The 109295-nt window shown below is 45.1% G+C and overlaps 18 protein-coding genes across 18 annotated transcripts; 10 read left to right on the top strand and 8 right to left on the bottom strand.

The window, feature by feature from the left end:
• Positions 1-38198: 38198 nt before the first annotated feature.
• BT62DRAFT_908636 (uncharacterized protein) lies at positions 38199-38444 on the top strand (the record flags this gene model as incomplete). The annotated part of the gene is made up of 1 exon (XM_043183716.1): positions 38199-38444. The coding sequence occupies one exon, from the start codon at positions 38199-38201 to the stop codon at positions 38442-38444; it is 246 nt and encodes an 81-aa protein (XP_043034833.1).
• Positions 38445-40532: 2088 nt separating this feature from the next.
• Positions 40533-41902, bottom strand: BT62DRAFT_937250 (uncharacterized protein). The gene is made up of 6 exons (XM_043187283.1): positions 41504-41902; positions 41395-41456; positions 41302-41343; positions 41022-41255; positions 40712-40969; positions 40533-40662 (listed from the first exon to the last, which is right to left on the bottom strand). Exons 1-6 carry the CDS (start codon positions 41873-41875, stop codon positions 40569-40571), a joined length of 1062 nt encoding a protein of 353 aa, XP_043034832.1. The 5' UTR covers positions 41876-41902; the 3' UTR covers positions 40533-40568.
• A 3227-nt stretch (positions 41903-45129) lies between these two features.
• On the top strand, positions 45130-45991 carry BT62DRAFT_1080207 (uncharacterized protein; the record flags this gene model as incomplete). The annotated part of the gene is made up of 3 exons (XM_043179564.1): positions 45130-45194; positions 45264-45755; positions 45802-45991. The coding sequence occupies 3 exons, from the start codon at positions 45130-45132 to the stop codon at positions 45980-45982; spliced, it is 738 nt and encodes a 245-aa protein (XP_043034831.1). The 3' UTR covers positions 45983-45991.
• Positions 45992-47200: 1209 nt separating this feature from the next.
• Positions 47201-48888, bottom strand: BT62DRAFT_997250 (uncharacterized protein; the record flags this gene model as incomplete). Its single annotated transcript, XM_043190638.1, has 6 exons — positions 48429-48888; positions 48035-48183; positions 47776-47883; positions 47724-47738; positions 47575-47656; positions 47201-47409 (listed from the first exon to the last, which is right to left on the bottom strand). Exons 1-6 carry the CDS (start codon positions 48523-48525, stop codon positions 47201-47203), a joined length of 660 nt encoding a protein of 219 aa, XP_043034830.1. The 5' UTR covers positions 48526-48888.
• Positions 48889-50406: 1518 nt separating this feature from the next.
• Positions 50407-51018, top strand: BT62DRAFT_1011754 (uncharacterized protein; the record flags this gene model as incomplete). Its single annotated transcript, XM_043177823.1, has 2 exons — positions 50407-50786; positions 50838-51018. The coding sequence occupies 2 exons, from the start codon at positions 50407-50409 to the stop codon at positions 51016-51018; spliced, it is 561 nt and encodes a 186-aa protein (XP_043034829.1).
• A 12490-nt stretch (positions 51019-63508) lies between these two features.
• BT62DRAFT_937246 (uncharacterized protein) lies at positions 63509-70303 on the bottom strand. Its single transcript, XM_043187282.1, has 20 exons — positions 69835-70303; positions 69259-69772; positions 69034-69201; positions 68867-68983; positions 68614-68819; positions 68219-68561; positions 67873-68165; positions 67501-67813; positions 67056-67446; positions 66322-67001; positions 65882-66261; positions 65653-65821; positions 65497-65597; positions 65224-65436; positions 65118-65174; positions 64902-65061; positions 64403-64845; positions 64259-64347; positions 64088-64172; positions 63509-64015 (listed from the first exon to the last, which is right to left on the bottom strand). The coding sequence occupies exons 1-20, from the start codon at positions 70231-70233 to the stop codon at positions 63959-63961; spliced, it is 5178 nt and encodes a 1725-aa protein (XP_043034828.1). The 5' UTR covers positions 70234-70303; the 3' UTR covers positions 63509-63958.
• Positions 70304-70469: 166 nt separating this feature from the next.
• On the top strand, positions 70470-72197 carry BT62DRAFT_988992 (uncharacterized protein). The gene is made up of 8 exons (XM_043190132.1): positions 70470-70503; positions 70558-70651; positions 70706-70801; positions 70856-70880; positions 70941-71114; positions 71162-71241; positions 71312-71820; positions 71890-72197. The coding sequence occupies exons 1-8, from the start codon at positions 70493-70495 to the stop codon at positions 72014-72016; spliced, it is 1116 nt and encodes a 371-aa protein (XP_043034827.1). The 5' UTR covers positions 70470-70492; the 3' UTR covers positions 72017-72197.
• Positions 72198-72670: 473 nt separating this feature from the next.
• On the bottom strand, positions 72671-74164 carry BT62DRAFT_489893 (uncharacterized protein). Its single transcript, XM_043181148.1, has 3 exons — positions 73303-74164; positions 72920-73244; positions 72671-72863 (listed from the first exon to the last, which is right to left on the bottom strand). The coding sequence occupies exons 1-3, from the start codon at positions 74033-74035 to the stop codon at positions 72857-72859; spliced, it is 1065 nt and encodes a 354-aa protein (XP_043034826.1). The 5' UTR covers positions 74036-74164; the 3' UTR covers positions 72671-72856.
• Positions 74165-74358: 194 nt separating this feature from the next.
• Positions 74359-75825, bottom strand: BT62DRAFT_1011749 (uncharacterized protein; the record flags this gene model as incomplete). Its single annotated transcript, XM_043177822.1, has 6 exons — positions 74359-74476; positions 74530-74612; positions 74676-74960; positions 75018-75077; positions 75146-75285; positions 75327-75825. The coding sequence occupies 6 exons, from the start codon at positions 75823-75825 to the stop codon at positions 74359-74361; spliced, it is 1185 nt and encodes a 394-aa protein (XP_043034825.1).
• A 24-nt stretch (positions 75826-75849) lies between these two features.
• BT62DRAFT_923415 (NADP-specific glutamate dehydrogenase) lies at positions 75850-77604 on the top strand (the record flags this gene model as incomplete). The annotated part of the gene is made up of 7 exons (XM_043184506.1): positions 75850-75882; positions 75936-76100; positions 76172-76418; positions 76508-76674; positions 76725-77001; positions 77068-77405; positions 77467-77604. The coding sequence occupies 7 exons, from the start codon at positions 75850-75852 to the stop codon at positions 77602-77604; spliced, it is 1365 nt and encodes a 454-aa protein (XP_043034824.1).
• Positions 77605-79887: 2283 nt separating this feature from the next.
• BT62DRAFT_937241 (WD40 repeat-like protein) lies at positions 79888-81619 on the bottom strand. Its single transcript, XM_043187281.1, has 7 exons — positions 81506-81619; positions 81389-81449; positions 81089-81334; positions 80672-81031; positions 80281-80618; positions 80191-80226; positions 79888-80135 (listed from the first exon to the last, which is right to left on the bottom strand). The coding sequence occupies exons 1-7, from the start codon at positions 81607-81609 to the stop codon at positions 79976-79978; spliced, it is 1305 nt and encodes a 434-aa protein (XP_043034823.1). The 5' UTR covers positions 81610-81619; the 3' UTR covers positions 79888-79975.
• Positions 81620-82002: 383 nt separating this feature from the next.
• Positions 82003-84247, bottom strand: BT62DRAFT_908570 (CTP synthase; the record flags this gene model as incomplete). Its single annotated transcript, XM_043183713.1, has 9 exons — positions 82003-82238; positions 82302-82604; positions 82659-82816; positions 82863-82951; positions 83016-83603; positions 83650-83784; positions 83839-83975; positions 84025-84132; positions 84190-84247. 9 exons carry the CDS (start codon positions 84245-84247, stop codon positions 82003-82005), a joined length of 1812 nt encoding a protein of 603 aa, XP_043034822.1.
• Positions 84248-84388: 141 nt separating this feature from the next.
• Positions 84389-85746, top strand: BT62DRAFT_937240 (uncharacterized protein). Its single transcript, XM_043187280.1, has 3 exons — positions 84389-84464; positions 84519-85272; positions 85321-85746. Exons 2-3 carry the CDS (start codon positions 84525-84527, stop codon positions 85539-85541), a joined length of 969 nt encoding a protein of 322 aa, XP_043034821.1. The 5' UTR covers positions 84389-84464; positions 84519-84524; the 3' UTR covers positions 85542-85746.
• Positions 85747-85829: 83 nt separating this feature from the next.
• On the top strand, positions 85830-87659 carry BT62DRAFT_974884 (26S proteasome regulatory complex, ATPase RPT6). The gene is made up of 7 exons (XM_043189174.1): positions 85830-86018; positions 86079-86198; positions 86250-86861; positions 86912-87021; positions 87073-87166; positions 87216-87283; positions 87339-87659. Exons 1-7 carry the CDS (start codon positions 85871-85873, stop codon positions 87390-87392), a joined length of 1206 nt encoding a protein of 401 aa, XP_043034820.1. The 5' UTR covers positions 85830-85870; the 3' UTR covers positions 87393-87659.
• A 281-nt stretch (positions 87660-87940) lies between these two features.
• On the top strand, positions 87941-91754 carry BT62DRAFT_1080195 (P-loop containing nucleoside triphosphate hydrolase protein). The gene is made up of 10 exons (XM_043179563.1): positions 87941-88612; positions 88671-89147; positions 89201-89263; positions 89319-89365; positions 89413-89782; positions 89843-90406; positions 90475-90758; positions 90812-90930; positions 90992-91097; positions 91155-91754. Exons 1-10 carry the CDS (start codon positions 87984-87986, stop codon positions 91448-91450), a joined length of 2955 nt encoding a protein of 984 aa, XP_043034819.1. The 5' UTR covers positions 87941-87983; the 3' UTR covers positions 91451-91754.
• A 1580-nt stretch (positions 91755-93334) lies between these two features.
• Positions 93335-96759, top strand: BT62DRAFT_1011742 (RNA helicase; the record flags this gene model as incomplete). Its single annotated transcript, XM_043177821.1, has 9 exons — positions 93335-93954; positions 94014-94493; positions 94550-94612; positions 94692-95069; positions 95123-95692; positions 95762-96045; positions 96100-96218; positions 96287-96392; positions 96458-96759. The coding sequence occupies 9 exons, from the start codon at positions 93335-93337 to the stop codon at positions 96757-96759; spliced, it is 2922 nt and encodes a 973-aa protein (XP_043034818.1).
• A 1034-nt stretch (positions 96760-97793) lies between these two features.
• On the top strand, positions 97794-101626 carry BT62DRAFT_1080193 (P-loop containing nucleoside triphosphate hydrolase protein). The gene is made up of 11 exons (XM_043179562.1): positions 97794-97871; positions 97920-98600; positions 98657-99136; positions 99191-99253; positions 99302-99348; positions 99395-99764; positions 99815-100375; positions 100439-100722; positions 100775-100893; positions 100947-101052; positions 101104-101626. Exons 2-11 carry the CDS (start codon positions 97975-97977, stop codon positions 101403-101405), a joined length of 2958 nt encoding a protein of 985 aa, XP_043034817.1. The 5' UTR covers positions 97794-97871; positions 97920-97974; the 3' UTR covers positions 101406-101626.
• Positions 101627-103696: 2070 nt separating this feature from the next.
• BT62DRAFT_908576 (uncharacterized protein) lies at positions 103697-104127 on the bottom strand (the record flags this gene model as incomplete). The annotated part of the gene is made up of 2 exons (XM_043183714.1): positions 103697-103852; positions 103909-104127. Coding segments are annotated over 2 exons (375 nt in total), but the record flags the coding sequence as incomplete, so codon positions are not given.
• Between the last annotated feature and the right edge of the window lie 5168 nt (positions 104128-109295).

Genomic DNA, 109295 nt, shown 5'->3' with positions numbered 1-109295 from the left:
AGAGCCTGGCAACAGCAGGGGTAACAGCTCTATGACAGACAATATCTTTTGTGAACATTTATTAATAGCCAGATAACAGAACAGTATTTAAGTAGTGTAGCTCTCACTGTAATACCCCAGCTTCAAGCTAAAGTTTATTCTTCATCATCCTATCTTGAGCAACTTGCAACTGCCTTGACCACACACCTGTTAACACATCAGTGAACTCAGTCAGTCTAACTCAAAGTGCAAGGTTCTGAACTGTTTATCACATGTTAATAGTCATATGGAGTTTGGGCTTAACAATTAGCTCAAAGCTTCTAGCTTCCCTTCTTTAAGCCTAAAAAGCTAAAAGAACTGAATGCTTCTTATCAACCTCTTCTTGATCTACAAGACAAGAAACTATATGCCTTCCATCAACTGTATCAACTCCAAAGTACCCTCTTCCTCCATTGAATTGTTGACCATTCTTCTAGGAACCCTTGCAACCAATGTAATTAGAGAACATCAAATTTCCAATGTCACCTTCAAACAATTCCTTGACAGCCTTGTTACTGAGACCTGAATCGCTGAACTCAGATCTGGACAAGGGTCTGAAAGCATGAGCCAATCAGGTCCTTTCCAAAAGGAGGAGAAACCCCTCCTTGGTTCTCCACTCCTTCTGACCCCCAACTCTGACTCCACTGACAAGTTAGTGGAAGAAGAGGAGGTCAAGCACAGCCAGCAGTGGGGAGACGAGCTTGATGAAGAATACTGACAGTTGGCCAGAATTGGCCGACCAACACAGTGGGACCCTGCCCCAAGAGCCCAGGAGCCACAAGCATGGGTCCCAGGCACTGAATGAGATGAAAATCCTGAAGACAACTCCTATGCCTCAGACCACTGGGACAACACAGGAGATGATCAGGATTGACATACTGATGAATGATCATTGGTTACTAAAGCAGAAGGTCAGAGACTTCTGCCAGCCTGAGGACAAAAGTGGCCCTCAGGCACAGAATAGAATGAGGATCCCAGAGATGATTCTTACACAGGTGATTGATGGGATGACACCATCAAAGAAGGAGAAAGTGGTTCAGACAGATTGCTATCCACCAGTGATTCCAGAAGCAGTAGCTACCTGCCCAATGGTGACTCTTTATTCAATTGGACCATCAAGGCCCAAATACCACCTACTCTCTGGATCAGCAATCGAACCCTTTGAGGATTCTTGCACAAGAAGTTCACCACCCTATTTCTCAATCTGGACTTTTATGAAACCTTCCAACAACACTGCAAGCAGTCTGAACAAGAAGCAGAGTGGCAGCACAATGCTGAGACCAAGAGGGTATGGGATCTACCCACCTGGAGGGTCTCATACTGGAAAGACTCCAATAAGCCCCAAGGCCTATATTGGCCTGAGGGAGGAAGGAGAAATAGAAGAGGAGGGAAGCCTTCTCTCCACAAATAATCAGTGGTCAAAGCTTGTAGATGAAGGGGAACTGGAGAGGGAGATCAGGATTGGACAATATCTGAGAAGACAACCAAAACTCTGACCAATCCCTAGGAGCGAGGAGATACTAGTACCAGGGATGCCTCTGGTACTACCAGAAGATGAATACTTGCCATTCCCAGCAAGTACCCCACCACTCTGGAGAATTGATTCTTCTTCCAGAAGCAGCATGATATCTTGGCTTTCCGAAGAACAGCTAAAACACCCAAACTCTTGAAGGTTCCCAATGCCATGGCCCTTTGCTGGGCAACCACTGCCTGATGAAGCTGAGGGAAGTGAAGCAGTTCCAGCAGAGCTGAAACCAGAGGGGGATGACCCTGAGGCCATAGCTTAGAGCTGGACTATCAGAGATGGACACATTGTACAAAAAGGGCCTCCTCCACTGGGAAGTCCAGTAGCCGATGATGGGTCCCTTCATTCATTTCTGGGACTATCAGCTGGATGGGCAGGTCCACCTGGAGATGGACCACCAAATCTGATGCCTCCTCTCAATGCCAAGGCCCAGATTTTAAATGTCAGACCAACCCTGATATGTGAACCCCTCTCCTTCAAGGGGGGGTCCAATGATATTGATTGGTTTCTGATGGACTGCAATCAATACTTCCAAGTGTTCACATCATATTTCCTGCTTGACATGTACAAGGTGACCTATGCCACTATCTATTTGGAAGAGAAGGCAAAGGTGTGATGGATTCTCATCACTCCCTCATTCTAGTCAACCATGTGACAATATCACCAATATCCCACATGGCCAGTATTCAAACAGATGATCCATGACAAGTTCACAGATCCAGCCATCTAAGAAGTCCATAAACAGAAGATGAAGGAGTATAAGATGGATGATAAAGCAGCCACTGACTACTTCGATGAACTGGAATGACTTGGAAAGCTTGCAGGAGTATGGAAAGATGTGACTGACACAGAGCAAATGGTCGAATACATGAAGAGAGGACTGCTGCCCTCTTACCTCAAGACCATCTCAGATCTTGGTCATAGCATTCCAGTCAGCTACGAAGAGTGGAAGACCAGAATCATCATCATGTGGTGAGAATGACAGCGACAGAAGGCAGAATTGTCCACCCTATCATAGGATGGACACAAGAACCAGAGACAGGGCTTGAAGCTCTCAAACTCCCAGGCAACCATGTCATCCAGGCCCAGTGGCTCTGCCCCAACTTCTCAATACACCAAGAAGCAAACCAGTATAGACATGACATATATCAGAACGGGTAAGCTGATGGATGTGGATCACCTCAAGAAGGGGGGGAAATGTTTTAATTGTGGCCAGAAGGGTTACATGGCATAAAACTGTCTCCAGAAGAAGAATAAGCACATCCAAAAAGACATTAGGGTGCAGATTGCCAAATTAATAAAAGAGGAACAGGATCTTGGTCAGGATGATAAGGCTGAGGAGGTAAAAGGTGAGGCTGAGCAGTGAGTGATTCCACTGACTCAGCCAAAGAAATGAGTAATGGGACACAGACTGCTGGACAGACTGACAATTCTATATCTGTAGATGCTCCTATGACTAAATTATGTGTGCATTTGAATATACCCCACCCCATTACTCATAAACAAGAATCATCTAAGAAACCAAATCGAGACACTCAACCACCAATGTATGGCCAAAGAAGGACAGAGAGTCCTAAAACAGATGAGTTCTTACCAAAAGTTCATCAAGCTAATACTTTAAAAGGTACTCAATTGCCAACAAGCTGAACAGGAGTAGAGAACTCCACAGGTTGGCTAAAGCCATTCAAGACTGAATGGACTTGGTGAGCCATCAAAGATGCAAGAGATAAGGAAGTGGCAAAGGCAGTACTCAAGAATTGGGTACACAAGACCCAAGCTGAGAAAGTAATCGATGATATGATCACTGAAATGTGAGTTGCAGAATGACACCAAGCCTTAGAATGGCTCAATGAACTACATGGACCAAGGAAGTTCATCTGACAAGCCAAAGGTCTGGACCAAGACCTAATAACCAAGACCTGAATCAAAACACTCACTTCTTGAAGCACCCATACTGTCATGGTCTTAATCAACAGCAGATGCACTGGGAGTTCCATCAATCATGCCTTTGTCAACAAAAACAAACTCTCTACTCAGGCAACTGCGGCCCCAATCCCTGTTTATAATACCGACAGAACCAAGAATCAAGCCAGATCCATAATCAAATATGTGAAGCTCAGGCTCACTATTGGAGATCATTCTGAATGAATTGATCTCACAGTAACCAATTTGGGGACCAAGGAAATCTTCCTTGGACATGATTGGTTAATATGACATAATCCATTAATTAATTGAAAAACCAGATATATCACATTTGTATGATGTCAATGCCAGAAAATTCCCTTCAAATTACCAGATGCAGATCCTGAAGATTAGTGGGACAAGGAAATGGAAGATGGCAAAACAATCCTCACTGTCAACCTACAAAGAGCCATTAACATCCAAGCGACCCACTATGCTAATGACCTAGCAGCAAAAGCCAATGCCAGCAAGGAAGAAAGGACATTCGAGGAGCTGGTACCAGGATGGGCAAGAGACTACTGAGACTTATTCGATAAAGAAAGTTTCAATGAATTACCCAAGCCCAAACCCTGGGACCATGCAATAAAATTGATCTCCAATGCAAATGCCAGCTTAGATTGCAAATATTATCCTCTAAGCAACCACAAATAACAGGAGTTGGACAAGTTTCTTGAAGAAAACTTATCCAGTGGAAGGATCTGACCATCATAATCACTAATGGCATCACCCTTCTTTTTTGTCAAAAAAAAGGACGGGAAACTTCAACTGGTACAGGATTATCAGAAGCTTAATGAGATGACAATCAAGAATCATTATCCACTTCCTTTAATTTTGGAGTTAATGGATAAACTCTGAGGCACCAAATATTACACCAAACTGGACATCTGATGGAGGTATAATAACATGTGCATCAAAGAAGGTGATGAATGGAAGGCCACTTTTCAGACTAACCACAGTTTGTTCAAACTGATGGTTATGTTCTTTGGACTCACCAATTTGCCAGCCACATTCCAGTGGATGATGAATGATATCTTTAAAGATCTCATTGGAACAGGAAAGGTCATGATTTATCTGGACAACATTCTGATTATATCCAAAACCAAGGAGAAACATCAACAACTAGTATGGCAAGTACTAGAATTGATGAGGAGACATTGTCTCTTCCTCAAAGCAGAAAAATGTGAGTTTGAGGTACTCAAAACGGAGTACCTCAGAGTCATTATTAGTGAAGAGGCAATCAGAATGGATTCCATCAAGATTGCCAGAGTAACCAAATGGCCAGAACCAACCAAGAAGAAGGAACTGCAATCATTTTTAGGATTCACCAACTTCTACCAGCAGTTCATTTGAGACTACAGTAAAATAGTCTGACCCATGATGCAATTAACCAGAAATTCCCTATAGACTTGGGGAATTTCCCAACAAGCAGTGTTTAACGACCTCAAATGCTGGCTAGCTGAAGATGTTATCTTGGCCATACCAAGCCAGGATGGAAAGTTCAGGGTGGAAGCTGACTCCAGCAAAAGCTCAATTGGAGCAGTGCTTTCACAAGAACAGAATAGCAAATGGTGATCAGTCGCCTTTATGTCAAAGGCACTCACTGTGACTGAGTGCAACTATGAAATCTATGACAAGGAACTCCTTGCCATAATGTTGGCACTTGCTGAATAGTGGCATTACCTCATTGGAGCAGTCCAGACTTTTGAAATTTGGACAGATCACCAAAATTTGCAATATTTCTGACACCCTCAGAAGCTCAATCGCTGACAAGCCCAATGGGTCATGGAACTATCACAATACAAATATACATTATACCACAAACCAGGTGCAACAAATAAGAAGGCCAATTTCCTCAGCCAGAGAGCCAACCATGACCAGAGAGGGGACAACAATAAAGAAGTCATACTCTTACACTCAGAACACTTCCACACAATGATCATGCCCATGGAAGAAGAGGTACATGAACAAATCAAAAGTGCTACCAGAGACCTCCACAAGTGAGATCAAAGAATCATCCCATCACTCAACCATGAGTGGAGACTAAAAAAGGAAGGGGGATTGATCTATTATGACAGACAGATCTATATCCCAAGAGATCAAAGACTGTGCAGTGACATCATTGCCACATATCATGATCATGCCATGGCCAGACACTCAGGGATTGCAAAGACAAAGGAATTAATCCTGAGAGAGTATTGGTGGCCCAAAATGGACCATGATATCATCTAATATATCAAAGCCTGTGAGGTTTGCCAATGAGGCAAGACTTCAACACAATCTAGAGCAGCCCCACTTCATCCAAATGAGATTCCTGTGTCCCCATGGACCTATATCTCAGTTGATATGATAACTGGACTTCCTAAAAGTGATGGCTATGATGCAATCATTATCATAGTCGATTGCTTCTCGAAGGCGATCATTCTGATCACCTGTTTGACAGAATTAACATTGGAGAGATGGGCTAAAATCCTGTGAGATGAGGTATATGCAAAATATGACATGCCTCAAGTAGTGATTTCAGACAGAGGCCCACAATTCATGTCCAAATTCTTGGACAACTTATATCAACTCCTAAATATCAAATGAAATGCCTCTATAGCATATCACCCACAGACGGATGGTCAAACAGAATGGGCCAATCAAGAAATTGAAAAGTACCTATGACTTTTCATTAATTATCAACAAGATGATTAGACAGAATGGCTTGCACTAGCCACCTTTCAGCATAATAACAGACTTCATTCAGCAACTGGCAAAACACCATTCTTTGTCAACTATGAGAGACACCCACCAGTTGCACAAACTGAACAGGTGCACACCACAACACCAGCATCAATGGATTTTGCAATAACAATATCAAAAATCCATGAAGAAATGAGAACAGCTCTTGAAAAGGCTGCCACAACAATGAAGAAGCATTATGACAAACATTATCAACCCATGCATCAATATTCCAACAATGATATGGTCTGGTTGGATATAACAAACTTGCATCTACCAAGACCCAAACAGAAACTAGCAGACAAATGAACAGGACTGTTTAAATTTGTCACCAAAATTGGGACCTCAGCATACAAGTTGCAATTACCAACAACTTGGAAGGTTCATAATGTCTTCAACAAAACATTACTAATACCATATATTGCACCTGCCTTCCCAAACCAGATATAACCACCTCCTCCACCACCAGAATTAATTGATGACAAAGAACACTATGAAATCGACAAAGTGCTAAACCACAAAACATGAAAGGTTAAAGCATGAGGCAGAGGCATGAAAACAACCATTGACTATTTGGTCAGCTGGAAGGGCTATAGACTGGAATCAAACCAGTGGGTCAACAAGAAATACATAAATGCAGAGGAAGCGATCTATGATTATGAACAATGAATCAACAAGGTGGACATGAAGAGGGTCATGTTCAACATTATCCCTGAGGAAATACATCAACCTGCCAACAGCAGAGGACATGTCGACCACAAGGAGGAGCTTCCATTAATACCTGCAAAAATGATGCAGATTAGGGAGGATGGAGAGGCTGACCCTTCAATGGATGAGCCAGAAATGGTGCAGACATACAGCGAAGAGCAATCTGCAACCAAGAGTGGAGACACTGACACTGTGACTGGCTGGGATGACTCACCCTAACTTAACCATCAGGATGATGGTCTTAAGGAGAAGATAATGTTACGATTTTTCCTCATTTCTTTTTCTTTTTCCTCAGAAATGACCCCTATCTTTGCTTAGTCAGGGCACTTAGGCCAGCACTTAGGACCATGGGAAGGCTTAGTCAGCAATCCAGTCAGTCTTGGTCTTATCACACTGCTGTGTGCTGTGAAGAGAGAGACAATGCTCCTTTTGTTCTCAAACTGCGGCATCACAGTAACAACATAACAGCAAGACAACAGCTTTTGTGGAGAGCCTGGCAACAGCAGGGGTAACAGCTCTATGACAGACAATATCTTTTGTGAACATTTATTAATAGCCAGATAACAGAACAGTATTTAAGTAGCATAGCTCTCACTGTAATACCTCAGCTTCAAGCTAAAGTTTATTCTTCATCATCCTATCTTGAGCAACTTGCAACTGCCTTGGCCACACACCTGTTAACACATCAGTGAACTCAGTCAGTCTAACTCAAAGTGCAAGGTTCTGAACTGTTTATCACATGTTAATAGTCACATGGAGTTTGGGCTTAACAAGGGATGATAACAATAGCATTATCCTGTTAAAGCTGAAACATTTCTGAGCAATGATAATACCAACAGAAGAGGAGATTCATAAACAGATCAAAAGCATTATATGAGATACCAGTAAGTAGAATCAATGCATGGTCCCATCCCTTAATCATGAAGGAGGAATGATGAAGGAAGGAGAGATAATCTGATATGATGGAAGAATCTATATTTCCTGAGACCAAGAGCTCTGAAGTGAGATCATCACCATATACCATGACTATGCAACAGCCAGACATCTGGAGATTGCAAAAACCAAAGAGCTTATCTTGCAGGAATACTGGTGGCTGAAGCTGAGACATGATATCAACCAATATATCAAAGGATGCAAAACTTGCCAATGCAGCAAACCCTCCACCCAACAACAAGCAGCATCTCTCCACCCTAACAAGGTCCCTTCATCACCATGGATCCATATCACAGTGAACATGATCACCAGTCTGCCAGAATATAATAGATATGATGCTATCCTCATCATTATGGACAGGTTCTCAAAGGCAATCATTCTGATCACATATTCAATGGAATTAACCTCAGAAGGATGGGCTAAGTTTCTTTGTGATGAGGTATATGCCAAATATAGAATGCTGCAAGTTGTAATCTCTGATCACAGCCCACAGTTTATCTCCAAATTCTTGGATGACCTGTATCAACTACTCCACATTCACTGAAATGCATTGACTGCATATCATTCTCAAACTGACAGTCAAACAGAGTGTGTTAATTAAGGAATTGAAAAGTATCTGCAGCTCTTCATCAATTACTGCCAGGATGACTGAGTCAACTGGCTAGCCCTCACTGCATTCCAACACAACAATCATGTTCACTCAGCCACTGGCAAGACTCCATTCTTTATTAATAATCATGGTCACCACCCACTTGTCTCTCATACCACAAAGGCAAATACCACTATATCCATCTTATTCAACTTTGCCACCATGATGACCTGCATTCATAAAAAAACCAAAACAGCCTTAAACCATGTAGCCTCTGCAATGAAGGCCCAATATAACAAACACTGATCACCATTCTATTGGTATAAGATTAATGATAAAGTCTGGCTAGACACCAGAAACCTTCACCTCCTGTGACTGAAGAAGAAACTCGATGATAAACAAATGGTATCATTCCTGATTCTCATCAAAATTAGACTGTCGGCATACAAACTCCACATCTCTCTCCATTGGAAAATCCACAATGTATTTAATGAAACACTACTCAGCCCCTTCATTGCCTCTGCTTTCCCAAACCAGAAACATCCACCTCCTCCACCACCTGACCTTATCAATAATAAGGAACATTATAAAATCAATCAGATCTTAGATCATAAACTTTATAAAATCAAAGCATGTGGCAGCAGAACAACAACAACAACAGTGGACTACCTCATTAGCTAGAAGGGTTATAGACCAGAGTCCAACCAATGGGTAAATGAAAAACACATAGATGCTGTAGACACCATCCATGACTATGAAATATCCTTTAATTAAGCCATTGGAATGATAGTCTTAAGGAGAGGGTAATGTTACAATTTTTCTCTTTTCCTATCCCTTTCAACAAGTTAACCTCTATTCATGCTTAGTCATCATATGATGAGCCAATCTATCATTGTCCTCTAGTGTAGCAATCAGCCCTTGACAATGCACAATTGACCTTTTGTGTACAGTAGTGACATCCAAGGACAATGGGCACAAGGACTTGGAAATGTACAATAGGCTGTATTATATTTATTTCCACCATGTACAGTATATAAGGAGGCTTGCTCTTGCTGTTAAACCCAGCTTCAAGCTAAAGTTTATCTCTATACCATTCTACTCTCAAGCCAATCACAAGACCTTGTAGCACACTGATCTATAATCACATCAGTGGACTGTTATTTCACTTGAAGTGCAAAGTGATGACAGTTTATCATATGTTTATGATCATGTGCAGCTTGGGTCTAACAACCCACAGATTCCTGAAGTCTGTGAGTCAATTGTTCTAGTGTCTGAATCCTGGTCTGGCTGGTCTAGGGGAGTACCAATGTTCTTCTTCTTGAATGCTCCTCAAATGCATTTTCTCAGACTCAGTTTGAAGTATGGGTCTGAGCAGAGGCTGGAAGGAGACTCAGATAAAGGGCAGAATATTATGGAAGGGGTGATCTAGGGTGATATTATAAAGAATCTGCTGTATCTGTTGAAAAGCTTGGTAGTGTCTGACTATCCATGCTGCTACTGATTGTCACTCTTGATAAAGTTGTATGATCACCAGTAAGTCTAGAAGTGTTCTAATGATAGAAGCTAGGAGCTTAAAGAAGTCATTGATGAGATCAGAAGTTGTTGTTTAAGAAGGTGGCATTCAGTTTTCTTTGTGCTTATTATGCATAAGAAAAGGAAAGCAAAAGCTTCAAGCTAATTGTTAGACCTAGGTTGCACATGATCAAAACATATAATAAATGGGCACTGTATCAAGTTTGTACAGTCACACCTAAGTTTACTGTTATGCTTTGTTGATCTGTGTGCTTTCAAGACCAAAGACAAGTGGCTCAAGAATGAAATAGTGTGAATAAACTTTAGCTCAAAGCTGAGGTTATACTAGCAAGAGCTATTCTACTTATATACAGTTTGTTTATAGCAATATAAATACTACTACTTATTGTGTTCTTCATAGTCATTATGCTCTTTGTCCTTGAGCATTGTTACTATCTACAAAAGTCTTGTTGTGTGTCACTGAGCAATACTATCACATCAAAAGACAATGACTGACTGGGCTTTGTTGTGGTGACTAAGCCTGTCCCATAGCCTTAAGTGCTTGCTTTAAGTGCTCTGACTAAGCATAAATAGGGGTCAGCTAAGGAAAAAAGCAAAAGATCTATAACACTAATAAACCAGATTCTAATGATTGTTAAGCCCAAGTGACACATAACCAATAACATGTGATAAACAGATGCTGTATCTAGTTTGTATAGTTATACCTGAGTCTACTATATGTGTATAGCAGTCATACATCTCAAGGCCAAAGATAATTAACTTAAGATAAAATAGTGAAGATAAACTTTAGCTTGAAGCTGGAGATATACAGCAAGAGCTATATTACTTATATACTACTTGTTCATAAGATAAATATATCACTACTAATTGTGTGTTTCTAGATTATGATGCTTGTTGTCCTTAAGTGTCATGACTATCTACAAAAGAGTATTCATCATTGAGGAATGTCACTGTATCAGAGAACAATAGCAGACTTGGCCTATTATAGTGACTAAGCCTGTCTCATGGTCCTAAGCACTGGTATAGACACTTTGACTAAGCATAAATAGGAGTTAATTGAAAAAGAAAATAGAAAAGTCATCACAATGATCAAGCCAAAGAAGATCAAGATGACTCTGAAGCCCAAAAGCCCAGCTTTGAAATCATTAACAGATGAATCAGGAAGAAGTGAGGAATGAGGATAGAAAGCCTGGTTGCCAACAACCATTCCTTACATTTGCTTCCTGGTCCTCCCTGAGAATGGAATAACCCTCCATTCAGTGAGTATCTGAATCTGATGGACTCTCTCACTGTTGATGCTTCTCTCATCCAATATAAACCAGAACTTATGCAGAAGCCTCACTTCTTCAAAGGGCACTTGGACAATATTGACTGCTTTCTTACTGACTGTGAAGTATACTTCCAAGCATACATTGCCTACCTCACTGCTGATATATACTGAGTTGTCTTCACTGCATTATACTTTGAAGACAAGGCAAAAGAGTGGTGGATGATGAAATTAATAGACTTATACTCTATAACCAGAGGACATCACTGTCTGCCATCATAGGCTGACTTCAAAGCAGTGGTACATGACAAATTCACTGACTCTGTAGTATAAGATGTCTATAAGAACAAGATGAAGGAGCTCTGTATGAGTGACAAGATGGCCAGTGAATACTTTAGCAAGCTGGAAATGCTTGCCAAGCTCACTGGCCTTTATGAAGACCTCTCTAAAACTGGACACCTTATTGAAGTCCTGAAGATCAGAGTCCTGGCCTTTTACACTAAGATCATTTCTGATATTGCTATCAATATGCTGAAAGAGTATGAGGAGTGGAAGGAGAGGATCATGATTATAAACTGAGAATGACAGCAGCAGAAGGTGGCAAGCACCTTCCATCAAAACAGTGACAAGAAGCTAAGAGGAAGCAGCAAAGAGACCAGACAGCAGACACCAACTAAGACAGGCATAACTCCCTCTTTCAGTGAGAGGAAGACCATCTCTGGCTCTGTCTTCACCAGACAGAAGAAGCTAATTGTTAGATCTGAGTGACATGTGAACTAAGACATGTGATAAATAAGTGCTGTATTGCATTCATACAATCATGCTTAAGTCCACTTAATGTGTTTATAGTTGTTGTGTTCCAAGATCAAAGCAAGTAGTTGACTCAAGGTAAAGCAGTAGAATAAAGAATAGTTCAAGACTAGAGATACAAGCTGCTAGCTACACTACTTATATACTGTTTGTCTCTTAGATAAATATAGTATAGCTAATTATAAGTGTCTGTGCTATAGTGTTCATTGTTCTAGAATGCTGTGGTTATCTACAATAAGCCAATTGTCTTATGTCAGAGCATCACTCATATTTCAGATTGTTGATGGCTATGCTGATCAAAACATCCCTATGGTTCTAATGTTGTCCCATGATCCTAAGCACTGGATTAGATGCTCTGACTAAGCATAAATAGAGATTAATACTGTGAAAGAAAAGAATAAAAGTGGAAAAATCATAACATTATCCTCTCCTTAAGACCATCATCCTGATGGCTTAATTTAGAGATAAGTCTAGGGGTCCTTGTTGCAGATAGCCTGTCCTTCTTCTCATAAGATTTATAAAGACATTGACCATTAAGTTGGTCAATTTAGTGATAGTTCATAGTCATGTATTATATCATCAGCATTCATGTGCCACTCATTGACCCATGAATTTGATTCTAGTCTGTAATCCTTCCAGCTGACCAAATAGTCAACTGTTGTCATCATGCCACTACCACATTTATGTACTCATCACATTTTGTGGTGGAGTACTTGATCTACTTCATAATGTTCTTTATCATCAATCAAGTCAGGTGATGATGGCAGTGGTCATTCTTGGTTTGGAAAGGCAGAAGCAATAAACAGTGTTAGGAGAGCTTTGTTGAATATGTTATAGATTTGCCAGTGGAGAGAAAGTTTGAGTTTGTAGGTGGAGAGGCCTATCTTTGTGGTAATCTGGAATGGGCCAGTATATTTGTTGTCAAGTTTTTGTTTGGAGCAAAGGAGATAGAGATTCATTATATCAAGCCAGACTTTGTTGTTTATTTGATATGAGTGTGCTGGGCATTGATATTTATTGTATTGTATTTTCATAGTGTCAGTGGCTTTTTGTAGAGCTGTTTTGGTTTTAAGATGAATTTTTGCCATGTTCAAGGTGAAATCAGTGGATGCTGGCATTATTGTGTGTGTATATATTGTTTTGGCTACATTTGGATGTCACTCATAGTTAATAAACAAAGGGCTCTTGCCAGTAGCAGAATAGATGTGGTTGTTGTGCTGAAAGGCTGCAAGAGCAAGCCATTCAGTCCAGTCATTCTGTTGATAATTTATGAACATCTGGAGGTATTTTTTGATTTCTTGGTTGACATGTTCTATTTGACTGTCTATTTGTGGGTGATATGCTATGGAGATATTGCTTTGGATGTTGAGGAGTTGATATAAATCATTGATGAACTTTGAGATGAATTGCAGTTCTCGATCCAAAATGATGACTTGTGGCATTCTATATTTGGCATATACCTCATCATAGAGTATCTTTGCCCACTCTTCTGAGAATAGTTCAGTTGAACATGCAATCAAAATGATCATTTTGGAGAAGCAATTGATGATGATGATAATTGCATCATAACCATTGCAGTCTGGAAGTCCAGTGATCATGTTGACTGAGATGTGAATCCATGGTTGTGATGATATCTCATTCAAGTGTAATGGTGCCACTTAGGCTCAGATCAAGGACTTGGCTCTTTGACAGGTTTCACATCTCTTGACATATTTCTTGACATCTTTCATCATCTTTGGCCACTAATACTCTTTTAATACCAACTTCTTTATCTTGGCTATCTCTGGATGTCCAGCCATTGCATGGTCATGGCTCATGGCCATAATCTCTCCTCATAATAGGTGATCTCAAGGAATATAGAGTCAGCCATCATAGAAGAGAAGATCATTATTTCAGGAAATGCCACATTTATAGTTTAGGGATATTGTGATCCTCTGGTCCTACAGGTTGAGTTGACATATGGCACTCTGGATCTTGTTATGTATCTCCTCCTCTGTCAGCATTATCATAGCTCTAAAGTGCTTAGGTTTGAGCAATACCATCCCTTTGTTGTCCTTCCTCTCTTGATTGTGATCAGCCCTGTGGCTGAGCAGGTCAGCCTTCTTGTTTGCTGAGCCAGCCTTGTGATGGAGAGTGTATTGATATTTGGATAGCTCTGTCACCTATCAGGCCTGTCATTGGTTGAGCTTTTGAGAGAGACAGAAGTATCATAGGTTCTGGTGATTGGTCCAAACTTTGAAGACTTGGATTGCCCCAATGAGGTAGTGTTGCCATTCTGCTAGGACAAGCATAATGGCTAAGAGCTCCTTGTCATAGATCTCATAGTTCCACTCTATTGTTGTAAGTGCCTTAGAGAGGAATGCAACTGGCCTCCATTTTCCATCTTGTTCCTGCAATAGCACTGCCCTGATCACCCCTTTGCTTGAGTCTGCCTTGACTTGAAATCTCTCCTTCTGGCTGAGAATTGCCAGTACTACATCCTCTGCTAACCATCTCTTGAGTTCTGCAAATGCTAATTGCTGGAACATTCTCTAAACCCATAGTGCATTTTCAGTTAATTGGGTCATTGGTTGTATGATCTTGCTGTAATCTCATATGAATCAGTGATAAAAGTTTGTGAAGCCTAGGAATGATTGCAACTCCTTCTTTTTAGTTGGTTCTGGCTACTCTGTTACCTCAGCCACCTTGATTGGATCCATTTGGATGCTCCCTTTGCTGATGATTACCTCCAAGTACTCCATTTCTAACACTTCAAACTCACACTTTTCAGCCTTGAGAAAGAGTTTATTCTTTCTCATTAGCTCAAGCACTTGACATACAAGTCATTGATGTTCCTCTCTGTCTTGGGACATTATCAGGATATTGTCGAAATAGATGGTTACTTTCTCTATGGCAATAAGATCCTTGAAGATATCATTCATCATCCACTGGAAGGTGGTAGGGGAGTTGGTCAAACCAAAGAACATTACCATTAGTTTGAACAGCCTCCAGTTGGTTCTGAATGCTGCTTTCCACTTGTCTCCTTCCTTGATCCTCATGTTATTGTACCCCCATCAGACATCCAGTTTGGTATAGAATTGGGCTCTCTGGAGTTTATCCATTAGTTCTGATATAAGAGAGAGTGGATACTAGTTCTTGATTGTCATTTCATTGAGTCATCAGTAATCCTGTATAAGCCATAGTTTGTCATCCTTCTTTTTCACAAAAAAGAATGGTGATGCCATTAGAGATTTTGATAGTTAAATCCATCTGCTTGAAAGGTTTTCTTCCAAAAATTTGTCCAACTCCTGCTGTTCAAGGTGTCTGAGGATAAGTTTTGCAGTCCAGATTGACATTGGCATTAGGTACCAACTTTATTGCATAGTCCCAGAGTTTAGAAGTGGAAAGTTCATTGAAACTCTCCTTGGCAAAGAGGTCTCAGTAGTCTTGAGCCTATTCAGGAACTATTTCCTCAAACATCCTCTCCTCCTTTCCTTTATGGACTTTAGCCACTAAATCATTGGCATGATGAATCACTTGGAATTGAATAGCCTCTTCCAGATCCACTGCAAGAATCATTTCTCTGTCTGCCATCTTCTTATCTCACTTGTCCTTGGGGTCTGTGTCAGGGAGTATAAATAGGGTTTTTCAGCAGCAGCACTGAGCAAAGGTGATTCTCTCAGTTTTCCAGTTGATCAATGGATTATGTCGAATCAGCCAGTTGTATCCTAAGAACAGCTCCTTGGTGTCTAGCTCTATTACAGCAAGGTCAATTCATTTAGAATGGTCTCTGATAGTCAAGTGAAGTTTCATGAATTCCATGATTGACTCAGCTTGATTCTTGGTTTCATCAGCATTGTAAACTGGAATAGGAGCTGTGGTGGCTTTGGTCAGAAGGTGATGCTTGTCAACAATAGCACAGTTAATGGAACTCCCAGTACAGCCACTGTTGATCAGGGCTGTGATGATGAAGTTGGCTTGGTTGGTAAGGGTCTGGATTTGAGCCTTGGTTACCAGATCCCAGCCATGAGTCTTCTGCTGTCAGATAAACTTCTTTGGTCCTCAAAGCTCATCCAACCATTCCAGAGCCTTCTGCTGCTCTGTCTTCTGTAATCCTTCTATTAACCTTTGATCTGCCTCCTCAGTTCTGGTTTGATGAATCCAGCCCCTAAGAGTAGCTATTGCTTCCACCTCTTTTCCTTCTTTGATAGCTTACCAGGTCCATTCAGTGTTGAAGGGCTTGAGCCACTTATTGGAGGTCTCTTCTCCTGTTCAGCCCATAGGCATTTGAGTTGTGATAGATTGTGATTCCTTAGGTGTGATCATAGTCTAAGAAACTCAGGGTATATTCAAATACTCATAAATAGTTGTATCTACAGAAGGCATATGAGTCTGACCCATAGCTACCACTGACACCCTGAAGTCTGTTTCAGGGTTATCCAGTCCTTTGGCTTCCCTTTGCAGCTCAGCTATCTGCACTCTGATGTCTTCTCTCATGTGCTTCTTCTTCAGGCAATCCTTGAACATGTACCTCTTCTGACTGCAATTGAAGCACTTGCCTTCTTTTTTGAGGCAATCAATGTCTATTGGTTTGCTGGTGCCAGTGTATATTGTCCCAGTGCCTGTCTTCTGGGCAGTGTAGGAAGGCATCAGAGTTGTGGCTATGCTGGATTTGATGGAAGCTCCTCCTCTGATATTCTTCTCATTTTCTTTCTGCAGCTTCTTGTGATCCATCATTATCCCAACACTGGCTGCCTTCTGTCACAGCCTTTTCTTGTTTATCTCTATGATCTGCACCTTCCAGGCATCATAGCCCTTCAGAATATTCATGATTTTGAGGTACTCCACTATCCATCCATCATCATTGATACTTTCCTGTACTCCCACCAGTATTCCTAATTATTTCAGTTCATCAAAGTATTCACTGGTAATCTTGTCCTTCATGTGAAGCTCCTTCATCTTATTCTTGTGGACTTCCTGTACAGTGGAATCAACAAATTTGTCTCAGACCATCTGTTTAAAGACAGGCCAAGATGAGTATTGATAGTGTTGTCAAGTGGTGGATCATAGGGTCAGAGCAATCAGAATCCACCATCACTTGGCCTTGCTTTCAAAGTATGATGCTGTAAAGGCTACTTTATTCATGTCTGTCCCCAAATAAGCAGTATAGACTTCAAAGTATTGTTTGCAATCAATTAGAAAGTGATCAATATCATCTGATGCACCTTTAAAGGGTTGGGGGTTTTGTAGGGGATCAGGCTTGCATTGTAATACAGTGGCATTTTGAGGTAAGGCCATCATTGGGTTGGAGTATTCTTCAAATAGAGATTGCTTCCATTCTGCTGGGGGTCCAGGGAAGGAATGGAGAGAATGGTCATCAGCTATGGGACTTCCTTTGAAGCCTGCTTTCTTTTGCATGATCTGCCCATCCCTTATAGTGAAGCCTAGTCATGTGGCTTCAGAGTTGTCACCAATTGGTTTAGAGGTCAAGGCTTGTCTAGCTCTGGCAAGGAGTCAGCTTCCTTTATTAGTTCAGGGATTTCAGAACCCAATGGGCCATAGTGGCTCTTGGGATTTAGGCTGAGTAGGCCAATAGGTGGCTTCTTGGCTCAGCATTATGAGTCAAGAAGGCTGAGTCCAAGTGGTTTGAATAGATGGTGTCATATAGATGGCTCATTGCAGAGGTACCAGTAGAGTGTTCAGCATCAGTTACATCTTGTAATAAAAGGCCAGTAGGGCCTTTAGTCGATTGTCTGAGTGTGTACTGTTATAGATAAAAATCATATGGTCAGTAGCAGCATATTGTAAAATATATCTTTTTTCTTCTTCATTGGCAGTTGCATATCTCCTACCTAGAAGAGTCATTCACCAACTAATCTCTTTCTATAGAGTCACTGTCCCTTTCTGGTACAGCACCTCAAACTCCTCTGCCTGTGCCTCCTGTATCATCCTTTTCAGTTCTTCTTCATCTGTTAGCTCATACTCCAGCAACAAATCAGTCTGAAGAGGAACATCATCCACCTCATCCCTGCTGTCCTCTTCCTCATCAGGTCAATTGGCAATTGGCTCAGAAGGTCAGATGGTTGCTAGAGAGCTTCTCATTATTCCAAGCAGCAGACTGCTGAACAGGTTGAGAGGATCCAGCTCCTCTGGCCTGGCTATTCATTTGCCACTCTCTCTCTCTCTTCACTCTCTTGCTATATTGGTGAAAGTCATTGTAGAAGTCCTCATTGAGAAAGAGAGTGGTGATACATTCATGAAGGAATCATTGGAGGGCCCTATTACTGACTTGAGTTCCTGGGAGAACTCAGACTCCATATCTCTTGAGTATTAAACTGGCATCAGAAGGGAGGGATCTGCTGCTTCCAGTGCTTTCTTCATAAGTGGAGGGCAGAGGCTCATAGTTATCATCAAGGTTTCTTGCCTTGTTGGCTGTATAGACTTTGGTGGTGGCCCACTGATCTGCATCCCATAGATCCTCATTGCTGTCAGAAACCAATCCAGGCCACTCCCAGTACTCATTACTGCTATTTGAGTCAGATGGTAGGTCTGTGACTCTGATCTGCTAGGCTTCTTCAGTGGATGTTTCTGGGATAGGACTTCCTTCCCCTTCATAATAGAGGTCTCCTTTCCCATTCTCATAGAGCTCATAATATTCTGATGGGGCAGGTCTCAACTCTGCTGCTTGCTCCTCTCTGGCTTGCTGTCTGAACTGTGCATCATAATATGCTTTATTGTCTGCTTGCTGCTGGTGATTAAGCTCTCTCTCTTCTGTGTCTGTCAACTCATCCAGAATTCTCAGATTATGGAGGTTGTTGAGAGTCAATAGGATAGAGCTGAGGACTGAGGGACTGAGGCTTTCTTGGGGAGTGACATATCTGGACTCACTTTCTACAAGTCCTGCAATCTCATAAATGGAGTCCCAGGCATGGTCTCCAATGCCAGGTTCATGAGGAGCAGTGGAAGGGTCAGTGGTTGATGTTCTCTCAGAGACATGGTTGGAGAGCTCCTCAGAGATTGAGCACATCAGGATCCATGGGTTTTTGAATCCCATATTTGGATGCTGATCATGTCAGCAAGCTGCTCAAGGGGGGTAGATTGGTTGTTGGAGTCCTTTCTCTTTCTGAAGGCCCCCTTCATCTGGATGACTAGGTCTGGCTTTGGATATGGTTTCAGCTCCAGGCTGGAAGGAGTTTCTGGCAAAGAGAGAGATGTCATGGAGAGGGAGGTCAGGAGTGATATTTTTGAGGATCTGTTAAATCTGTTGAAATGATTAGTAGTGCCTGACTATCCAAGCTGTGACTGATTGATATCTACAGCAAAATGTGATAATGGTTAATAAGCTTAAGAGAGTTTCTAAGATTGAAGCTAGAAGCTTGAAGAAGTCATCAGTAAGATTGGAAGTTGTGATATTGATAGCAGGCATTCAGTTTCTCTCACTCATGATAGACATAAAAAAAGGGAAGTAGGAGTCTCAAACTAATTGTTAGGCCCAAGTGACATATGAACTAAGACATGTGGTAAATAAGTGCTGTATCATGTTCATACAATCATGCTTAAGTCCACTTGATGTGTTTGTAGTTGTTATATCCCAAGGTCAAAGCAAGTAGTTGACTCAAGGTAAAGCAGTAGAATAAAGGATAGTTCAAGACTAGGGATACAAGCTGCTAGCTACACTACTTATATACTATTTGTCTCTTAGATAAATATAGTATAGCTAATTGTAAGTGTCTGTGCTATAGTGCTCATTGTCCTAGGATGCTGTGGTTATCTACAATAGGCCAATTGTCTTGTGTCAGAGCATTGCTCACATTTCAGATTGTTGATGGCTATGCTGATCAAAACATCTCTATGGTTCTAGTGTTGTCCCATGATCCTAAGCACTGGGTTAGGTGCTCTGACTAAGCACAAATAGGGGTTAATACTGTGAAAGAAAAGAATAAAAGTGGAAAAATCATAACACTAATAGACATCAACTGGCTGAAGAAAAAATACAAATGCTTCAACTGCAGTGAGAAAGGCCACATGTTGAAGAACTGTCTAAAGAAGAAATGCATGAGAGAGGAAATCAGAACACAGATTGTGGAATTACAGAAGGAAACAGATATTATAAAATAAAATAGCAAGGACACAAAGATTGAGAAAGTAAAAAATAGAGCTGACAAGTGAGTGATTTCACTCAGTTGGCCAAAGAACTTCATTGTATGTCTTTAGATACTAGTGATCAGACTTATGATAGCTCTGTAGATACTACTTGTTTACACATGCATTTGAATATACCCACTCCTGTTATTCTGAACACACTGAAGGAATTGCCTAAAAAAGAAACTCAAATGTCTATAGGCTAAACAAGAGGAGAGATCTCCATCAAGTGGCTCAAGCCATTCAACACCCAGTAGGCCTAGCATGCTATTTGTGATGGCAAGTCAGAAGAAGAAGCAAAGGTAGTACTCAAGAACTGGGTATACAAAGTATGAGTAGAAGAGGTGATCAACAAGATGATAGAAGAAATATAAAATATTGAAAGGAACAGAGTGCTGGAATGGTTAGATAAACTTAGATAACCCCAGAGGTATATCCAGCAACAAAAGATGACTGGCAAGGATCTTATCACTAAGATCCAGATCAAGACACTGACCAATCAAATCATGCATATGGTTTCAGCTCTGATCAACAGTGGTTGCATCAGAAGTTTGATTAATCATGCTTTTGTCACCAAGCACAATCTTCCTATTAGGGCCACTACAGCTCCTATTCCAGTATACAATGCTGGCAAAACTTGAAACCAAGCCAGATTGATCACAGAGTTCATCAAATTATGAATGGTGATTGAAGACTATGCTGAATGCATCAATCTGACTGTCACTGATTTAGAGTTGAAGGAGATTTTCCTTGGCCATGATTGGCTAATACAGCACAATCCACTCATCAATTGGAAAATAGGCCAGATCACCTTCACATAATACTATTGTTGAAAGACATCTTTCATACTACCAGATGAGGATGAGGACAACAAGTAGGACAAAGAGATGGAGGAAGGAGAAACTATCCTTGCCATCAGTATGGAACAGGCTATTCATGTTCAGGCCATGCATCACATGAATGACTTGGCAGCAAAAGCCAATGAGAAAAAGAAAGCCAAGATGTTTGAAAAAATAGTATTGGAGTAAGCATGGGACTTTTGAGATCTCTTCAACAAGGAAAACTTTGATGAGCTCCTAGATCCTAAGCTCTAGAATCATGTGATCAAGTTGATTCCCAATGCCAATGCCAATCTCAATTGTAAGGTATATCCCCTCAGGCATCAGAAACAACAGGAACTTAACAAGTTTTTAGATGAGAACTTATCCAGTGGATGTATTCAACCCTCCAAGTCACCAATGGTATTTCCATTCTTCTTTGTGGAGAAGGACAGCAAATTGTGGCCAGTCTAAGATTACTAGAAGCTTAATGAGATGATGATCAAGAATTGCTATCTCTTAGTGCTAATTTCAGAACTAATAGACAAGCTATATAGCACCTGGTATTATACCAAGCTTGATGTGCACTGGAGATACAACAATGTGCTGATAAAAGAGAGGATGAGTGGAAGACAGCCTTTCAGATCAACAGAGAGCTCTTCAAACCAATAATGATGTTTTTTGGACTCACCAACTTGCCTGTGATCTTTCAGTAGATGATGAACAACATCTTCAAAGATTCTATTGCTACTGGAAAGATCACCATCTATCTCAATGATATTCTGATTATGTCCAGCAACCAAGGAGAACATCACTGCCTCATTCAACAGGTCCTCACACTGATGAGAAAGCACAAACTATTCCTCAAAGTGAAAAAGTGTGAATTTAAGACATTAGAAATAGAGTATCTAGGAGTCATCATCAGTGAGGGAAGCATCTGCATGGATCTGATCAAGGTGCAAGGCATAATAGAGTGGCCAACCTCCATCAAGAAGAAGGAACTTCAGTCATTCCTGAGGTTCACAAACTTCTACCAGTGGTTTATCAAAGACTACAGCTATATCATCTGACCTATAATGCAGCTGATGGGAAATGCCCTGTGGATCTGGAGGATAGCACAGGAAGACACCTTTCAACAACTAAAGAGGCAGTTAGCAGAGGATGTGATACTAGCCATTCCAACAAAAGAGAGGAAGTTCTAGGTGAAAGCTGACTCAAGCAATAGAGTGATTGGAGCCATACTCTTGCAGGAGCAAGAAGATAAATAGTGACCAATCATATTTCTCTCTAAGGCTCTCATAACTATAGAGAGGAACTATAAGATCTATGACAAAGAGCTCCTCATAATCATGCTCACTCTGGCCAAGTGGAGACACTATCTGATAGGTGTGATCCAGAAATTTGAGATTTGGACTGATCATCAAAACCTCTAGTACTTTCAACTCCCACAGAAGTTGAACTGGCAACAGGCCTGCTGGGTCACTGAGCTGGTGGAATATGACATTCTGCTCCAACATAAGGTGGAGACTACAAACAAGAAAGCAGACCTATTGAGTAGATGCACAGACCATGACCAGAGAAAAGACAACAATAGAGAGATGGTAGTGCTCAAAGCAGAGCACTTTAGAGCAATGATTATGCCAACAGAAGAGGTGACACATGAGTGCATCAAGAGCACTACCCAATGCACTGAGCTATAAAATCAGAAGATAGTCTCTTCTATCAATCACAATTGAGGGATGACCAAAGAGAGAGATCTGATTTACTACAATGGTCAGATCTATGTGCCTCAGGGCCATACCCTTTGAGGAGAGATTATCACCTGATCTTATGACCACATTATAGTAGGACATCTCAGAATAGTGAAAACTGCAAAGCTAGTATTGCAAGAATACTGATGGCCAAAGCTGAAAGAAGACATGGAGAAGTATATAAAAGTCTGTGAGATCTGCCAATACACCAAATCAAGTATCTGAGTGAGGGCAGCTCTGCTACATCTGAATGAGATACTGAACACTCCATGGATGCACATCTCTGTGAATATGGTCATTGGCCTACTAGAGTGCTAAGGCTATGATGCCATCATCATCATAGTCAATTGCTTTTTGAAGGCAATTATTCCAGTCATGTTTGACAGAACTATCATCAGAAGGGTGGGCAAAGATCTTATATGATGAAGTGTAGGCCAAATATGGCATGCCATAAGTGGTGATTTCTGACTGAGGCTCACAGTTCATCTTCAAGTTCATGATGGACTTGTACCATCTTCTCCAGATCCAAAGCAATATCTTGACTGCTTATCATCCACAGACAGATGGGTAGACAGAATGAGTCAACCAAGAGATCAAAAAGTACCTTTGAATATTCATCAATCATTGACAAGATGATTGAGCTGATTGACTACCACTCATGGCCTTTCAACATAACAACTGCATCCACTCAGCAACTGTCAAGATGCTGTTCCTCATCAACTACATATGGCACCCTCATATCACCAGTTCAACCTGCTGATCCACTATGACTCCTGCTTTTACTTTGTTTATGGATCAAATAGCCAAAATCCATGACAAGACTGAGTCCACCCTTAAAAAAGTGGCTGCTACAATGAAACACTAGTATAATAAGACCCACTGCCCTACCATCCAATATAAGGTCAGCAATCATGTATGGTTGGATACAACCAACCTTTATCTCTCTCACCCAAAGAAGAAACTAGCCAACAAGCAGACCAGACCTTTCCTCATCACAAAGAAGATCAGCACCTCTGCCTACTGACTGATGCTCCTGACTATCTAAAAGGTCCACTCAGTTTTTAACAAATCCCTACTTTCTCCATACACACTACTCATATTCTCTAATCAGAAAGCCTCTCCAACCTCTGAACTAGTTCTGATTGATGATAAAGAATAATACAAAATTGAGCAAATACTCAATCACTGCATTTACAAAACCTATAGCTGCCAGGCCCTTGGCCTCAACACTGTCATTGAATACTTCATCAAGTGGAAGGATTATAGGCCTGAATCCAACCAGTGGATCAGCAAATGTAACATGAATGCTACAGATGCTATTTATAATTATGAACTCTCTCTTAATTGAGCCATTGGGATGATAGTCTTAACAGAAAAGTAATATTATAATTTTTCCATTTATCTTGTCTCTTATCTTACTTATTTTATCTTATCTTATCAGAGCACTTATCTTATCTAAGATGCTTATATTACAAGCAGGTTATTTTGTACAGTGAATAATAACCAGGCTGAATATGATAATCAGTTGCTTAAGAGCTGAGGTATATATAACTACTACTCATCTGAGTATGATGGTCAATTGCTTAAAGGTGATTGACCATCAACTTATGACAAAACTGTCTATGCTTATCTAAGGTTGACATCAGATACTTGTGTCATCTCACAACACTCTTCCTTGACACAATACTTCTCAGAGTTTAAGATCTAACAGCTTGATCATGTGAGTCATCTTCTCCTTTCTCAAAGCTTTTGTGAAGGTGTCAGCAGATGTCTTCTGTGTGAAGATGTTCAATATATATATGTCTCTGCTCAATCTTGTCTTGTAACCAGTAGAAGCAGAGGTTGAGATGTTTGATATGACCATAATGATCAGAATTGTGAGTGACAGAGAGAGCAGACTGATTGTCAATTAGCAGTGAAGATAATGACAGATGATGGAAACCAAATTCTGTGAACAGATTTGACAACCACAGAATTTCCTGTCCAACAGAGACAGCAGCCACATATTCAACCTCTGTGGTCAATAAAGTTACTATAAATTGTAGCCAGCTCATCCAGCTGACTGTGCCTGTGCCCATCTTGACAACATATCCTGAGGTTGAACACCTATTGTCTGGGTTTCTACTATGATCTGCATCTGTGTACATTTTAAACAGCCCTGAGTTTGTAGCATCAGATGAATATGTCAATTTTAGGTTGATTGTCTCTCTTAAGTATTTGAGGAGATGCTTCAAGGCCTCCCAATGCCTCAATCCAGGGTTTTTACTGAACCATGATAGGATGCTGACTGCACAAGCTATGTCAGGATGAGTGGTGATGGCCAAGTATGCTATAAAGCCAAAGATCTGGAGATATGAGATATGCTATATGGTTTTCCATTCCTCTGGAGTAGCAGGAGACATCAAGCTAGAGAGTATGAGTGTTCAGTTTAGATGGTCTCTGTGTATTTTGACACCAAGAAGGAATGAAGTTGAGCCTAAATCATAAAGTTTGAAGTGCTTCTTGAGGTTATCAATGACACATTGTGCAGACTTCATGGACTTTGTGGCAATTGTTACATCATCAATGAACACAGAGACAATAATCTGAGCATCATCTCTCTTGTACACCCATACACTGTGTTCACAGTGCACTCTGTCAAAGCCCATCTTGGTCATAGTGCTATGGAGCTTTTTGTGCCATTCATGCCCAGCCTGCTTCAGTCTATAAATGGACTTGAAGAGATGAAATATCCAGCTCTTGTTCTTTGTCTCAAATCTCTCTAGTTGTTGAAGATATATCTCCTCTTTTAGATCACCATTTAGAAACACTGATGAGATGTCCACACTCCAGAGCTCCAGATCCTCAGATGCAGCAAGAGCAAGGACTGTTTGGATGGCTGCTTATTTTGGAGTAGGAGAAAAGGTTTCAGTGTAGTCAAAATCTAGCTGCTGTGAGTACTCTTTGCAACATAGTATGTCTTGTAGTATTCAATAGATCCATCAGGATTATGCTTCACTTTAAGGACCCACTTTTCATCTATGGCCTTTTGCCTTAGAGAGAGCTTCATGAGCTCAAAGGTGCCACTTTCCTGCAGTGCATTTAATTTCTGCTGAGCTGCCTCATACTATTTTTCACTTTCCTCTTCTGGCTGAGTCATTGCCTCTGCAAGTGTCTTTGGCTCATCATTGAATGCAGATGCTTCGTTTGCCATCTCCACTGCTGTCTGAAATGCAAGTTTGAGAGCTTCTGTATATGTGATATAGCTATCATCATACAATATAAAAGTCATTCCTGCAACAATGTCTGTCTCAGTAAGCTCCAGTTCAGCAGTGGTTTCATCAATAGGATCAGAAACAGATTCTTCTGAGTCTGATGAGTTCATCACATTGGTGCCAGCATGTTTATAGCAAAAACCATATCCAGTGTTTGGAGATGAAATTATAAGGCCTTTGGAGTCATATTGTGGCTTGAAGTGTGTCCAAGAATATGAGAGTGGTGAAGAGGATGTAGAAGATGTCAGAAAGCTTGATAGTGGAGTAAGAGGTGATCCTGAAGATGTTTGCATATCTGATAGAGTAGATAGAGCTGGCCTAGATGGCAAGGATGGTGATGATGAAAGTTGCTCAGATAGCAGAGATGGCTTATCAGTAGTTATGTTCTCTCTCTCTTGATGAGACATCATTGCATCAAGTATAGCAGCATCTGTGCTGTTATATCTGTTTGTGAGAGGTGTATTATCACTGAGGGAATTTATAACATTTCTGTAGTTTCTAAGAAATACACACTCATCAAATACAGTATGACTGGAGATAATGAACTGCTGCATAAAAGGGTTTCAGAATAGCCAGCCTTTTACCCCCTCTGAGTATCCAACAAAGATACATTTTTGAGTGTGTGGCTCCAATGCTCAATGTCTTTTCCTTCATACCAGCACATATGCAAGGTATCCAAGCACCCAAAAGTGAGATATATCTGGTTTTTGATGATCTGGGTCCCATTCTGTGAAGGGTGTTATGTTTGAAAGAGAATCTGTGGGGATGCAATTTCAGATATGGATAAATACTTGGAGAGTGAGGTTTCAAAATGATAGTGGGAGATGTGACTCATTTAGCATAGCAGTGATAGCTTCTGTGATCATATGATTGGCTTATTCTGCTGTGCTATTCTAGCATAGTTCATTAGGTTCAGTGTGTTGTCTTTTGATCCCATGCTCAGCACAGAAGTCAATGAACTCTTTTTCCATATATTCACCATCTTTGTCTTTCTGAAACTCAATGATTTTAAGTCCTGGATGGGTATTCTCTGCATATGCTTTGAACTGCTTAAATGCATTGAAGATATCACTTTTATACTTCAGAGGTGCAATAGCCCAAGTGTCAGATGCACTGCAGATGAATATTATCCAGTAGTGATAGCCCTCTGGAGTTGCAACAGGCATTGGATCTTTGATATCATTGTATACTTGCTCAAGAAGGTGTTTCTTCCACTCTGAGGGGCTATAAGGAATATTGTGGTGATACTATTTGCCAGCAAGGCATGGTGTGCAGATAGGATCAGTTGGAGGATCTTCCTCTCACTTCATTCCAGTTACTAGCTGCTTTATATTCATATGCTATATAGTGTCCATGTTTTGATGACAGCAACATCTATGCCAAAGTGTATTGTCCATCCAGCAGATACTTATGGAGCTTGAGTTTGCAACAATAGTGGCTGATTTTAAGAATAAATGTGTAGTAGCATTTACATAGCTGATATTGCTCTTGTTTACAGTTGCAGTAAATTGAACCTTTTCACTCTAGCTGAAAGTGATATCTGATCCAGCAATTGAGATCTTGAATCCCTTTTTCCACATGAGATGATAGGGTGATAAGAGATTACTTCTCAATGCCGATACATACAGTGTGTCAAGAAGTTTTACCACTGAGCCTTTCTCCCTCTGAATCTCTGGCTCTAGTACTACTGACTCAATCCCTGCTAAGTAGATGACTGAATTGTTTGCAAGACAAATGAGAATGACATGTAGAGCATAGAGTCAGAACCATTGTTGGTGAGAGGTCATATGACAAGAAGTGCCTGTATCAGTATTCCAATGAGATACAGCAGGTGATAATAAATCAGTACTTGCTTGGCTAGCAGTCTCCTTCTTGAGATTGAAGAGGCTGTTATAAGCTACAAGTCAAGTTGCCAGTTTTCTTTGCTGATGGTGTACCTTTAATGTGTCTCACATCCTCTCTGGATCATCAAGGCAGAGATAGATCATGCCAGCAGCCAATATCTGAGTCTCCTTCTAGTCCTTCCAGTCTTTCTTCTCCTGGTATGTTGGCTTCTCAGGGTCTGCAAACTCTGGTTCAGAGTCACAGCCAATGGTGATAAGACACTTGTGGTGAGTTTTGAGTAGGGCTGACATGTTTTCTTTTCACTCACCATAATTGGAGGCATTTAGGTTGTTGAAGCCCTTTTTGATTGTGTCAAAGAATGGCATGATGTATGTGGTGATATCATTGCAGTAGTGAAGTGACTGATAGAGAGATAGCAGGGCACAAGCAAAACATGAAGATAAAAAAACTCAAAATAGGTCTCAAAATGCAGGGCCTATAATCTGTTGCAAGCAGGTTATTTTGCATAGTGAATAACAGCCAGGCTGAGTATGATGGTCAATTACTTAAGGGTGATTGACTGTCAACTCAGAACAAAACTGGCTATGCTTATCTAAGGTTGACATCAGGTACTTGTGTCATTCTGCAACGGCTTATCAATTATGGGTTACTTGACTACAATAGACAGCTTCTGCTATTATTCTTTAATGTGTGATGGATGCCTCATCAATGGATAATACCCCATTGTCCCATCCTTAATGACCAGACAACTATGACATCATAGTGTAGAAATGCATAACAAGCAGAGGATTATATTTATCTTTTGTAAAATGTATATAAGTAGGATAGCTCTTGCTGTAGTACTCCAGCTTCAAGCTGAAGTTTATCTCTATTGTTCTCCTCTTCTTGAGTCTATCTTGTCTTAGGCCTTAATGCATCAAATCAGATCACACAATAAGTGGACTCTAGCATAACTGTACAAACTCAATACAATGCTAGTTTATCATGTGTTCTAGTCACATGCTAAGCAGGTCTAACAATGAGGACATTGTCATTGAGAAGCTTGAGTCAGCACTGCTTTCAAGAATTGGGATACAAACTAGAGATATGCATATGATTGACTTGAGAGTGATAAAAATTTTTAAAAAGCCATTGACAAAGAGGAAAAAGCCATGCTCTCACAGCTGAGCATTATCTGTTGATTGGTTCACATACAGCACTGGAAAAGCACAAGGCAAAAAGAAAAAGAAGCATCTATGAGCAAGCAGCTTAGAAAGCTTGCAACCATGCAGCAGTGCATTGAAATCCTTGACTGGTATCATGCTAATAGAGAAAATCAATCCAAGACAGCAAGACATTTTAATGCCAAATATCTACACCTTAAAATCAAACAGCCACTAGTTAGTGCCTGGATAAAGATGGAAGCCAAGTGGCAGGAGGTGATTAGGCAAGTGGGCACAAAATAAAGTGCATTCACCAAATTCAGCATCTAGAGATAACCAACATGATGGATTTATGAGTCACAAAGTGTTAAGCCCAAACTCCATGTGGCTATTAACACGTGATAAACAGTTCAGAACCTCACACTTCAGGTTAGACTGACTGAGTTCACTGATGTGTTAACAGAGGTGTGTGGTCAAGGCATTTGCAAGTCACTCAAGATAGGATGGTAGAGAATAAACTTTAGCTTGAAGCTGAGGTATTACAGTGAGAGCTATGCTACTTAAATACTGTTCTGTTATCATGCTATAAATAAATGTTCACAAAAGATATTGTTCTGCTGTAGAGCTGTTACCCCTGCTGTTGCCAGGCTCTCCACAAAGGCTGTTGTCTTGCTGTTGTGCTGTTACTGCTGTGCCACAGTTGAAGAACAAAAGGAGTATTGTCTCTCTCTTCACAGCACACAGCAGCATGATAAGATGAGGACTGACTGGGTTGCTGAGCTAAGCGTTCCCACAGTCCTAAGCGCTAGCCTAAGCACCCTGACTAAGCAGAGATAGGGGTTATTTCTGAGGAAAAAGAAAAGAAAATAGAGAAAATCATAACATTACCCCCTCCTTAAGACCATCGTCCTGATGGTTAAGTTAGGGTAAGTCTTCCTTGCCAGAAGGAGGTGGCTGATCTGCTGGACCTCTCAGCCTCTCACTGGCAGGCTTCAAATGAGTCAAAGGGGTGGCACATTGCTTTTTGCTGTATGTCCCCACCATTTCTGGCTCATCTATCACAGGGTCATCTTCATCATCCTCTGTAACATGTCCTCTGCTGTCAGCAGGTTGGTTGATGTATATCTGGCTAGATATAACATCCCTTCCTGTTGTCACTGACCATTGTTCTGCAGATATAATATTGAATATGATCCTCTTCACATCCAATTTGTTGATCCTGTGTTCATAGTCTCGAATCGCATCTTCCACATTCATGTGCTTTTCATTGACCCATTGGTTTGATTCTGGTCCATATCTCTTCCAGCTGACTAAATAGTCAACTGTTGTTTTCATGTCTCTGCCTCATGCTTTAATCTTTCAGGTTTTGTGGTTAAGCACTTCATTGATTTTGTAGTGTTCTTCATCGTCGATGAGTTCTGCTGGTGGTGGAGGTGGTTTTTCTTGGTTTGGGAAGGCTGGCGCCATGTATGGAGTTAGTAATATTTCATTGAAAACATTATGGATCCTCCAGATCATTGGAAGTTGCAATTTATATGTGGCTTTGCCAATTTTGGCAATGACTTTGAATAGACCCATTTGTTTGTCTGCCAGTTTCTGTTTTGGCCTTGGCAGGTGAAGGTTCATAGTATCCAACCAGACCTTGTCATTGATTGAATATTCATGTGCTGCCCATCAGTGCTTGTCATACTGCTTTTTCATTGTTGCAGCAGCTTTTTCCAGGGCTGTTTTGGTCTCCTCATGGATTTTCGCCATTGAAGTTGCAAAATCCTTTGATGCTGATGTTGTTGTATGGGCCCGTCCTGTTTCTGCCACTGGTGGATTCTGCCCATAGTTCACAAAGAATGGGGTTTTACCTGTTGTGGAGTGAATCCTGTTGTTGTGTTGGAATGCTGCTAGTGCTAGCCATTCCATCCAATTGTCTTGTCAATAGTTGATGAAAAGTCTTAGGTACTTTTCTATTTCTTGGTTGGCCCGTTCCGTTTGGCCATCTGTCTGTGGATGGTATGCCATGGAAGCATTCCTTTTGATATTGAGGAGTTGGTACAAATCATCCAAGAATTTGGAGATGAATTATGGTCCCCTGTCTGAAATCACTATCTGGAGCATGCCATACTTTGCATAAACCTCGTCTCATAGTATTTTTGCCCATCCTTCAGATGTCAACTCTGTTGAACAGGCAATCGGAATGATCGCCTTTGAGAAGTGATCGACTATGACAATGATTGCATCATAGCTGTCACTTTCAGGAAGTCTGGTTATCATATCCACCGAAATGTGGGTCTATAGTGACAAAGGAACCTCATTTGGGTGAAGGGGGGCTGCTCTGGATTGTGTTGAAGTCTTGCCTTATTGGCAGACCTCATAAGCCTTGATATATTGGGTGATATCATGGTCTATTTTTGGCCACCAATATTCCCTCAAGACTAACTCCTTGGTTTTCATGATCCTGGAGTGTCCAGTGGTCATGTGATCATGACATGTGGTGATGATGTCACCCCGCAGTCTTTGATCCCTTGAGATGTAGATTCATTCATTATAACAGATCAATCCCCCTTCTTTCTTTAGCCCATGCTCATGGTTGAATGATGGGGTGATTCTTTGATCCCATTTATGGGAATCCCAGGTGGCACTCTTGATGCATTCATGCATCTCTTCTTCCATTGGCATGATCATTGCTCAGAAGTGTTCTGGTCATAATAATACGACCTCCTTATTATCATCTTCTTCTTGGTTATGATCCACCCTGCAGCTGAGGAAGTCAGCCTTCTTGTTTGCTACTCCGGCTTTGTGATGGAGTGTATACTTGTACTCTGATAATTCTGTGACCCATCTGGCTTGTCTGCAATTAAGCTTTTGGGGTTGTCAGAAGTATCGGAGATTCTGATGGTCTGTCCAGATCTTGAAGGTCTGGGTCACTCCAATGAGATAATGCCGCCATTCGGCAAGGGCAAGCATTATAGTGAGGAGTTTCTTGTTGTAGATTTCATAGTTGCACTCCATGGTAGTGAGTGCCTTTGACATGAAGGTGACTGGTTGCCATTTATTATCTTGTTCCTGTGACAGCATGGCTCCGATTGTGCCTTCACTAGAGTCTGCTTCCACCCAGAACTTTCCATCTTGACTAGGAATTGCCAGGATGATGTCTTTGGCTAGTCAGCGTTTAAGGTCATTGAATGCTGCCCATTGGGAAATTCTCCAGTTCTATGGGGAATTTCTGGTTAATTGTATCATGGGTCACACTATTCTGCTGTAGTTCCAGATGAACTGCTGGTAGAAGTTGGTGAATCTAAAAAATGATTGTAGTTCCTTCTTCTTGGTTGGTTCCGGCCATTCGGTTACTCCTGTGATCTTGATAGGATTCATCCTAATGCTTCCTTCACTGATAATGACTCCAAGGTATTCTATTTCCAATACCTTGAATTCACATTTTTCAGCCTTGAGGAAGAGTCAATGCTTCCTCATCAAGGATAGCACCTGATGTACTATCCTTCGGTGTTCTTTCTTGATTTTGAACATAATGAGTATGTTGTCCAAATAGATTGTCACCTTCCCTGTGGCAATAAGATCTTTGAAGATATCATTCATCATCCACTGGAAGGTGGCTGGTGAGTTAGTCAGTCTGAAGAACATAACTATCGGTTCGAATAAACCACAGTTTGTCCGAAAAGCAGCCTTCCACTCATTGTCCTCCTTGATACATATGTTGTTGTATCCCCACTGAACATCCAGTTTGGTGTAGTATTTGGTGCCTCAGAGTTTGTCTATCAACTCCAAAATCAATGGAAGCGGATAATGATTTTTGATTGTCATTTCGTTGAGCTTCCGATAATCCTGTACTGGTTGAAGTTTCCCATCCTTCTTTTTGACGAAAAAGAAGGGGGACACCATCGGTGACTTTGATGGCTGGATCCTTCCACTGGATAAGTTTTCCTCAAGGAACTTGTCTAGTTCTTGTTGTTCGTTATTGCCTAGCAGATAGCATTTGCAATCCAGATTGGTGTTAGTGTTAGGGGTTAATTCGATGGCATGGTCCCAGGATTTCGCATTAGGTAGTTCATCGAAACTCTCTTTTTCAAATAAATCCCGATAGTCACGTGCCCATTCTGGTACCATTTCTTCGAATGTCCTTTCCCCTTTTCTGGCATTAGCTTTTGCTGCTAGGTTATTAGCATGGTGTACTGCCCGAATGCTAATGGCCCTTTGGAGATCGACAGCGAGAATGGTTTCACTGTCTTCTATTTCCTCATTCCATCGATCTTTGGGATCTTCATCTGGTAGTTCAAATGGAATTTTCCAGCATTGACACCAAGTGAAAATGATTCGTCTGGTCTTCCAATTGATCAGTGGATTGTGCCTGATCAGCCAGTCATGACCAAGGAATATGTCTTTTGTTCCGAGATTAGTTACTGCTAAATCAATCTGTTCCGAATGATCGCCAATGGTGAGTCTAAGCTCTACATATTTGGTAATCGATCTGACTTGGTTTTTTGTCCCATCTGCATTGTAAACTGGGATAGGTGCCGCTGTTGCCTGAGTGGGCAATTGATGCTTTGTGACGAAAGCTTGGTTAATGCTACTCCCCATGCAGCCACTGTCAATTAGAGTGGTGACTGCATGGGTTGATCAGGATGTTAGCATTTCAATCCATACACTGGCTATTAAGTCTTTTCCTGGAGATTTGGCTTGTCGGATGAATTTCTGTGGTCCATGTAATTTATCCAGCCATTCCAAAGCTAGGCATCGTTCTGCAGCTTGCATCCCAGTGATCATATCATCAATTACTTCTTTGGCTCAGGATTTGTGAACCCAATTTTTGAGCATGGCTTTTGCCACTGCTTCATCCTTGGCATCTTTTATGGCTCGCCAAGTCCATTTGGTATCGAATGGTTTGAGCCATGTTGTGAGGCCCTCTGCCCCTGTTCAGCCTGAAGGCAGTTGAGTCTGTTTTATATTTTTAGTTTGATGAACTTTTAATGATGACACACCTTTGGGGCTCTCTGCCCCTCTTCGGCCCTTCATCAGCGCTTGAGTTGTAGAAGTCGGTTCCTTAGGCAATTCTGGGTTCTGAGTAATAGGGTCAGGTATATTCGAATGCATGCATAATTTAGTCATGGGAGATGGTTCTACAGAAGATAAAATGTCAGTCTGTCCAGCAGAATGTGACCCATTACTCTTGTCCTTGGCCAAGGCAGTCAAATCGCCTACTGCTCAGCCCTATCTTTTACCTCCTCAGGTTTATCATCATCTCTGAGGTCCTGTTCTTCCTTTGTTAATTCAGTGATTTATGCCCTGATATCCTCCTGTGTGCACTTGTTCTTCTTCTCTGGGCAATTTCATGCCATGTGGCCCAGTCAGCCATAATTGAAGCACTTCTCCTCCTTCTTGAAGTGATCCACATCAATCTGCTTACCTGTTCTGGTACTTGGGCCCTTACCAGTTTGCTTCCCATCATTCTGGGAAGTTACAGCTGAGCCACTGAGCCTGACAGATGTGGTCGCATGAGAGGTTAAGGGCTTCAAGCCCTGTCCCTGGTACCTGTGCTGGTCCCATAGGTTTGCTGCCTCCGCCTTCTGTCATTGTCGCTCCTGCCACATTAGGACGATTCATGCCTTCCAGTCATTATAGCCGACTGGAACACTATGGCTGAGATCTAAAATGGTCTTTAGATAATGAGGCAGCACTCCCCACTTCATATACTCGACCATTCATCTTGAGTCAGCTACATCTTCTCAGATTCCAGTGAGTTTCCCGAGTCACTCTAATTTGTCAAAATAGTCCAGCACTGTCTTGTTGCCCATCTTGTATTCTTTCATCTTCAACCTGTGGACTTCTCGTACCACAGGGTCCATGAACTTGTCGCAGATCATCTGCTTTAGTACTGCTCAGATGGGATACCAGTGGTGTTGTCAGGTAGTCGACCAGAAGTTCAGGGCCAGTAGTACCCACCATACTTTTGCCTTGTCTTCAAAGTAGGTGGTGGCGTAGTTTACCTTATACATGTCATGAAGGAAGTATGAGGCAAACACCTGGAAGTATTGGTCACAGTCCATAAGGAAGCAGTCAATATCATCTGAAGCCCCTTTGAAAGGGAGGGGCTCCCACCCTAGTGTCAGTCTGACATTCAATATATGCGTCTTCAGATCAAGAGGCGACATCAGATTCGGGGGTTTCCCCCCAGAGAAACCAGCCCAATCCATCGGGGGCCCTGGAAAGGAGTGTAGGGACTCATCATTGGCGACAGGACTTCTTGGAGTTGGCAGCCCTTTCTTTCAGATAATTCGCCCATCTTTGATGGTTCACCCCTGTGCTGTCGCTTTGGGGTCATCCGTCTTTGAATTGGTAGGAACCGATCCAGTGGCTTCATTGGGTGGTGGCTGTCCTTTCAGTAGCCAGCTTCCTGTGCTAGTCCAGAGATTTGGGTGATAAGTTCTCAGCTGTCCATAGGACTGGGTTAGCCAAGATGCCATGCTGTGGATGGCTGATATGGTGAGCGAATATCTTGATGTCGCCATTCGAATTGAGGATGCTATGTCTGCCATCTTGGGCAGCATCATGCTTGGGGTCCATGGCATCAGTGCCTCCCATTTGCTGAACCTTGATCAATATGGTAGCATCACCATCATCTGATAATGTAAAAACTGCCAATTGAAATTAAAAATAGTATGCTCAGTTGCAGCATACTGTAAAATCTCCTCCTGCTTGATGGGATCAGCAGTGGTATACCTTCGCCCTAGGGACAATCATAGCCAGCAATCATCCTTCCATAATTCGGCTATCTGCTCCTGGTATAGCCAAATAAATTCTTCTTCTCATGCCTCTCATTCTTGTCATCTCTTCTCCTATTCTTGGCATGTGGTTATGCTGACAATACTTCTCCACTCAAGGATGGGGTCCACCATTTGGCTGCCTTGATCCTCCTCCTCAGCCTCATCATCCCCTTTGGCTCCCTTGTCAGTGGTCCCCTTGAGGAGGGAACTGTCTTGCTGGCTGAAGGTTTTCAGAGCGAGTGGGCTGGGGCTGAGTACTTGACTCGGTGTTGTCAGGTCTGGGTCGAGGAGGAGTAGGCTCCCAGTTGGGCTGCTCCTCTTCTCCTTCTGCTGGCAGCACCACTGCTCTATAATATGAGCAGAAGTTTCTATAGAACCGGGAGTGAAGGAAGAGGGTGGTGATTGGCCCATCGAGGACCCTTTTAAGGTCTCCAGTGGGGTCAATATGCTCATCATCACCCCCGATTGTTCCTTGGTTTGATGGTGTCCTATCTCCCCGGATGGGGATATCATCAGTTTCAGCAATGGTGTCTGTCTCATATGATAATGGGCAGTCATTGTTGAGGAGTGCTGGCTCCCTACAGTGGTAGTCATCAGCATGGACAACTCTGGCAGTTGGCCTGGTCCAAGGGTCAGGCTCACTGGCAGGAGTGGCTCATTCCCAGAACGGAGAGTCGGCAGTGCTGACCAGGGTATTGTTATATCAGTTCAGGAGGTACTGCCCATCAGGGGTATGCTGACAGCTGGCCTGGCGGTCAGCCTCTGTTTGTCCCTTGAGGAACTGAGTGAGGGATCAGGAGGTTGGCCATATTGGGTTTGATACCACTGCATCACACCTTGATAGGCATGAGGCTCCTCCTCATTCTTGTTCCAGTCTACTGGCTGCTCTTGATGCTGCTTGCCAGTATCAGACCTCATCTCTGTTGGTGTCATCAAAGAAGAGGTCGGGACTACTGACTCTTGTTCCCCTTCCACTGCTCCTTGTGGTACTTCTGATGCCTGGAGCCATCTGAATGGCATCCAGGGAGTCTCTAGCCCAGCGCCCAATTCCAGACTGGGCGATGGTTGTTCTTGACGCAGTGACGCTGCGCTCAGGGGAGGGAATGGGGGTGTTGGGTCGGGTTTGTCAAAACTCTGTAGCCCAAGGGTTTCCAGGGTCTTGGATGATTGCCAACAGGGGTCTTGGGGGGTACTCGTATTGCTGCTGCTGCTCCTTCTCTTCCCTAAAACACCTTTCAGTCAAGCTCCCAGGCTCATCTTCTGTTTCTTTGGGGTGTTGGATGGAGTTTCAGACAGAGGCAGGGATGTCATGGAGGGAGAGGTCTGATGTGACATTTCGAAGGATTGTATGGATATGCTGGAATTCTTAGTAGTGTCAAATGGCCCAGGCGGTAATGGATTGGCATCCATGGTACAGCTGTATGATCATCAATAAACCGATCAAGATTCCAATGATAGAAGCCAAGAGTTCAAAGAACTCATGAGTAAAGTTCGGGTCAGATGGATTTAAGGCAGAGAGCATTCAGTTTCTCAGCATGGTTGGGCCTGAGAAAGGGAAGCAAGAAGCTTCGAGCTAATTGTTAAGCCCAAACTCCATGTGGCTATTAACACATGATAAACAGTTCAGAACCTCACACTTCAGGTTAGACTGACTGAGTTCACTGATGTGTTAACAGAGGTGTGTGGTCAAGGCATTTGCAAGTCGCTCAAGATAGAATGGTAGAGAATAAACTTTAGCTTGAAGCTGGGGTATTACAGTGAGAGCTATGCTACTTAAATACTGTTCTGTTATCATGCTATAAATAAATGTTCACAAAAGATATTGTTCTGCTGTAGAGCTGTTACTCCTGCTGTTGCCAGGCTCTCCACAAAGGCTGTTGTCTTGCTGTTGTGCTGTTACTGCTATGCCACAGTTGAAGAACAAAAGGAGTATTGTCTCTCTCTTCACAGCACACAGCAGCATGATAAGATGAGGACCAACTGGGTTGCTGAGCTAAGCATTCCCACAGTCCTAAGTGCTAGCCTAAGCACCCTGACTAAGCAGAGATAGGGGTCATTTCTGAGGAAAAAGAAAAGAAAATAAAGAAAATTGTAACACAAAGGCAATAGCTGATGGTCTCCTGCTGACAGATGAAGTCTTATGCCAAAAGTGGAAAGCTTTTGCAGATTTGAGAGGATACCAGAGGATGAGAGAATAAACTTGAGTGGGAGGTGGTTAACATGATTTAAGGCTTAGAACAATCTGAAGAATTTCAAATGATATGGTGAGGCTGAGTCTGCTGATCTTACTGTGGAAGCAGAATGAGAGCATATCAAGGCAATTCTAATTGAATACAAGCTTTGTGATATGGATGAAATAGGCTTGTTTCATAGATGAGTGCTGACTTAAATTGGTTTTGCATAAAAATTTCTGATCAAAATGAAATGCAGTATGCCTTCTGACCATAGGCTCACAGATAGAAAGCATTCTGATGTCAAGAAAAGCAAGGTTCACTTGACATATGCATTCACTGTAAATGCCAATAGCTCTGATAAGAAAAAAGCTTTCATTATTGAAAAAGCCCATAAACCTCATTCCTTTCAAAAAGAGTCAAGCATACAGCTAGGCTTTTACTACTGCAGTAATTCAAAAGCCTGGATGACAGTCTCTCTCTGTCAGGAATGGATACTGCAATAGGATATAGAGCTCTGAATGAAAAGAAGAAATATCTTGCTGTTACAAGACAATTTCTCAGCACACATTGTTCCTGAAGATGAGCTTCAGTGCATAACCATTGAAAATTTCAATATGAAAGAAGAGACAATGGACAAAGACATCTTTGATGCAGTGATGATGTTGCAGAGTACAGATGAAACCATTGATGAAAATGAAGATGTTGATCCAGATGACAATTCACTGTTGGAACCTCACTCTAGTCACCATGAGGCTCTTTGAGCTGTCATAACTATTCAGAAATACATCAAGAGCATGGATGATCCATTTGCTCAGAATTTGGAAAGTGTTTTAGCTTCATTTGGATGAAAATGAGGCTTGAAGAGGCTAAACCACTTCAGGACAGCCAGATTACTAGCTATTTCACTTTTAAATAACAAGTACGATATATTGTAAGCCTATTAAATGAAATATAAGCCTCTCTGAGGGCCTCAGAATTGACCTACAATAACCTCCCTCTAATCACATACTCTCTCATAACCCATAGCTCTGAGGTTCCACTGATCACTATGGGTTATAAGGAAGGCAACTGTAGTCAGGACTTCTTCACCTGTGTGCCTGGAAGCACCCGAGCTCACCGTATTGAGTCTGTGGTGCTCCAACCAGTTCACAACTATTCTCCCATGTCTTGTCCAAATCCTCAAGATATAGCTGATGGGTTCCTGGATTTGCAGTGGTGTCGCTTTCTCCTCCTGTTGCCGAACTCGTGTTTCTGTCTCCTTCAACATGCTCAGTCAGGCTAATATATTGGTCTTATCACCCCTTTCCATGATTCCCTTCTATCACCCAATCTTCTGCCTGGCTAATGTTATGTGGGGATATCAGTACCCAAAGTTTAACGCCACAAACGCCGCCGCCATGAGTCATTCCTAGAATTCTCACCTGAGTATAGGAATGGCAGTACCTCTCCCATGCATCGATTGGGGTCCAAGAAGATATTAAAAGCTCCCAACAGTACCCTTCTACCTCATGGCTCGAAATCGCAATACCAAACCCACCCATTTCATCACCCACCTCCAAGACAAATGCATCTCACTCGAAATCGAAGTCAACAACCTGAGGAAAGAAGTACAGGTCTTGCGGAATGGAGCGACGACGCTGTTGTCGGAGAATGCAGACCTGCGACGTGATGTGCTGAGGCTCCGCGCGGAGTTGCCAACGCCACAGACGGTATGGATCAGCACTTTTGCTTCTCGCTCGGTGCCTAATGATTTGCTCTGCAGGTGCAAGAGGCGAACAACTTGATACAAGGCCTGTTCTGCATGTACGAATGCCTGGAGGCGGAGAACCGCGACAGAGATTCTTCGCTGGAGACAGCCACCCATTCCAGTACGGCTGACTCGGACATGGACCAATCATCAGATTGCGTTGCGTACCTCAGGGATGAACCAGTGCGTGTTTTTTCTAAAGATTCTCAGCACATCTTCACACACATGTTAGGAACTGTGCAAATCAGAATGATTTGGTCGTTCCTCATCATGCATCGTGTATTCCATTGGTATTTTCTGAAAGAGTGACAAGAGTGAAAGATTCAGAAGAGTAAACATCCTCCTTCTCAGTCAGGACTGTATTATAGCAAATCAATAGTGTATTATGAGAATTAAGGAGAGCACGCTATTTGCTAGCATAGGCGAGCTTACAGCTAGTATTTCATCATATCCTCAGCAAGCAAGTTTGACGTCAGAGCCATGTCGTTCACGCTGTCACCCAATTACGTCTTGCTGTGGCCTACTGCAACTCGGCTGCTTCGGCATCACTTCGGCGACGGTGCGTCATTATTGCTGGTCGATGCGTCGTTGCTGGTTCGACGCGTCATAGCCCCTTCCAGAACGCGTCGAACGCCGCCCTCCCGCTCCCAATCTTCCTTCCCTCCCTCAACCATGCCTACGAGCGAGGGCTCAGAGGATCTCTTTCTTCCCTCAAAGAGGCATACTAGCAATAGTATGTTTCCTGTATCCTGATTTCGCCAGGAAAATGGGCCATCACGGCACATATCTCTCTCCGCCATCACAATATCCTAGTATCAAAGTCCAATCAGATTAACGCTATAGACCGTCACATTTTTCATCGTATCATCACAGGGTCAGTTCAGATAGTTACATCTGCGAACACAGGCCGATGATCGCTCGCCAAAGTTCCATCATCCGACAGCGAACTTCCAACTTTGTACGCGTCCGACGTCCTGCGAAACATTAACCAAATTATCAATTCTGGAACGGAAAGTCACCCACCACCCCAAGTTACTTCCTCCAAAGATGAAATCGATTCTCTCCCAATCAGAGGTGTCAGTCGGTAAATTGAACCCGGTGTATGTCGCAAAATTATTAGAGACATACTGTCTCGGCGCCTGACCCCGAAAGTCGAGCATCTTGAAATCAGACAGCTGATTCCCGACGTCGTACTTTGCTGCAAATGTCGCGTTAATAGCAACGGGTGCGCTTGCTCCAGTGATGATTTCATAGGCACCAGAACTATTACCCGTCGAAGGACTATATTCAAAGTCACTGACGCGCTCTGACAGCCTCGGAATATCCCACTTACCTGTTGAAATCGCCTGTAACAAACACCGGGCTACGCGTCTTCACGGCTTCATACCGCGCTCTCGTCAAGATCAAGGACGCCCCGACTCTCCGCTGCATATCCGATTGGTCATCGAGATGCGTGTTCAATACCGTGAACGTTGTCTTGGCGTCCGTTGTCAAGCTGAAGTTTGCCACAGTACATATTCGGAACGAGCCTGCTCCAGGGTATTTGGAGGGTTCGAAGGGAGTCAATCTGTCAAACATAAGCCAAGGTTACGAACAGAAGACGATGAACATACGAGAGCCAAAAGGTATCATTCGAAATCAGTTTGACGGCAGACCTTAGTATCCTGATGAGTACAGATCATCTCTTCTGTCTTTCCTAGACTCACTTCTTGTAGAACAAAGGACTAAACTCCCCAGCCGCCACCCCATCGTCGCGTCCAACACCAACCTACTGACATGTCAGCCAAACACAACACTACAAAAATAAAGTCTTACCCAATCCCAGTCATCACCAAAAAGCTCCGCCAAGTCTGTTACTTGCCTCACCAGTGCCTCCTGGAATCCAGAGATGACGGTATCCTCACTCAATATATGTTCCGAAACGCGCAGCCTCCTTGCACTCCACGGCTGCTCCCCCGACAACGCCAAAAACGTCTCCTGCACAAGGGGATCGGGCAAAGCAGCGATCGATTCCGCCACGGTAATGTTGTCAGGCATCGAATCATATCGGAGATTGTACGTGGAAAAACGCAAGCTGGTGGGAGTACTGTCGGTAGACATGTCTTGCGAGAGCGAGAGGAGAGTGAAGTTAACGAGGAGGAATACCAAGCTGCGGAACCAGCGGGCCGACATAGTGCACGTGGACATGTTGGATTTTCGCCGCTCGGTGGAAGGAAGACTGCAAGTTTCTACTGCATTATATACGCCAGGATATGTTCTATTTTTCCTTCTATGATGGTGGATGTTGACCAGTCATATCGTGGCGTTAGCGCATGTGCGCTTCTACTGATTTATTTCTCACAGAAACAATTGCGAAGCGAGCAATGCGGCTGTTCATTGGTGTTCAATGCACAAGCACGTTGACCGCGTAGGTACGATCTATGCAGGTGACTCAAGTCCATAATGCCCTTCGGCGTCTTTAACTTTCACAATGGAGCAGATGGCTGTCCAGTCCTAAAAACCCTCCGCCAGTATTCTAAATGGGAAGAAAAAACAGAAATCTGCTACCGATTTTTGGCGGAGGTCGGATAGATAAACGAGTTGCTCCATTTTCAGACAGGTGGGTGCGCAGTCTGGTTGAAAACAGGCCCAATGAAAAGCTAGTAGTCTTCTGCTCTAAGAAGAAGAATATCTGTTAACATTGCAACGGCGGCCGCGGCTAACTCTTTAAGAGATCCTCACCAGAAAATGCTTTGGCTGGTAACGGGATTGTAGATGAGGACCTTTATGTTTCGGAGATATGTGGGTCTTCCGTTTCTACGGAATCTGGGCTCATTCTGATGAGCGGGTCCACAGTGGCTATAAATAATGACTGCCAAGAATAGGACTATACATCCTGATGATCAATCGAGCGAGGTTCGAAATAGATTGACAGGGAGACGTAAATAGACGTGAAAGCGTAACATTGTCGATGAAAGAAAACACTAGTCTGGGGAGACAAGACCACAGGTAGTCCGTACATAGCAGCCTCCAAGCGAGAATGTGACCATTACTGATGCCAGCCAGGTAAAGACATAAGGAAGTTGAACAAGGAGTACCAGTCACGGCTATACGCGACTTATCCATGCTCACCTTCGACGAAGTTACTCCGGGAGAGGATAGCAACGAATAAGCTGGTTTACCAGATCTATTATCTCGTTCCTCAACATGACAAGTGCATGTCGAATAGCTTCAATGTAAGGATACTGTCCCCGACTCTCATAGTCTCCAAAGATCCGCGGGCCCAGTCTATTCTATTTTCCACTATCCCCCTGTTCGCGGAAAAACTGCTTCATGTTAATGCCCTTCAAACCACTGAGGATAGAACCCCGCTTCAGCCCGGTCAATCACGCAGAGCCGCCTATTTTTCCCCGGCATCAAGTTCCGCATGTGCAAGTCCTAGTGGGTAAATACCAACGGTTTACTGTCGTCAAAGTAGGGATCTGCTTTCTTAGATTCCTCATTAAGGGGACAGTAGATCTGCATAACAAGCAGCCTGTTTCGGTACCACGCTGCCATATGAGCATAAAACCGGAATGGCCCAGCAGGATCGGTGAAGAAGCGGTTCCACAGCCCGAGAGGACCTGGAAAGCGACATAGCTGGGGATTCCGGTAGGGTATCCTCCGAAGCTGGTGCATGTAATGTCAGAGCGATACCACGATACAGATCCGGATCCATAGCCCGAGTCGGTCCCACAGAGTCAACTGTTACACCGTCATCTGGTCTTTCCTTCGAAGCCATAGCATGCAGGAACTGGGCTCGACGGACTAGTTCCATGGCTCGATACTCTTGGACTGGTGCCTAGATTTTGACGACAGTGTCGAAGCCAATGGAGGTGCAATTCTCCCGATGTTTGTGCGACCGGTGAGGGTTATGAAGGTGTCAGCATCGATTTTGATCGAGTCGTCCCAAAGCTTCATTATGTCCGAGAAGTTCAGATGTTCTACAGGATTTTTCTAACTCTAAAGTAACAAGAAGGACGTATGAGCAAAGAACAGAATTGCAGACTGGGAATGCACTGCTAAGGTGTCGCCACCCCGCTCAGAGAGGATGATTGGCTGGAGAATAAACGCCAGAATAGACTCCATTAGGGACCTATATCATGGAACATTTGAGCATGATGACTTCTAACCCAGTAATCCACGGAATTTACGGACATCTTTGTAGACACTTGTTGGACACTGCTACGACAGATACGGCACTAGCCGGCTGAGCCCGAATTCTAACTAACAGCCGGAACCCGGCAACCAGACTCCTTCGCGATTCTTGATGCAGCTAATTCTGTAGCCTAGGAGTTCATGACGCCTGGTTCATCTGCTAAGTTCTGTCTTGATTCTGCATCTTCTTGGCATCTTCAATTTTTTCGGACATGCTAGACCTCTTCAGGCCTCTTTAATCAGCACTCTACATTAGCATAGGTACTGAACCCTATCTTTTGCGCACTGGTTCCTGACGGAGACTGTCAATTCATACCAAATATCATCCGTAAAATCCATCTTCAGCACTTGTATTTCAACTTGAAGTCTGCTGAGGGACCATGCTCAAGAGGCGGAGTAAAAGAAAGATCTACAATGTCTTGCTAGCCTAGCCTCATCAAGGCTTCTCCATGTGTGACTGCCAACATATGTCCGCCCCAATAACACTGTTCAATGACAACTCCCCCTTAAGTCATGTCTTCCCGACGCTTCAAGTTCTTATTCATTCCCTGCCACCGAGCAGTGTTCGGCGATCAACGATAGTTCACTATTCCTATCCATGGTTCCTCTAGTGTAGCCTCTGCCGCGGAACCGAAGACTGGTCCCCATATCAGACGAAATTGTGAAAAGGCGAAGGACCCGCATCGCGACGAATGTGGGTACTCCTCTCTGATACGCGACATCAATAATTTCCTGTTCTTTTCCCGTTCACGCCTGATTGCTCACATTGATATTCCGGGGCAAGATATATTGCGCTGGTATGTGTGAAGGCTCAAGAACAGCGGGAGTTACGCACTGGAATCCTGCACAACCTGCCACTCTGACGGTATGGGGATACATTAGTATTCCGCTTCACATGATTGGATATCAGCTTTAAACAGCACCCGAGGTATGGTGATGGTAATTTACACCGTGAGATGGAATTGAAAAGTTGAACATAAAACATATCCTAGCCGTCATAATATCTGTGCCTGCGCCTAGTGCCATGACTCACCACTCCGAATCATCAAGGACGTAAAGTTTGTTTCGAACACAAATCTTGATCCAAGGAAGGCAACTGAACGAGTCCTTCACTTGTGCTTGCATCAATAGCTGATTTGCACACCAGCTGATTTGATCTTCACTTTTCTTGAGTCACAGAACTCGATGGGCGAAGTGGCGCGTATCAATTCACGCCTTTCTCATGTTCGGAATTCCGGAAGTGCTGTCAAGCAAACATATTATTTATGTCTGAACTCAATTTCGATCAATCCGGCTTTACGAGCATCGGTTTCATGACCCTGTACCTTATGTACGTCTGTACTAGATGTAACCTGGGCGTCAAACTGGTATGTTTTTTTTCTCTCCCATGCAATCGAAGGTATAACCATTATATAAACCCCTCCTTCCCCATCGTCGACTCCTTGGACCTCCAACAGGTTAGAGCTACTTCATCCCGTCTTTTTCCTGCTGACTACAAATTTACGGCTATAATGTCATATGCTCTCCCAAACCGTACATCTATCCAATCTACTCCCAACCTTCAAGCTCACTTGGCTACTCTCGAAGTCGATGGTATCGCCATCGTCGGCACCAGCAATGGGCATATATATCATTTCCGGGCTTTCATCTACAATCGTGCGCTAGACTGCAGCGTTAGCTTCGATTGTAATCCCACCTACGAGGCCCTTGATCCCGACAGGGCTCGCGTCGCCGTTGATTTCAAGACATACCTCTGGGCCAAATCCCAAAACACCTCGCCCGGACAAATTCCCCCATCCACCGGCGCCTTCGAAGTCAAACTCCAGACGTCAACAAAGGTATGGAAGATCTGCAACGTAGTATTCAACACTCTCAAGAGAGACCAATATCGGTGCGTCGTTACATGTCGATCGATTTCGTCATTCATCAGAATGCAGATTCAATGGTGGTATGGGATGCAGACATTGGTGTGCTATCATCCTCGGTGATCTGGAGGTGTACGGGTATGTTCCGCGTGGTACTACCGTGCAGTTTGAGGCATGGGAACAAGCCAAGTGCAGAGAGGTTGGCGTTGCCGCTTTCATCCATCCTCGTGTAGAAGGCGCTTTCTATAATTGAGTTTTCCACTCACTAAGTTCCAATTGGTATCTTACAGAATGTACCATAACGACAAGACTCCGTTACTTGCGAATTGTAATAGTATAGTTGCTTCATCCCCTTAGGCGCAGTGTCGCCATTGAAATCATGCATAATCTGTGATCGGCTTTGGCTATGTAGAAACACTGTTGTGGAACCTACTGCCATTAAAAGTCTAGACGAACTCTGAGCAAGTTTAGAAACATGGAACCGTTCGCCATGGCCAGCATATAATACAAACACGTCACTCGTACCGTATATTTAATAAGACACTCGAATGTTATCATTGTTTTTACAAGTTTCCCATGCCAATTTGCGACGAAATTTACTGGAAGAAGTGACGGAGAGAACACCACTTACCAACTCTGGTACATTAGCACTTATCGAGACCAGGGAAAATCGAATCGCATCAACGTAAGGCCATTGGCCTCGAGAATTAGAGTCTCCAAGGATCCAAGATTTCAACTTATTCCATGACCCGCTATCCCCGTGCAAACGGTACACTTCCCTCATATTTGCACCCTCAGACCATTCAGGATAAAATCCAGCGGCATCCCAGTCTATCACACAAAGCTGCCCGTCCTTTTCGAGTTACCAAGTTTAGTATATGCAAGGCCTGGTGAGTAAACACCAGGGGCCGGGTATTGTCAAAAATTGGATCTATTATCCCGAACACCTTCGAAGTTGGGATGAAAGCTTTGCATAAGAAGTAACCTGTTGCGATACCACGACGCCATGCGGGCATACGATCGGAGTGGACCTGCACCAGAATTGTCGAAGAGACTATCTGTAAATCATGACCAACCCAGCCGGCACCCAAAACATGCTCGCAAAGCACCCCACGGCTTCGGCCAACCGCAGAATCAAACTAATCAATTAGCCCCACCACGGGGGCGCAAAGTACTATACATGTCCGTTACTCTACTCCACATTACATGCCAAAACACCGGGGGAACTTGGAAGGAAGACCGGAGGGACCGGAACAAGAGGGAGAGAGGATCCTGAGGACCTGTACCTCCACCGCATCTGAGTAGTTAGCTTACTTGTTGCGGTTAACCAAATGCTGAAAACAAAACAAAAAACTACCTGTACATCTTGCCGGTCCCGCTCCTCCGAAGGGACCGGGAAATTTGCACAAATGAGGATTTTCAACTAGTGATGCTGCGGAACTGGTGTACGTAATGCCATGCGAAAGCGCATTCAAAGTCCGAGTTTGTCCCACACAGATGCGACAGTTTGTCCCTCGATAAGAGCCATAGCTAGGTCGTGAGGAGAAACTGAGTCGGTGAAGCGATAACATGGCGGGACGGGAATAGCTGTTTCATTTCGGACAAGTTCCATGGCCCGCGCCTCTTGGGCGCCTGGAAAACGTTTGACAGCCATGCCGAATCCAATGGACGCGACATTTCCTGAATTCGGGAAGTCTAAGAACGTCTAAAATGTGTTGGCGTCGATTTTAGGACACTCTGTCCATAGCTTGATTATGAGTCGGTGAGATGCTTGATAGGGTCATGCTGCTATCCGAAATATCGTTTATATGTGAGCAGGATTCGAGGCCTAAACAGGAGACATACTAAGGATGCGACATCCCCAAGCTTTCGATGTGAAAGAACGAAAGGCTGTAGGATGAATGCTAGAAAATGCTCTGCTAAGGATCTGTATAAAAGAATATAACAGCTTTTTTTTTTTTACTTGTAGTTCCTATCTAGGGTAGAATACTTACGAACATTGGCGGAACCTGTTGAAATATCATTGTTACTGATAGCTAGGCTTACCGAGTCTGAAAAGCTGTACCCTTCGGCTTCCCGCAGCCCAGGCCCTGCCACCGTGCGCCACGTCACAGCTTCAATTCGAACCTCTACAAGTGGACTCTTGTCTGGTTTCTAATCCGACATAAGCGCCTTCCCATGACAAGATATTTTTGAGCTTCGTAGCGGACGGGATCAAGCATGAACAACACATCGTCAACGTGACTCTTCTCTTAGCATATTCCATGAGGCTTTGCCGGTGTTCACTTCGGATAGATCGATGCACTGTGGTACCGTTACTCCTTTGGATTGGCTGAGTGCACTCTATATCCTTTCCCCCACTTGTGCCCCACACCCCCACATCCATCTGAGCCGCGATCCTATTGATGTCATCCTGAGACGTAATGAACCGATGTCGCATTGTACGTAGTTCATCTATCATGATTCATTATGTATGTCATGTCGTTGGTGGCTACTGAAGATGATCCTGCAGCAGTAGGGACCAGAGAGTATTAGGAAATCTAGGCTCGAACATACTCATCGATCCAGAGATGGTCCATCCCATTCTTCAATTAAGACTTTACCAGATGTAACAAACGGCAGGAGCTATATTAATCCGCTGAGGCCGGAACTGGATACCAGTATGAAGGGTCATTTTCTGATAGTCATGCTTCACGTACTTGTCAGTAGCGTGGAAACCGTCCATTCCATGGCGGAGGACATGACATCCCCGCTGGCCAGAGGCACCGATGGTGATGATATTATGGAAACAAACATGCACGACAGACGTCCTGACAACTCGCCCTTTGGATATTCCCAGCAGAAATGGTTTCTGAACAGAGAACCAGGAATATGACCATAACAGCGAAGCAAACACACAGAAATCGGTTGCGAAAGAGTAAAGTTGGCAAGCCTAAGCTTCTAGAGAGAAACTGTAGAAAACCAGATCCATTGCAGCTCAGCGGGTACGTAGATGGGGAGCAGGCCGCAAATCTCAATATATCCGATTCAGAACGAGAACCAGAGACACCATTGCCTAGGTAAGGGCAGGGGGATTCCCACTGAAACAAGATCCGGAACACACGGACCAAGACACGTTGAAAATGAATAAAACAGGGTAGTTGGGCATCGCTGAATGTGACCTAGCCTTACCTATATCATACATTAAGTCGTCTTCTGAGAGCATTGCCGCCTGCTGGTGAACAATAACATGACATGACATGTGCCTCCAATAGCGGTAAGCGCGCAAGGGGTCGGCGAGAAGACGCCGATTTTCCAATACAAAATTATGGCGCCCGTCAACAATAAAAATGCATGCCGTATGAATGATAATATAACGGAGGAGAAAATTTCCAGTTCTTGGCATTGAAAGAGATGGAATATATTAATTAACGTACTATGTTATCTGAATGTCACACGGGAGAGATGATGATTTGCATAAGAATGTTACCACGAGAGTGTCAGTTGATAAAGATTCCAACTGAAGGCCATTACCCTGCAGGTCCAGAGCAGAGATCAGAAACGCCGTGATCGATGAAAAAGGGCTGAGCCTGGATTATAGATAATAATCCCAATAGAAGTCGAAGAGGTGCGCGTACGAGTTTAGGATATTGGAAGATAGTAAGGGATGCCCAGAATTTTTCAAATGTTGCATCATCTAGATGATTTGTTAAACGCTTGACCTCCAGGATGGTTATACTCAGTTCCGACGGGATTCCGGACCATCAACGAATGTAATAACAGAAGCCGTCGTTGGCTCGCTCCGGATACATGCTCAGTTCCATATCACCCCTACTGAGTACATCTTGGTCGAGGAAGGATGCCAATCAATGGTGGTGGGCAGAGGTGTTTAGCAAGGCGAACATACCACCGTTCAACTTTGATTTTCAAGGCCGGTCCACGTCAGTTAGAGGGATCAATAAAGAATACGAGATCAAAGAGAAAATTGGGGACAAGCATTCAAGCGAGCAGATAACCAGACGCGTGAAGAAATTAATGATGGTCGACGATCCGAACTCGAAAAAAAATCCCAAATCAACAAATAACAGGGGTGACTAAACCTCGGTTCTCCGGTCCGGGTTCTGTTACCAGGAAAGCAATGACCGCCAAGAAACTGGCTTTTTGAGCCGTAGAGGACGAGCTGCATCGCGATTTCCACCAAATGTATCGAAATGGAATACCAATGTTATCAAAATTGCTAACCACGCAGGTTGGGGATATCGTACAAAGTAGGGTGAGTACTGCGCTTGTGTCGAAATTATAAACACGAGGAGTTACTAATTCTTCGTATTTCCCTTAGTATCTGTTAAATTTTCATCATCTCAAGCGGTATGCATAGCGGAGGTATAGATCCACACGTGACACGTCTGTCGTGTCCAGGCCTAAAAATCATTAACAATCCAGCGAATATAGTCCACAGGCCCGATATCAGACCAGCCCTGAGTTTTTAGCGCCGTGATGTTGGGACGTCAATGGTGTCCTCCTGACGTTATCCCACCCAAGATCCTTTTTGTCCTCTCCGTTCCGTGCGTCCGGATACCCCCCTATACAAAATTCCTCTGCTTTCCTTCTCCACATCTTTCAGGATCTATTGCTGACAGGTTAGGTGATGATTTTTCCCCTTCTTTTCTCCTGCTGACGACACATTTATGAGCCAGAATGTCGTACACTCTCCCAAACCGTGCATCAATCCACCCTACTCAGAGCTTTCATCCTCAATTGACTACTCTCGAAGTCGATGGCATTGCCATCGTCGGCACCAGTAATGGACACGGATATCACTTCCAAATTTTCCTCTACAATCGCGCGCTAAGCTGCAGTGTTAGCTTCGATTGCCATCCTACCTATGACGCAGATGATCCAGACAAGGCTCGTGTCACCATTGACTTTAAGCCTTACACTTGGACTAAATCCCAAAATGCCTCGTCTGGGCAAACTCCCCCATCCACCGACGCCTTCGAAGTCAAACTCAAGGCCTCAACGAAGGTGTGGAAAATCTTCAACGTATTATTTGACACTCTCAAGAGAGACCAATACCGGTGCGTTGGTTGTTTACATGTTAATCGGCTTCATTATTCATCAGAACGCAGGTTCACTGGCGGTTTGGGATGCAGGCACTGGTGTGCTATTATTCTTGGAGATCTGGAGGCGCAGGGCTATATTTCATCTAGTGCGACCATGAAGTTTGAGAGTTGGGAGCGAACCAAGTATACGGAATTTGGTGCCGCTATTTTTTTCCTGCCTCGCATCCAAGGAAATTTCTATGATTGAATGATACCCGCTACGCTCGAATCTCGGATCTTACTTTACGTGTCATAATAGCGGCGGATGCTTGAAACGGGATTTCCTATGTATTGTCTATGATACATTCACTTCATTAAATTGACATTCGCTCTGCGAAATCGCAGTGGCGGGATAGGTACAGCACCGGTAAAATTCTATGTGTACTCTACAAAAGTTCTGCTAGTCTATTTATTAAGGACAGGGGCGTAACTGTGGAAGCCGATCTAAGAACTACTTGTACTTTTTCCTGGACCATTTCCCAGAGGGGACCAGAGGTTCGACGTAGTTCAAAACTTTGGCGATATATCCTACTACGGAACTGATATATGCAATTCTACAATGAGGAGGCTCACCCAATCCTGAGTTGCATGGCGACGCCGCAGGCCGCAGTTATGTTCGCCGGAGAAATTGTCGACAAGGCAGAACGGAGATAGTATCCTCTTTTAAATTCTCTTTGGAGTCTCTACGACAAAAATATTCACCTACTGTCAGATTCTTATGTCCTTTCGTCGGCCTGTGGTTTAGTGCTCGACCCACGAAGTATATAATGTCCATGGCGAGCTGGCAGATGTTCCTTAAAAATCAAAGACAGCTTCTGGCGGGTGCACGACTAATCGGCCTGATTACACCATAATTTATCCCCTCGGTATAAGAGGCCAGTGTTTGATAGAATGGGCACGCCTCTGCCCGGAGAAAGGGACCAGTTGGAACTTGGTTGGAACTTGGAACCTGAAATTTGAATCCTTGTCGTATGTCGTTGGATAGCTGAAAAAATTGCAAACAAAGAAGGACACACACTATAACATACATTAGCCGTCTTCTGGGAACATTACCGCCTGCCGGTGAACAATGGCATGACGGGACATGTGCCTCCAATAGTAGCAAGGGCACCAAGCGTCGGCAAGAAGACGCCGATTCGCTAAGAAAAAATTATAGAGATGGACTGTCAGAAAACCGTGCCGTATAAATGACAATAATGGAGAAAAAAAATCTAGTTAGAAGATGAAATATATTAATCAAAAAGATGTTACCTGAACAACACACGGCAGATATACTAAATTGCATGAGAATGTTACCACGAGAGCATGTCAGTTGATAAACATACCATCTCAAGTCCGTCGCCGTGCAAGTCTAGAGCAGAGGGAAGAGGCTCTGTGATCAATGAAAGACAGCCGACAGAACAGAAGTCGGAGAGAGGTGGGCTTGTGGATTTAGGTTATTGAAAGATCGACAAAGATGCCATAAGTCTTTCTCCATGGAGAAGAAGCCCAGCTACAATGATGATACGGATCTTAAACTCCGAAACGCGTACTACAAGCAGGCATGGGCCTGAATGCCAGGCTCGGAAAACCAGAGTAGAGGTACCGTGATTGTTTAGGAATAACAAAGCGTCTACGCAGTCAGGCTGCCACTGTTAAATAATTCGTCGTCTAGACGATATATGAAGGGCTTGAGCTCCGTGGTGGTTATACTGAGTTCCGATTCGGAATCCGAGCCATCAATGAATGTAGGTAATGACAGAAGCCGTTGCAGGTTCGCTCTTGGTACATGTTACGTTCTATACCCCTTCCAGCGCTGAGAGCCTTAGTCGAGGAAGGACAGCATTCAGTGGTGGTGCTTGGAAAGGCACTTTGACTTTCAATAACTGGTGTACATTAATTAGAGAGATCAATAAAAAATAAGACAGTAAACGTACCAGACTAAAGACAGAATCGAAGACAAGGAGCCAGGCAAGCAGGTACCAAATTCAGGACTAGAGACGCGTGAAGAATGATGGTCGATAGTCCGAACCTGGAAAAAAAAACCTGATCAACAAACGAACTTCAGTTCTCCGGTCCGGGTTCCGTGACTTAGTACTTACTTATCTCAAGAAACCAGCAAGAAAAATTCAATTGCTAACTTTGCGAGGCACAGAGGACAAGGTACATCACTTTCCACCAATCATATAGAACTTTGATACCAATGGTATCAAAGTGACTAACCACATAGCTTTGGGATGCCATGACTCAGCCTGTGGCACAGGCAAGGATTGAACAAGGATGTAAAGCTCTGAGGGGCAGCAGACTTTTGAATGTGGATCTTGGAAGCAATGTTGTAAAAATAGAAGCAGGTATTGCATCTGTGTAGCATCTATAACATGAGGAGTTGATAATTCTTCATGCTCCTTGTTAGTCTCTGTTGGTATGCCTAGCAGGGGGACAGATCCATATGTCTCTCTTGTCCAGGCTAGAAAATTCAGTACAATCAGGAAAAATACAGACAGATGCACAGGTCTGATATCATACCAGGCTGGATTTTCTAGTGCTGTGTTGTAGAAATGTCAATGATGTCCTCCTGATCTCATCTTAACTGAGATCTCTTTTTGTCATCTCTGGGCATCAGAACATCCACCTGTACAAAATCTCTCTGCTTTCATTCTCCCATCTGTCAAGATCTAGTACTGACAGGTTATCTGCTTGTTCCCATTCTCTTCTTTTGCTAACTACACATTTATGAGTGTGGATGTCATATGCTCTCCCAAACCACACATCTATCCACTCTACTCCCATTGTTCAAGCTCACTTGGCCACTCTCAAAGCTGATAGCCCATAGTGGACACTAGCAATGGATATGAATATCATTTCTAGAGGTTCCATCTACAATCATGTGTTAGGCTGCAGCATTAGGTTTGATTGCCTTCCTACCTATGACATGCATGGCCTTGACAGAGCTCATGTCACTATTGATTTCAGGATATATGCCTGGGCCAAATCACAAAATTCCCTGTGTGGGCAAATTTCCCCATCACCAGTGCCTTTGCAATCAATATTAGACCTGCTTGACATATGACTGGAACACATGATAAACTAGTGCTGTATCAAGTTCATACAGTCATGCTAGAGTCCACTAACTGTGTTCAAGTCAGTGCAAACAGGGCATTACAGAATAAGCTCAAGAGAGACAAGTGGTATAGATAAAACTTTGGCTTGGAGCTGGGATTGTACAGTAAGAGCTATCCTACTTATATACCTGTTTATAAGGATAAATATAGTCCTACACTATTATAGTCTTTTCCATTGTGACACTCTACTGTCTGATTGTCAGATACAAAATAAATGGATATTGTCTGTTGTTGAGATGTCCTTGATGTTATAGCCATGGCTTGTCTATTGTGCCCATCTCTATCATGTGGTGATCATCCCACAATTCTAAGTGCCCTGTAATAAGATAGACATCTGATAAGATAAGATAGAATAAGATAAGAAAAGCAGAAAAATCATAACATTACCCTCTCCTTAAGACTATTATTCTGATGGCTCAGTTAAGGGATAATTTATAGTCATAAATTGCTGTATCAGTATTCATGTCCTGTTCATGCACCCACTGTTAAGCCCAAGTTATATATAACCAATAACACATGATAAACAGATGCTGTATTGTATTTGTATAGTCACATCTGAGTCCACTATTATGCTAGGCTGGCAAGTGCTATAAGGCCAAAGATGAATCAGCTCAAGTGTGAATGTATAGAATAAACTTGTAACTCAAAGCTGGACTACTACAGTGTAAGCTATCCTACTTATATACTGTTCTGTCTGTTATAAATATAATTATTGCCTATTGTATGGTTCTAGGATACAATGCTGATCCTGCCTGATCATCAGGGCTATGACAATGGAGAATTGTCTGTGGGTGAGACAACTGGAGACAATGGTGCTTGCCTGCTGTTGTGATTACCTAATATTCTGGTGCTCTTCAAGAAAGTGCCCAGGATAAGATAAGCACCTGATAAGATAAGGAAAAAAAAAAGATATAGAGAAATCATAACATCCACTGGTTTGACTCTGGTCCATTGAAGAGATCTTGCATGCATGCAAGGGGAAAATGGATATATCAGAGTGCTATCCACTGATCACACCCACACCAACACACACACAATACTCTTAGTTCATGGAGAGATTATAATGTGATAAAAGTAGTAACAGCAAATCTAATTGTTTTCTCCAATGAATCCACAGTGTGTGAATAGCAATAGTATGCATATAACAGTCCTAGATCTCTCTAAGTCTCAAAGCTTTTCACTCAAAACAAGAGGTGGCAACAGATGTTGCTGGGCTTCAAGGCAAAGGTACTGTAGCTCAATACAATACATTGAAACAATCCCACAACTCTCAAAAAGGTTCCAAGCATAGCTCAGATCAAATCAAAATCCCTAACATACACAATACATGACTCAAAGCTTAGCACTCTAAGCAGAAACCAATCACAGACACATTCACAAGTGCTAAAGAGTTCAGATCTCTGTACACAAGCTTCCAAACTGATTGTAGACCCACAGAATTCAAACCTATGTGATCCAGAGACACAAAACACAATAAATGCTGTCTGACAGACCCAAAGGGTTTGAACCTCTGCCACCTGTAGTGCTGTGCATCACAAATACCTCAAAAACTCAAGATAGTGCCCTTCAGACACTGCTCTCTTATTCTCAGGCTAGAGTGCAATTCAAAACCTCTTATCAAATTGAACTCAAGTCTCATGCAAGCTTCTGTACCTTGCTCAGTTCTCAAGTCTCTCTTAACTATTTCAATAACAAGTTTATTCTCTCACTCAAAGTTGCAAACACAAACCCAGAGCTAGGGTGCAAGGCTTTCTGTGCCCAATACACCACAACTGTGAGGGTCAAAAACTTGTATTCTACTCATACAATATGGTATTTAAATACTCTACTGTGGTACTTACTAATCCAACCCTACTATAGTATCTTTAGTGCATGGGACTGTGTTTTAGATCTCACAGGAATTATTCACATGCATATTGCAGCTGCTGTGCTTATTCTGTTCTGGGTCAAGACTATGCCCACTGTTCCCTCACTAGCTGACATCAGCTAGCTGGCCTAGTCAGGCCTGCTTGCTTTCTTATTTTTCTGGTGAAGCATTCTGACACCAGAGAACTGTTTCAGGCCTCCAGGGTTATTTCTCATGTTTGGAGTCAGCCCCAATGACTATATTCTCTTTCCCAGTGTCCAGACATTCCATCTGACTCATGATATATGCCACTTCTGATCTGGCACACATCAATTAATCCATCTGATGGTTATGTGTCATACCTTGGTATGATGCAGAGTCTCTTGCAGTGTTATGCATGCTATTCACCCTTTGGTAGTGTTTCTCTGTTTATTACTTTGTTGTCATCATTCTATTTTTCTGTTTAACACTCAGTTATTCAGATATCTTTCTTTGGGTCTCAGTTCTCTGTTCTAAAGCATGTCTCATAAGTATGTCAATGGATGTGCATTCTTGATCAATGTAATCAGAATTGCCAATCATATTTTGATCATATTCTTTTTATTTTCAGCATGTCTTCTTGTAATGATATTGGCACATTTAGGGCCAAGTGCTAGAATCTCATGTGCAGTCTTACCCCTCTGGTATTAGTCTATCACTAGGCCATGCACTCTGCTCATTGTTACTTCAGTTTAGCATCATAATAGCTATGTTTCTTTGTGCTCTAGCCCTATTCTCTGTTATATGCATAGTAGACTGATAGATAGTCCATATAGTCTCAAATTTCACCATTTTACATGCCTGAACATGGAGAGGGCATGTCACCATACCTTTTTTATTTGATGAGATATTCAATATGAAAACTGGAGCTGGTGCCACAGTGGCCACAGGTTTTTTGAAGGCAGTGGTTGAGAACTTGCTCAATTTTATAGTGCTTCTTGTTCTCAATGAGATCAGGTTCCAGAGAAGGCAGGGCTTTTTGATTAGGAAAGGCAGATATCATGTATAAGGATAGGAGGGTCTTATTAAAAACAGAGTGTACCTTCCATATGAGAGGCAATATGAGTCAGTAGGCAGATGCACTGACCTTCTTTGTGATAGTAAAGGGGCTGGTATATTTATCAACAAGTTTCTTCTTGGGTTGTAGAAGGTGAAGATTAGAGGTGTCAAGCCAGACATGATCTCCAATGTTATACTAGATGGCAGAATGATGGGACTTGTCATATTGACATTTTATAGCATTGGCAGCCTTCTTGAGTGCCATCTTTGTTTTTTTATGGATCTTTGCTATCTGGTCCATGAATGTTGTGAAGGCAGGGGTCATATTTGATCAGCAGAATGAGGCAGCAATATGAGGGTGTTGCTTATAGTTGACAAAGAATAGGATCTTGCCAGTGGCTGAATGGATTCAGTTATTATGCTGAAAGGCTGCAAGCAGCAGCCAATTGGCCCAATCATCTTGTTGATGGTTGATAAACATCCAAAGGTACTTCTCTACTTTCTGATTAACCCATTCTGTTTGGCCATTAGTCTGAGAATGATAGAAAAGAGAGGCATTACTCTAGATCTGAAGTAGGTGATATAAGTCTGTCATGAATTTGGAGATAAACTGTGGTCCACAGTCTGAGATGATCACTTATGGCATACCATATTTGGCATAGACTTCATCTTGCAAAATCTTCACCCACTCTTCCAATGATAGTTCTGTCAAGCACATGACTGGAATGATTGCTTTAGAGAAGTGATCAACTATGATGATGGTGGTGTCATAGCTATGATACTTTGAGAGTCCAGTTACTATATCCACAGAGATATGGATTTATGGTGTCACTGGGACTTTATTGGGGTGTAAAGGAGCTGCCTCTGCCTGCATGCTGGACTTGATCTGCTGGCATGTCTCATATGCCTTCATATACCTTTCTATGTCAGCCTTCAATTTCAGCCACCAGTACTCCTGTAATACTAGCTCCATCATTTTTGCAATTTCTGGATATTCCATGATGATATGGTCATGAGAGCAAGCAATGATTTCTCCTTGAAGAGCATAATCCTGCAGTAAATAGATTCTCCCATCATAAAGGATGAGATCTCCTTTTTTTGTTATCTCTTGATCATGGTTGATCAAGAGGGCTATCTTCTGATCCCAAAGTTCTGTCCATCATGTTGCACTCTTGATGCACTCATGCATCTCTTTCTCTGTCAGCATGATCATTGCTCTAAAGTGTTCCACTTTAAGAATGATCATTTCTCTATTGTTGTTTTTTCTCTGATCATGGTCTATATGTCAACTAAGAAGGTCTGCCTTTTTGTTGGTGGTCTCTGTCTTATGTTGGAGGGAGAAGTCATATTCTGCCAGCTCAGTCACTCAGCATGCTTGTCATCAGTTCAACTTCTGGAGGAGTCAGAAATATTGAAGATTCTGATAATCAGTTCATATTTTGAACTTCTGAACTGCCTCCATTAGGTAATGCCACCATTTGGTCAGAGCAAGCATTATAGTGAGTAGCTCCTTATCATATATCTCATAGTTCCTCTCCATGGTTATGAGGGCTTTGGAAAGAAATGCAACTAGTCACCATTTGCCCTCTTGCTCCTGTGAGAGTACAGCTCTGATGGCTCTATCACTGGAGTCAGCCTCCACTTGGAATCTTCCTTCCCTCATCAGTATGGCCAGTACCACATCCTCAGCCAACTGCTTCTTCAGCTCCTGAAATGCATCTTCCTGTGTGAGTCTCTATGCCCAGAGTGCATTGCTCATCAACTGTGTCATAGGACAAACTATTCAGCTGTAATCCTTGATGAATTGTCAATAGAAGTTAGTGAATCCCAGAAATGATTGGAGCTCCTTCTTCTTGGTCAGAGCCAGCCATTCTGTCACCTCTGCAATCTTGATTAGATCCATCCAGATACTTCCTTCATTGATAATGACTCCTAGATATTCTGTTTCCAATATCTTGAATTTGCACTTCTCTGCTTTAAGAAATAGTTTGTGCTTCCTCATGAGAGTGAGGATCTGTCAGACAAGTTGGTGATGAGATCTTTGAAGATGTTGTTCATCATCCACTGGAAGGTTGCTGAGGAGTTGATAATCCCAAAGAACATTACTATAGGCTCAAATAGCCTCCTATTCATGTGGAAAGTAGTCTTCCACTCATTGCCCTCCTTGATCTGAATATTATTGTATCCCCAGCACACATCCAACTTCATGTAGTATCATGCCCCATGCAACTTATCCATCAGCTTGGAGATGAGCAGAAGGAGATAGCAGTTCTTAATCATCATTTCATTAAGTTTACAATAATCTTGGACTGGCTGTATGTTACAATTTTTCCTATTTTTCTTTTTCTTTTTCTCAGAAATGACCTCTATCTTTGCTTAGTCAGAGCACTTAGGCCAGCACTTAGGACTGTGGGAATGCTTAGCTCAGCAATCCAGTCAGTCATTGTGCTATCACAATGCTGTGTGCTGTGAAGGGAGAGACAATGCTCCTTTTGTCTCCAAATGACAGTGCAGCAGTAACAGGACAACAGCTTTTGTGGAGAGCCTGGCAACAGCAGGGGTAACAGCTCTATGACAGACAATATCTTTTGTGAACATTTATTAATAGCCTGATAACAGAACAGTATTTAAGTAGTGTAGCTCTTGCTGTAATACCCCAGCTTTGAGCTAAAGTTTATTCTCTACCATCCTATCTTGAGCCACTTGCAAACACTTTGATCACACAACACTGATAGCACATCAGTGAACTCTAACAGTATAACCTGAAGTGCAAGGTTCTGTTAGTTTATCACATGTTATCAGTCATGTGGAGTTTGGGCTTAACACTGTAATTTGCCATCCTTCTTCTTTACAAAGAAGAAGGAGAATACCATTGGTGATTTTGAGGGTCAAATCCATCCACTGGATAAGTTCTCATCTAAGAACTTATCAAGCTTCTGCTGCTCTGCATAATTGAAGGGGTACACCTTGCAGTCTAGATTACTGTTGGCATTAGGGATTAATTTGATGGCATGGTCTCAGGGTTTCAGACTCAGAAGTTCATTGAAGTTCTTCTTGGCAAACAGGTCACAGAAGTCATATGCCCATTCAGCTATTATCTCTTCAAATGACTTAGATTCTTTTTGCACATTAGCCTTTGCAGCCAGATCATTGGCATAATGCAGTGCCTGCATGTTGAGATGCCCTCTCCATGTTCAGGCATGTAAAATGGTGAAATTTGAGACTATATGGACTATCTATCAGTCTACTATGCATATAACAGAGAATAGGGCTAGAGCACAAAGAAACATAGCTATTATGATGCTAAACTGAAGTAACAATGAGCAGAGTGCATGGCCTAGTGATAGACTAATACCAGAGGGGTAAGACTGCACATGAGATTCTAGCACTTGGCCCTAAATGTGCCAATATCATTACAAGAAGACATGCTGAAAATAAAAAGAATATGATCAAAATATGATTGGCAATTCTGATTACATTGATCAAGAATGCACATCCATTGACATACTTATGAGACATGCTTTAGAACAGAGAACTGAGACCCAAAGAAAGATATCTGAATAACTGAGTGTTAAACAGAAAAATAGAATGATGACAACAAAGTAATAAACAGAGAAACACTACCAAAGGGTGAATAGCATGCATAACACTGCAAGAGACTCTGCATCATACCAAGGTATGACACATAACCATCAGATGGATTAATTGATGTGTGCCAGATCAGAAGTGGCATATATCATGAGTCAGATGGAATGTCTGGACACTGGGAAAGAGAATATAGTCATTGGGGCTGACTCCAAACATGAGAAATAACCCTGGAGGCCTGAAACAGTTCTCTGGTGTCAGAATGCTTCACCAGAAAAATAAGAAAGCAAGCAGGCCTGACTAGGCCAGCTAGCTGATGTCAGCTAGTGAGGGAACAGTGGGCATAGTCTTGACCCAGAACAGAATAAGCACAGCAGCTGCAATATGCATGTGAATAATTCCTGTGAGATCTAAAACACAGTCCCATGCACTAAAGATACTATAGTAGGGTTGGATTAGTAAGTACCACAGTAGAGTATTTAAATACCATATTGTATGAGTAGAATACAAGTTTTTGACCCTCACAGTTGTGGTGTATTGGGCACAGAAAGCCTTGCACCCTAGCTCTGGGTTTGTGTTTGCAACTTTGAGTGAGAGAATAAACTTGTTATTGAAATAGTTAAGAGAGACTTGAGAACTGAGCAAGGTACAGAAGCTTGCATGAGACTTGAGTTCAATTTGATAAGAGGTTTTGAATTGCACTCTAGCCTGAGAATAAGAGAGCAGTGTCTGAAGGGCACTATCTTGAGTTTTTGAGGTATTTGTGATGCACAGCACTACAGGTGGCAGAGGTTCAAACCCTTTGGGTCTGTCAGACAGCATTTATTGTGTTTTGTGTCTCTGGATCACATAGGTTTGAATTCTGTGGGTCTACAATCAGTTTGGAAGCTTGTGTACAGAGATCTGAACTCTTTAGCACTTGTGAATGTGTCTGTGATTGGTTTCTGCTTAGAGTGCTAAGCTTTGAGTCATGTATTGTGTATGTTAGGGATTTTGATTTGATCTGAGCTATGCTTGGAACCTTTTTGAGAGTTGTGGGATTGTTTCAATGTATTGTATTGAGCTACAGTACCTTTGCCTTGAAGCCCAGCAACATCTGTTGCCACCTCTTGTTTTGAGTGAAAAGCTTTGAGACTTAGAGAGATCTAGGACTGTTATATGCATACTATTGCTATTCACACACTGTGGATTCATTGGAGAAAACAATTAGATTTGCTGTTACTACTTTTATCACATTATAATCTCTCCATGAACTAAGAGTATTGTGTGTGTGTTGGTGTGGGTGTGATCAGTGGATAGCACTCTGATGTATCCATTTTCACCTTGCATGCACACAGCACCTCTTCAACATAGTGAGTGAAAACTTTTGGTTGTACTTGACTGATTCAGGGAGGTTGGTCATGTTAGTCTTAGCTTTGTCATTGTCATCCTGTTTTGCTGAGCACTTTGAATCTGTAGTGCTTGTCAATGTAAAGGATGTGCCATTGGTTGTAAGCATCACTTCTCAATCCATTTTTGATCAATCAATCCTTTATGTGACTATACACAAAACTCAGTGTTCCTAACTGCCAAGAGATGGGTGTCTCAGTCATCAGCAATGAAAGACTTCACTGTGTATCACTTGTATTTCTGTTGTTGAGGCTTCATCTCAAGCTCAGAGCAAATTTTAGTGGCAATCATACTGTAGCTGACTGTTAAAGATATCAATTCTAGTGATGGTTTGAGAGAGAGGGGGGGGGCACTCTTATAAAACATCCAGCTCTCTGTGAACAAGCATCAGTCTGCAAAAGTTTTTCTAATTGTTGCTTTGGTGGTGGGCAAATTTTTGCATGCATCCCCTAAGTGTATGTTGAGAAACCGGTTTTCTGGTAGATTTGTTTATCATCAACTCTTAGGCTCCCAAAATGATAGTAATATGACTTGGCCTGATAAGAGGAACAACTTAATATGGCATGGTGACTTGGAGGCTTGAGGCAGATGAATGAGTGCTTGGAAATCTCACTTTTCCTCATATCTATTGCATGCACATGTCAATCTGCTCCTTTTGGTAGTGCTTTGTCCTCCATGGTGGGTAGTCAACAAGGCTTGCTGTCCCTCTGGACATGGATCTGCTTGTGCTGTCTCATGCCAACACCCTGTTCCTGTACTTGCCTGATATTCAGTACATGGAAGGTGCAGAACTAGATGTGCATGTTATCTGGAAGAAGATAAAACAGTAAATTAGTCTTCAACTGCAACAACAAGACATGCTTGGATTAGACAGATATTGTCCCCAGTAAGTTCTGCATTGAGCCTAACTGTCTCTCAGTCCTGTCACTGACTCAGTAGCCACAAGAACATATGAGTCTGCCTTTCTGTATGCATCTTATGCAGAGTCTTACTTGCAGCATCTTTTTCAATGCCATCCATCTTCAACACCTAACCCTCAAAAGCACCTGCACCAAGGAGACTAGGATCTTATTCTCATCATTTCATGTTTGTTGAAAGTACAGAGGAGAGTACAGTATAGAGGATTAGATTAGCTGAGAGAGAGAGAGACATTGTACTTAAATACATTTTGTACTACTTCGAGAGCTTTCTATGAAATACTATCTAAGTCCCGATCACGGTCCAAGTCAGCTGCCGCTGATTGACATAGTGCATAGTGTCTTCGAGTACATTCTTATACTCGCTCAGGATTGCTATCCCAACAACGTTAGATGGGGGCGCTATGCATAATATTGACAAGGGTACATCAAAGAACCAGAGCAGTCAGACTAGCAATGGAACACAATGATATCAAAAGCTAATCCCCGAAGACAAGGAAAACCCCAGGCTGAGCAATCGTTCTGGGTACCATACTTTGTCCTAGATATCACCCAGGCTGGACTCCATCGTGGGCTGAACAAGAACAGCACTAAACGGTGCAGCTTTCACTGGTGGCTGGTGGCTGGTGGCTGGTGGCTGGGTGGGCGGAGGACGAGCCACGTCCCGCAGGTAGCCATTTCTGAGAGGATGAACATGATGGGACGCCGTACGGAAAGATGGCCCAATGAATCAGAATCCGGACGACGAGCACAGCGTCTCGTCAATTTTGAGTATCCAAAGTTTCGTTTCATCCCAAGTCAGACTCAGACAGAATTCATACACGCGTTTCCGTCATTGATATACGGGACAAGCTGCGATTATTGGTAATAGCGAAGCAGAGGAAATCTAGTGAACCCACAGCGAACATGGTTGATGTAATCCAACTCTTTTAAGCCAGATATATCAAACAATAACCAGGAATGAGCATACTCCCTCCACGATTGATTTGATCCCCTCACTTCCTTCCTTCCCACAAAATAAACCGCCAAGGCGTCTTATCTTGACCCAGCGAGCGACTACACACAGCCACAATCGGGCCGCACAAAATCACCTCGGCAGGGGGGGCATTTCCACACCATCAGAAAGCTCGCGGCCACAAATCGTCCAACGCAACGCATTCTATCCCAGAATCCAGAAATGACAGAAACAAGCGAAAAAGAAAACCGCGCCGCGCGAGACAACAATAATAACAATATAGGGCAGATTGCCAAACAAACAAACAAGCTTCCTAATCAAAACATATCCGATCGACATAAAGGACAGCTCGACGAATGGCTCGTATTGAACCACTGGAGGAGAAGAAGAAGAAGAAACAGTTAAGCGTGAGCCCCAGTTACATATAACCGAACTACCCGACAAACCTTATATAGACATCCACCATGGAAGCGGTTTTTACACGTTCTACAGGGTCTCTGGGGGAGTGTGCCATCCATGACGCTTATTATACTGTCAGGGATCAAGATGTCAGCCCACCACCAAAAGGAAACGAAGGAAGGAAGGAAGGAAGGAAGGAAGGAAAGAGTCGAACGTACGAATAGCAGATAGCACACTCTACTTGTCCCTCAAAGTGCAACGTAACATTCTTCTTGAACAAGCCTAAACCATCGACAATCCGGCCATTCTATAGAGATGTGCATCATCAGCTCAACGGAACGAGAGAGAGAGAGAGCGCAAACAAGCATATCACTTGCCCAAATCGTCTGCTGGACACCAAGCATCCAAGCCCTCCAACGCTTTTCGTCCACGCCTATTCGTTTCATGTCCTTGACCTCGATCTTATGTAGAGGCCAATCCGTCGGGATCCTCAGCTTCATCTCAAGCTGGTGCTCATCCACAAGGTACGATGCAACGACCTCATTTACATTAGGTGCGACCTTGATCTTGAACGTATCGTCTTCCAGCTCTGTCGCGGCCTCGGAACTCTTGACATGCACCAACTCCGTGCGAATGATAGCCGGAGAGAAATGCGCCGATGTATAAGAGACGATGGTAGAGGAAAGCTGGCGATCCTTGCAATCGAGTATCCAGCTGTGTATCAGCGAGGGAACATTCAAAAGGGCTCGATAGTACAGATATGCAGCGAGAACCTGTAAAGTAAAGGCTTCGTCGGGTTCATAAACTAGTAAAATTTCTGTTAAGGAAAGGGTCAACGATGACCGTAGGTAACATGCGTACGTTCGATGTGGTATTCGTCCACAGCCCACAGATCTAGCTTATAAACCTTAGCGGCGCCTTGATCCAGGTTGAGCGTGCTTAGCACCATAGGCATGAACGATCCGGCAATGATGTCTAAACTTCGCAACTGGTCGATATAGCTCGCTTTGACTTTCAAGGACTGGGCGCACCACCATTAGAAAAATGATACTCGCAAGAGCAGAAGATCGAACATACCGAGCCAAAGAAAAGATCAAAGACAATCATCCAGCCAAGCAAGTAACCAAATACGTTCTGAAATACGCGTCAACCGATGGCATCATTATGTTAAAATACACCGTACATTCGGGCGCTCAGCCGAGTTTGCATCATCAAAGTTGAGAGACTGCTGGAGGATACTGACAAGTTCACGCGGCAGTTCGGCCTTGAAGGTATTCTCGCCATCGACAGCGGCTTCAACCACCATGTGCTCCGTACGCTTGTAGGCCGCCTGCTGTAAAAGCATGTATGCCTTCTTTTGCACCTCAGTCCCAGTATCCATGACAAGGTGGCACATCTACTTCAGCCATCAGCATCGAAAGAAAAAAAAATCCTCGGACATGAAAACGAAGATAACCTTAGGCAGAGTATTGTGATCTATGAGATCCGCCGGCAAATCTTGTACTACAGCAAGAACGAGCTCTAAACAGCGAGACCTTGGAACAGAAGCACGTCCGTCTAAGAATGGCAATGAGATACATCTCGATGGGAAAACTTTTGGATGATCGCATACCCAGTCGTGACGATGCCAAGTCTCGAACCATTTTTAGAATCGGTAGTCGCCGTGACCGCCAATCCTCACGAAGCACCTTGTTCGTCAATGCGAGGTCCTTGATGACAAGAATCAGCCTCAGCGTTTGCGCTAGCGAAACAAAAGTGTCATCGTCATCGAAAGAAGAGTTCTACAAAGGATCTTCTTAGCAAGCGTGTAGCTTAAGAAAGGAAGAAAAACCGCGGCTAACGTCAAGATTGTTCTCCACCACATCAAAAATGAACTGCCAGTGTGATCCCTCCAGGTTCTGAAGAATCGGAGCAAGGTGACAGAACGTCCATGTCATCGCACTCTGGACCTCCTCGTCTAGATCCTCGTCAGACGCAATCCACTTCTCACACGTCTTGACCACGTTCAGTGCCCTTTGTTGAGGGAGATATACGACTTCCGAGTCTGCATGAGGTGCGCTAGCAGCCAACTTACGGAGGGTAATAAGCCCGTCGGCATTTGCTTTCGCTGGCGGGACACCCATCAGGGATGCTGCGAGCTCATTCCGATACCTGTCAAGACGTGGAGGCTCTGGTGCTACTTCAACCACAGCGCGGACAATAGCCATAGAGGTTTCTGGTGCTATAAGCAAAGGGGGCGAACGTCACTTCAAACACAGACAATAATCGGAGATAAACTCACCCGTTCGATCGATACTCCTAGCAAAAGCGATCCATCGATCTGCTTCCGCTTTATCGGCATCATGCAGAACATGAGACAGCACACGACCAAGGATACGAGCCTCCCTCATCTCATCGCCTTCCCGCGCCCTCACGATCTGATCCCTCAAAAACACAGCCAAAGGCGGACCGGCCTCATCAAGCGGTCGTCCATTCGTCAAAACGTCCAAAACTTTCAGTCTCCAACCATCATCCGACGCCGAAGTCAGCAGATATGTACAGATCTGTTGCAGCTTGACGATCAGCCCTTCCAAGTCCATCAAAGCTTCTGTCCCAAACGCCGGACTCGACCATACAGGGCAGGCACTATAATCTTCTGCGTATAACGAAAGCGCTATCAGATGCCGGAGCGCCCATGTATTACGTCGAGCACTCTGTCGGTCCTCCATGAACACGAACAGAAGCATACTGACAAGCCGGGCGTACGGCGAGAATCCACGAGAATCGCATTCTGGAAAGCCAGTCTCTCCGTATTGCCCTGGGGGAATTAAAGGGTCGAGAACGGCTAAGGATGGATGTATAGGATCTGATGACATCTCATCGAGCATCTCATCGAGTTCAGGTTCAGATAGAAGACATGACAAAGGAGCTATCACTTCTTTGAGTGTTGCTTCCGATAGTGCCTGCAAAACGTGCTCCGGACTAAATGATGGTCAGAATAATGGAGATATTCAGAAGCAAGAGGCTCTGACTGACCTAGGCCGCATTTGCGTGTCGACCACGATTGTCTTCAGCAGGTCTTGTATCCCCGAAAAAATGGCAGTCTCGTCAAAATGATTCAAGTCCCGCTCTTGTATGAAACGGTCCCACAGAGCTTGTGCAGCAGCAGTGCCATCGAGAGACGAGACGGATCGGGGAAGCACGTATCCGAGAAGGAAGACGTACGGCAGAGCATCAATAGCGAGCAAAGACGGTGAATTGGTAAATCGAGGTAGAGAGAATAGCGCCGTTGATATCAATACCAGTAACGTATCAACCGAACCGTGAGATTCGTTCTCAGAGCGAAGCAATACATTGATATCGGCCATAAAGACCGACCCCAGGGTCTGTATCAGGGAATCGAACCCATTCTTGGACAGGATGAGACCTATTGTGTAAGCATAAATAATATATATTCCTGCGACGAGAAGAAAATACTAACCTGGCTTTTGTAGTACTTGCTGCATGAGAGACACCTCCGGTGAGCCTGAGGGCTTGTGTACCGATTCCACGAACAATTGATGGACCTGGGTATCAAGCTGCGTCCCTGCCATATTGATGTCCACTCTGGCATCCAGCAGCCGCTTTAGCGACGACGGGAGAGTATCCCAATGTTGTCCAATGTCGTCCAAGGTGTTATGCCAAACGGTGTAACGTAGAGCTTCATCCTTCCTGTGCGAAAGATAGGCAAAAAAGAGGGGCTCAGAACGAGTCAAGGTAAGATATGCGTGTTTGCTGACGAGACCATCGAGTTTCTGTATCAGTTCCGTTTGTCAGATCATGAATGGGGAGCGAACGAACCACGATTCCTCACCGAGGCGAATTCCAGATCGTCACTAAACAGACGTTGTCCAAAGATGTTGAGCATGCCAACAAGTGTGTGTACGCCATTTCCAAGTTGATGATCCTCCGATGGCTCATTGAAACTATGCTCCCAGTCTCCGATTGCTGAACGAAGGATCTCCTGCAACAACACATGCGACGACGTATAGAGCTCCGAGTCATCTGGTAATCGATCGAGAAGAGTCTTGAGGAGACAGGGGACGAATGGTGATCCCGAATTTTTCATGATTTGACTAAAGACACTCCAAGTAGATCGGAACAAGTCTGTTGTCAAGAAACATCAGCGTCACTCTACCTCGAGCCTCGAACCCACAGACCGTTATCAATAGCTTCCAATGAAACCAGAGTCTCCGACACTGTATCACACAATTTCTCCTCCTCTACTTTCAACGTCCGGTCTTCCAGAGCCTTGAATGTTCTCACGACCTGGTCCCCTACTAGTTCGTCCATCTTGGTCTCGGTACCCAATAACAGCGAAGCATGTCCCGCATCGCGATGAACCCTTCTCAGAAGGAACACCATGCACTCATAGAGCGACTCCAAAAATGCTCCACTCGCCTTGGTGCGATTCAAGCCCCTAAGCGCGCGTCCATCAATGGCAGCCCAAAACGACGTGAAAAAATCCGCCAAGGGCGATGAAGATGACGTCGAAGCGAATATCTAACGAAGGATCAGACCAGATGTGAACCCGGCAGCAGCAAACAAGACCCACTGAAGAAGGTATTGTCGATATGATGATAACCACCGTTGGGTAACCCTGTATGGGGGACCCGGAACATCCGAGCTGGAGAAACTGCAAAAACTCGTCGTATGAGGGGCGACCTTTCAAGGGAGGGTGTTGCTCCTCATCTTCTTCGTCACTGGAACCGTCCTCTTCGAGCCTGGGACTGTCGGCCAACTCCCATGCATTTGGATGATCTGTTAATGAAGTTTATTATCCGCTGCAAGCAGACCGAAATACTCACCTTTCAGAAAGCGAAGTAAAGGCTGCCACATGACAGTATGAACAGTTGTATCGGACTCGACCCAAGCAGAGTGAAGAATAGCCGCGCTTAAAGTAGATAGCTGTGTTTGAATGGGATCTAGCCTTGGATGAGAAACGATGGGTCACATACAGAAAAGGACCACGAACGTCGCAAAAGAGCTTGCACAAGTGCCCAAGCTGCTTTCCGAACGGCAGGTTGACCATACCCAAAACATTCCTCGTCTGCCGGCACAAACGGGGCCGACTCTCTGCAGTGCAACCCTGACCAAAAGACAAGGCTTGAAAGCTGCCCATGGAATTCCGTCTTGACATTGTCTGTGTCCAAATTGTTTGAACGAAACTAGGAAAAAAAAAAAAAGGCTGGCGACTTACCGATTATCCATCTGATCGCACCGTACGCGCCAACTCGTATCCGAGCTTTCCTATCCTGTTCATCTTCTTTTAAATCCTCAGACTTGAATCGCGGTGTTGATTCTGGCTCCACCTTTCTCGACGCGCCTTTAGTCGGCGGTGGTGGTGGTGGAGCGGGCGGCGGCGGCGGGTTCAGATCCAGATAGACAGCAAGCGGATCCATCGCAGCTCGGTGCACGAATGTCACAAGACACGAAAACAACCCGCTCTCCTTGTCGTTCAACAACAGGTCGTCGCCCAAGAGCGCGTTGAAACTCTGCCACGACGATAGTGCCGATGCCGCCACACCACGGTCGATATCGTGGGCAGCCACACACCAACTTCCCAGGATCCATTCCGCCTCGCGCGTCGAACAGGTATGGAAATGGGCAAGGATAGCCTCCCCCATCAGCAAAACAAACGATTTGTGTAGATCTGCCGTTAGTTGTCGGATCCGCCGTGAAGGATGGAGGAACAGCGCCGATACGTGGTGCATCTTCACATCTGCCTCATCAGAATCGCAGAATCGCAGCTAGCGATGAAGGGACGACAACGCACCCATACTGGAAACATGACATGCAGCGTCGGCATCAGCTCCTCATCACCCGCCAGTGCCTTCTCCACCCATTCCGACTGCAGGTCCTCCAGCGCGTGGCCCTTGGTGACCACAGCCTTCTTCCCCAGACTCCGCAGAACGACCAACAACTCCGGCGGAAGCTGATGCGCTATACCCGTCGTCTCCAAAGGATCTGGCTGAACCGGAGCAGGCTTCACTGGCGGAATATACACTCTCTGCCGCGGCTCCTTCTTCCCCTTGCCCTTCTCCTTGTTCTTCGCCCGCTTTTCCTTCCCCGGACCTGTTTCAGGCGGCTCAACGCTACCCGCGGCTTTCTTCGCATGCTTTTTGCGCGTCCCGGACGTGGCTGATGACTTACCACTGCCGCTGCCTTTTGCCATTGATAAATTCGCGAAATTAGAAAGGGGGGAATAAGGTAGGAACGCGCGTGAAGAATAGTGGTCGTTCGTGAAAGGAAGGTCGGTAAAAAAGGGCTGATCACTGACACACTGTCGGTCCGTCCCCGGCGTGTCACGTGATACGCGGCCCGCTTCTTCCCACCGGTCCGATGGTTCCAAAAGTTCCTTTATATGTCGATGTGGGGGCAATTTGTACAAGAAATCTCTAAAACTCTTCCCCCTCTTGTCAATCGTACTACAAATGCAGTCAAGGTCGCCGGTTGGCTCTATTGCGTCTGTGAAAGATAGACTGACAGGCATAATAAGCCACCTTAGCACCACCACCAAACCACGCGTTGTGATCTGCAGGAACCTTGGGCCAGATGTTATGCCGCTGTTGGAAGGAAGGAGCGACGTTGAGGTGAGATTACTCCTTGTCTGTCTTTATGTTCATCCTCGTAGAAACGTCCCCCAGGTAGTCGTATGGCCGGAAGACTCATCTTGCGATAGGAAATGGTTGTTAGAACAGGTCAGGGGTGCTGCGGGTGTTCTGCTGATGTTCCCAGAGAAGGTATGTGTCGCTTATCGTTTTACAATTTACATCCTTGACTCCCCTTTCTACCAGGCCGATAAAGCCCTCTTCGAAGCTGGTAAGCTAAACCGACATGGCAAATAGTTGAATCTTGGCCTTATACTACTTGGATCTACAGCTGGCCCAAGCCTTCGCGTCGTATCAACCATGTCTGTCGGCTACGGTGCGCAATTTAGACCTCCTATAAAATTATCACAACGGAGCACTCGTTCCACAGAGCACATCGATCTCACCGAGCTCACGAACCGAGGTGTCAAACTAGGATACACACCAGACGTGCTGACCGACGCTGGTCCGTCCCCTCTTTAACAACCTCCAATCTACACTTACCCTCCACAGTTGCGGACATCACTGTGATGCTCGCCCTCATGGCCAGCAGGAACGCCGGATCAACCATAAACCTAGTCCAATCCGGGGAGGTAAGCCTCCCTCCCTAATCCCATCCCAAAAGTAAATAAACTCAAAACACCAAAACACACCCAACCTCAGTGGCCAAAATTCCGCTGGGCCCCATTCGCATTCTGCGGTCCCCAAATCAGCACCCTCCCCTCCTCCCCAGACCGCACCGTCGGTTTCCTCGGTTTCGGCCGCATCTCCCAAGCCACCCTCAAGCGCCTCATACCCTTCGGAATCACCTCCTGCCTATACACCGCCAACCCCCACTCCCCACCCGCCACCGACCGGGACACCGCCATCCTCTCGCACCACCCGACCCTCAAAACCCTCCGGCGCGTCACCGCAGACGAGCTCGCGCGCTCGAGCGACATCGTGTTCGTCCTCGCCCCAGGCGGAGAGAGCACCAAACACCTCGTCGACGAGGCATTCCTGCGCAAGATGAAGAAGCACAGCGTCCTCGTCAACGCCAGCCGGGGGACCCTCGTCGACTCGGACGCGCTGGCAAAGGCGCTGAGCGAGGGCTGGATTTGGGGAGCAGGGTTAGACGTCGTAGAGGGCGAACCGAACATCACGCTTGACCATCCTCTCGTCAAGGAGCCTCGGTATGTTTCTTACTAACCAGTTTTGTAGAACCCCCCAGCCCCAGGCTGATTATTCATTATTCCTTTCAGTTGTGTCATTCTGCCTCACATCGGAAGCGCCAGTATAGAGACCCGAATCGATATGGCTACACTCGCTCTGAACAACCTCTTAGCCGGCGTTTTTGGCGAAGAATTACCCGCAGAGTTGAAGATCTAGACAGAAAAAGAAAAGAATTAATTTTAGATGATTGATTTCTGATGGCTGCGTCTGCTTTCCTCCGCCGCATGTCTGTGTACGTAGATCTTTGTGACGACTTGGGGTCGTTTGTTCTTGGTCCAGAAAAAAAGACTAGATGACCAGTAATATTACATATTCCCCATTACAATCTGGGGGTGGGAGATAATGATCCGCTTAGGTCGAGCCCTAGATCGTCTGCTCTGCGAATTGCGCCATCGACCAACACATGGCCACTTCACCCAACTTGTTGCCGCGGTGTACCTTTCTCATCGGTCATCTTCGGGGCTTGCACCAATTATTCCGAATACCAGATTCTGGAATGCCGGGGGACATATATAGATGGTTAGGTTACGCAGGCGATCAGGGCCTGTGCAGTAGTTACAGTTACACTCTAACCAGTGCGGCACCGACTGCCAACCCGAATGGTAAGAATACCCCCACAGCCTGAGGATCAAAGGCACACAAACTAACTAACTAACTAGTAGGAACCTCCTTCGCCCCGACGATATCGGTCCGAACACTGTTTAAAACCTTAAAAAAAAGATTGATATATGCACTACTACTAGACGCCGGCACTGTCTCGAATTCGCCGGTATATGTATTTAATGCATCGACGTGACTCGAAGGTATTCATTCCACCCACGCGCTCGAGAACTGTAGTCAGAGTATAATGGAGAACCGCAACCCCACTGGGTCCGAAAGGACAGGTCCACCAGAGTCAAGGCCCTCCTAGCACGTAACGCGTATATAACAGCGGCGATTTCAAACTCGCTAATGTACACGGAAACGCAATCCATGCGATGCGGACAGTTGGGCTTACTAGGTCCTGTTCATGATTGATGAGTTCGGTGCTAGTCTCCGAGGAAGGATACGCATACGCACCTCATTTTACTTGGTACTATTTGGATAATATTCCGACATGTCGGAAGAACGTCCGTAATATGTTTCCCCATCTCCAGCTGTGCCATGCCCCGCGAAAGCACAAAGCATATTCTCCGCAATGATCGATGATATGCAAGGACCTGGTCGAGCTCGTCCCAGTCCATGACGATGGGAAGGGAAATCCCGATAACTACTAGTTCTTGCAGATGTCTAGACTGTACCGTGGTGAGTATGTCCGTGATCAAATGACCATCTGATGGCGTAGGTGGTAAATGGAGATGAAGAGAGCGAAGAAACGTGCAGGGGGAGACGTCAATGAGTGAATCTAACGGCAACGTGAGAAAAGGTTGGTCATCACAGTGATCGAAATCGCAAGTGCTCACGGTCGGAAAGGCTGACTTGGAGTTGCCTAATCGAAGGCCCCACACTTCTGATCAGATCCCTGATGACTCCTGCCTCCCCCTCCAGACGGCGCACGGTAGCACCAGAGTCTGCGAGCCACTGCAGCATATCCCCGCCGGAAATATCGGCAATCTCCCACTCCACGTTCGGCGGTGGTTGTGGCGCATACCCTCCTGCACCATATGTCCAGCTCACTTGTCTGGCTTCCACGCCTGCTGACCCACTGAACACATTAAAGAGTCCCGCCACCTCGCTGAAGCGCGAAAAGTGTAGCCTCTCAACGGCCAGGAAGGTCAAGGCAAAGTGCCGAAGGTGGTACATGAGCAGACCTAGCACCTCTCCAGGGACTTTTTCAAAATCTGTGTTAGCGAGCTTGACAGCTTTTACCTTTGGAAGTCTGGGGAGATTGCGAATAGCACGAATGACATCACCCAAACCATGGGTTGCTACCATCTTTGTGAGGTCGGTGAAGAGGAGACGTTGTATATATGGTTTAATGGTGCCGTGGGGCGAATCAAGAAGAGAGAGGAGACCAAAAAGGCCGCGTGTATGGAGGGGGACCGCGAGGGAGGAGAAAAGGTGATATCGTGCTGAAGGTAGGAAAGACGGATGGAGGCTGAGGGAGAGCAGTGTACGGGGAGACGCGTGCAGGTGGTCGGTGATCATGTCGATGATTTCTGGGGGGAAAGTGAAGGCAGACGTCGAGGGCATCATGGTTGTGGGAGACCATGGCAGGCTTGGACGCGGTATTTATGAAGCTCGCAGAGAAGATCTATCGGGCGAAGGTAAAGGAAGGAAGGGGCATCAGACTCAGGTCACCGATGATATGACGTTTTGCGTTCATTGGAACTACCTACGGAGCTAATTGTTGATGGGCCTAAGGAAAGGATATGAAGATCAGATCAGATTTACTTACCTTTGCCTCGGAGGAGGGGTGTTCAGAGGGCCCACGGCGGTTCTCCTCTAGTGCCCGTGCGATGAAGACGTGAACATGTGAGGAACAGATGCCGAATCGAACCTAAGGCTGAATGTGGGTGTTAGGCGCCTTCCGAGGGCTTAAGCGTTCGAGCGTGTCGCCAATCAAACGGTGCTACGCCGTTGACCATGGATGCGTTTGTCTGACAATGCGCCGCCACAGTGAGCCTCGAACTCGAGCTTTGGGAGTGGATCACGCGTCCAGCGGGAAAGGAGAATTCTGCCAGCAGTACCCGTACTCCGTTATCCTCGGAGGGGTTATGAAAGGAGACAGGGTGAACGGATTTAATTCAGAATACCGGCAAAAGCGGGAGGCCTACTTCCGCCGAACATCGGATGGGACTTTAGAAGCTGAATTGTGAAAGCATAGTTAATGCACTGGCGAAGAATGGCACAAAACTGTAGAGAATCTCGGTGCAAGGTGAACCTGTTCGTCACTAAGGCGGCATAGCACGCGAGTTGTAAGAGTAGCAGAACAGGGGGGCAACCAGGGAGTGATCAAGGTTCTTTGGACATGCGCGCCTTGTATACCCGTCGGGAGTGGCCCGTGCGTATGGATCTGCGCGTCGTCATCGATGGTGAGGGTGTCATTGTAGACTTGTCTGCTAAAATTTTTGGCGGAGCGCTTTGCACCGGGTAATATAGCCCGGTCCGAAATCCCGGCCTATAACGTGACCGATGCCGCTTGGTCCCGCGCTTTATTTTATCTTTTACTACCAACACCGACACCGACATCTTCCGCCAGTACGAATACCAATACCACCACTATCCCGTTCATCACCTTTGTACGCCAAGATTATCTCTACCTGCAGAATGTAGCTTATGCTATCCTCCCTGGGTGACTGATACCATCTTGTCCGCTATCAGATCACTGTGCTCGTCAGCCGGAATGAAACCGAGCCTATTGGAAGCTGACGGACGGCATTGACTTGACAGCTCGAACAGTACAAGGACAGAGTTCACTTCAAAGTCATATATGCCATTAGGTGCTGTCCAACAACATGAACGGGTGGATGCCTTATATATATACACGGGGAAACCCCCGAAGGATCAGCTACTCTCGCCGAAAGTCGGAATGGAAGCAAGGGAGCTCCAACAGACCCTAGTCGGTGGGGCAAACGCGAACATTCAGTTTCAACACACAGCCGTGGCGATGAGGATCCACACCGCATGCAAGTGTCCATGCACGCCGCATCGATCCCGCTGTCAATGATGACCCAGACAAGGACAACCAGTAGGCGAGAGTTGAGGGACAGCGGGCGAGAACAGTGAGCACACGAGCCGTGGCCAAAGGCGCCAGTAAAATTCAACTGCATCTCGAGCTGACTGGACTGGGTAACGAGGCTCGGAAGTGCTTGGAAAGGACATGCGATAAGATCCCACCACGTGACGTTCATCTTATCTTCGTTCTGCGTGTCTATTTTTTCTTCCGCACCATGCTGTCGCGTCGGCATATGGGTCGCCCTGGCAAACGATCTCGGTCGATAAATCCGCTCGACGTGTCTATATATTCCAGTCAGCATTAGCATGGCGCTCCTCACTACTCATCCAACATGGTCTTGCCCTCTGAACCCGAATTCGAACAGGTTCCTATTTTTTTCTCTCCTTTTTCTTTGGGCATTAATTGACTGTGATATAGGCTCTGGGAGAGCTCGCGCTCAGTATTGGCCCCTTCCTCGCAGCCAACCCATCCTACCAGAAAGCTTTCGAGATCGTCCAAATCCCCGAACGGGTCCTCCAATTCCGCGTTGTATGGGAAGACGACCAGGGGAATGCGCAAGTGAACCGTGGATTCCGTGTGCAGGTACTTCTAACAAGTCGCTTCACATCTTACTACCTCGATTCACGTCTTTAACCCCCCCCCCCCCCCCCAAGTACAACTCTGCTTTGGGTCCCTACAAAGGCGGCCTGCGCCTTCACCCCTCTGTGAACCTCTCCATCCTCAAGTTCCTCGGCTTTGAGCAGACATTCAAGAATGCTCTGACCGGGCTCAGCATGGGAGGAGGCAAGGGTGGCTCGGATTTCGACCCCAAGGGAAAGAGCGACGCAGAGATAAGGAGGTTCTGCGTGGCATTTATGAGCGAGCTATTTAGACATATCGGGCAGGATACGGACGTTCCTGGTAAGCCACCACTGTCTAGTCTTAACTTATTGAATAGAGTGACTCACATCCTTATCTTTTCCCCCTCACCTACCCTTTTACCCCTCTAGCCGGCGACATCGGCACTGGTGCTCGCGAAATCGGTTTCCTCTTCGGCGCGTACAAGAAACTGCGCAACGAGTTCGTCGGTGTCCTCACCGGCAAGGGCGCACACTGGGGCGGGTCGTTCATCCGGCCCGAAGCCACCGGGTATGGCCTTATCTATTACGTTGAGCATGTAATGTAATCCCCTCGCGCACCACTATCCTCCTCCTGACGCGCCCGCAGATGATCCCTCTCGCGTGTCCCGAATACCCGCTCACCTCACCCAACACGCTTGTTGCCATCTCCGGCGCAGGCAACGTCGCGCAGTACACCGCCCTCAAGGTCATCGAGCTCGGCGCGACGGTCGTTTCGCTCTCCGACTCGAGGGGCGCTCTCATCGCCGAAGAAGGATTCTCGAAAGAGGTCGTAGAGAAGATCGGGTCGCTCAAGTTGAGGGGAGGGTATCTGGAGTCGTACGCGGACTTTGCAGCACCTGAGGAGAAATACAAGTATTATCCCGGTACGCGCGCGGTTCTTGTCTGTTCGTAATAACAGAAGACTGAGCAGGAAAAAAAAAAAAAAACAGGACAACGGCCATGGGCTCTTCTCTCGCAAGTCCACATCGCGCTCCCGGGCGCGACGCAGAATGAAGTGTCGGGTGAAGAAGCCGAGGCGCTCGTCAGGGCGGGCGTGAGGGTCGTAGCGGAAGGATCTAACATGGGCTGCACGGCGGAAGCCATCGAGGTCTTTGAGGCGTCTCGCAGGCAGGGCGCCGGTGGGGTCTGGTATGCACCGGGGAAGGCGTCCAACTGCGGGGGGGTCGCTGTCTCGGGCCTGGAGATGGCGCAGAACAGCCAGAGGCTCACGTGGATGCCTGCTGAGGTCGATGAGAAGCTCAAGGGGATTATGGGCAGCTGCTTTGAGGTGGGTTTTTTTTTCTTTCTTAGTTCTTCCTTTTGTTGGGTTTGGCTGACGTGCATTTTAGACGTGCTTGGGTGCTGGAACCAAGTGGTCCGGCGAGGAGTTGGCGGAGGGCGTGCTTCCTAGTTTGCTCTACGGTGCTAACGTTGCTGGGTTCATCAAGGTCGCGAATGCGATGAAGGAGCAGGGAGATTGGTGGTAAGAGCCTGGGAGGATGGATACCTTTGTAACATACATAACAGAAATTATTTATCGAGTGAAAAAAGCCTTCTTGTATATAGTATCTAAGTAATCGGATTGGTTCTTCTTGGTTCATGTTTTGTTTTGGACTCATTTGGGTGAAGAGAGTGCACTCGGTTTACTTGTAGACTGTAGGTTATTGCAAGTTGGAATATATAGCTAATTGAGCTATCTCATAACCCCTTTACGCGCTCGAATCGAATGTATGACTAAGCTCGATCCGATCCTTCACGTACCAACGATTTGAATAAAAGGGGGTCCTAGATATGTTATGTAACACATCGACTGGTCCATGGAATCTGGCTTGCAAGTACAACTAATAATAACCACGCGTTGTCGCGTTTTCCACGGCACGGAGCCAAAAATCGATTCATTCATTGCCCAAGTGCTTTTTCCTGCATCCTCAACACTCAACACTCAGCACACCGAGGGCCGGGGAAAGGGGGGGGGGGGATTCTAAATCCTGTCTTCCTCCTCAGAAGCAGAGACAGCGGAAAATTCACAAATTCATCCTCGAGGACGATGCGATGCGAGGTGGGTCCTGATTCCTGATTCCTGATTCTTGATTCCTGATGGATTGATAGACCCGACCCGCCTGAATGGCTGGTCAGGGACTGCGCCCGGACACAGCCCTTCGTCGCCTGGCGATCCTGATCCTGATCGGTTCCCCCCCCCATCTTGATGCCAATGCGCGGGGAAGTTCCCTAATGACGAGTGACCTCTGACCTGCTCGTGGTAAGATGTCCAGAAACGAAAAATATTGTCTTTTTTTTTTTTTCTTTTTGGAGGCCCTTTTCGAGACCCCCCCCCTCCCCCCATCCAAGGAGAGCTCTCAATGGTTTTTCTTTCTTTCTTTTTTTCGCTCGTATTCAAGGTCCCGGAGCTAGACAGGGCGAGCCGTACGACCGTTTTGCCGACCGCACAATGTGCCCATCCATCTCCCTTCCGTTCTGTGTAAGTGGTAGGTACCCCGCCGGATATGCATATTGCTGTTTGCTTATCATTTTTTTTTTGTCTTCCAAAGTCGTGCAGAAAATCCATCCCACACCCAGAACGTCCCCTCGTCGCAAAGCCTCAGCGCTATGACACTCTTATTCCGTTCTCGGCTCCCACCTCACAAGGGCTATCACACGAAGACGACTAAAGAGGGTCGTTGCAAGTGATAGGATGTACGTAACTAGGTAGTGGCGCTTATTTCTTCAAAAGGTCGGTTTTCCAGGGCTAGAGACACCAAGTAAAGATACCGTCGGAAGACTCTTGGACAGCCGAGTAGGATCATATCCCTTTGCGGAGCTCGTTGATATCCCTGCTAAATGCTATACACTCCCGGTAAGATAATAGATTACCAATTCCCGGCGCTTGACCCTCCAAATTAGTTTATAGAGTTCGGACGCGACGACCTGTCCGGGTTCCCTCTTCCACTAATGAGAAATCTGGTTCTAGTGAGTACCTCTCTTTTGGTTTTTAGAATTGGTCACGTACATTTCCTTCCCTTCCTCCCTACAACAGTTAGCATCAAGGATCGGTGGAAAAGACATCATCGGGACGCTGAGCACCGAGTCTGCATACAAGTAGCGGGTGCAGTGTATGTTGTCCCTGCCAGGATACTATACAGTAGCCTCCCTACCCGTCAACCACAATACATATCCTTCCCCCCTCCGCCCTTGACAGTGGCAATGGGCATCTCGTTGATCTCGCAGACCGACTCCGACAGTCCAAATTGTCCTCGGCATAAGCTTTGAAAACTACGTGTCAAGTTGCTGTGTCCCGCTTTTTTTTTTCTTTCTTTCTTTCTTTCTTTACATCCAAGGGCAGTAATCAGTGTAAACCTTCACGGTTCCGCGGTGCACCGTGATGTGAACCTGCAAGCTAATTTTGTTGACCTCGCCGGCATCTAGGACTCAGCGCCGCCACAGATTTCCCAATAGAGCCTTGGAAAGAATTCACAATACACGCTCAGAGGGAGAGCAGACTCTACACGTAGCGCACCCATTAACCTTGCATCAGTTGAGAAACCGTGACCATTCACCGACCAACACGTACAACGGTACAAGGGTTCGAAATCTTGATTAAAGAACCACATAGAATCATTTTGTGGCTTGATGGCGGAAGCTGTACGCCCCCAATACACCAATGCGCGCTCTCCGTGGCTTCCAAACCTATGTTCCTTAGTCTCGGTAAGCGAAACCGATGATATGTTGTATTCATTCTTCTTCTCTCAGGGACAACTCTTCATACAGACTGGCTTCCGTATTCAAATTAAACTGCGGGTACTTGAATATTCAGCGAGGACATCAAATACGCGAGAAGAAACCAATCTGAGCTTCCACCCATCAAGAATGCATCTCTACATCTTTGTCCTCGCCCTGGCTTTTATCCTCCGCTTCCGCCTGTTCAACTCCGATGCTTCCCGCGGGTCGCCATATGCTGCCTCCCGAGGTAGCCTTCCACAATCGAATACGACCATCATTACCAGCCGAAGAAAGAACAGTCCTGTGAAAAGCAATGTATTAACGGCCGATTCCAAAATATATGAGATAGATCTTACCCTGTTATGTTCCATTCTACACGGCCCACGGACGACCTGGACATAGGTCAGCATAACGGGACACGGAGGAGACGATGACGACCGACTTACTTGTGCTGATCAAAGTCCGCCACAATCGTGGCAGACCACCGGTTCCCTTCATCGGACTCCACGGCGTCCTCATCACCAGTCTCGGGTTCTTCGACGGAAGGTTTGACTTTCCAGATCTTCACTCTTCCGTCTCGTCCTCCGGTTGCGATGAGGTGGTACGACCTACCGCATGAAGGAGCCCAAGCGACGGAAGTGATAGCAAATGCAGTAGAACGCTCTGCCTCTGTCTGTGCGAGTGTCGCAGACGGCTCGGCGGAAGGCGTGCCGTTCTGTGCAGCAGGTGAGGGATCCAAGACAAGGATGGTCGCTGGTCTTCGAGAAGGGGAGAGTTGGATGATCTACGATGGTGTCAAAACTATTGATTGGCGCGAAAAGCTTACAAGGCGCGCACCTTGACGACCCCACTGACGCCACAGCTAGTCGCCAGGACCTCTCCCCAATACCTGTCTTTGCACCAGGAGACACACCAGCCACCGTCTGCTTCCCTGTTGCCCATTCCAGGCTTCGTCTGGCTTGTCGACTGTTGCTGGAGAAGAGCTTGGGCGATGAGAGGCGCCGGGGCACCTTCTGCGCTAGAACTCGTTTGCGTCGGTGTTGCGACGGCAGCTGTATGCGCTCGTGAAAGGAAGGAGGGAGAGGACGACGTCGGCACAGCGTTGACATCGATCTCTTCTGCGAGCTGCCATGGTGTCCCCGAAGGAGACTCGTAGCATTCGTAAATTCTCAGAAAATTATCAGAGGCTATCGCCGCCTGAAGCATCGTGTCATCCTCGAGAATGACGAGTTACCTACCAATGGTAAGACTCACCAATTTCAGCCCAAAGTAATGAGGTGCAAACTCGACAGCCCGTACGGTCCCTCGAGCTTCATGAAGGATCCCTTTCTCCACCCATCGAGACGAAGACGATCCTGCCTGAGAAGTTGCGGCGCCGTTCAGCTCACCGACAACGACTTGTTCCCATACTTTGACGGTGCGGTCGAAAGACGAAGAAGCGATGATGGATCCAAATTCAGGATGCGCCCAGCTGACTTTCGATACCGCGGCATCGTGCGCCTGAAACGCGCGTGAATTTTGAGAAATGGCAGCGTTTGGGAGAAATAAACGTACTTTCCAGTCATCCTCGACAGACCATGTCCCGTTCTGTTCGTCGAGCTGCCATATTTTGATTCTGGGGTCGTGTAAAATGAGAAAGAGGATGGAAAGAAAGGTGACATTGCCGCCGACCTTTGGTCCAAACTACAAGTGGCTAGGCGGAGGCCGTAGAAATCGTATGCAGCGTCGGTAACGAGGTCGGCATGCGCGCTTGGAATCAACCCTGTCTGTATCATGGGACAGGGATAGGTCGACGATGGAGGCCACTGACAGTGATGGTGGTACTAGAACAACCGACGCGAAATTTCGAAATTTGGCACGTGTCATTATTTATTTTATTTCATGATATCAGAAGGTACTTAATACTTTGGCGTTAAGTAAAGCTTAAAACTCAAAGGGTCTTGGCCTTGGCAGTTAATTTGTCTCGGAAGAAAATAATGATACATTATTACATAATAAAGCTACAGAAAACATGGGTGGTTGCTGATACAGGTAGGACAATGCGTTAGAGCAGACATTACTAATGATACATGGATGGCGTGCACTTAAATGTATAGCAGACATGTGTAGATGTGTAAGAAGTAAAAAAAAAAAAAAAATTCTTTCCAAGTCCGAGGAAATATCTTCATCTATGCAACACCGTTCGCACCATTGACAGCCGGGGCCCCATGACGAAGGGCAGCCTCAGCCACCATCGACTCCTCGGGATGAGGAGGCCTAAAATTCGCTTGCTGGAATGCCAACTGCTCCACCAGCACATGACGACCAGACGACGCCGCCACAAAACCGAGGAACGGAGGCGACGGGTTAAGAGGTCGAGAACAAAACTCCGGATGCGCTTGCAGTCCAACGAAATAAGGATGATCTGCCACAATAGTGAGGCCTGGCAACAGGAGCGGAAAATGGGGGGGAGGGGGGGGGAACATACCAGGAAGCTCGCAAATCTGCATCCGTTCTCCCTTCTCGTCTTTACCGCTAAAAACTAGACCACTCGACACAAGTTTGTCAACCCATTCCGGGTTTACTTCATACCTGTGCCTGTGTCGTTCCCAAATTTTTCCCGAACTGCCGTAGAGCTTGCGGATTTTGGACCAGGTTTCGGTACCAGGTTCAAAGACCGTCGGCCGCAGACCAAGTCGCATAGTCCCACCCATATGCGTCGTCGAAATCTCCGGCATAAAGATAACAGCGGGAAACTTGGTTTGCTTGTTGAATTCAGCCGAGGTAGCCTCTGTTCGGACGAATTAGACGAGAAGGCCAGATGAAACCACTAAGCGACGCTTACCGGGAATGTTTAAAACATTACGGGACCACTCTATGACGGCCAATTGAAAACCAAGACAGATCCCGAGGAAGGGAATGTGTTGCTCTCGAGCGTACTTGATGGCCATCATCATGCCTTCAGTTCCGCGTTCGCCGAAACCTCCAGGAACAAGGATGCCCCTACGTAGCTGTTAGCTAACGAACCGTGCAGGAGAAACCATCATACCCTGCCCCGACAACCGCGCGCCACGCATCATGGTATTTTGCGGGATTCAATTCTTGCGTCTCGGGCTCAAGATTCGAAGATTCAACCCACTAGATAACGAGAGTAAGAGGCACGTTCGTACTACTTTTAGAAAGATAGAAGACGAAGACGCACCGTAAGTATGAGTTTCCGATGGACCCGAAATGCCGAATGTTCCAGGGCCTTGATAACGGACATGTAAGAGTCCTTGAGGTCCGTATACTTGCCCACGAGGACGATTTGCACACTATCGAATAGCCGCTCTTGCCCTGTAGTCAGGTCTCTCCACCGTTTCTCCAACGACACGCCATGCTGTAACATGTCGGGAGTAATATTGACACTGTCCATATCTAGCCGCTTTCGCAGGTAGTCCAGGATACCTTGGGATTGCAACAAAAGCGGGACGTGATAAACCGAAGAGACGTTATGTACACCGAAGACTTGTTCGGCAGCCACATGACAGAACATCGATATCTTCTCCTTCGTCGCGGGAAGAAGCGGTTCCGAAGCAAGCAGCCGGCATGCAATGAGGTCGGCTAGGAGACCCAGACCACGCAACGAATGAATTGTTGTCTGTGTAGGTTTCGTTTTCTGTTCGCCATGCATCTCAGGCACTAGCGAAACGTGAATGAGAGCAAAGTTTTTGTGTCCAACGCGGAATTGGAATTGCCGCATGGCTTCGACGAAGGGGGCCGACTCGATATCGCCAACAGTTCCACCAAGCTATAGATCGATAAGAACGAGATAGTACGCGAGGGAAGACGCGTACTTCGACAATGCATACGTCTGGCTCCTCTCCAGAGTCGTCGACTGGTATCTTGGATACCCGTTCAATCCAGTCTTGAATCGCGTTCGTTACGTGGGGTACAATCTGCACGGTCTTTCCGAGGTACTCCCCTTTTCTCTGCGGCGTGTTCTGTGAGACAACGTACAGGGTAAGACATATCGACGCACCTACCTCCTTTTCTATGACTTCTCTATAGATCTTGCCTGTCGTTATATTATTATCGCGTGAAAGAGTGATATCAAGATATCGTTCGTAGTTCCCCAAATCCAGATCTACCTCGCCGCCGTCGTTCAAAACGTATACCTCACCTGGAAAGGGTGTCAGCGGCATGATATGGAAATCGCGACCCCGGCTCACCGTGTTCCGTCGGTCGCATGGTGCCAGCATCGATGTTCATGTACGGATCTATCTTGATGGCGGTTACCTTGAGCCCAAGAGTCTTGAGAAGGAGGCCCGTCGACGATGCTATCCGGAAAGAGCAGATTCAGTGCAGAACGAGGCAGTCGATGAAGATCGTTGTACCGATAACGCCCTTCCCGATTCCGCTGATCACACCTCCCGAGACGACAATGTACTTCATGATAAATGTTGAGGTCCACGCTGTCGGGAAGAGGGGGAGAAGGAAAATGTATGAGGGAGAGCTGTGAATCAGTAATTTCAATTAAATTTTTTTGGTGGAGGATGCCCGCAAGCAAGAGCAAGCAGAGGCACTGCCACATATCAAACCCTTCAAACCCTTGACGAGTGACCCTCAACGTGGTTGGACGCGAGTACGAGAAAAGTGTGAAGCCTCTGAGGTATTATATCGTAAACTAAATAGTTCGTGACACTCTCTTGATTTTTTTTTCTAGTAGGGAATGCTCAGCTGTAAATTGGCCAGATCATGGAGCCAGCTGCCGCCATTCAGCTCGCCGTCCCTACGACCCAATCTATCCTACATACACCGCCGACACACGGCCATATTCCTCTCCAATGTACCAGGATGGAAGTATGCGAAACAATCCCCCCTCGTGACGCTTGATCCTCGATCCCTTTCACCCCGCGACTTCCGCGACATATCCAATCAAAAAGTCTTCACATTTCCCGGCATTAGATCTTATATTCACTATGCACGCAAGAAAGCGGAAGGGAAGAGCGTCTACATCACCTTCCCGGATAATACTGCGGGGTTTCTGTACTATTGGACACATCCAGACCTACCGCCCACTTTGGGGCAGGTCCGGTTTCGTGTAACGAATACCCGCGATCCGGGGGAGTTCGATAGGGGCGGCGATTTCTGTTATCCTTCGGGGGCTCCCTGGTACATATCCCTGCCATACATCGCCGGCAGTGACGCCTACAAAAGTATTTGCGATATCCTGGTCCGGGATGGGCTGGTCGCGCGTGACACTATTGAGCAGTTGCGTCCATTCTCGGAGTCTCTGCGACTTATGCCGCGACAAATAACCATCCTCACCTCACCACATGAGGTATTTCCCTTGTGTCTCCCACAGAACACTCTCGTAGTGTATCTTGCTGCAGGGGAAGGTAAACGAGTCCGAAAAATCAGTATTCACCCTTGTAAGAATGAAGAATTATCTCAGTTGGTTGAGCCGGGAAAGCAAGGTATGCATTGAGTCGTTCTGAGGGGATCCTGTGTCTCATGGATCACAGTCTTCGCTCTTGTACAGTTCGAGTACCCTCGGAGGTATGTAAGAAACAACTGGTATCCAAACCTCCGTATAGTTCGTGTCTACGGGAAGGAAGGCCTTGTTACAAGGGGAACGCCTTCATTGATATACACTCAATCAATGTATCCCCGTGCTGACTTTATGGCTTGGTTCAAGGAGTTTAACCAGATGGGAGAGTCAATTAGAGGTGTCCGTACTACGTGATAATCTTTCCATCGGTTCTCAAGGCTGCCACGCAAGGTTTACCACTCACCCTCAAATAGTCGGAATCGAGCACTGGCATTGCCGGTTTGCGCCTTGTGTCAGTAACGCTGGAACGATGCGAATTATTATAAAGGTACACTGCCGCATTTGCGTGTATGTAAGCTTTCGCTCTAAGGCCTTACTTTGAGGGCTCTGAAAAGGAAACCAAAATCAAAGCTATTTTTTCTCGGGCCGGAATACCGGATCAGATCGTGACCGTGATCCAAGTGACAGAAACGTGACGGGACGCGTAAGTCCACACTAGCTTTCCTTTTCCTGCTTCGATAATAATGCCCGTAGCCACCAAGACGGCAGTGATCCCTGGGGGTATCAAGCCCTACTACCAAGCCAAAATAGAGACCGCTGAACTGACGATAAATCAGAAAACCCAGAATCTGCGACGGTTAGAGGCACAGCGAAATGCTCTCAATGCTCGAGGTAAGGAATACTACTTCCTGCGGTGACAGTTGTGAGGGCTAATGGGTAATTTTTTTGCAGTACGACTCCTCCGCGAAGAGTTGCAGCTGTTGCATGAGCCAGGTAGCTACGTGGGCGAGGTGGTGAAAGTGATGGGCAAGAATAAGGTCCTCGTAAAGGTGCAGCCGGAGGGCAAATACAGTACGCTGTCGTCCCATTATTGCCTTTTCACCCTCTCACAGAGATACCTAGTCGTCGACATTGACTCGGAAATCGACGTTAACCAGCTCAAAGCTTCTCTCCGCATCGCTCTCCGCTGCGACTCGTACACCATCCACAAAATCCTCCCCAATAAAGTCGACCCACTGGTTTCGCTCATGATGGTTGAAAAGGTCCCGGACAGCACATACGAGATGGTCGGCGGTCTCGACAAGCAGATCAAGGAGATTAAGGAAGTCATCGAGCTCCCAGTGAAGCATCCCGAGTTGTTCGAGTCGCTGGGGATCGCACAACCGAAAGGTGTCCTCCTGTATGGTCCACCAGGAACGGGTAAGACCCTCCTGGCTCGAGCGGTAGCGCATCATACGGACTGCAAGTTCATCCGGGTCAGTGGTAGCGAGTTGGTGCAGAAGTATATTGGCGAGGGTAGCCGGATGGTGCGAGAGCTGTTCGTCATGGCCCGAGAGCACGCGCCGAGTATCATCTTCATGGACGAGATCGATTCCATCGGTAGTTCCAGAGGGGATAGTGGCAGCGGTGGAGGAGACTCGGAGGTCCAGAGGACGATGTTGGAGCTGTTGAACCAGCTGGATGGCTTCGAGTCGACCAAGAACATCAAGGTTATTATGGCTACTAACCGGATAGGTGTGTTATGCGCACTATTGGCACGGCTATGTGTTGACCTGGCTCTTCAGACATCCTTGACCCTGCGTTGCTCCGGCCAGGTCGAATAGATCGAAAGATTGAATTCCCTCCTCCGGGACCGGAGGCGCGTGTTGCTATTCTTCGTATTCATTCCCGCAAGGTGAGATGCTGGACCCACCTCCGTCACGGCATTTTGCTTACCTTGAGGTAGATGTCCTTGCAACGTGGCATAAACTTACGTGCACTGGCAGAGAAAATGGGGCAGTGTTCAGGCGCAGAGGTGCGTGGTATATGCACGGAAGCTGGTAGGTTTTTGTTTCTCCATTCGCAATCGTTCACACTGACACTCTCCAGGTATGTACGCCCTCCGTGAACGGCGGCAACATGTTACTCAGGAGGACTTTGAGTTTGCTGTGGCGAAGGTTTGTATTTATTCATTTCAGCGAGTTGAGTTGCTAAATTGTGTTTGTCCGACAGGTTTTGAAGAAGAACCAAGAAGGAAACACGTCCGTCAGCAAGTTGTTCTCGTAGACTTTGCTGTCATAATTTATACGTTTGCTTTCGACATCATAACGGTCCGAGCATTTTAGTGCCGGCTGATGCAAGTAGCAAGACTTCGACCTTAATGGCTGAGAAGGCTCCGCGTCCCAGCTTTCCCAACTGAATACTGTTAGTCCAGTGCGACTTCGGCGTGATTCATTTACCTCCATATTTCACGTCTTCACCACTCTTGTCAAATTTCTGGTCACCAGGTTTTTCGAACAGTGATGATCACACACCGTCGCTGTCGTCTTAAGCGCCCACCTTGACCGTCTTTGATGACTTAGTTGAGTTATAAAGTGTTCTGATAGGTATACGAACCCTTTCTGACTCGTGAGCTGCATTCCGCTTGAAGGAAAATAGTCTTTGCTCTTAGGGGCGCAACGCAAGAAATGGAGGGACGGATTGGGTATTTACGTTAAAGCGTGTTGTCCTCGAGGCTGGAGCAAATGAATCAATATGGTGGGAAAGGGCTTCTTGTCATTCCCACACGGCGCTTATAGATGCACGGATCAGGCCGAAGATTTTAAATAACGAAGGTTAGACAAGTACCCTCTATTCATCTGCCATTCTTTCCCTGCCATGGCTGTTATCTGCGACCGACTACTCTCAACAGGCTCGTGCGACGTCGTCACTTGCCGTGCGAACCATAATGTATCCACATGTGATTTATGTCGACTAGTATTTCCCTCTACTCAGGCCTACACCGATCACCTCTCGCAGAAAGAACACAAGGATGCGCTCCAAAAGCAGGGCTCAAATTGGTTTTTCTGCTATCTGTGCAGTATTCATATCTCGGGTCACCGTTCTTTTACTACTCATATCCAATCCTCTGGCCACTTACGACGAGCAAAACGAGCAGGTGTTGCTCCCAAAATCCCGGCACAGCAGTCAGAGGTTATTCCGGGCCAAAGGCTCTGCACTTCTTGTAACAAGCAGATCCCCGAGCAGGCGTGGAATCGACATGTCGCGACTGTGAAGCACAAGAGCAAAGAGCAGTTTGCGTCCTTTTCTGTGGTGTTGGAAGAAGCGGAGAAGGACAAGCATGGAGTGATCGTCAAAGATGACCTCGACTTCAAGATCGTCGGGCGATCGTCTGCACAGAAAGGTGTCAAGATTTCAGTTCCAATCAAAACAACGGTGCGGAATGCGAACATCAAGCTCGTCAAGACACGACTCGCGTCTTCAAGGGGTAATACCGTTCCCACTCCGTAAGTTCTTGACGTTAACGTGGCTTTAACTACCTGACGGCTTTCCCTCTTTGCTTAGTTTTACGGTCACGGTCAACAATACGGCGTTGAGTTTAGCTCGCACGATTATCCTCACAGTCACCGCTAAGCAGAATCACGTTGGCAGAGCGGAAGATCGTCTAGATCTCATCTTTGAAGATCTTACCCTTCGGACGCAGTTCATCATATCTCGCCCCATCTACCTTATCGTCGGTAGCAAGGCCGACCACAAGGCCCTGAAGCCCAAATCTGCTTATATCCCTACAGAACGGACAACCCGTCACCCGGAGCTACAGATTGTGGAGGGCGTGAGGCCTCCGGCGCTAACAGTCATTCCTTATTCGATCACCTTACCTTTCGCTGACATCCCGAAGCCGCTCTTGGACACAATATCCTCGGGAACCGTACCTGAAATTACGAAGAAGGTCAAGGAGTTGTACTTACCCCAGAGCATTGACGGTGCTTCATATGGACGGTTTTATCAGATCTTATTATGGGTAGAGGAACACAAGCAATCGTATGGTGTTTCTTTCTGTTCTCGCGGACTGCAGGCTGATTTCGACGCTCTAGGCATGACCTACACGGTTATGATATCAAGGATGCTACACTTACTCCTCGTAATAAATACGACTGGTACGTGCTCATCATGTTTTCTTCCATCTACACACTCACTTTTGTGAACTTTTAGTCTTAAAGTCCCAGGCTTAGCCGAGAAACGTCCAAGCGTGTTGATTGGTACGCATACCCCTGAATGGTCATGATATAGTGCTCACTGTTCCTAGGCGATAGCATTCTTGTGCGAAAGAAGGACGCTCCAGAGGGACATTGGTTCTCTGGAGGCGTGCACACCGTCACACTGGAAGAAGTTGGGCTCCGCTTCAGTCCGAAATTCAAAGCGTCCCCGTCGGATCGGTTCCACGTCAGATTCAAGTTGAACCGGATTCCCCTTCGGCGTCAGCACCAAGCCCTAGAGACGGCCTTCGCTCCAGGGCGTCTACTTCTACCGTTAGCGACACACATCTTGCAGCCGGCTCCTGCCTTTCCATGGACTGCCATCAACCCTCTGATCGACACAAATGCAAGGCAGCGCCAAGCTGTCGATTGCATTCTTCGCCAAAAACCCGGGACGGTCCCGTTCGTAATCTTTGGCCCGTGAGTGTCGTCTTTTGTGATAATTAGAAGGAAAGGAGCTTACGCTACCTGTGATTCTAGCCCCGGTACCGGGAAAACCGTGACAGTGGTGGAAGCCATCCTGCAAATCCTCCGCACTAATCCTAACGCCCGCATCCTTGCCTGCGCGCCGAGTAACTCGGCAGCCGATCTCATTGCTCAACGACTGATGGAATTAAGCAGTGATAAACTGTTTCGTTTTTACGCCCCATCCCGACCCAAGATTGCTGTTCCCGATAACCTCCAGCCATACACGTTCATGAAGTCAGAGTATTATGCCATCCCAAACAGCGACAAGGTCAAGCAATTCAAAGTGATCGTGACAACGTGTGTATCTGCAGCGGTGTTCTTCAATATCGGGGTACAGCGTGGGCATTTTACGCACATCTTCATTGATGAGGCGGGGCAGGCGAATGAGCCTGAGGCGATGATTGCAGTGAAGATGATGGCGGATAATAAGACGAATGTCGTGCTGTCGGGAGATCCTAAACAGCTTGGACCAGTCATCCGATCGGCTGTCGCGCGGGACCTCGGACTGGATACTAGCTATATCGAGCGTCTGATGCGGAGAGACATCTACGATGAGGTCGGGGGACATGGTCGATCGTCAGTTGTGGCTTATTCTTCCGTTCATTTCTAACGTTTTCTAATGTTTTCTTTTTTTTTTTTTTCAGCGTTGTCAAGCTCACCCAGAACTTCCGTTCGCATCCTGCAATACTCAAGTTTCCTAACGAGCGCTTCTACAAGGGAGATCTCCAGCCATGTGCTGATCCTAATAGCGTTGGTGTCTTTATCGGATCAGACCATCTCGAGGCCAAGGATTTCCCCATCGTGTTCCACGCTATGGCTGGTAAGGACGATCGTGAGGCGTCTTCCCCATCGTTCTTCAACATCGACGAGGTGTCACAGGTCAAGACCACGGTTGAGGAGCTCCTGGGAGATGCGAAGCTGAAGCTCAGTCAGTCCTCGTTGTTTCCATATTGGCTCATGTCTAATGGTTCGTTTGTTTAGCGGCTGACGATATTGGTGTTATTGCGCCTTATCATGCTCAAGTCCGCCGGATCCGGAAAACGCTAAAGGGAGTTGCTGAAGGAATCCAAAGTGGGAGCGCTGAAGAGTTCCAAGGCCAGGTAAGGCTAACGATTTGTTCTCTTGTTATTATGCGCGGAAGTATTGATCATTTTTGATCAGGAACGTCCAGTGATCATCATATCGACCACCAGAAGCAGCAAGGACTTCATTGAGTTCGATCTTCGTCACACTCTAGGATTCGTCGCGAACCCACGCAGGTTCAACGGTCAGTCTAATTAGCACTTCTTCTGCTGCCTGCTTCATGATATTTCCTTTCTCTTAGTTGCTGTAACACGGGCGAAAGCTCTGCTTGTCATAATAGGAGATCCCACCGTGCTTTCTCTGGACCCGCTCTGGCGCTCGTTCTTGAACTACGTCTACAAGCGCGGAGGTTGGAGAGGGCTGCCTATATCTTGGGACCCATACGCAGATGTCGACGAGACAGGTGGATACGACCGTGCCATGCGTGAGGCGGCTCAAGCAGAGATGGATGAACTTACACGGCAGATGGAGGCTATGGCTTCGACTAGTGTTCAGGATGAGGTTCTTGATGAACCGTGGCAGAGGCATGACGGCTGATCTCGAATTCGCCGTTGCAAATGTTCGTTCATCCGATGTTCGCTGGGGTGCTCACTGGTCTTTTAATAGCTGCTAAAAAAGAACTATGAAGGCGATAGGTCTGTTAGCAAGTTGATATCATAGACTGGTCGTAGGTTGTAATTTATCTTTTCGCTTTTGACATTGTGAGAGTAAGTAGCTGGAGTGCTGCTCGAGATGTGGGGGAGGGACACCACAACTTGTAGCGTAAGCCGAACATTTTTCTTCAGCGTAGCTTTATTCAGGACATGCCTATTAACTCACATCAGTCACCTCGAAAGTCGCCGTTTGGAAGAACTATCCTTAGCCCTGTCACCTGTGACACTTGCAACGATTAATCAGGGTTTTTCCTCCTTTTTTTGCAGGTCTCGATAGGTTTAATTGCATCTGCAAGAAAAAGCATTCATGGTATTCTGTGTCATCTGGCAAGAATCAAGTCCTGAAGCTGTAGGGAAATGTCCAAACTATAGGGACACTTGTTGTAGGTAGGTAGGTAGGTAGAATTACATGGCATGGTCCATCAATGTGGTGAAATGCTGAGAAGTGGCACTAAATGAATCAACAATGTGCAAGATGCACACCACCAAATCACAATGTGGTTCAAGGGAGGAATGGTAACACCTGGATTCTCAGTATATAGAGAATGTAACATTAATAGGGTGCAATAGAATGTAATTCAAGGATATATATTGCAATTACTGGGACAAAGTTGTCTGTGTCACTGAACACAACAAAATCTATCTCAAATGGTCTGCCTGGTGCAGGTTCTGAACTTGTATTGTCTGCCTGATGCAGTTTCTTGACTGATATGGTGCACCTGGTTGTGACTTATACACAAAACTGAGCTGTTCTGAACTATTCCTGGTCTACTCTGACTGTCTGACACAAACTTTCAGTTGCTTTCTGGGGTTCTTGCACAAAAAAAAGTGACCTGGTCACCACAATACTGTTCAAGTTGAGTCTACAACTCAAAGTTCTTAACACAACCCTTGCTGTTCACTTGGTAGTGTTTCAGGGGGAGGAGAGGGTCAGAAACCTCCCTTCCCTATCCCCATATCAATATTTATACTTTCTGGATCTTGGTGTCTGACTAACACTGTGATCTACTGACTAATAGGCTTGCTGGCCTGGCCCAGTAGGCTAAACCCATCTCCTGGCAGGTGTGAGCTCATATGTGACAGCTTGGCAGATATGAGCTCATTCACAGCTAGCCCGACCGATCAACTGGACACTGTCTGTGACGTTAGTGATGATAGTCGGTAGCAGCACACAAGGACAAATCAAGGACCAGGTTGAAGACATCTCGATTTGGGGGGAAAAGGTAAGAAAGACTGGCATAATTCTAGGCATGACCAAGTATTTATACGTAGATAAGAGTGGAGTGCATAGATAAGCATAGTTCAAATAAAGTCCGGGTTTATGTTATGAAAAAGGAAGTAGAACGGGCCCGTCCGTTACACTGCCCAGCCTTTGCCGGCATGCCGATCACAGTACCCTGGACCTGGGAACCCCTCCTGCTAAATTGTAGGGTTCACTGGTACTCCAGCTTCTACTGGATACTGAGATGATGGCCTTTGAGGGAACTGTTCCCTTGTCAGGTAATTACTTGCTTATTATTTCTTACTATGGCAGAAAATAACTAACCCAGTAGAAAAAATTAAATATATTTGACTTTCCACCTGGTACAGTTGTCCAGCACATCAGTGGCGTGGCAATCTCGTCCGGAGAGAAGAAACGTTACGCGGAATTACGAAATTGGCGCTCGGCGCTTGTTGCAAAATTTTAACGGATCGATTGTGCCGTTCATGGAAAGGCAGACATTGATCGGTCTCTCGTCCCTTCATCACTTTCTTTCTTTCTACCACTATGGTCGCCCTTTGTCCCAAAACTCTTTCGGTAGGCCACTGTGACGATGATTCTTGTCGTCTCAGACATGATGTTCTTGTATGCAGTCCATGTCGAAGGACGTTTCCCACTCAACAAAATCTTGACGCACATTTGACCTCCAAAGCGCATCTTGTAGCTGCATCTGGTGTACCTACGATATGCTACTGTAGCATTTGCGACAGTACAATGGGCCGGGTTAGCTGGGATTCACACGTTCGTGGCTCGCGTCATCTCAAAGCGGCCAAGCGACAAGGTGTATCTCCTAGCGTCCAACCACAAACGCCCGAGGAGGTTCCAGGTTGCAAATTTTGTCCACCTTGCAACATTCATATTCCTCACAATGCTTGGAAGTCTCACATCGCTGGAAGAAAACACAGAGCGCGGACACAGTTCACCAAATATACGTCGGCTCTCGAAGAAGCTGAGGAAAACAAACACGGTGTTACGGTCGAAGGGAACCTCGACTACGATGTTGTCGATCCACGTGCAGCGAGTGCAGGTGTAGCTAGCGTCGTTATTATCAGCACCACCGTTCCCCATGCACGACTCTCTGTGACGGTGGGGTTGGCATCGTCAAAAACCCGATCGGCATTTTCTCCGTTCGTTTCCCACGCAATTATTTTTAGTTTTCTCTCATCCATTTCTTTTCTAATGACAGATTCACCGTTGCACCTCTTGGAGCATTCCAACTCAAGTACAGTCAATCTGTAACGGTGACCGTTTCTGCGTGCCAGAAATTTCCGGGACGCGCAGATGACAGGCTCGAGCTCGTGTTTGAAGACCAGCAGCTAAACACCCGTTTCATCATTTGTCGACCTATCCATATCATCGTTGGCGACTCGGCAGCTCACAAGGCATTGCAACCGAAAACGCAGTATGTCCCCCGAAAGCGAACGACACGCCATCCCGAGACGACAGTCGTCGAAGGAGAGAGGCCTCCAGCTCTTGGCGCTGTTCTCTACATTGTCAAGCTTCCAAAGTATGATATTCCCAAGAACCTGTATGCTACCTTGGCGACCGGCTCCGTCTCGGAGGTCGCGAAGCGACTTAGGGAGATGTTCCTGCCTCCTACGATTGAGGGCGCTTCGTATGGGAGACATTTCCGGCATTTGATCTGGACCGAAGAGTTCAAGTCGAGGTTAGTATTGTCATCTGCTAGGAATGCCCTTACCACTGATGCCCCCCGTTCTGTAGCCAAGATTTAGAACATTACGACATTCCCAATTCCAAACTCAAACAGCACGGAAGATACTACTTGTACGTGTCGGCGATACTGCAGCAGTTTTTCGCTTTAACATTTCACTCTAATAGCCTTTTCTGCTCTTTGTCGCTAAAGCAAATTAGGGGACAGTATCTTCGTTCGAAAGAGTGATGCACCTGAAGGTCACTGGTATTCGGGCTGCGTTCATGTCGTCCATCAAGCGGAAGTTGGGCTTTGTTTCAATCGTTCCTTCACAGCGACGAGTGCGGATAGATTCCTTGTCCGCTTCAAATTGAACCGGTACCCTCTCAGACGACAACATCAAGCCTTGGAAACAGCCTTTGCTCCCGCACGTTTACTCTTTCCCGCTGAACAGCATGTCCTGGAGTCGGCCGGAGCATCCCCGTGGAGGCCGTTCAACAACCCGATCGGTACCAACGTGCGGCAAAGACAGGCGGTCGATTGCATCCTTCGTCAACCTGGGGGATCTGTGCCCTTCATCATCTTTGGGCCGTCAGTTATTTATATCTATATAACTCATAGAGTGACATTTGACTATTCTCTAGCCCTGGTACGGGGAAAACTGTAACTGTGATAGAAGCAATTCGGCAGATTCTTTCCGCCAATCCCAAAGCTCGTATTCTTGCTTGTGCTCCAAGTAACTCGGCGGCAGATCTCATCACGTCTCGCCTTACGATGATAGGAGAAGATAGGCTCTTTCGATTCTACGCCCCATCCAGACCGAAGAAAGCTGTAACACACGAGATTGAGCCTTTCACCTACGTCAACGAGGAGGGTAACTTCTCAGTTCCCATTCTGTCTCGTGTCCGCCAACTCAAGGTCATTGTCTCGACTTGCGTTTCCGCTTCGGTGTTCTTCGGTATCGGCATCCCGCGAGGACATTTTACCCATATTTTCATCGATGAGGCCGGACAGGCTACCGAGCCGGAGGCGATGATTGCGGTGAAGACTATGGCTGATAACATGACTAACGTTATCCTGTCGGGCGATCCCAAGCAGCTTGGACCTATCGTCAGGTCACCAGTGGCGAGAGATTTAGGTTTAGAAATCGGCTACATTGAGAGGCTGATGCAGAGGGATGTATATGGTGATGAGGATCATGGCGCAGGCCACCCGTCAGTCATAATTTCTTTGTTTTCGTTTCGTAACCCATAGGTCTGATTGCCTTGCCTCCATCTCTCTAGAGTCGTCAAACTGGTACAGAATTTCCGCTCTCATCCCGCAATCCTCAAGTTCCCGGACGAGCGGTTCTACAAAGGGGAGCTGCAACCCTGCGCCGAACCCAAAATCATCACTTCCTTCATTGGATCGAAGCACCTCGAAGCGAAAAAATTCCCTATTGTGTTCCACGCCATGGCGGGCAAGGATGATCGCGAAGCTTCGTCTCCGTCATTCTTTAACATCGATGAGGTCCTCGATGTCAAGAAAACAGTTGAAGAGCTACGCGAGGATAAGAAATTGCGCATCAGTACGTGTACCGCGACATATCGGTTGAATCATTCAATAATATTTTTTCTTTTAGCCGACGATGATATTGGGGTGATTGCGCCATACCATGCTCAAGTCCTCAAGATCAGGAATATATTAAGGGGTCGATACGATGGCATCAAAGTTGGCAGTGTAGAGGAGTTTCAGGGTCAAGTGAGAGGCGATGGTTTCTTTCTCACTCTTTTTGCAGCGCTGACGATGGTTTTCTCACTCACCGGCAGGAGCGCAAAGTTATTATCATATCGACGGTTAGAAGTAGCAGAGAGTTCGTAGAATTCGATCTACGCCACACTCTTGGATTTGTTGCCAGCCCTCGTCGGTTTAATGGTAAAAAAAAATTTGCAATCTTTCACTCTTCTGTTTCTTCCTGAGCTCACCCTCGTTCTTGCTAGTGGCCGTAACTCGAGCGAAGGCATTACTCGTCATCATCGGGGACCCGGCTGTCCTCTCTCTTGACCCCTTATGGAGGTCATTCCTCAACTACGTCTACAAACACGGCGGATGGAGAGGATTGCCTATTTCTTGGGATCCCGATGATGATGTGGACGAAGGAGGGGGATATGACTGTGCTATCCGAGAGGCTGCGCAAGAGGACATGAATGACTTTACCAGAAAGTTGGAGGCGATGACATTAGCTGGTGTTGGGGAGGATGAGGATGTCGTGGATCGCCCTTGGATGCGACATGATGGATAGACTCCGGTCTATGTGATGTGTATTCTTGGCCCCTTTTGTTATTTTTACTTTACGTGATGCTGATACTTTGCTTCCTGCTAACTTATGCTTTCAAGGATAAACATATGTTAGCAATTTACGTTTTGCAGAGAGTACCTTTGGATGTTTCGTGAGCCAATAGTATTGTTCCATTGCGATCTCCTTCTCTAGATGCTGATGTTTCTTCCAATAAAATGTATTCCGCCCCGCGTTGTTCGAGGTTTCATCAGTGCACTGGTTATAATTGATGCGACGAAGTGATTTTCTCAGACCATATCCAATCATACCGCGATGCTGTGGGCAAGATGATTAATACATGCAGCATCTAACATTGAACATTGTTATCTTTAACATGGTACATGCTGTTGAACTAGACGCAGGATACCCGACGCCGTCACTGACGACCGACCTAGGTATATTCTTTATCCTTTTTCCATTGAACTCCTATACCTTGCTCAATAGTATATATACCCCATTGGTTACGTACGACACCTCAGTCGTACTGCGCCAGACTGAGGTATGTGTTATAAATGTTGGATACCGTGCTTGAGCAATGAAGACGAATAGTCGTTCGGTAGAGGTACGGGCCGTCGACGTAGTAAAGAGTAAGAGCGTAAGCGTGAGAACTAAGGTATCCGCGAGCGAGAAATGGGTTCGAGCGAGCTCGAAGATCTCAACAACAATCACCTTGAACGAAGTTAGTAGACTAGTGCGAGGCTTAGGTTTCCAACTTAAAAGCTTAACGGGACTAGGGCGAAGCTTAGTGTCTGATGCTTAGGTCACATGAAGTGGTTAGGGTTCGTGATAAGTAAGAGTTGAGTGTTGAGAATAGAGTCGTTTCATCGCTACCAGTGCGCCAGACTGAGTTCTTACAGCGTTGTTCATCTTACTTTACATGCGGCATCAAGCAGACCAGAAATTTGAATTTAAAGTTTTGGCCTCACGATCATGTGATCCGTTTAAATTAGCACAAAGGAAAATTTTAAAAGCTTCTTTTTGATACCAAATAGGAACGCATAAAATGGAACGTCCTGGGGCCAATGTGAAAAGAACAATAGACAGGATACTCGAAGTAGGAAGTAGGGTCGAAAATGGTACACTAAATACCCATTCTGTCACTGGGCGCTTGTTTACGTTTCCAGGGTTAAGATACTTGAAAGGCTGCGCTTGCCTGTGCCTTTCTTTCTTACCGCCACCATGGCTACCACCTGTCCACACCAATTCGCCACTGGCCATTGCGACGACGCAGATTGTCCATTTCGATACGAGTCCGATACCATTTCATGTGATGCGTGCCGCAACATCTATCCTGACCGAGCTTCCTACGATGCGCACCTCAGCACAAAAATCCACCAGAATGCCGTGGCAGGCTCAGCACTGTACGCCTGCCATATCTGCAATGTGAACGTCCCAGGCATGAAATGCTGGGTACAACATGTTGAAGGGGGACGTCACTGTCGTGCAGCTCAGGAGCAAGGCGTATCCCCCCATGTGCAGCCAGAGGAGGCCGACGTTGTTCCGGGCCACACTCTCTGCGTTATCTGTAACCGCCAGATACTCAATTCTCATTGGAAGGGCCACCTCTCGAATCAAAAACACAAGGACAAAGAGCAGTTTACCAAGTATTCTTCCGCTCTCGAGGAAGCCACGCAGGATAAACACGATGTTACCGTTGTTAGTGATCTTGACTTCAAAGTCGTCGAACTCAGTGCTGCTCGGGAAGGAGTATCTGCACAAGTGGCTATCAGCACGACCGTTCCCCATGCGCGTTTGTCTGTGTCGGTGAATTTGGCATCATCGAAACGCCGATCAATCTTCTCTCCGTGAGTTTATCCATCTATGTAAATGTGATTCTCCAGATGAATTCTATTTTGACAAGATTTACCGCCGAGCCGTCGGGCTTACATCAACTCAGGTATCGACAACCTGTCAATTTGACTGTCACTGCACTGCAGACCTTCCCTGGACGTGGCGACGACCGGCTAGAGTTGGTGTTCGAAGATTTACACCTCCATACGCAGTTTATCATATGCCGACCGCTTCACATCATTGTCGGAAACGTAGCTGCACACAAGGCATTGCAACCGACGACACCTTATGTCCCTCGTAAGCGGTCAACGCGACACCCAGAGACAGATGTGGTGAAAGGCGTGAAGCCGCCGGCTCTCGGCGTCATCCCGTATATCGTCGAGCTTCACAAAGCAGATATTCCCAAAAGTCTGCTGGCGACGCTGTCTGTAGGTTCCGTAGCTGAAATTACGCAACGCCTCCGTGAGGTTTTCCTTCCCCCCACGATCGAAGGTGCCTCGTACGGAAAGTATTACAAGTACTTGATTTGGACTGAAGAATTCAAAATGAGGCAAGTGCTTTGTTCATTACTGATGCGTGTGTTCTTACATGGCCTACTCTCCAGCCAAGACCTAGAATATTATGACATCCCTAACGCCCAGCTCGCTCAGCACAACCAATACTACTAGTACGAGTTTTGTTCCCCTTGTTGAAGATATTTTTGACATCATCCTAGTCTCAACGTTCCTGGTTTAGCTGAGAAAAGACCGAGTGTACTTGTCGGTAGGTCTCCTCTCTTCGATGTTAACCCTGGCTTATATTCTGCTAGGCGACGTTATCCTTGTCCGAAGGAGCGATGCCCCCGAAGGTCATTGGTACTCTGGCGGCGTCCACGTCGTCAGGAAAGAAGAAGTCGGATTGTGTTTTAATCGAACTTTCAGAGCTGCGCCGACAGACCGGTTCCTTGTTCGGTTCAAATTGAATCGCTATCCGCTTCGCCGTCAGCACCAAGCATTAGGCACCGCATTCGCACCGGCACGGTTACTCCTGCCCGCAGAGCAGCATATTCTCGCCTTCTCAGAGACGACACCGTGGAAATCTTTCAACAAGCTAATCGACACAAACGCCCGCCAGAGACAGGCAGTCGATTGCATACTCCGCCAACGTCCTGGGACAGTACCTTTCGTTATATTTGGCCCGTAAGTCTTTCAATCCCACGTGATAATCTCTCGTTGACATGGTGATACAGACCTGGAACAGGAAAAACCGTGACCATGATCGAAGCGATCCGCCAAGTCATTGTGGCCAATCCAAAAGCAAGAATACTGGCTTGTGCTCCAAGTAATTCAGCTGCAGACCTGATCACTTCCCGTCTAACAATGTTGGGTACGGATGTCCTATTCCGCTTCTACGCTCCATCGAGACCAAAGGCCGCCGTTTCTCACGAACTCGAACCCTTCACGTTCGTTAAGAATGGACACTTCTCCGTCCCTATTCTTGCTCGCGTTCGACAATTCAAGGTGGTCGTCACAACCTGTGTTTCAGCTTCGGTATTTTTCGGAATCGGTATCCCGCGAGGACATTTCACACATGTCTTCATCGACGAGGCGGGTCAGGCAACCGAGCCAGAAGCGATGATTGCGGTGAAAACTATGGCTGATAATATGACGAATGTCATTCTGTCCGGCGATCCTAAACAGCTTGGACCTATCATTAGGTCGCCGGTGGCGAAGGATTTAGGACTAGAGACCAGCTATATTGAGCGACTGATGCAGCGCGATATATATGATGAGGATGGTCATGGGCATTCGTCAGTTGTTTCTCATCATTTCCTTCACCGCCTTGGGTCTGATTTTTTTTTTTTCCTTCACAGGGTGGTCAAGTTGACCCAAAACTTCCGTTCCCATCCGGCGATTCTCGAGTTCCCGAACGAGAGGTTCTATAAGGGAGAGCTCCAACCCTGTGCTGATCCCAGGAGTATCACTGCTTTTATTGGATCAAAGCATCTCGAGGAGAAGAAATTCCCCATTATCTTTCATTCGATGGCGGGAAAAGATGATCGTGAGGCTTCGTCTCCGTCCTTCTTTAACATCGACGAGGTTCTCGATGTCATGAGAACGATCGAAGAGCTACGATCGGATAAGAAACTGCGCATCAGTATGTACATAATCAACTGGGATCTATCTTGAAACTGATGAAGCGCGTCTAGCTGACAATGATATCGGCGTGATCGCGCCATATCATGCCCAGGTTCTCAAAATTAGGAATATATTGAGGAGAGGGTATGAGGGTATCAAAGTCGGCAGTGTGGAGGAGTTTCAAGGTCAGGTAAGAATATCGATGCTTTGGGGTTGTTGCATATGTACCGACAATGCATTTAGGAACGCAAGGTCATCATCATATCGACCGTTAGGAGTAGTAAAGAGTTCATTGAGTATGATCTACGACACACCCTTGGGTTCGTTGCGAGCCCTCGTCGTTTCAATGGTGGGTTTGTTCACCCACTCTTATCATTCTATGACTCATACCGGCTTTCAGTGGCTGTGACTCGAGCACAAGCACTACTTGTTATCGTCGGGGACCCAAAGGTTCTCTCTCTTGACCCCCTATGGAGGTCATTCCTCAACTACGTCTACAAACACGGCGGATGGAGAGGATTGCCTATTTCTTGGGATCCCGATGATGATGTGGACGAAGGAGGGGGATATGACTGTGCTATCCGAGAGGCTGCGCAAGAGGACATGAATGACTTTACCAGAAAGTTGGAGGCGATGACATTAGCTGGTGTTGGGGAGGAAGAGGATGTCGTGGATCGCCCTTGGATGCGACATGATGGATAGACTCCGGTCTATGTGATGTGTATTCTTGGCCCCTTTTGTTATTTTTATTTTACGCGATGCTGATACTTTGCTTCCTGCTACAGTTTTAAGGATAAACATATGTTGGCAATTTACATTTTGCAGAGAGTACATTTAGATGTTTCGTAAGCCAATAGAATTGTTCCATTGCGATCTTCTTCTCTAGATGCCGATGTTTCTTCCAATAAAATGTATTCCACCCCGCGTTGTTCGAGGTTTCATCAGTGCACTGGTTATAATTGATGCGACGAAGTGATTTTCTCAGACCATATCTAATCATACCGCGATGCTGCGGGAGATGATCATTGATTCGGAGAAACGTTTCGTTGCTGTATAGCGTCCAGGCTCTTTTAGCTAACTATACTATGCTTCGAAAAGCTACGTACACTGGTCTTCCTGGCGATCTCGGACTTTATCTTCTGTTCATTTCTTTTGTCCGTCGACAGCATAAATATTCTCTCGGTGAACCCCGAGCTCTACCGGGATAAATTCGAGACACTAAGTTCCAGGACCTCCGAAGTTATGAAGCAGGTTTTAACGAAAATCATGGATTAACCTGAGGCTTTTTTTAGCTGCTGCTCTCAATTCTAGGCCTCTGTCTATGGATAGAATTGTGGTCTACGAATAATCCAAACAACACACGTGTCGTCTTCAGGCATTTCACATGCCGAGCACCTCAGGTCTGAAGTTCTTCTACGATCCGAATGACTTCACACTCGCTTGCCGCGATACTAGAAGATCGAAAGCCTTAGTTGAAATCTGGCTTGATGAAAGGAAGGGGCTAATCTGATCCGGCTGGAAGGCTGATGGCACTGTTTAGACGCCCAAACATCTTCCTCGTGAAGTCGTTTCTTACTGGTCAGATGGTCTTTCAGGTGTTATCAACTGATCCGACCCTTCGAACGTCGAGGCTACCTTGGTCTGTAAGCCACTCTCAGCTGACCCTCTGGAGATAGCTTATTCGGATGTTAAAGTTAATCTGTTGATCGTCTACTCTCATCGATGATATTTCTCACCCTAGTCCGATGTTCAACAACCTTTGATTTTGTTTCATCGATGCACTGGTACTGAACGCAGTCTTCTATCTCGGTGGATCCCATCACTTATCAGGGATATGTTTTACTCTGCTGGCGAGATTCTGCTTCTCTGGTTCGCCACGTACCTACTCGGGGCCAGATAGCCAGCCCTTATCTGTGGCGTATTCTCTTCAATCATCAGGATCTGGGCTCTTAATTGAACGACGGTCCGTGTCCGCACAGCAGCAAACCAAGGAATCAATCTTCAACACAGCACCGTCCCCCGAGGAGCCCCCAACGCCATTCTTATAACCTACACACATTCATGGGTTTGGACCGAGAAGAATCGCGCCATGAACTCTCAGCAGCAACAGCAAATACGAGTCGAGCCGAAGTCACCCGCGAATCAGATCACTTCCCCGCTCCTCGTGACGCTGCGACAGTTCCCTATGCCTCCGCCTTTCACAAGTCCGGATGGAAGGCTGCGCGTCAGTCCTTCCATTGGTGGGGATGATAAGAAGCACAGGAAGAGTCAAAGTGCTCCCTAAGCACTGAAGTGGTGCGTTGAGATTTTCTTGACTAGTCGACGAGAGCCCTCATCAAGGTTTCCTTAACAGAATTCCACCGTTCGCGACTGAAGGATGATCGTCGGATGCGGAAATGTTTCTGAAGTAGATTTTTAATCGTAGGATCGATGGACAGTTTTGGGGGATTCTCTAAGAGTAAATTTGATATCGTCCGTTCCGACTAATTTGTCGGACTCAATCGAAACCTGCTTCATGCTTTCAACAAATGGCGCCAGAATCACATGCATTTGAGCATCTCATATGCGTTAGCAATCGCGTATCCATTTCACAGCAAAGAAACCAGTATTTTACAAGCGACGACTAGTACATTCAAGTTTTCTTCACGCGGGAACAGCCTCCACGAATCAGGTCATGACGAGCCCGCCATTCATAGATATCTATATGTAGAGTAGAAGAAATCATGTCCTTGTAAGCGAAATAACACCCACGCATTGGCTTAACGAACTTGAATGAGCCGTGTCGGTGGTGGAGGTTATTAAGTGGCTCACCGGTAATAAAACCCGCTTCCTTCGATGCCAAGTAGGCTACGCCGCTCGCGACATCTTCAGGCTGTCCTATTCCTTGTGGAAGAGGAGAGCGCGCGATCTGACAGAAACTCATTAACGTCGTGAACCAGATTGCTCCAGCGGGGCACCGAGAGAACTGTCTACATCCCTTACTAGCTGGTACGTTAAAAGGCGATCAACCGAGAAGGTATGGATGAGGAACGAACCTCTGAGGGCCTACCACGAGTTGTGTCGATGAATCCTCCGGTGAAATAGTCAATAGACTGTCGCGGACTATCGACCAACTTGTGAGCATATGAGACACCAGCATTTGCTACCATCTATAGTCCGATTTAATATAGCTGCCACTGAAGAAAAAGATGACATGATATCGTACCACATCTATACCACCGAGGTCTGAGACAACGGCCAGGATCATCGCCTGTCCTTCTTGCTCATTCGAGACATCGGCTATATATATCTTGCATTGAACACCCGTAGCAACGACTTCATTGAGGACCTCGTCGAGCTTCGCTTTCTCAGAGGGAAGATCGTTGAGAGCGACATTCAAGCTGTTCCTAGCAAGTTGGAGAGCGATAGCTCTCCCAATTCCTTTCCTTTGGCAGAGCCGGTAACGATAGCAGTTTCTTAGGACATGGTGGGTGGGTGAAGAGAAACGTCACAGGAGACGGCACTTTTAAACTATGAAGAACGGTGGTTATCGGCGCTGCGACAGATTTCATTTCGTGTTTGACGTTCTGGAACTGCGTCTTATCGATGCTTTTCGTCAGGTGCACAGGAATCAGCATCGGTGTGAGAGACGAGTTCATCTGAAAAGATAAACGTGTCACAGCACTTCGCCCAGACGATAAGTATCTCGCAGGTAATTTGCAGGCCGTGAGACTGTCGTCCACTTTCGAAAAAATATAGTTGCCAGTGCACATCATAGAAATCTACCGGAAGAAATTGCAGTACGAGGTCCTAATACTTCAAGTTAGTTCCTACCCCCACTTCAAGTCTGTGCCTCCAGGAAGTTCGAATTCGAGTCTCGAGAGCCCGAGAGTTTTCCGAGTAACCAATGGCAAGAGAGTTCCCAGTCTATTATCACAGATCAGCCTTTTGAGAAGAGGGCTGGCGAATGCAGTGGCGCGGGTAATGCGAGCGTCGAAGCCGTGGTCGTGGTTTACGAGGAAGTAGTGCGAGTTCTTGGGCAAGGAGGCTAAGAGTCGGCCTAGGACGGGCCGGCACGGCATCCGCCGATGCATCGCCTCAAACCCGCTTGTCAATCCATAATACTGATCTCTCCTTCCTCTTTCATGGCAATGTTGCTCTTTGTCACCTTAATTGTCCCTCCTTATGCCCTGCCCCTGCAGAATATAATTAATTTATCCAATGCTGGGCTTACTCACCTTAATAGCATTGCCTTTTTCTCTCAAGATGCATCCAATCACACCTCCTTACAATTACAGCCCCATTCCAATGTTCACTTTCAAAATGCCACAACTCATGCTGAAGAACAGTGGCATGAAATCTCTTGATGGCTTTGCAACCTGACTCTCAAGGATCTTGTAGGTGGATACATGGGTAGGGGTGTAGGTAAAGTTGGCTATTACACTTTAAGATCTGGACAGACACCAGAGAAGATGGGGGGAGATGGATTCCATTGGTACCAAGTAGCTATGTACTTATACTATTTGTAGAGTGGCATGTAATAAGACAAAGGTAACTGGCAAAGACAATGTAAAATATTGAAAGAAAGGGGGAGGCTAACTAATGGTGGCAAGTAAACACTGTATAGACAAAGAAAGGTAAAAGCAAGGTAAGGTAACAAAGGAAATGGTCAAAGAAATGGTCTAGAGTGGGTGAATCCTCTACAGGGGTATCAACTGTGATGTGATAGGCAAAAGACAGAAAGATGATGAAATCCCATCTCACACAGAGAACATCAGCACAGATGGCTACTCTTGTGGTGTGTGCAGTGGATGATCATTTTGAGCCCTTATGGTTCCTTGCATTGCTTCCATGGTTGCACATGTAAATGGTGTATAATCTTATCAATGCTTATCATGCTATTTCTCCCCATGTATCTCTTCCCATATCCTTCCCTCCAGGTCTCTATTTGATGCTTTCATGATTCTGCCTGCACCCTCTCTCTATGCTCTATGACCCATCATATCCTCTATCTCTGACTACTCTTCACTGGTTCTTAATTTCAATGCTTTCTGAATGTCTTCTTGGGTTTATCACAGTGAAACCTATAAAATAATAACATCAACCATTCATCAATATAACCTATCTCCTCTATCTCCTAACCTGCCTTCTTTCTCTGACTTGTACACCAACTACCTAAACTCAACTCACATTATATCCACTGCCCTCCACTCACCTCTATCATCTTATCAATGGTCCTCTCTTTCTCACTGATATCTTTACTGCTGGCTTCTTCACTTTCTATGACACTCTCCTCCTCCTCCTCCACCATTATTTACACTCCAGCTCACACTGACTTCTCTTCTACACCTTTCCAACTCAGTATGCTTACAGATCATCTTGGGATCTTGCAATATGTATACTTAGAGATAAAGAGTAATATCTTCTAATAAGAATGCAACATTTCTTGCTAGTCTCAACCAACTATTCAAAGTTTTATTGGTGGATTGCATTTTCATCAACACTATAGGATCATAGGTTAGATCCAAGCAATGGCAAATGACTTCTGACATCAAAATAACTTATGAACTGGAGTCCAGAATACAGTTAACTATCTTGAAATGCATGATATGAAAATGCATAAATCCAACTTTGCATACAGATTGGGCTGGAACCCAGTTGAGAAGCAGAGAAATAGGTCAGAAATGCATATTGCATAATGCATATGGTTCTAGCCTTGGATATGCATTGTTATATCCAAAATTATAGTAAGCTGACATAACATTGTGCACATATTGAAACAATAAAGAACATAATTTGTTTGTATAGACTATGACAAACATAAAAAAAATATTGTGAAGTGGTCCAGCCTATATTTCCATAAACATGCCTCCCAAACTGATATGAAAACTACATGCTAAATATGGGAATCCATATGAGCATACAAAATAGAAGAAAGTTCCAACTCACAAATCATCAGCCCAGCCTCTGAAGTAGATCTCCCACCTGCATCTCACAACAAGAGACTGGCTTGTAGTATTCAAACATGTTGATGACTATCCTCAGTAGAAAATGGAGAAGTAATTGTTATTGACAATAATGAGAAGAAAGAGGAGAGTGAGGAAGAACAGACTTTGATAACTACAATAGAAGGGTTTGAGCTTATTCAAAAGCTGGAGACATTTTGTGTTTCACAAGGTGACCAGGGTGAATTAGTACTATAGCTGAGGAAGTTGAGAGGAGCATTATTCAAGGAGATGCATGGAAAGCTGATCCAAAAGCTACTCACAGCATTTTGGGACAACAATGACAACATAGAGATGAATTAGATAATGTTGCACAAGTCACATGTCACAACACATGCTACTTTGGTTCTGCATAAATCTATAAATGCATATAGTTTTGGTGTCTTTTAATCATATGCATTTTGAGATAATCAACTGTACATTCAACTTTCTGCTGATGATCTATCATAGAGAATATGGATCTTGGGGCAATTGATTCTGCAGTGTACTTCAGTGGGCTAATCTTTTTTCATTCTTAATTAATTCCTCATAAGGGTTTTTTACTACAAGAGCATCCTTAGATGGACTTTGTGGTTGTGATGAAACCCTTGACTGTTCAAAGATTTGTATCACATTCTTTAGAACACTAAATAACAGTATAGTTTTTTTTGAGCTTTCTGGTGAAGTTACAATGATTTCAACTGTATCTGGACTAGTGTAGAGTGGTAAAGAAATATTTTAGAAATATTCAATGATTGATGGAACTTTCTATCTCATAATGTCTTCTTTGGCCATATTCTGAATTTCCAGAGACAGAGAGTAAAGTTTTCTTTGCAACAGGATAACAGCAGAATCCAAAGCTCACTCATAAATATTATAAGCTCCTAAGATATCTTCAATAGATGTATGAGTTTGATAAGCAGGGTCTGCTTCCTTGACTTTTCTTTAATACTCAGGCTTGGCTTCTATATTGCAATCAACAGAAGATGCATAATTAATGGATCTGGCTAAATAAAATAGATAGAGACTTAATTGTCTTATCTTCAGTAGAAACAATATCAGTTTTTGCATTTGATGGTGGTATAGAGAGTGGAGTTGATGACAAATGTAAAATTAAATTTGGTACTGCCTTTCTGGATATTCATAGTGAAGTTTCTTTTTTTGTTAAAGTATCTTTTTCTTCTACTAAGGGAAGAAAGAAGTTGATAACTTCTGCTGCTTCTTTATCCACTTGCTGAATCTGAGATAGTAATTAAGTATTTTCTTTGTCAGAATCTGATGCCTCTACTAATGATACCATATCATCATAGTCCAGTGTTAGTTCATGATCATAGTTATCAAGCATCAGCAAAGTTTTTAGTTTCTGCAGAGCTTTGCTAACAACTTTTTAGTGGCTTTGGACTGGTACAGATTGTTCAATCAGTAATTTTAGAAGCTGATTCTATTGGTAAAACATCTTTATTTAAGGTTTCTCTCTTGATAGAAGTAGTAGCAGTTTCTGGCCTAGATATGACTGGCTTTTAAATTATCCTAAGAATGTGCACTTCAACTGATTGAAACTAAGATTTCAAGCTTTCATCTTTCAGAAATTCTGTATATTCTTGTAAACTTCATAGCTGTGATTCAATATAATCTATTTTTATAATGAGTTCCTTTATTTATTAAGTAACATTAATGCTCAGAGCTAATGAAGTGACTATTTGTGTCTGTAGCTTCAGCCTTTATAAGATGGTGACTGATTCCTTAATAGACTGCATCAAATTTATCACTGCACTAAGTTAATTAGGGTTTTAGGCAATGGCATTCTTCAATCTTTTCCTTTAAGCAATTGCCTGGCATAGTTCTCAGAATATGTATGCCTTGAGGAAGAATAATATAATTGTTTGTATTTTTTCAACATTTTATAGCATGAATCATGACATTAATTTCAGAGCAGCCACTAAAATAATATCTTTGTAAACTGCAGAATCCACACTTAATATTTTGTGGAACATTAGAAAAGTTCACTTATTCTCCAGAATTAAAGTTTCTTCATTGAAAGAGATAATAGTTTTATTGGCCCTTTATTTGCATCTGCATAAATTGAGCAATCTTTTCTTTGATGACTTGTAAATGCAAGGAGATTTCTGATAGTTTGTATTTTACAATCACCAATTCTGAGGCTAACTGATATTGTGAAGATAAGCTCATTTTATTAGGTGGATTGTAACTTCCTGCAGGATAATATAGTTATGGAGTAGTAAAGATGCTTTTTCTATAGTGCATTTTTTGCAAGACAAACTGTGCTGCTCTGTAAATTTCTTATAGTGTATAAGAATCCTGAGAATAATGATCAGACAGCTTTATCTGCAAGTGACAAAGAATGTTGTCCCAAACAGAATCTGAAAAATCTTTGCTGAACAGATTTCCAGTTTTTGACTCTGAAAGTCAGTTTTTTGATTTTAAAAACTACCATCTTAGGGTGAAATTTATGATAGTATATTTCTAAGGCAGTAAGAGTGAAAACTTCTCAAGCATGTTTTCCAATAACCTGCTCTAGATCCACTCCTTCATACTTACAATTATTATCTGCATCTGAGTGCTGCTTAATGATTGCTGTTTTTAGTTCTGTATAGATTGAATTTGGGTT

The sequence above is a fragment of the Guyanagaster necrorhizus genome (genome assembly GCF_019112545.1).
Source record: "Guyanagaster necrorhizus MCA 3950 unplaced genomic scaffold BT62scaffold_39, whole genome shotgun sequence".
NCBI classification, from domain to species: Eukaryota; Fungi; Basidiomycota; class Agaricomycetes; order Agaricales; family Physalacriaceae; genus Guyanagaster; species Guyanagaster necrorhizus.
This window is presented reverse-complemented; position numbering and strand designations above follow the sequence as displayed.

Bases quoted from the DNA above. Each gene is read 5' to 3' on its own strand.
- BT62DRAFT_974884 (XM_043189174.1), top strand. From the start codon at position 85,871: ATGCCCGTAGCCACCAAGACGGCAGTGATCCCTGGGGGTATCAAGCCC. The intron at 87,022-87,072 runs GTGAGATGCTGG...ACCTTGAGGTAG, and splicing joins TTCGTATTCATTCCCGCAAG to ATGTCCTTGCAACGTGGCAT. The intron at 87,284-87,338 runs GTTTGTATTTAT...TTTGTCCGACAG, and splicing joins TTGAGTTTGCTGTGGCGAAG to GTTTTGAAGAAGAACCAAGA.
- BT62DRAFT_988992 (XM_043190132.1), top strand. The intron at 71,242-71,311 runs GTAAGCCTCCCT...ACCCAACCTCAG, and splicing joins ACCTAGTCCAATCCGGGGAG to TGGCCAAAATTCCGCTGGGC. The intron at 71,821-71,889 runs GTATGTTTCTTA...TATTCCTTTCAG, and splicing joins CCTCTCGTCAAGGAGCCTCG to TTGTGTCATTCTGCCTCACA.
- BT62DRAFT_937241 (XM_043187281.1), bottom strand. From the start codon at position 81,609: ATGATACAGACAGGGTTGATTCCAAGCGCGCATGCCGACCTCGTTACC. The intron at 81,335-81,388 runs GTACGTTTATTT...CGCGCGTTTCAG, and splicing joins CTGTCGAGGATGACTGGAAA to GCGCACGATGCCGCGGTATC. The intron at 80,227-80,280 runs GTAAGTCGGTCG...ACCTATGTCCAG, and splicing joins GCGGACTTTGATCAGCACAA to GTCGTCCGTGGGCCGTGTAG.
- BT62DRAFT_937250 (XM_043187283.1), bottom strand. From the start codon at position 41,875: ATGTCCACGTGCACTATGTCGGCCCGCTGGTTCCGCAGCTTGGTATTC. The intron at 41,344-41,394 runs GTGAGTCTAGGA...CAGGATACTAAG, and splicing joins AGTCCTTTGTTCTACAAGAA to GTCTGCCGTCAAACTGATTT. The intron at 41,256-41,301 runs GTATGTTCATCG...TATGTTTGACAG, and splicing joins AATGATACCTTTTGGCTCTC to ATTGACTCCCTTCGAACCCT.
- BT62DRAFT_937246 (XM_043187282.1), bottom strand. From the start codon at position 70,233: ATGGCAAAAGGCAGCGGCAGTGGTAAGTCATCAGCCACGTCCGGGACG. The intron at 68,166-68,218 runs GTCTGTGGGTTC...TCTTGACAACAG, and splicing joins ATTGGAAGCTATTGATAACG to ACTTGTTCCGATCTACTTGG. The intron at 67,814-67,872 runs GTGAGGAATCGT...GAACTGATACAG, and splicing joins ACGATCTGGAATTCGCCTCG to AAACTCGATGGTCTCGTCAG.
- BT62DRAFT_1080195 (XM_043179563.1), top strand. From the start codon at position 87,984: ATGGCTGTTATCTGCGACCGACTACTCTCAACAGGCTCGTGCGACGTC. The intron at 89,264-89,318 runs GTACGTGCTCAT...GTGAACTTTTAG, and splicing joins CCTCGTAATAAATACGACTG to TCTTAAAGTCCCAGGCTTAG. The intron at 90,407-90,474 runs GTCAGTTGTGGC...TTTTTTTTTCAG, and splicing joins GTCGGGGGACATGGTCGATC to CGTTGTCAAGCTCACCCAGA.
- BT62DRAFT_489893 (XM_043181148.1), bottom strand. From the start codon at position 74,035: ATGATGCCCTCGACGTCTGCCTTCACTTTCCCCCCAGAAATCATCGAC. The intron at 73,245-73,302 runs GTGAGCACTTGC...CGTTGCCGTTAG, and splicing joins CCAAGTCAGCCTTTCCGACC to ATTCACTCATTGACGTCTCC.
- BT62DRAFT_937240 (XM_043187280.1), top strand. From the start codon at position 84,525: ATGCTCAGCTGTAAATTGGCCAGATCATGGAGCCAGCTGCCGCCATTC. The intron at 85,273-85,320 runs GTATGCATTGAG...CATGGATCACAG, and splicing joins GGTTGAGCCGGGAAAGCAAG to TCTTCGCTCTTGTACAGTTC.
- BT62DRAFT_1080193 (XM_043179562.1), top strand. From the start codon at position 97,975: ATGGCTACCACCTGTCCACACCAATTCGCCACTGGCCATTGCGACGAC. The intron at 98,601-98,656 runs GTGAGTTTATCC...TATTTTGACAAG, and splicing joins CGCCGATCAATCTTCTCTCC to ATTTACCGCCGAGCCGTCGG. The intron at 100,376-100,438 runs GTCAGTTGTTTC...TTTCCTTCACAG, and splicing joins GAGGATGGTCATGGGCATTC to GGTGGTCAAGTTGACCCAAA.